At 43.6% G+C, this 144,179-nt stretch overlaps 1 protein-coding gene across 11 annotated transcripts; it reads left to right on the top strand.

Annotated features, from left to right (window-relative positions):
- The first annotated feature begins 36,851 nt into the window (after positions 1-36,851).
- LOC142016823 (sodium channel protein type 2 subunit alpha) lies at positions 36,852-137,182 on the top strand. Of its 11 annotated transcripts, none has more exons than XM_075001152.1 (27): positions 36,852-37,118; positions 40,118-40,236; positions 46,716-46,805; positions 48,809-48,937; positions 49,432-49,523; positions 50,627-50,805; positions 54,837-54,865; positions 57,113-57,178; positions 58,167-58,308; positions 59,486-59,692; positions 60,414-60,707; positions 62,887-63,234; positions 64,311-64,443; positions 67,526-67,764; positions 68,921-69,094; positions 72,234-72,590; positions 73,717-74,196; positions 90,343-90,463; positions 92,331-92,485; positions 98,705-98,878; positions 106,381-106,503; positions 120,724-121,005; positions 124,747-124,800; positions 126,814-126,951; positions 132,640-132,744; positions 133,500-133,770; positions 135,987-137,182. In XM_075001152.1, exons 1-27 carry the CDS (start codon positions 36,852-36,854, stop codon positions 137,180-137,182), a joined length of 5,964 nt encoding a protein of 1,987 aa, XP_074857253.1. The 11 variants fall into 11 exon arrangements, with proteins under 11 accessions (XP_074857253.1, XP_074857252.1, XP_074857254.1 ...); XM_075001151.1 differs by having other exon boundaries at positions 62,887-63,267; XM_075001153.1 differs by lacking the exons at positions 49,432-49,523; positions 54,837-54,865 and adding an exon at positions 49,620-49,711 and having other exon boundaries at positions 50,627-50,899; positions 57,115-57,178; positions 62,887-63,091; positions 64,297-64,443.
- The last annotated feature ends 6,997 nt before the right edge of the window (positions 137,183-144,179 follow it).

Raw genomic sequence — 144,179 nt, 5'->3', positions numbered from 1 at the left:
TCCTCTCCCGGGTGTTATAAATAACCACCTTGGCCATAGCCAGGAGGAGGCTGACTAGGAGGTCCCGCGACTTAGTGGGGCACAAGGAGTTGGGCGGCAGCCACACTGCTGGGCGGGTCCAGCTGTTGGCTCCCCCTGTGCCACTGTGCAGGTCCACCTCCTGGCTCTCCCCACTGGGGGAAGCCAGGCAGCACTGCCTGTGGGTCCAGCTCCCAGCTTCCCCAGCCGAGGCAAACCGGGCGACAGCCATGCCACCGTATGGGCCTGGCTCCCAGCTCCCCTGCTGGGTGAAGCCAGGTGGCAGGCATGACACCAGGCGGGTCTGGCTCCCAGCTCCCACCACCAGGGGAATTCAGGAAGTAGCTGCACCACTGTGCAGGTCTGGCTCCTGGCTCCCTCAGCCATGGGGAGCCAGAACCAGGGGCAACCACCTGCACTAGTAAAAAAAGTGGAATATGGGGCAATTAGTCCCTTTAGCAAAATAAGTTGGGACATCTGGATGGAGCCCAATATATGGGGTTATCCCACCCAAAACGGGACAGGTGCTCACCCTACCCATAAGGGCAATGGCAAACTAGGCAGAAGCTATGACTGCTCCTGAGGAAGCCAGAACTGGGCAGGTGCAAGCCCTTGCCCTTCTGTCCTGCACTGGCCTAAAAGTGGGAATTAATCTACTTAAGAGCCTTCATGTTATGCCCTAAACAGGGTTGGCATCTCTTCACTCTTTCCATCCTTTTTTTCTGGTAGCTGTCCTGGGAAATCTGTAAGAGTGCTCTGTACACATTTCCAGCTGTCCTGTTTTATGGACGCAGGATCATCACCAATGTCCAATATTTATTTTATTTTTATTGGACCTCAGAGGTAGCAATCCTAATCCTCGGTGACACCTGTGCAGTCACAGTAATGGCAAATTATTTTTTTCTTTTAGTGAAACAGCTATATTTTTGTATGTTTCTGTACAGCATCTAGCGGGACAGTGAAAACAGGTAGCAAAGGGTGCTAGTGCTCCCCTGTGGAAATATTATGCTGGGCATAGGTGCAGCTGGGACCCAAAGGGGCTGGAGCAGCTGTTGCAGGGCCTAGAATTGGGCCTGGAGCAGCAATCAGGATGCAGAGTAGCCGGAATGATCCCAGCATAAAGTAGGAAACCCCAGGACCTAGCCTGGAGCAGGCTGCCCTGTTAAGTCTCAGTACCTTCCCTCCCACCTACTCCCATTTGCAAGAACCTTCCACCCAGCCCCCTTCCCTGGCACTTAACACAGTAGCCTGATAAAGGCCAACTGTGACTGGGCCTCCAAGTACAACCATGATGCAAACAGCAACAATAATATTACCTACTGAGAACATAATCTTAAAACTGTGAGATGGCAGAGGATTATCTGTTGGCCTACTTTAAAGCAGTGATAAGTGAAATGGGAAGTGTCCAGCTTTATTGTTAGAGGCCATGGTGAGTTTGCAAGCGGACAGGTAGAAGAAAGCATTCTTTATTGTAAACAGAAAAATTGATAGGGAAACAATATAAATGGAACCTTCACAAAGTCATTTTTTAATAGAATCACTCTTTAAATCTCCTAACTAGTTATCTCTTGTGGATCTGCAGAACATCCATGTACAACAGTTACAGAAAATATTGAAGATTTATTCTCCCAGATGAATTTTTTCCAATACAGGTTGTTCCTCCCTGGTCTGGTGTGACAAGGGAATTTGCCGGACCCGGGGAGGCCAGGCTTACAGGCTCACCTTGGGGGCCACCCCTCCTGGCTGCCCAGCTCCGTGCCCCCAGGCTGCCTGGGGAGCTCTCCTCAGGCTGCTGGTGGGTTCCCCGCCCCCAGTCCAACTCCCCTCCACCAAGGGGCTGCCACTGGAGATTCTTGCCCAGGCTCACCAGCCCCAGCTGAGCGCCTGGCAGCCTGGCTCCCTGACTGAAGCCTGGCTTTCCACTGCAGGGCTGTAGATGGGGCTTTCTGTTCCACCCAGGCTCCCCCACAGTGGGGCTGCAGGCCATAGTCTGAGCAGTTGGGGCTCTCACCTCCACGTGTTCTCTTCTGGACCACAGATGTTGCCAAACAAGAGAGCGCCAGATGAGAGCGTTTCAAGCTGTACAGAATTTTTCAGTGTAACACTGAAAGTGCTCCAAGGGCATGCACAACATTTATGATTGTAATAAGATCCTACTTGTACTTTTGCCAACTGTTTCAGTCTCGGGGGTAGCTGTGTTATGCTGTAGCTGCAAAAACCATAAGGAGGCCTGTGGCTCCTTAAAGTGAAAGTAAGGGGTTGCGCAAACCTGGCAAAAGCCGGCTGCTCTCCGGCAAAAGCCAGCTGGGGTGTGCCATTTAAACAGCTGGTGGGGTGCACTATTTAAAGAGCCAGCCAGGTGCACTGCTAGGACACAGCTTGCAATGTGCTCTCCCAGCTGGTCTCCTGCTGCACAGCCAGGTAAGGCAGCAGCAGGCAGGTTAAGGGGGCCAGCTCATAGGCATGCTTTAGGGGAGCCATGCACTGGGCATCACACATGCCAGCTCTGGCATGCACTGTTGCCAGCAGCTACTGGGAAGAAGCCAGGGGGGGTTTCATGCTTTTGCTGGTTTCAGTGTAGCAGTGCCCACAGATGGCCCACAGCTCCCTTGTGGCTTGGTAAGGTTACCCAGCCCCAGTCCTTGCACATTCTCCTTCTCCTAGCCATGACTCCTGCACTTCCTGTATTCCCTCCTCAGCCCTCCCAAGACTCCTGCACCTGCCACCCTCTGCCCTGAGCTCCCCAGAAACCCAACCCCCTGTCCTGAGACCCCCATCCTGACACCAGCACCCCACTACCTCCTGCCCTGAGCTTCCACCATCTCCCACACCCGTGCCCTAAGACTCCTGTACCTACCCGTAATTAAATATGAGAGCTTGCTTGAAGGCATAAAGATGATCTCTAATACCAGCTGGAAGAGTTGAGTGCAAATGCTGAGGCAGATATCTAGCTCCCTGGACTGGCAGAGGCTGAGAACACACCTAAGCTCAGGAGAGGGGTGATTGTGCCTTTCTCAGCCAAGGTCTCTTCTCAAGATTAAAGAGTCGGAGTTCATGCATTCTCAAGAGAGTCACATTCTGTCCTGTGTGAGAAAGATGGTGGATATGGTACAGAAACTTAAGAATGCTGGGATGAAAAATATGGGAGGGAAGGTATTTAGGTCTCTGATAGATACTAAATATTTTGCATTAAAACCATGATACAAAAGAAAGAAAAAAATGAAGAGTGAATGGGGTGGGATTAAAAGACAGAAGAGAGATGGAAAAGGATGTATAAAAAGGGGAGAGTAATCCAGTGCAGTGGAAGTATGAGAGGGAAGAAGAAATATAATGAAGTGTAAATAGTGTAAAAGACTAGAAAGAACAGAATAAGACAGAAAAGGAGGATAAGAGGTCTGTGTTAACAAAGTATTAAAAGCTCGGATTGGCTTATAGCTGCAGCTGACCATTGTTGGCAGTGCAGAGATACCTTTGCTCCTGCACCTTGCCTCCTGGTTATGTTGTGAGAGAAGGATGATAGGGGAATGTGTTTCCTCCCAGAAAAGGGCCAGTTTTACTAGAGAGCATAGAGGAGAGCAAGACATTCCTCCATCTTGCTTTGTACAAAGTTAGGTACAACTGAGCAACGTGAAATGCCAAAAGAAAGGACGTTTACAGTTAAGATGCCAAGGTCAGATTCTCAGGAGGTGTAAATTGGCATAACTACATTGAAGTCAACAGAGCTAGTCCCAGATTGCCAAGTCACAGTGGGTGTGATTGCACTTTGTTTGGACTAGATTTTGGCAGATGATTCTGAACAGTCAAATTTCTTTAACTAGTGCATGTAAAATTACGTTTTAAAGGTTGACTGGCCATGAATTTAACTCCTTCTTTTTAGTCCATGTGAAAGTGAACAAAATACCAGCACATCCAAAATTAGAGCTCCAATGGTGGAAATATTCCAGTTCCTACATTTTGTTCGGTGGCCCCTAAAGGGTACTATACTAAGTGTATTCATATTGTGCCACTACTCCCCGGTCCATTCCTGTTCTGTTCTTGAGCTTGAAACGACGAGAAACCTAATGTTTAGCATTTGAAACAGAGTTTTTGTTAAATTCAATATTCTGCAAATTTCCATTTTTATATGTAACAAAGTATGTAAATATATTAAATCTTCATTTTAAAATGCAAAAGCAGCTAAGCACACAATCTGGGAATTTATTCACATAATAAGACTCACAGATCCCAGTTACTCAGCACAGCTATAACTCCAGTTTATATTGAAGTCTTTTCAGCAGATTCATTCTCCTTTGGAAAACATTTTGCTACCCCCAGGTTCCAGCTAGTTTTCTCAGTGGAATAGTAATAATCACCTTTCTGCCCTCCCTGAGTCACGCATGTCTGCTGTATGCACTTTGTCCCCTAGGAGTACTTGAGCCATAAACATATTTCATGCTGCTCACAGTGCTCTCAATTAATCTGTTTCGAGTCTAAAGTTTAAAAGTCATCACAGTAATGCATAACGCAAGTGGAAACTGAACCTGGCCAGCTCTTTCAATTTTTTTAAAATGGCATTTCTATTTAATTGTGGGCCAATTAACAACTCAATTTTCTTTCAGATAAAAACCCCAAACACAACAGAGAGCTGCTTAATGCTTTTAATGGTGTGCATCTTACTGATCTTTTCATTACCCATTGAAAGAAATATGCTGGTCAAGTCACAAGGGAGCACTGGAAAACCTTCTTCCTCAAGGGAGCAAAATAGTCTGCTGTGGTGCTTCTGCTCCATGTTTTATCAGTACAGCAGCCTGCCCAGAATAAGGAAATATGAAATAGTCAGACACTCATGGCCTACACAGATCACGTAGCTGATTATTCAGCACCAGAAACTGTTTTCACACTCTTAGGCCTGTGCTGTTAGTTTAGGTTGAAAAGCATAGAATTTTATGCATTTATTCTGCACCATAAAATAACATTCTGAAATGTTCACTTGATAGGCATGGCCACACTAATGTAGAGTAGTTTGCCAATAACGCAACAAGAAGCAGAACATTAGAAATTTCTGTATTCTGATCCTTGCTGTATGATTGACGAGCTATGTGGTTGCATTTCCTACTCCTGAAAATAGGAGTTAATTATACTAATTGATGAATTTTGAGAATTAACAGGCTAGTGTTTATTAACAAGCCTTGGGGATATAAAGTGCTATATAAACATCACACAAAAAGATTACATTAAAAGAATATTATTAAGGTTGCAAGGTCAAACATTCAAAAGTTTGGAAATCTTGGAATTAATGTTTCCTATGTAACCTCAATTCGGAACCCAGAAAATGAGGAACACCCAATGAATGACCACCTCACAAAAGTTTGGTTTAACTTTGTTGCCTGTAGCACATAGGAATTCTGCGGGGAAAACAGGAAGAAAATACAATACTCCAGTACAACGTTCACCTGCTTCAGTCATAAGAACCTCTTTTCTCTGTCTGAAATCCTCTGCATCATTCGCAATAAACTTTCTAACTTCTGCAACAAATGAGGTATGGGTCTGTCAGACAAATCCTGATTCATTTCCAGAGTAGATCCATTCTGTGCACACATGATCTTGCTGCTTACTTTTTTTTTTTTAAAGCAAACTGAAAGAACAGAAAATCCTTTATATGGCATCATATTGACACCCATATGGGCCATCCACAGTTGGAAGCTTTGGAGTCACTGTACAGACCTGTGACATGTGAACTATGTGAGTAACTGAAATGAGTAGTAGGTTATTTTCCTCTGTGTGGACCAGAACCGGAAAGGGATGACACTTTACTAAGGGGTTTCAGGGATTTGCTGACAGCAGAGGAATGGTCAGAGTCAGAAATCATGGGATCCATTCTAGATTCTGGAGTGTGTTCCAGTGACCACAGACTCAGCTACCTGCTCCATCTAACTTGGCCCTTCTGCCCCATTCCTTCCAACCTGTGCCCCTTCTCCCTATTCCAGTCCTCCCCACACTGTGGCCCACTCTCAGTCCCAGTCTCCTTGCCTAGCTTGTCCTAGTCCTCCCTCTCTGGCTCCTCATCTGACCTGCTTCTGTTTCTCCTGCAGCTCTGTTCCCTTTTCCTGTGTCTTCCCATCTAGTCTCTTTATGCCAATCTCTTTGCCTGTTCAGTTGCAGACTTCCCTTCTGGGTCTTCATCTGATCTCCATCTCCCTGCTTCCCTGAACTGCCTCCCATTCCTCCTCCATGCCTTTTTTCCCTTGTCTGCTCCCAGTCTTCTTGCCCAGCCTGTCCAGGCCTTCTCTGAGTGCAAACTAGATGATCTAATGGTAAAATCTATGAACCCTCTACTATCTGCAGCTCCCAGTCTCCTCCCACCTCAACAGCCTGTGTTCATTTCCTTCCCTCTGCAAGCTTCCAGACCCAGTTTCCTATTCATATCCCTACTCTCCAGCCCATCTCTTTGTTGCAGTCGGATTCCCGATCCACTTCTACGTCCAGCTCTTGTCTCTACTTTTGACTCACCCAGCTTCCCCTTCCATGCTCCCTGACTGCCTGTGGTGGGGGCGGGTCTTGAGACCACAGGGAAAGAACGGTGTTCCCTGTAAGCTGAGTGCTTGGGCAGCCACCCAGGAGAGATTCAAATGCTACCCAACTGATTAACACAGTGCCACCGCACCCACAGCAAGCAGCATGTGTTTCCAGTGATGGTGCATATCTGCATACACCTCAGTGCATATAACAAAATATATTCTGCACATTTTGCACCACCAATCGAAACACTTGCTGCCAGTTCTGGGTGGTCTGCTAATCAGCTGGGCAGCCTTTGAATCTCACCTGCCTGGCCACCAAAGCACAGGTTACAGGGAACACCACTTATAACTTGGTCACATTTGGGCAAATTTTCATAGGTCCAGCAAAAGCCACTCACTGACATAGGCTACATCTACACGTGAAGCCTACATCGAAGTAGACTATTTCGATGTGGCAACATCGAAATAGGCTATTTCGATGAATAACGTCTACAAGTCCTCCAGGGCTGGCAACGTCGATGTTCAACATCGACGTTGCGCAGCACCACATCGAAATAGGTGCAGCGAGGGAACGTCTACACGCCACAGTAGCACACATCGAAATAAGGGTGCCAGGCACAGCTGCAGACAGGGTCACTGGGCGGACTCAACAGCCAGCCGCTCCCTTAAAGGGCCCCTCCCAGACACACTTGCACTAAACAGCACAAGATACACAGAGCCGACAACGAGTTGCAGACCCTGTGCCTGCAGCATGAATCCCCCGCTGCAGCAGCAGCAGCCAGAAGCCCTGGGCTAAGGGCTGCTGCACACGGTGACCATAGAGCCCCGCACAGGCTGGAGAGGCAGCGTCTCTCAACCCCCCGGCTGATGGCTGCCATGGAGGACCCCACAATTTCGACGTTGCAGGACGCGGATCGTCTACACGGTCCCTACTTCGACGTTGAACGTCGAAGTAGGGCGCTATTCCGATCCCCTCATGAGGTTAGCGACTTCGATGTCTCGCTGCCTAACGTCGAAGTTAACTTCGAAGTAGCGCCCAACGCGTGTAGCCGCGATGGGCGCTATTTCGAAGTTAGTGCCACTACTTCGAAGTAGCGTGCACATGTAGACACAGCTATAAAGGCCACCCCTGTGCCAAATTTCAAATCTCAGCTTCTGAGTCTGGGGGTACTAAAGCTTTCAAAATATAAGTCACCAGCATATTTTAGATTGTGAAAAACTAACCTTTCCCTAGCCTCATTGTCAGAAATGGCTGCCCTTGTTTGGCTGAAATTTTCAACAATATTCAACCTAAATCAGTAATTCAGCATGGAAAATTTCAATTCAAACAGTTAAAATTAGTCTGCTCTAAGCAATGAAAATCCATGCCTCACAATGGGACTAATGACATACAGAGCTACCAGTCCCGCTTATAATCAATAATATCACATGAGACTAAATAACTAACAGCTGGATGGTGGACCTCTCCGCACACTGAGTTGTGTGCTTCAACTTGCTCAGGGTATCGTAGGCCCTGCTACCCCATAAAAATTGTAAGACTAAGTACAAAGAAAGAACCTTCAAAAATGTTTACAAATAAGTACTGGCCTAAATTACGTTGGCTAGAACTTGACTACCTGGATGACTACAGCCAGGTTGCTTCCACCGCCAAAACCAGGAAATAGATATGATAACCAGCAAGTCCCTGGTAAAATGCCAATTTTTTCCATTCAGTAACATGAGCACAAGGGATCAGGTTAAACATACCTGGGCACGGGGTATATAGGGAAACACAAACTCTTCTACTGATACTTGCCCCTTCTGTTGCAGCTCCATATGGGATGAAGCTCTACAGGTCATGGACTATTCAGGACTGATAGGGAAACATGATCTGTGGTATTTTGCCCTTTGAGCATAACAGATATCCCCATGAGAGTCAATGTTACTCCAAGCAGAATGAACTCCTGCAGCATTCTCTCAGCAGCTGGTAGTATGCAGCTGCAAGGAACCTGTCAGTGGCAGCTTGACTCCTGAGGGAGAATTTTCATAGTGTCTATACAAATGTCAGTTTCCTTGGTATAGGATTTTGCTTTCCATATGTCCATAGAGTTCCTAGGTTTGTTTACCTCAACAAAAAGTGCTTCATGAGACCAACAAATAGTGTTAGAATTCTGTGCTGGCCAAAAGCATTTTTCACAGTTTAACACTGTTATTTAGATAAGGATTCCTCTTTTACTTTGTAAATGTTTTAAAATTTAAATTAAAAAATAGCTATCTGTCACACAAATACCCACACACCCCTACTTACACCCTTCCCTCTCCCCAACATGTACTTGGCACTCACTTAAGTCTAATTCCCCTGTCTCTTACAGGAACACTTGAAATCAGGACAATCTTTAAAAATTAATTACAAATATTTTTGCTATTGCACTGCCCTAAGGTCCAGTTTCTGTGGTTTTACAATTATATTTTCCTGTTTCTAAAAATGCCTTTCTGTCCCATGTGAGCTGTGTCTACACGTGCACGCTACTTCGAAGTAGCGGCACTAACTTCGAAATAGCGCCCGTCGCGGCTACAAGCGTCGGGCGCTATTTCGAAGTTAACTTCGACGTTAGGCGGCGAAACGTCGAAGTCGCTAACCTCATGAGGGGATCGGAATAGCGCCCTACTTCGACGTTCAACGTCGAAGTAGGGACCGTGTAGACGATCCGCGTCCCGCAACGTCGAAATTGCCGGGTCCTCCATGGTGGCCATCAGCTGGGGGGTTGAGAGATGCTCTCTCTCCAGCCCGTGCGGGGCTCTATGGTCACCGTGGGCAGCAGCCCTTAGCCCAGGGCTTCTGGCTGCTGCTGCGGCAGCTGGGGATCCATGCTGCAGGCACAGGGTCTGCAACCAGTTGTCAGCTCTGTGTATCTTGTGTTGTTTAGTGCAAGTGTGTCTTGGAGGGGCCCTTTAAGGGAGCGGCTTGCTGTTGAGTCCGCCCTGTGACCCTGTCTGCAGCTGTGCCTGGCACCCTTATTTCGATGTGTGCTACTTTGGCGTGTAGACGTTCCCTCGCAGCGCCTATTTCGATGTGGTGCCGTGCAACGTCGAAGTTGAACATCGACGTTGCCAGCCCTGGAGGACGTGTAGACGTTATTCATGTTGCTATATCGAAATAAGCTATTTCGATGTTGGCTTAACGTGTAGACGTAGCCGTTGTGGTTTAAAGACCTCACAAGCAACAAGGGATACTAACTGATTGAAAGGAAAACAGTGTAATTGAAGATATGATTAGTGCTGTCAAACACACAAAGTGAAAAAAATGAAAAATATGTAACATTGTATTCTGTAAGCCCTTTTTCATTACAATTATTTAATATGTTACTTGTTAAAACCAGGAGTGGGGGAAACCTTTTTTGACAAAACTGTGATTTTTAAGTTAATGGTGTGCCTTCAGCTTTCTGCACAAATGGGGAAAACCAGAGACCAGCATGCAGCTTCTGTAGCCAGTTCATTCATTGGGAGAATAAGTGATGGGTAGAAGTCCTGCCCATACTCTGCAGCTACAGAGGCAGTATGTAACAGCTACTGCAGCTGGATACTCCCATGAATGAGATGACTTAGGGCTGAATATCTATGATACAGAAGATGCTGTGGTTCAACTCCTCTGGGCTTCTGAAGGGTTCATGCATCCTTGTACCATTTTCCTAACAAATCCCCATCCCTGTTCACAGTAAAATAGGGTTATTTTCAGATCCTCCGTGGTCACATACTCAGGGCTGACGATGCCCCTTTCTGATTTACTCCTTTTTGTTGAATACTTTGTAGCTGCTATTTTCCTGTAGTTCTTCCCCTCTTAATTTTGGTTAATTACTGTTGAAGCAGGTAGAGGAAGATTTTCTTCTGAAAAAAACTTCTACCCTGAGGACGGTTTTTAATTGTGAAGTTTCCTCAATTTTATGGCGTTTGTGGAAAATCCCCCCTACATTCTTCCTCCCTCTCATGCTGTTCATCTAGCTGCCAGGTCACAACTCTCCTGCTGCAGCTTCCCAGTCTAGTTGCTAGGCAACCTTTTTCCACTCCCTTTTCTATGCAGCCTGGCTGTCACAGAGCCCCTTTCTCAGAGCGGGCATAAAGAGACAGAACCGCCATTGCAAATCCACTTGTTTCAATATGGGATTAATACTCCTTGCATTTTCTTCTAGTCAACTTCTCATCCATCATCCTCTGTTCAATTGCCACCAAACTGCCCATCTGCTTCTGTCAGTCCCTGGCTTATGAATAAAGGTAATAATATACAGTACACACAGGGTTGGTGCTCTACCTGAATCCCTACAGAAATGGCAGCAAATGCAGAATGCAGCAATCCACTTGCATAGTGGCATTTTGCAACAGAGATTTACGCTTGGGTTTTATGAGCTTCTAGCTGATTTTGGTGTACTTTAAGGTGTTAGGTTTGACGTGTAATGCCTTAAATGTTCTGGGTTCTGATAACCTGTATCTCTTATAATTTGATATAATAACAGTTACTATCAGCTGTAATGCTCAAGTCTAAAATCCTGTGGTTTGAATGGAGGGTTTCTTGTGGTGGGCCATTTTGAGTGAGGGGTTCCAGCCTCTCGTAGTTATCTCCTTTACCCCCCCACTTTGACCTGTCAGTGAGGATAATTTTTTATTTTGGAAGATGGAGAGAGCTACTGGGGGGGGGAAGTCTGTTCTAGATTTGATTTTAGCAAATAAGGAGGAAGTGGCTGAAAATTTGAAAGTGACATAGAAAGTGTAATTATAAATGTAGGGAATGTGGCAGAAGGAATGCAGTGCTGCTGAAGGCTGGGAGGAATGAGTCTCCCAGAGGTCATCTGCATGAGAATGCAAAAGGTGTGCATGTGTGATACCTCTTCAGGCAAAGCCTAATGGGTAGCAAGTAAGCCATGAGATTTGGTCTATTGTAAACATGTAGTTGTAAAATCACAATTTAAGCTGACACTTAATGTGGGAGTTGTGAGATCTCACCAATGCTCTGGGTTGTTGTGGGGGACAGGGCAGTCGCCTTAGCTGTGTAAGACATTGATTACACAGGGCTCCCTGGTTTAAAGCATTGTGAGAGACAGGGGAGGGGTGCTAGTTGAGCCAGCTTGCTGAGTGCCTTGGCCCTGCCTATGCCTTGGCCATATAGCTGTAAGCCTGGCTTGACTAACCCTCCCCACCTGTTAAAAGATAGAGCTGGATACTAGGGTGTTTGTGAAACCCCACACTAGAGATACCAAAAGCTGAAATCACAGAGTGGTAGCTGTGGCCACACAGAGCTGAAATCACTGGGTTCTGCCTTAGGGCAGTCCCAAGCAGTGGGGTTAGGACCGGCGGACAACAGCAGGACCAGCGGGCAGCGGTAGACGATGGCGGGCGGGCGGTAGGAGTGGCGGCGGCAGTAGACGACGGTGACTGGCGGGCGGCCAGTAGGAGCAGCAGCAGACAACGGCGCGCGGCCGGTAGGAGCGGCGGCGGACGACAGCGACTGGCAGACAGCTGGTGACAGCAAGGGGAGGCTACAGACAAGTGGACAGCTAGTATTGCCCTGGTGATGTATCTGTGGGCTTTGAGTTTGGGACTGCACCGCAGAGGGTACACCCTGTAACTGTGTGTGTGTGGAAAAGGGCCAAGAGCCCCAGCAAGAGACTGGGTTCTACTGCATATGGGGATGGTATCTGGGTAAAAGGGGTTTTGTCTCTTCTGTGCTGAGATATACTGCATCTGTCGCTGTAACCTTGGGGTAGGTTACGGTCATTAAACAAGCCATTTCTATCTCAGACTCTGTGCTTGCGAGGGGTGGGGGAGACCCGCCTTACAGGCACCCAGCACGGGGGTGAAATTGTCCCAGGCCACTGGGTGGGGGCTCGAACCGGTTGATTGTATCCTTGATAGGAAAACCCCATAAGAGTTGAACCCGGCCCTTCTGGCAGGCATCTGGCGTTAACAGAAGGTTTACATAAGTGGGGGCTCGTCCGGGATCTCTTTTGCTGGGTAGTACCCATCGCAAGCACACATATATATATATAACATTGTAAGAAGCAGTTGTTGCGGGATAAGTTAGAGTTTATACCATGGCTGGCCGTATGCTAGAAGAGTGGTGTGAGGAGTTGGGTATTGTCCCTAGAAATTGTCTATTAGTTTTAGGGATACCTGAGGGTATGGAAGATGGCCCGATTGAGGCCCTTCTAACAAAAGCCATTGATTCTCTAACGAGGTGTCGCATACGGGGGCGTAGACCTCAAGTAGACAACAAAGCATTTGTGGTGCTATGTGAATTGCCAGTAGCTGTGGACTCTTTGCAGATCCCAAGTGAGATAAAGATTCCCACTGGCACTTTGAAAGTTGTGATCGCCAAGGCCTTTGCAACAGGCTCCGCTTCACATGCTGTATTTGAGGAGAAGATGACAGCCTTTTTGGCACAGGAAGAAAAGACTATGGCTGACGTGTCAAGTCTTCTGAGTGCTGAACCATCGGCCCCTGGCCCTTCTATGGATGTATGGGCCAAAGCTTTGGGACAAGCATTGGAGAAGGTCCTGCAACCTCATCATGAATCTAGTTCATACCGTAAGTTACACTTATTTTCGGGTGGTGCGGTCCCAATACCTGGGGAAGAAGCGTTTGAACCCTGGTTAGAACATACCACTGAAATGCTCCGAGAGTGGGCAGTACCTGAAGCTGAGAAGAGAAGGCGACTGATAGAGAGTCTCCGGGGTCCCGTGCTGGATGTCATTCGCATGTTGAAGCTGGGTAATCCGGAGGCTAGTGCAAATGACTGCTTAGACGCTCTCAATCATGCCTTTGGGAGGACTGAAGATTCGGAGGAAGTTTATTGCAAATTCTTGAGCACCAGACAACAGAGAGGCGAAAAGTTATCAACCTATGTTCAGAGGTTGGAGAAACTACTGTAGAGAGTTGTCTTGCATGGAGCCATCACAGTGGAGCAAATGGATCGAACTCGAGTGTCCCAAATTGTGAGGGGAGCGCAATACCAGCACCCAATCCTATTCCACCTTCGGTTAAGGGAACGACTGGCGGCCCCACCCAGCTATTCGCGATTGATTAAAGAGATCCGAGAAGAGGAAGAAAGGCAGGCCACCAGTGAGAGCGGGGACACTCAACCATCCAAACATGGCAGCACGGCCCCCTCGCAACTCCCCAAAACATTGATGGTGAACGGTGGAGAGGAGCTTGCCCAAAGAGTGCAAGACCTGATGGTGCAGGTGGACGAACTGAGGGGTGCTGTAGGTTCAGCCCGGGCACCAGGGAGTGGTGAACAGCTAGCAGCAGCGGTCCATAAGACTGGGCTCAGGACAGCTACTTCTGCAGGCCGGCCAAGTATAGGATCCTTCTTCAGCTACAAATGTGGTCAGGAAGGACACACTGCAGCAAGATGTCGAAATAAGGAAAATCCAACACTGGTGTACCAAAAGCTGAGGGCCACCTGGGAAAAGTCGGGAAACGGCTACAGGGTCTGGGAAAGGAGCTGCCCACACCCTCGGGAAGCAAGGGCTCCCCTAGAAGAGACAGACCCATGGCTTTCCCACGAGGACTAATAGGACCTAGAGCAGAAGTCAATGTGAAAATAGAAGGGGTGGAATGTACAGCCGTCCTTGATACAGGGTCTCAAGTGACGATCATATTCCAGTCATTCTATCAACAAAGGCTTGGGCACCTGCCTATCCAGCCATTGACAAGTCTCGGCCTGTGTGGACTCAGCCTGAATGAATACCCCTATGCGGGGTATATCATCGTGCACCTAGAGTTCCCAGAAGATGTGGCGGGGGTAAGAGAGGAGGTGGACACAGTTGCCTTAATATGCCCTGACCCCAAGGGGATCTCTGACGTGTCGGTGCTCATAGGGACCAACTCCAGTCTCTTTAAAGTACTGGTAGAATATTGCAGACGACGGGCCGGGGACCAATACCTGAGCACCCTGATGATTCATGCACTTTGTGCTGAAGCCTACAAAAAATTTGAGGATTCTAAACAGGAGTTGCCTGAACTACCAATGGGTACCCTGAGGTATGCGGGCACAACTCCCATAGTAGTGCCTGCAAGAACAGAGCAAGAGGTGCTCACTAGGAGTACCTGGCTAAAGAGCAGCGGAGGGACTCTAGCTATGGTAGAGCACCCAGCTGATGGAGGCCTTCCTGAAGGAGTGCTGGTTCCCAGTGGAGTTATAGCCTTACCCGCTGAAGCCCAGGAAAAGGTGACTATACTAATCGCTAATGAGACGAGTCGTGATATTGTTGTAAAGTGAGGGCAAAAGATAGCAGACCTTTTTGAGCCCAATGCAGTGGTAAAGCCCCAGTGTGGTACTCCGGCCCCAACGATAGATCCAGAAAAATTCGACTTTGGAGATTCACCACTGTCTGAGGAATGGAAGACGCGGTTAAGGGAAAAGCTTTGCAAGAGAACAAAGGTATTCTCACTGCATGAGTGGGATGTGCAAAAGGTGTTGAACATAACATCAGGCTGCATGATTCTCGACCCTTCCGGGAGAGATCTAGGAAGATCGCCCTTTCTGAGATGGAAGATGTGCGACAGCATCTTCAAGAGCTGGCAGAGAATGGCATCATTACAGAGTCCCGCAGCCCATATGCTTCACCCATTGTTGTGGTCCGTAAAAAGAATGGAAAAATCCGGATGTGTATTGATTACCGCACCCTAAACAGCCGTACGGTGACTGACCAGTACACTATGCCTCGGATCCAAGATGCCTTAGACTGCCTGCTAGGAAGCCAGTGGTTCTCAGTTTTAGACCTTCGAAGTGGATACTATCAGATTCCTTTGGGGGAAGAAGATAAAGAGAAGACAGCCTTCATCTGCCCATTAGGGTTCTACCAGTTCGAACGCATGCCGCAAGGGATTTCCGGGGCACCAGCCACATTCCAGCGTCTTATGGAGAAAGTTGTAGGAGACATGAACCTACTGCAAGTCTTGGTTTACTTGGATGACCTGATCGTATTCGGAAGAACATTGGAGGAGCATGAAGAAAGACTTCTTAAGGTCCTCGACCGGTTGGAGGCCTATGGGTTGAAACTTTCTATTGACAAATGCCATTTTTGTAGAACATCGGTGACGTATGTGGGTCACATTGTGTCCCAGGAAGGTGTGAGTACTGATCCAGACAAAATAGAGGCACTGGTCACATGGCCACGTCCCAACAATTACCGAGAGCTTAAAACCTTTCTTGGATTTAGTGGATATTACCGTAGATTTGTGGAACATTATGCGTCCATTATCAAGCCTTTGAATGATCTCACTCGTGGATACCCGCTCAACAAGAGCAAGGCTAAGACCAAGGGTAAGGGGGGGCCCTCAAGACTGCCAGGGCAGAAGTGCCGTGGCCCTCTAGAGCCTTTTGGATCACAATGGGATGAGAGGTGTGAGAAAGCTTTCCGAGAGATCATTAACTGCCTAACTCATGCTCCAGTCCTCGTGTTTGCTGACCCAAACAAACACTTTATCTTGCATACGGATGCCAGTTTGGAAGGGTTAGGGGCGGTGTTATACCAAGACGTGGACGGCAAACATAGGCCTGTGGCCTTCGCTAGCTGAGGATTGTCTGACAGTGAGACCTGTTACCCGATCCACAAGCTGGAGTTCTTGGCCTTGAAGTGGGCCATCACTGAGAAGTTTCGTGACTACCTATATGGTGCTAAGTTCCAAGTATGGACAGACAACAATCCATTGACATATGTATTGACAAGTGCTAAGCTGGACGCCACTGGGCAGAGATGGGTGGATGTCTTGGCCAGCTACGAGTTCAGCCTACAGTACCGATCGGGCAGAAGGAACATTGACGCCGATGCATTGTCACAATGCCCACAGCCACCAGAGACTGCTGAGATTCCTCTAGATGGAGTAAGAGCCATTTGCAATGGAAGTTATCACAAGCCCCAGGCCCCTGAGAGTTGCATTGCTGAAACTCTAGGTTTACCACCCGAGAGTGTGCCGTCGGCCTCTGTGAACTATATTGCGTTGGATCAATCGCCATTGCCTAGGCTCAATGCAGCGGACTGGCAAAAAGCCCAGTTGCAAGATGCCGACATCCGTGACACCCTACTCGCAAAAAGAGAGGGGCAAGACCCTCGAACCATTGTTCCCTCCACTCCGGGAAGTAAAATACTACTAAGGGAGTGGAACAAACTGAGACTGATACAAGGCGTGCTGCACCGGGTCACCGTAGATCCATTGCAAAATCGACGAACACAACTGGTACTACCGACCGAGTACAGGGTTCTGGCCATGAGGGCTCTGCATGATGATTTCGGACATTTGGGTATGGAAAGAACACTTGAGCTTCTCCGTAATAGGTTCTTTTGGCCCCGGATGGCTGAGGATGTATGCAGGAAATGTGAGACGTGTGCTCGATGTGTTCAATGCAAAACTCTGCCCACTAGAGCAGCCTCTCTGCAGAGCATCACGACCAGCAAACCCTTGGAACTGGTATGCATTGACTTCTTGTCTCTGGAGCTGGATAGGAAGAATATTGGAAACATCTTAGTAGTAACTGATCACTTTACCCGATACGCTCAGGCCTACCCCACACGGGACCAGAGAGCCACCACTGTGGCACGGGTATTGTGGGAAAAGTACTTCTCAGTGTTTGGACTCCCAACTCGGATACACTCTGACCAAGGGCTAGACTTTGAAAGTCAACTCTTAAAGGAGGTGCTAAGAGTGGCAGGAATAAAGAAGTCCAGGACAAGCCCTTACCACCCGCAAGGGGACCCTCAGCCAGAACGGTTTAACTGAACCTTATTGGATATGCTGGGGACATTGCGCCTGGAGCAGAAAGCGGCCTGGAGTCAACGTGTTGCTTTTTTGGTGCATGCCTACAATGCCACAAAGAATGATGCTACGGGAACCACCCCATATTTGCTAATGTTTGGACGAGAGCCCAGACTACCAATAGACTTGTGTTTCGGGGTGTCAGGGGATGGGGAAGGCTATGAGATACATTTGCAGTATGTTTCCCGACTAAAGGAAAAGCTGCGGGATGCCTACCGTTTGTCTACGGCAGCTGCCCGCAGGAACACAGATCGTAACAAACACCGGTATGATGCAAGAGTGCGCCCTCAGGAGCTCCAACCTGGGGACCGAGTTCTCCTGCAGAATCTAGGGGTTGCTGGTAAACACAAGATTGCCGATAGATGGAAGGCAACACCCTACCTGGTGGTGGAAAGACTTAAGGACCTACCTGTTTACAAGATTAAACCTGAGAGCGGATCAGGGCCAATTAAGACCGTACATAGGAATCTCCTACTGCCTGTGGGAGAGTTGGTTGGTGCATCTGCAGAGATGGACTATGACATACGACCAGGTGCAAGGTCACATCCATTACCCAACACAGGCAGTGGGTGCAGTGGAGATGATCTTCCCTTATACAGCACCTTTGAGAGCGATTCTGAAGAGAATGAGATTCCCGTGGAACACCCTAGAGTGGGAACCAGATCCCAGAGTCTATTGCAGGAACCTGGGGAAAGGGCAACACCTTTGGCACTGAATCCCAGAGCAGAAGTGTTTAGGCCCCAGCCTGGGGACCCTCCTTCCACAACAAGACTAGTCTGGGATGATGAACCTGCCCCAACTGCCGACAGTTTGGAGGAGAACCAGGCATGTGCAGATACACCACCATTAGCTGACGGAGACATTTTTGTCCAGGATATCCCAGTCTGTGAGCAAGAGACACAAGGACCAACGCAGGTGGAGGGGGAGTCCTCGGGTGGATGCCCCTTGCCCCTGCTGCCAGAGGAGGACCCTGCCCCTGTTATCCCCATCCTCAATAGGCGAGATAGAGCCATAAAGCCCATAAACAGACTAACTTATGAGGCACCTGGAGTAGTTGGGGAGGATGTAATATATCTGGCACACAGACTTGTAGAAGCCATAGTGAGCTTTCTCAGGCCATTAGAGGGGAATTCATGTGGATGTTATAATTGAAACAGTGTTTTGCCGGGACATCAAATTCTCAGCTGGGGGGAGGATGTAGGGAATGTGGCAGAAGGAATGCAGTGCTGCTGAAGGCTGGGAGGAATGAGTCTCCCAGAGGTCATCTGCATGAGAATGCAAAAGGTGTGCATGTGTGATACCTTTTCAGGCAAAGCCTAATGGGTAGCAAGTAAGCCATGAGATTTGGTCTATTGTAAACATGTAGTTGTAAAATCACAATTTAAGCTGACACTTAATGTGGGAGTTGTGAGGTCTCACCAATGCTCTGGGTTGTTGTGGGGGACAGGGCAGTCGCCTTAGCTGTGTAAGACATTGATTACACAGGGCTCCCTGGTTTAAAGCATTGTGAGAGACAGGGGAAGGGTACTGGTTGAGCCAGCTTGCTGAGTGCCTTGGCCCTGCCTATGCCTTGGCCATATAGCTGTAAGCCTGGCTTGACTAACCCTCCCCACCTGTTAAAAGATAGAGCTGGATACTAGGGTGTTTGTGAAACCCCACACTAGAGATACCAAAAGCTGAAATCACAGAGTGGCAGCTGAGGCCACACAGAGCTGAAATCACTGGGTTCTGCCTTAGGGCAGTCCCAAGCAGTGGGGTTAGGACCGGCGGACAACAGCAGGACCAGCGGGCGGCTGGTAGGAGCGGCGGTAGACGACGGCGACCGGCGGGCGGCCAGTAGGAGCGGCGGTAGACGACGATGCCTGGCAGGCGGCCGGTAGGAGCGGCGGCAGACGATGGCGGGCGGCCGATAGGAGCGGCGGCGGACGACGGCGACCGGCGGGCGGCTGGTGACAGCAAGGGGAGGCTACAGACAAGTGGACAGCTAGTATTGCCCTGGTGATGTATCTGTGGGCTTTGAGTTTGGGACTGCACCGCAGAGGGTACACCCTGTAACTGTGTGTGTGTGGAAAAGGGCCAAGAGCCCCAGCAAGAGACTGGGTTCTACTGCATATGGGGATGGTATCTGGGTAAAAGGGGTTTTGTCTCTTCTGTGCTGAGATATACTGCATCTGTCGCTGTAACCTTGGGGTAGGTTACGGTCATTAAACAAGCCATTTCTATCTCAGACTCTGTGCTTGCGAGGGGTGGGGGAGACCCGCCTTACAGGCACCCAGCACAGGGGTGAAATTGTCCCAGGCCACTGGGTGGGGGCTCGAACCGGTTGATTGTATCCTTGATAGGAAAACCCCACAAGAGTTGAACCCGGCCCTTCTGGCAGGCATCTGGCGTTAACAGAAGGGTTACATAAAGTTTGTGGATGATACCCAGATGGAAGGGGTTGCAAGTGCTTTGGAGAACAGTATTATAATTCAAAACGATTTGGACAAATTGGAGAAATAGTCTAAGGACTCCTCTTCGGAAGGAACAATCAGTTTCACACATGCAAAATGGGAAATGACTGTCTAGGAGAGAGTACTGCAGTAAGGGACCTAGGGGTCATAGAGGACCACAAGCTAAATATGAGTCAGCACTGTGACACTGTTGCAAATAAAGCAAACATCATTCTGGGATGTTTCAATAGACGAAACATCTATAAGCAAGATACAAAAAGTAATTCTTCCACTCTACTCTGTGATGATTAAGCCTCATCTGGAGTCCAGTGTACATTTCTGGGTGTCACATTTCAGTAAAAATGTGAACAAATTGGTAAAGGTCCAGAAAAGAGCAATAAAAATTATGAGAGGTATAGAAAACATGACCTATGAGAGCAGATGGAAAGAACTGGGTTTGTTTAGTGAAGAAAACAAAAGATTGATAGGGGATATGATGGCAACATTCAAGTATGTAAAAAGGTTATTACAAGGAGGAGGGTGAAAAATTATTCTCCTTAATCTCTGATGACAGGACAAGAAGCAAGGGGCTTAAATTGCAGCTTAAAGAGAGGTTTAGGTTGGACATTAGGAAACGCTTTCCAACTGTCAGGTGGTTAATCACCAGAATGAATTGCCAAGGGAAATGGAGATTTTTAAGAGCAGACTAGATGGGTACTTCTCAGGAATGGTCTAGATGGTGCTTGGTCTTGCCATGAGTGCAGGGGACTAGACTTGATGACCTCTGCAGTTCCTTCCAGTTCTAGTGTTCTATGATTCTATAATGATGTTACACGCATTTAAAAAAGACCAAAGTTTTGCTTGTGGGGCCTTTAATACTGGTATTGATGCATGAGGGAGAGAAAATACAGAACCATTTTCAGTTTCCAGATGATGGTTGCATGTATGGTTTTACACCTATTATAATAATCATAGAGGGATTTTTAAATTAAGGTTGCAGGGAAGCCAATTGTTGCAAAAAAGCACATGGTTCACGGTTCAGACTGATATATCCCTTAGCAGAGGAATTATTAAACAGGATGTGTAGCTTCAGGGCTGGCAGGTCAACAATGGACATGATTTTCTCTTTCACAACTACAGGACAAATGCAATGAACAAGGAAAATGGTTATTCATAGCATTTGTGGACTTAAAGGCATTTGACACAATTAGTAGATCAGGACTATACAGAGTATTAATCAAGATTGTCTGCCCATGGACCCTACTCAAGCTCATAACATACTTTCACAAAAACATGAAAGCAACAGTGTAATATGATGCATCTACATCTGAACTGTTTGCAATGAACAGCGGAGTCAAACAAGGGTGTATTCTTGCCCCTAATCTCTTCAGCATGTTCTTCTCAGTTCTACTAAATTGCAAATTTCAAAACTCATGCAGTGATGTATTTCTCCACACAAGATTAGATGGCTCTCTCTACAACCTGGCAAGACTCAAGGCCAAACCTAAGGTCAAGAAAGTCCATGTTAGGGAACTCCTCTTCGTAGCTGATGCAGCTTTCGTCACTCATAATGAAGACACACTACACAGTCACTGATGGATTCTCTGTCCAGAGGCTGCATGTTGTTTTTCCTTGACATAAGTATGAAGAAAACAGTTGTATTCACTCGAGGTATACCTCAGCGACCCAATGTCATTCTGGATAACAGCTCATTAGATGTGGTTCAACAATTCTGTTACCTTGGATCTACTGTCACCACAAACCGATCCATGGACAAAGAACTGAACATCCAAATTGGGAAGGCAGCTACTATTTTTGGCAGACTTACAAAACATGCATGGAACAATCCTAAACCGACAGTGAAAAAAAAGATACTAATCTACCAGGCACGTGTATTGAGTATCCTGCTGTATGGTTCTGAAGCATTGGAGAAAAAATTGAACAGTTTCCATCTTCACTGCCTCTTCAGAATTATGAATATCAACTGGCAAGATAAAGTTTCAAATGCAGATGTCCTGTCAAGATCTGGCACACCCAGCGTCATAGTGATCCTCAAGAGCAGAAGACTGCATTGGCTTGGTCATGTGAGGAGAATGGGTGATGAACGTCTTCCCAAAGAAATCCTCTTTGGTGAACTGTCATGCGGGTTGACAACAAAAGGAAAACCAAAAATAAGATTCAAGGATACATGCAAAAATGCCATGAAGAAATTCAACATTGATTCAAAATCCTGGGAATCTACGTCATCAGATTGAAATACCTGGCAATGACTGCTACGACAGGGCACATCATCCTTTGATAGTATATGTGTAATCCATGCAAAAGAACTTCATCTTAGAAGGAAAAGCTGTCAGACTCAACAATTTGGAAATAGACTGACATGCGGTTATTGCAGTCAACTTTGTAAATCCAGTATTGGATGGGTAAGCCATGAGAGAAGCTGCAGACTCAAACACTGCTCATAGATCCACACCACTGCTGCTAACCACCCTCTCTCCAGAGGAAAAGGAGCCATATATAGACTCTAGGATAGAAGTTGTTAAACTATAAGTAGGAATTTCAGAAAACCAGTCAAGCAAAATAGTCCCATTGAATTACGTCATAGGATGGCAGACAACTAAATACTGACAATTTTTAAGTGCCTATATACAAATGCAAGAAGTCTAAATACTAAGAGTACTTGAGTTTCTGATGTTAAATTAGGACAGTGATATAATAGGCTTCACGGAAACTTGGTAAAATGAAGAATATCAATGGGACATGATGTTATCAGGGTAAAAGCAATGTAAGAATGACAGAGTAGGCAGTGCTGATGCTGGAATGCCCCTGTAATGTGAAAGAAGGATAAGAACAGATGAGTAAAACAAGTTTCAAAGAATCATACAATGTCATAGAAACACTATGGATAGAAATTCCATGCTTGAATAGTAGGAATACATTAACAATCACGTGACCAGGATGGTGATGGTAATAGTGAAATATTCACAGAAATTAGAGAAGCTACAAAAAACTGAAAACCAAGTGAAATGGGGTATTTGAACTATAGCCATATTGATGGGGAACATGTCACCTCAGCATGGGATGCTCAGTTAAAAGCCTTGTTTAATTTCAGTACGTCAGGGTGTTTTCTTAGTGTTATTTTAACAAGAATCTGGTGTACATAGCCCTTAAATAACTCTTGCAATTGAGTCATAGTTGTCCATATGCCACCCTACTACTGATGGAGTTCACCTCAAGGGTATACAGGGCATGTAGAGGGCCAGTGGTGTTCCTGGTCCCCTTAGGGACTGTTGCACCCAGTGTCCGCAGACTACTGTAACTTTTGCCTGATCCCTGGCTTTCCTCAAAAGATAGCTTCCCAGCTTCCAACCTCCCTTCTCTCACATAGTCCACTGCAGGGTTCTCATGCTTCCAGTGAGGATACAGGAACTAAACAGATTTTTTTTTCCTGCAATTACTCCTTTTAGCCACAGTGAATCACTGTGGACCCAGATGCTAGGCACAAGGGCAGAGCAACTTAGTCCTTTATTGTCTGCTCAGTACAAATTTCTCTCAGCTGGTAGCATGGAAGATAAAAAGGGCACAGGCTCCGTGAGCAACATCTGTGCTGGGAACCTGTTCCAGGCTTAGGCCCTGCAGGTAGATCTACTGTGCATTTAGTAAAGTTTCCAGGGGGAGCTCCAGTGTAATGTTGCATGTTAGCAATGTGTTTTTTAAAGTTTGGCAAAGAGAGGAACTCTCCTATTGACCTCCTAAAATATGGTCATTCTAATCAAAAAGCTACAGGTTAATGAATTATATTTGTCAATTTTCCAAAGACATGTAAGCCTCAAAGTCCAGAAAAGTAAAATGTTTTTTTCTTAAAAAAATTAAGAAATTCCATTTTAAACATATGGTTTATTTTACACTTCATATATAACTGACTTTGTCTGTGTAGCACACACGGTATAGCATAGGGGTGGACAATAATTTTTGCAGGCCGCCACTCCATGAATTTTGGTACTGGTTGTAAGCTCGCTCTAGGGCATACGGGGTGGGGCTTGGGGCTACAGAGAGAGAGAGACAAACAGAGTGTGTGAATATGGAAGAGTAATGCTGTGTGTGAGAGACAGACTTTGTTACTGTGTGTGTGTGTGCTGTGGTGTATATGTGACAGTGACTAGTTGTTTCTAACACAAACTGGGTATGTGTTCTGGCTTCTGCTGGCTATAGCTCAGTGATTTGAGTGTTCGCCTGTTAAACCCAGAGTTGTGAGCTCAGTCCTTGAGGGGGCCATTTAGGGATCTAGTGCAAATAGATTAAAAAAAAAAATCTGTCAGGGATGGTGACAGGTCCTGCTGTGAGTGCAGGAGTCTGGACTCAGTGACCTCTGAAGGTATATCTCAATATTTAAGTTTCTGAGAGAAGCCACCCTGTCTCTTCAAGAAAAATCTGTCCTGCTCTGTTGTCTACCCCCTCCCCTGTCCTGCACCCAGGAGACGCTTACCATCCATGCTTCAGGCTGGAGCACCTAGCTCTAGTCTGTGTCTCCCTGTCCCAGACCTCTACTCTGCAGAGACAGAGTACAAGGACAGAGGAAGACCCTGACTTCAGCAATAACCTCTCCTCTTCACCCCCTCCATCTCTGCCCAGCTCGCAGGAAAATCTGGGAGCAGCTCAGCTGCCGATGAAATAATGTGGCGGGAGGGGCAGCTAAAAACTTGCTGCTGACTGTACATATGCATGCTTTGCCAGAGAGAAATGCTTGGTGGGCCACATCCAGCTCCCCAGGGCTGATTTTTCCCATCCCTGACATAATGCATACTTTTGGATCCTTGAACATGCTTCATATTGTATCTAATAAGATAGAATAATACATATGAGAAATAGTACACCATAGTAGGTCATAACAAGTATAGTTCATGTGCAACATGGCTGCTGTGCTGCTTAGAAACATTAATTTTTGAATATACTGAATTTTGTATTTAAATTCCCCACTTTTATATTTAAAGGACTACTTATTTTTTAGCTGTTCCTAAGGGAAAAGCAGGTAATTTGTTTTCTGTGTGGGCTTATTAACTAGGATTACATTAGCTGGAAAGCAGGATGCTCCTAGAGTGTCAGAGAGAGAACAGGGTTCTCTCAGATCTGCTTTGGCAGAGGCAAAAGTTCAACCCCATGCAGAGCTCCTATGCAAGGCCCTGAGCATTATGTATTGTGACAATGTCCCTTGTCAGCCTCTGTGGGTCCCTGTGCTTCCTGGCGGATCTGTGCTGCCTCAGAGACTTACGGAGTCCCCCCTTTTGCCCAGGCCCTTCCAAAGGCAGGGGTCTCCGCTTAGCGAGCCATCCTCATCATAGGCAGGACCAGTACAGGGAGAATAATACCAGTCCCCTTGCAGGCCCGCGCCTGCTCCAGTAAAGTGATCCCTCAGGGGAAGGGTGGGGGGAGTCCAGACCCACCCTCTACCCTGGACTCCGGCCCAGGGTCCCTATGAGAACAAGAGACAACCGGCAGGACCTTTACCCCTGCGCCAAAGAAGTAGCCTTACCCTGGACCACTTCGCCCACCACTTCCCCGTGGTACCTTTTCACTGTGCTCGTGCTCGTCTGGTGCACCTCCCAAAACCTTCCCCCCCGCTACCAGATGGGGAGCCTTTTATAGGAAGCACAGGGCCTATCTGACCAATGACGGTCTGGGCCTAGACAGGGAACAGAAACACTCTGTCCTCTAGGCTGCAGGGCTGCCGCGGGGATCCCATTTGGGAGCCCTGCAGTTGGGAGGTGAGGTGCTGGGGGGGGTGGGCAGCCTTTGGCTGCTTCAGGCCCCCCTGGAGCTGTCCTTTGGCCCCCTTTCTGGGCCAGCTTCTCTTCCCTGCCTTAGGCAGGCTGCTTTCTTCTCCCCCCCACCCCACCCCTCCCAGCTAGTTTCTTCTGGACCTGCTGCGTGGGTGGTGTGAGGGGGGACTCCTGCTACCCTGCCTCTTGGCGGGGAGGGGGGTACCCCCCTCCTTCCATCTTCCGGGGGGGACTCTGCGGGCCCTCTACTTGGGCCCACCTTTCCATCCACTGTCTGCTGCATCCTCACTGCTCCAGAGGAGGTAAGGGGCTTTCTTAGGCGGCAGCTGGGCTTCCCTCCACAGCTTGCTGTGGAATGGCTTGGGGTGGTCAGTTTGGGTGGGGCCCCTCCCCACCAGGGCTCCAGAGGGGTAGCTGCATAGATGGGGGTGGGGTGTTAGGATGTGGTCCCTGCCCCACCCCTGCAGCCACCGCCTCCTTTAACCCACCCCCCACACCCAGCTGCCGCCGGGGCCCTCTCCAACTGGGCCCCACCCTAACCATCTGCCCCTTCCTGCATCTGCAGGGTTCTGCAGCAGCAGCTGCTGTGGGCCCTCCTTCAGGCACCCATAGGCACACCTTTCCCCTAACACCGCCTCCCCTTCCTGGTTGGCTCTGCCACCCCTCCTTCTTACCCCTCCCTTTGTGCCCACGCCCCCCCCTTTTTTGTGTTTGTTAGGTGCCTGAGTCCCTCCTCTTCTCTCACACTCACCTCCCCACACTTACATATATTGACCCCCCACACACATCCCAGTGCAGTAGTAGGAGCCATTTACCATCTTGTGCTGGGAATTGTGGCTTTTCTTGCATTCCCTTTCCTCCCTCTCTCCTCCTGCCCCACCCCCACCTGACCAGGTCCTCAGCCTGGCCAGTGGGGGAGGGGTAGCCACGTCCTCCCTCCCTTCTCCCTTCCTCCTCCCCTTCCCCACTCCTTCTTAAAGTGCCCTACCTCTATAAAGTTCCTTGCCCTGCACCCCTCATCATGACCTCCACAACTGCCGGGGGGAGATCTGGTGATGCCCCCCTCCCTCTTCCCTCCACTACTACACCTTCCACCCTTGAAATGGTGGCCCACTTGTCCAGGGCTGCCGGGGATCTTGCCATTGCGTTGGTTGAGGGCGCGGGCGTGGGCTCCGGGGCTCCTGCTGCGTCTGCCGCGGCACCCTCCTCCAGCGACCCTGCCCCGAATCCACCCCCCCAAAAGGGCAGGAAGGGCCAGGGGACCAAAAAGGGCAAGAGGCCTGCCCGGAAGGCCAAACCTCCCGTGGCTGGGCCCTCCACCCCAGCTGCCGAAACACTTGCTGCAGCTTCCCCTCCTTCCCGCCCCCCTGTTCCCTCCACCGATCCTGGGAGCTCTGATTCCCCAGCCCCCAGGTCATCTGCCCAGGCGGCGGCAGCCGCCATGCATCCTGCTCCTTCTGCCTCCGCTCGGAATACCATCCCCAACCGTCGCGGCCCCTTCCCCGCCCTCACCAGGAGGCACGGAGTCTGCTGCCTCGTGATGTTGGCCTCGACCCATGTCAAGACCTACGTGCGGGCGTTGGCACAGGTGGTGGGGCCCGCGGCCATGATGGCGGCCCCTTGAATGTTCAGGAAGATCATCTTCTTCCTGGCATCGGAGGCCGCCGTGCAGGAGGCGGTGGAGAGGGGCTTGGCAGTCGCAGGCGTCCACATGCCCCTGGAGCCACTCGAGGACCTGGGCATAGGGGTGGTTTTCTCCTCTGCCCCTCCCTTCCTCCCCAGTTCCACCCTTCTGCCTTTCCTCACCTCCCTGGGCCGGCCCTTGTCGGTCAAGAGTCCCCTCCCTCTAGGCTGCAAAGACCCCGACCTACACTACGTGCTCTCCTTCTGCCAGCAGGCGCGAATCCAACTGCCACTGCCGGCAGCACAGGGCAGAGTGGCCCAGGAGGGGACTATACTGGTGCCTCATCAAGGGGCTCAGTACCGGGTCTATTACACCTTGGGGGAGGCCCGGTGCTTCGTGTGTCGGGCGGCAGGCATGTCCGGAGGGACTGCCCCCTGGCCCGGCATGAAAGAGGGGAGCCCGGGACCTCCTCTGACCCGGGGGGCGCCAGCCACATGACCGGCGACGCCCCGATCGCGGCAGGCTCTAGGACTGCCCCTCCTCCTCCCGCCCTGGGCGGAACCATTGCCGCTCGGGCATCGGAGGACGCCCAGGCGCATGGCAAGTGGCAAGAAGAAGCAGGCGCCAGCACCCGAGTGGGCATTCAAGCTGGGTCTGTGGAGGAGAGGGAGGCAGGGCCGGCGGCAGGACCCGGACAGGGCCCACCCCAGGGCAAGGAGTCCCTTTCCCTCGCTGTCCCATCCTCCTTCTCCTTCCCTCCCTCCTCATTACCTCTGTCCCCTGGTCCTTCCTCCTCTACCACCGAGCCCGCCTCTTTGGAGGACTGGCTACTAGTAAGGAGGAAGCACAAAAAAAGAAACGCATGTGCGCGGCACTCCACCCTGTCGGGGGACGGGGTGGATGTGCTGTGCAAGGCATTAAAGGGAGCCGCCAGCTCTGATCCACTGCTGAACCCCCGGCTACTGACCATCTGCCGGGGGTGACTGAGGCCACCAAGGTGGCAATGGAGGATACCACCCCTTCTGTCCCGGAGCCCGAGCCCAAAGGGGCAAAGGAGGCCTGTCCTGAGCCCGTGCCCTCCTCCGACACCCCTCTGGCCACTGCCCAGACCGCCGTCGCGGAGCGCCCAGAGGAGGTGAGCCCTGGCCTCGCCCTCCTCTTGCAGAAGGTCAAGGCCCTAGGCCTAACCCCAGCTGCTCTGGACATAGAGGGCCTGTTACTAGAAGCCTGCAGGCCGACTGCCTACACTCAGCCGTCCCCCTCGCTTTCCCCACTTGCCGGCGATCCCCCAACCACTACCCCTCCTTGTTCAGGGACGTCGCGGGGTGCGACCGCCCCCCTGGCTGGGGACACCTTCCCAACTGCAATTCCCCAGCCCCTGGATGCTCCGGGAGGATCTGTGTTCCCCCCTTGCTCTCCCTTCCATCCTGGAGTCGAAAACCCCAATGCCGACCCTCCCAACTCATCGGTGCCTGCTGCTGAATGCACTGGCACCTTGTCCTTTACACCCTCTCCCTTCTCGCCACCCAGAAAAGCTCCCCGTCCCGAAACCCCTCGTTTGCACTCCCGACGCCACTCCCACCTTAGCCCCCACTCCCGCCCCTGCCCCCCACCCCCACCCCCTCTTCCAGTCAATGCCTTGCCCCAGAACCTGTGCCCTTACCCCCTCCGGACCCTCCCCCTCCCCCTCCCCCCACTGTCTCCCCCACCCTCCCTCCCTCCTCCTCCACCTCCCCCTTTTCCTCATGGCCCCTCTCCCTTCCCTAAAACCTTTACCCCTCCTGCCCCCATCCCTTCCTTCCTGCCCACCCCGGACCCTGTCTGTTCATCACCACTCCCGAGGCGGCAACCCCTCAGGAGGCCCCCTTTGCTTTGCCCTCTCCCAGCACTTTTGGGGCTGCTCTCCCTCTGCCCCCCCCTACTCCTCCCAAAACCAAGCCCCAGCCCCCATCCCGACCTTCTTGCTGGCCTTCGGGCCCAAAAAGATACAAGGCCGAGGGGCACTTGGGATCCCAAGGCCTTGGCACCCCACACACTGGCAGACGAGATGCACGAGTTCTTGGAGGACGTTCGCGGCTCCAAGAACAAAGTAGCTCTCGCCCTCCAGCGCTGGGGTGACTTTCACTTCATCCTTGAGTCCGTGAGGGCCCTTCTAAAGGAGGGCAAGGGAACTGGGAGGAGGGACGCTGCAGCCTACCAACGGGCCCACGGCTTCCGTGATGCTCTCTTCACCTATGGCGTCGGCCACGGCTTGCTGCGTGGCCCCACGGGGACCGTTGGCATTCCCTCTGGCGAGGAACCTCCCCAGCCCTCTAAATGCCACTGATCATCTTTGCCACCTTGAACACCAGGGGCTGCGGGTCGGGTCTCCGCAGGTGCTGGGTGCTCTCCTTCCTCCGAGAGGGGGGTTACTCAGTCACCTTCTTACAGGAGAACCACACTACTCCAGCCGCCGAAGCCAGCTGGTGGCTGGAGTGGGGAGGCGGGGTCCATCTTAGTCACCTCTCGGCCCATCAGGCCGGGATAGTGACCCTGTTCTCCCCAGACCTGCAGCCTGAGGTGCTGGGGAGCGTCGAGGTTGTGCCAGGCCGCCTGCTGTATCTCCAGGTGCGGATGGAGGGGCTGCCCCTCCACCTCATCAACGTTTATGCCCCAACATCCGGCCCGGAGAGAACATCATTCTTCCGGCAGGTGGCGGCCTTCCTTGACTCCATCGATCCTCGCGAGTGCCTGGTCCTCGGCCTGGATTTTAACTGCACCCTCGAGGAGCGGGACCGTATAGGGATGGAGCAGTGCCAGGCCACTGCGGACGTCCTCAGGGAGCTCATCAATCATCGCTCCCTGGTGGATGTCTGGCACAGCCACCACCCGGACAAGGACACCATCTTCACCTATGTCCGAGTGGTGGGCCACAAATCCATGCACTCCCGGTTGGACCGCATCTACATCTCCCGGCAACATCGCTCTCAGGCCCACTCCTCCAGCATGCGGCTGGCCCCTTTCTCGGACTACCACCTGGTGGCCGTAAAGGCTTCCCTCTCTCTGGGGAAGCGGGAGTCGGCCTACTGGCACTTGAACAACAGCCTGCTGGGGGATGTGGGCTTCATGGCGTACTTCTGGGAGTTCTGGCTGGCCTGGCGTGGGCAACGGCACACCTTTCCCTCGGCGTGGCGGTGGTGGGATCTGGGAAAGGTGCGCACGCGGCTCTTCTGCCGCAACTGTGCCTGGGGGGCCAGCCAGCGGTGGGATGCGTTGATAGGACAGCTGGAGCGGGAGGTTCTTGAGCTAGAGAGGCGCCTGGCCGCCAGCCCCAGAGATCCATTCCTCTGCAGCATGTGCCAGGAGAAGCGGGACGAGCTCGGGGCCCTCGACACCCTTCGGGCACAGGGGGTCTTTGTGAGGTCGCGGATCCAGCTCCTCCGGGAGACAGACCGCGGCTCCCGCTTCCTCTATGCCCTGGAGAAAAAGAGGGGTGCCAAGAAATATATCCTCTGCCTCCTTGCAGAGAACGGCACCCCTCTTACGGATCCGGTGGAGAGGCGCGAGAGGGCTCGCGCCTTGTATGCCACCCTTTTCTCCCCAGATCTGACTGACGCCAACACCTACAGAGTGTTTTGGGACCAACTCCCTTCAGTCAGCACGGGTGACCGGGAGCAGCTAGAGCTTCCTCTCACTCTAGCTGAGCTCTCGGAAGCCCTCCGTCTCATGCCCACCAACAAATCCCGGGCATCGACGGGCTGACCGTGGAGTTCTACCGCGTGTTTTGCGACGTCCTCAGCCCAGACCTGCTCAGCGTCTGGGCTGAGTCCTTGCAAAGCAGGGTCCTCCCCTGTCATGCAGAGGGGCCATCCTCACCCTGCTGCCCAAAAAGGGGGACCCCTGCGACCTTCGGAACTGGCGTCCCATTTCACTCCTCAGCACGGACTACAAGATTATCGCTAAAGCCATCTCCCGTCGCTTGGGGTCCATGTTGCAGGACATGGTCCACCCCGACCAGACCTACACCAGCCCGGGCCACACCATCTTTGACAACCTCTATCTGGTCCAGGATCTCTTGGAGCTCGGGTGTAGGGATGGTCTGTCGTTCGCCCTTCCATCCCTGGATCAGGAGAAGGCGTTTGACAGGGTGGACCACGGGTATCTCCTGGGCACTCTGCGGGCCTTCGGCTTCGGACCCCGTTTCATCGGGTTTCTCCAGGTGCTGTACGCTGCCTCAGAGTGTTTGGTCAAGCTCAACTGGACCCTGACCGCTCTGATCAGCTTTGGGCGAGGGGTGCGTCAAGGCTGCCCGCTGTCGGACCAGCTCTGCGCTCTGGCCATCGAGCCCTTCCTCTGTCTCCTTCAATGAAGGTTGACGGGGTTGGTGCTCCGTGAGCCGGAGCTGCGGCTGGTTTTGTCAGCATACACCAACGACGTACTCCTCCTGGTCCAGGACCCAGGAGACCTGGCATGGTTGGAGGCCTGCCGAGCCATTTACTCGACAGCCTCCTCCACCCAGGTCAACTGGGTCAAGAGTTCTGGCCTGGTGGTCAGGGCTGAGTGGCAGGTGGGCTGCCTCCCACCCATGCTTCAGGCCATTCAGTGAAGCGTGGGTCCGCTGTCCTATCTGGGCGTCTTTCTATCTGCCATGCATCCCTCTCCACCAGAAAACTGGCAGGGTTTAGAGGGCAGGGTGGCAGAGCGGTTGCAGAGATGGGCAGGGCTGCTCCAGTGCCTCTCCCTATGTGGGAGGGCACTGGTGCTTAACCAACTAGTCCTGTACATGCTCTGGCACCATCTCAACACCCTTGTCCCACCCCCGGGTTTCCTGGCTGCCCTCCAGAAGGTAGTTCTGGAGTTCTTTTGGCCAGGACTGCACTGGGTCCCTGCAGGGGTTCTCCATCTCCCCCCGGAGGAGGGAGGACAGCGCCTGACCTGCCTCCGCATGCAGGTCCATGTCTTCCACCTCCGGGCCCTGCAGGGACTCCTCAACAGCAATAGTGCAGCTAGTCTGGCGTGGAGCACGCTGGCGCACGCTTTCCTCTGTCGCTTCCGAGGGCTTCAATACAACCGGCAGCTCCTTTATTTGCCTTTGAGAGGCCATCCATGAGACCTCTCAGAGCTGCCGGCCTTCCACCAGGACCTCCTCCACATCTGGCGGCTGCTCACAGACTCCAGGTCCTTAGGGGTCGCTGTGGGGGAAGACCTCCTCGTGGAGCCCCTGCTACACAACCCCTACCTCCATGTGCAGGCGGCGGATTCCCCTGCAGTGTGCCGGAGGCTGGTCCTCGGTGGAATCACCAGGGTCAGAGACCTCCTGGACTACGACTGGGGAGACTGGATGGAGGCCCCGGCGTTCACCCGGCGCATGGGGCTCTCCACCCTACGTTCTCCCCGGCGCGTACTCGAGGAGTTGAAGGCTGCCTTGCCACCTGCTGCTCATGCCTACCTACGGCGGGTCCTGCGAGAGGGTGCACCCCGCCCCCTTCTAACTCCTGGCCCTCCGGATCTCTCTGTGGGCCCCTGGCTCCACGAGCCTTCCCCCCCCCCCCCCCGCCCCCCCCCCCCCGCATCATCCCAGCCAGCTGCATGCGTTGCAGCTGATCCCCTTTCGAACCGCGCCCCAACGTCATCTGTACATGCTCATGCTTCACACGGTCCACTTCCCCACCCTCACGTCCTGCCCAGATCACAAGTGGCGGGACCTTCTACCATCTTCGGAGGGTGGGGAGCCCCGGTGGGCCAGCCTTTATTCTACCCTGGTCCTGTGGCCTGCCGGGGACATCAGCTGGAGAATCCTTCATGGGGCGGTGAGCACAGGCGTGTACTTGGCGCGGTTCACCCCCCTCCTGGACACTTGCTTTTTCTGTGGAACGAGGGAGACCCTGGCACACATTTACATTGAGTGTGCCAGGTTGCAGCCCCTCTTCTGGCTCCTCCAGAACCTCCTGCTGAGGTTCTGGCTGCACTTCTACCCGCACCTCCTCATTCTCATGACTTAAAGTATTTACATGTATGATATCTTTGAACTGAACATATTAATTATAGCTATGGATAATTCCAATTTTATTGTATATTTGCATGATTTATTATTTAATGAATAAGGAAAGGAGTATTGGTGAGAAATTTTTCACCTAAAACAAAGTGAAATAATCAAGACAGCCACATTTTTATTGGTTGAGGCCTGGCACACGTGGGGCCTCTGGTGGGGGACACCAAAAACATTTGTTTTACGCTCGGGGTGGTATATCTTTGCCGTACTTCACAATAAGCCTTTCCTAACTAGACAGATTCCCTTTTGGACATTGCTGTGCTGAACAAAGACACAGTCTTGACACCTCTGGGATTTTATTTTTTTACTTAATGGTCTGATGATGAGATTGCACACAGTACGTGAGTTACTACAATGGCTCTTTCTGGGCTCTGGGCCACAGTGAAAAACCACACAGCTATTTTTCTTACACTTTTCCTCCTGAAGCTCTAGACATCTTGGTCCCCTTTTCTCTCTACTACTTGAAGAAATGGCTCTTGCTGGAGCCTCTGTATGCCACTCCCTCCCTCTCAAATGGCATCTTTTCTGAATGTGGGTCTCTGTCTCATAATCCTTCCTTAAAGCTGCAGAGTGTCTGTATGCTTTCCCCCTCCAGATTCTGTCCTGTCAATACTGCAGGAGTAGGCCTTTCCTGCACGTCCTAGTCTCCTGATTTGTCCCTTCTCCATTCCAACCTCAAATTGCAATGGCTACCATTATTTGGGCTCTTCTCACAACCCAAGAAAAAAGCAGTAGATGCTGGGTGATGAAATGTATTTTGGGGGAGGGAATGACAACGTTTTTGAGAATGAATTGTTAAGTATGGGTGAAAAAAGTAAGTAATAGAACACAGCCAGAGAGCAGTAAGTAAAGGGTAGTTATCCACGTGAGCAAATGAATAATATAAATAAAAAGAAAACATTCAAGAATTGAAAATGCAAAGAAAGCAGAAGGAAAAAAAGGACAAAAGATAACATTTGGACTGGGATTCAAAGGGAATTACTCAGTGAGCTGCCTTGGGCTTTAGTTTGTGAAGTTCCAGCTTCTGCATCATGCTTTAGACACTGTAAATTTTGGCGCCATTCCTGAGCACAAATTAAGTGCTCTTACCTGCTACCCTCTCTGGCACACACCTTGCACCCAAGGGCAGCATTTTTTTGCTGTTTTTATTGAAAATACATCAAATAAATCTAATTAATTTATATTAGAAAAATAATGTAATCTGTTATTTTAAATTAAACCAGACTACCATAGGTCTGAAGAATTGCTTTAGTTGCAGCCAGCCTGGGTAACACCCATTTATCTGTTCTGCCTCTCTTTTGTTCAGTGTCATTTTCACACTTTTAATATCTGTGACCTCAGCACCAACAGGTGTTGCATGAGTTTAGGGAGTTGTGAAAAACAGAGCAATTCTATAATAGCAATAGTTTCACCCAAAAGTTGCAGGTTAAGAAAGTATATGAGTATCCAAAGTTTCTTGTTGAATTCTGCTGTTGGTTTCTTACAGAAATGTATTCTGTTCGTATATGAATGCCATCTAATGGTGGCTACAATTACAGCATCTAGTAGTCCCTTGCACAGGAAATGCCAGGTTTTACTTCAATAACCAGGATCCTTTAGCAGGAAGTTAGGTGCGGTCTGTTGAAGGAGAATTAAAAAAAAAAAAGAATGAGAAAAAGGTGTGGTGGAATATTAGCTATATTCTTCGTGATGTTGTTCCAAATCCACACAGGTGCAAGATTCTACACTGGTAATTCATTTTTTAATTGCTTCCTATAGTATTGAGAGAGGAGTCTGTCTTTTTCTATCATTAACAATAAAATCTCTAAGGATTCTGCAGTAGGACCACTTTCATTTTCATAATTAACCCTTCTGCTGCCACCAGACTATACCTACGTTCCAGCTGCAGTTTTCTACATATCATCCATGATACCATGCACTAGGTGCATTTGACTGCAATCAGAAAACATGTTTCACAGTTGTACCTGCAGAAGTCACAGAATGCCTCTGTGTGTGTGTGTGATGGAGGGGATGGGTATGTGTATGGTGAGGATGGAAGAATGGAGAATAAAATGGTGTTAGCTTTTGTTCAAGAAAATTCTGAAAACATGACGTTTCTGCAGCTGTGGTAGAATTGGACGTATCTATGTGTATTTAGTAGGGAAATTTTAAAAAAATAGAGCATTCAGGTTTATAATTGGTTTTTGGTAAATCATCTGACACTGAAGCTGTTAATCTTGTACTACATTTGCTGTTTTATTACATGGATAATATAATTTGCCTATTCAGATTAAAAATTTTGAGGATATTATTAAATATGCAGATTATGTTAATGAGTTCAGATTATAGTATCTCTGCACTGGAAATATTTTCCAGTTGTCATTTTTTTGCCGAAGTATAAGATGGCTTTCAATGAAGATGGTTCTGATCTCATTTCTGAACTTTATGCAAAATATGCACAATTTAAAGATAGCAACAGATAATAAAAGGTTTGAGAATGTTTAGTAGTGAAACCCAGTTTGGGTTTAATACAGAAATTCTTTCATCATTCTTTCATCATGACATGTTACTAGGCAGGGGATTTGTGTTTGGGTACAATAGACCCTCGCTTTGCATGAACTTAACTCTTTCGTTTTTATATTAACATGAGTCGAGTCCACAGCTGGAACTGGGGCCACCCGAGCAGCCCCAGGGCCAAGCCATGCTGCAGCTGGGAGGCAGCAGGGGCACCATGTCTGCTCTGCATGTCTGGTGGCTGGAGCAGGAGGCAACCCGCCCCTTCCCTAACTGACCCACCCACAGGGGGAGCCAGAACTGCTGCCTGGAGCAGAGGCTCTAGCTGCCCACTTCCCCCAGCCAGGGGGATTCCAGGGATCTCTCCAATCCACCCACCCTGCAATTTACACTAAATTTGATTTACACAAAGGTTGCCCAGGACACAGCCGCCGGAAAAATCAAGAGTTTACTGTGTCCTGATTCCTTGCTTCCTAACTTTCAGCTCTGTAAAGCCAATGCACTTGTCTCTGAAAACAGGGATTGCTTCACACTCAGTCAAGCATCCTTTCAACTGGTACTTTCAGTCTTCGTCATGGGATACTGAGGAAACAATGTCCACACCACCTCACAGTGGGAAGGGTTAGTCTGATATCAGACCTTTCATTTTTAAAGGAGCAATAGTCGTGGATGCTCTCACCTCCTGACACCACATAATAAATACTTTTTTCTTTTAATTTATTTCAAGTGAGTATGCAGGAACACATCCTATTATGTTAGAAGACCAGAAACTATTTCCTTCATTAGAATTGTCACAGCATTTTCCTGGAGAAAACTAAAGAAATAATTACACTACTTATTTTTTAAATTCATTTATACACTTTCTAGAGGTGCCTATTCATCACTTTTCATAAAAAAATATTAATTTTAAACTAACATTTTAAAGGTTTGCTATTTTTCCAGACATTTGAAGAAGACTGGGTAAAAAGTTAAATGCCCTATTTTGAAAGAAAAATGAATGAACTAATCAATTTCACAATACACTGTTCTTGTATAAATATGCTATTTAATAAATTTCCCTATCAACAGAGATATAAAGGTGTATCCATTTAAATTGCTTATGTGGTAGTCTAATATTTTCTGTGTTTTTATATTTTTAGCACTTTTTTATGTGAGAGGCTAAACGGTAATTAAGAGGTGCAGGATGAAAAGATGGCACAGTCGGTGCTGGTACCACCAGGACCTGACAGTTTCCACTATTTCACGAGAGAGTCATTGGCAGCTATTGAACAACATATTGCTGAAGAAAAAGCTAAGAAGTCTAAACAAGAACGTAAAGATGATGATGATGAAAACGGACCAAAACCAAACAGTGACCTGGAGGCAGGAAAGACACTGCCATTTATTTATGGTGATATACCTCCAGGAATGGTGTCCGAGCCCTTGGAGGATCTTGACCCATATTATATCAATAAAAAAGTGAGTATTTCTTAGACTGTGATTAATATGGTTATGCTAGAGATTGAGTGTTAAAATGCTATAGATCCTCTGCAGGACTCCCTTTTCTCCACAGCTTTAGGCCCAGCTCCCACATAGCGCTCCAGTGTTTGACTTTATTGGCATTGCATCCAGCAATCAGGCTGCTGAGCTGGGTGTGTTAATGCTTTATTCTAATATAGCTTTATTCTAACATATGTGGGATTTCACTCTAACTGTAGCTTTTGCTATTTTCAGTATTTTCACTGTTTTAAAATGTGAAATCATCATTTAAGGATGTCAGTATTTTCATTGTGAAATCCGTTGAGAAGCCACTTTGAATGGCCCTCTTGCTTGTTTTCTTCACTTTCATGTGGAAAATGTAGATTTTATTCCTGATCCGTTCTCTCATTGCTTGTGTTGTCAGGGATGAGGAGTTAGGCAAAGATAATGTCCCAGTTGGCTCTTCTTTTCCTGTAATCTACAGAGATATTCTATCCTCTTCCTAGATAATTTGGGTAATGAACTGTTAGTCTTTGAAGGATACTCCTTATCCAGAATAACTCTGCTTTAATAGCGGGATCGAAGGAGAGCTTGCAGTCAAAGAGATAGGGAAATACAGGAAGAGGTAGAGCTCCTTGCTGGAGTATCTATAACATGAAGAACACCTTATATGCTTTACAATCTTTTTATTGAACTATACCATTGTAATTGAAATATATAAAGGTACAATTTTTTTCATTATGCTATCATATTTCCCATTGGGGCCATGCAAGGAAGTAAAGAAATGGTAGGCCTTTGTGTAGATGGACCTAGTTTACTCAGTGTCCCAGATCTTCAGGTTTTGGGCTGTGCATTGTACCTCTTCCAACAGCAGAGAGCCATCACAGGATAAGCCAGAGGGAACTCTTCAAGCTGAAATTCATGGAATTTTCTGTCTTTAGGAATTCTTCTGTGAATGGAAAGATATTCCCCTTGAGAATTAGCTAGTACTCCCTAAAAACAAAAACAATCAACTCTCCCCCGACAAGTGGTCTTAAGAGTCATAATGAGATGAGCTCAAAGAAACAAAAAAAAAAAGCTTTAAGAAGAAATATATGTGTTTATTTGCTCAATGTTATATTCTGAAAGTCCACAAACTGGCAAACACTTCATGTTGTGGCTAAACTGAGAACTATATTTGAAAATGAAGTTGTTTGATTTAGGGTTAGGATCATATTCTGTTTTCCTTACTCAAGTAAGTTGTCCTTTTAAAGTCTGGGAGTAAAACAAGTTCTCAAGTAATAATGATATATATAACTCACCACTAGAGATCTTAAACTTATAGCCTCTTCTGATTGTTAAAATGGTTTCAAAATTGGCTGAGAGTAACATTGCAGACCATGCTGGTTTTCTGAAGTATGATGGTTTCCTGGAGGAAATCAAAAGTTTTAAAAGTTTGCATTATGATCAGAATTTCTCTTAAACGTTCAGTGATTTTTCCTTGAGTTTTGTACATGTAGGTCAGGTTCCATTTTCCTTTCATAAATGTATGTCAGTGAGCCTGCATCACACAAATAATGGCTTCAGTAAGAATTTGTCTGAGTAAGGCAGTAGAAAAGAAGTGAAGAGCTCAGGATTTCAGACAGAATTGTTTGGAATAAAGGGATGAAGATCTATGGGAAACCAGGAGAACATGGGGACAAAAGTGTGGCAATTCCTAGTGTACCAAAAGACCAAAATAAAGCCTCATTAAAGACTAAGATATGTTCTGGGAGACAGCAGGATGACAGGGATAAGAAATTGTGCGGTTTGAAAGCTGTGGCATTCATTCTGGTGGAGGGAAGCATTGTGCATCCAGGATACAGCAGCATTGCTTAATAAACCTGTATATAGCATGCCTTCCTCCAGTGCTATCCTCCCATCCCAGCTGATGCAGTGGAGGTCCTTGCAGTACTACCAGCTAAATAGGCACATACCCTTTTTGAGATGTTCTGTGCTGCCTGCAGTGCAAAGTAGTCTCTGTTACAATAAGGAACACAAACATTCACTGATGTCTTTCTCCTCCATGGGCAGGAAAGCAGCTCAGTCCTCTCCCACTTCTGTGCTTGCCTGATCAGAGGCTTAGGCTTCTTGGCTTCTCTGGTTTTAAGAACATATTTTTCTTCAAAGCCATTCCATTTATGAATGCCATTTTAAGACAATAAAATATATATTACCTCTTACTGAAGCTGTAGGCAGAGGACAGGCATTGAAATAAAAATCATTACTGAATTCTGTGTGGTTATTAGGTAGCACAGATAAGCTTTTAAATTCTTAAATACCAAAAGCAGATGTATTCATGGCCAAAAAAGTCTAATGACAAATGGAAGAAAGAATAAAGAATTTTAGTCATACTTCTTTGTGACAATATTAACTTTGTGGGTGAGTGGAAAATATAAATGTGCTACATCAGGTCTGTACAGTGTGTGCACTTGAAGAATTCAAGGCCTGATTTTTCAAAGGCATTGGGCCTCTTCTCAATTTTGATGGGAGATAGGGTTTACAAAACACCTTTGAAAAATCAGGCCATCCATGTTTACCTCACCACCCCAGCATTACCTCATATGGATATTACCAGAATTACAGCAGGTACCTGGTATAGGCAATTCCGAAGTTTTAATGATTCAGTATAAACATTAGGTTTAACATATCTTAATATATATTACAAGCTAGGTACCAGTATGCTAATATCAAATGTGTACACTTATGGTTGACCTAGTCCCCCATCATATAAGACATGAAATATTTGTGTTTTCTAAATAATGCTGGTGAAATGTTTCCATATAATTTGACTTGTAGCAATTCAGTTGGAGGCTATCCTGCAAGATAGGTGAGCTAGACATGAAGTCATTAAGTTTGCAGAGGTGTAAATGAGCAGAATTCAGTTAACTGTAAATGGTGATAAAGCACAAGTGATGAAGAGTATAAAAAACTATGTATGTTTTCTAAATAAAAGTTTTTCATTTTGTTTTCTTTTCCAGACTTTTATAGTATTGAATAAAGGGAAGGCAATCTTCCGATTCAGTGCCACCTCTGCTCTGTACATGTTAACTCCCTTCAATCCTCTTAGAAAAATAGCTATTAAAATTTTGGTACATTCATATCCTTTTTGAAGTGGTTGGTTCAAAATGTTGTTTGTATCTTTAGTCTTTAAATCATTAGTAGGAAGGCCACACTAAGACAAGTATGATCCACAATGTATCTTCCATCCTCTCTCTACTGCTTTCTTTCTCTATTTTTCCTCCCTTTCTTCTCTCTCATTTCTGCTGCTGTTCTGGAGAAATCAGAAGCCAGACAGCCAATTTTTTCACTCTTCTTTTCCCCTTACCACACCTTTCTTGTCTTTTCTTCTTCTGTCTCCTGTATTACTCATATATATTATTTACTTGTCCCCTTCTCTCTCCAGTAATTTTTTCACATATTCCACATATGCTGCTTAAAATGGTTTACAATTGTTCAGTCATAAATTGCATTAAAATTTTCTAATCTTTGATCCCCAATTTGAGCTTGCATGAACAGGTTCAGAAAATGTTCCTCTACCCCTTTTCATTTTCTGATCAGAACTGTAGTAGAGTAGCTTAGTAGTGTTCCTGGAAATTCTGAGTTTTATTATAAATTATCAGTCTTATTAATATTTTTATCATTACATTTTTTTCTGGTAACCACTGTCATTTTATATACTTGTATTTCTGGAGGTACCTTAATTTTAATCTTCAAGTTGCTCCTGATTAGTACACAGAGAACCTCAAATCTGAAAGATAATAACTCAATATATGAGTGTCTCCTTTTTATGATAGACATACTTCATATAAATCTAGTAGTAACTATGGAAATGATCCTGCAAATATAACCTTGAGGAGTGAGTGCATTGACATCAGTGACTCTTCTGAAGGTTGTAAGCATATTGCTCAGTGTCTTTGCAGGACTGAACCCTATGGGAGTTAAACTTGAATCCACTATATCATCAGAGCTCCAAAGTGTGTGCATAGCATTAGTCACATTGTTTCTCAGAGTTACCTAAATATCTGCTGGTAACACACCACTATGGAATTCTCTTGGATCATGGCACTGATCTTGGTGTGGGTAGTTGGGAACATGGAGTATGAAAAAATTGGGTGGGCATACGACTTACGTAGTGTGGGAAAGACATGCTCCTGTTATTTCTCCATTCTTCTCTAATTGTGGGACGCTTCTCAAAAACAGCACTGTCATAGGGACATGCAACTTTTAGGAAGTAATTCTATAAAAAAATTGTAAGCCCTATGTACAATATATTAATGTATTAAATTCTCAGAATAGATGGTTTTATATTTGTTGAAAATCTCCTCAGAATAGTTGCTACTTTTCTTCAGCTTCTTTCAAATTTGCTTTTCTGTGGTATTTTGCAAGCAGTATTAATAGAAGATGGGATCTTTCAAATATTGCAAATTAGCAGAATGATTTAGAAGGGGTGTTATGTGCCACCTTGCCATGGTAGTTCAGATGGCAGTGATATTAAATGTTGCAAGAAGGCTACAGATAGTGATTTTGTAGTTTCTCTTCTCTTCTCTTCTCTTCTCTTCTCTTCTCTTCTCTTCTCTTCTCTTCTCTTGAAAAGCCTTGTAAAACACGTAATATTGCAAAAATAAAAATAAAGGTACTCACTGACCTCTTTACAAACCCTTCAGCATCCACGTTTAAGCATATTTTCATGGTGGATGTGATCTTACCAGAAGGATTGCATACTGAAATATTGCACACAACAGGAACCAATGATATATGTTATTTGTGGTAAATGAAACTATAAACCAGTTGCCTATGTGTGACATTTCCTCCTATCCTAATTATTTGATGCATTCATGTTGATTGTTTTAAATAATTCTTGCAAGGTTTCTTTTTAGACCATATACCAGACACACTATTCTTCAGGCCCCTTGGATAGTTGCACTTTTACAATATGCTGTTGCTAAGCAGACAAGGGTATTTTTATGCATTTTATTTCTACATTTACAATTTATTTTTAAGGAGGTGCTGGAGAGTGGGTGGAATTGTTGGAACTATGACATCAGAATTATGATTGGAGTTATAGCACTGTCAGTCACCCTTTCATTGACCACAGTGTGTTCTAGTTATGAAATAATTACCAGATAGCAACATAGCTGAGCTTATTTTGTAGGTGCTTTTAAAAGTTAATTATTTTGAAGAAAATATCAATGTTTATATTAATCAGTGCTCTAAGACAGAGTAGTTTTGCATGAACAGAGCCCTTATTTTATGATGGTTAGGTAAGAAAGGTGCTGATTGTGACCTTAGGCTCCACACAAGAAGTAGGAATCACATGGAGAACATGTGTTAGCATCAATTACCTCTGGAACAGCATTCCTCACCTTCCTCCAAGCTGAGAAGAAGACTTTCTATGAGTTCCACTGGAGAGGAACAGGGTTTGGAGGGGAGTGCATGAGGCATCTGAGGTGGCAGAGCTTCTCTCCAACTTTAGTCTGGAGGAATGCTGCACAAAAAATTAAAAATTCTACACTAAAATATAAAAATTCTGCATACAATATTTTAAAATTCTGCAAAATTTTGCAATTGTTTTTACTAAGTAATCATGCCAGTTTCAATTATTTTGGTTTTATGTTTTTTTTTTAAATACCCATCAGCGAGTATGCCTGTAACAATACTGACACACAAAAAATTTCCCTCAGGAATACACAGTTAAAGAAACACCTATGAAAACCAGTTCCTGTTTTTGCCACTGCCCCAAACTCAAACCGCGGCCTGGGGCCAGACAATCACTTACCACACAGCACTCTGCTTCACCCTCCTGGCCTGCTGAGCCCCACTTCTCCATGGGCAGCTGGGATGCCTCTAGTTGCCCAGTGGTTGCCACTGCCTCCTGCCTTGGTAATCCCCAGTAAAACTGGCTGGAAGGGAGCTATGGGTCAGGGTAGGGGAGGAGCAGGGAAAGGGCAAGGCAGCCCATTACAGGGGAGCACTCACACCCCCTCACATCTCCTTTCCCTGTGTAGAGTCCTGCACCAGAACCCACCATAATTACACTTCTAGCCCTTCTAATAACATTTTGTTGCCCAGATATAGCTCTGTTCTCTTTCTTTGACCTCGGTAGCTCCATCTGATCTCACACAGGGGAATTGGGCCTGGTGTATTCACTGTGACAAGGCTGGCGTAGAGTAATGAGTAATTTAAGAGCTAGACCCTAAACTTCTATCTTGGGAAAAGAAAGGGTATTATTGGACATCTCACCCCCTCACAATTGTACCAAGATTGCAGGGGAAATTCTATGAGGGGAAGATCATAGTGTTTGCTGTCCGTTGTGCTAGTATTCCTGAGTAGGAATGCCATCTGCACTTATGTTTTAGTCATAGGCCACAGGGAAAAGAAATTCTCAGTCGCTGCTCTTAACATTTTTAAGGTTTTGGTGCCATCATGTGGCCATTGAATATATCATACCTCTCGATTTTTCATTTTTGCCTACTTTAATGTTTATTGGACCATCCTGGGTTTTATCTCTCTTGTTAGTGAATGGGGTTGATCCAGACTAGCTCCATCAAAGTCCACGTAATGATTTTGGGTTTGTTTCAATGTTTATTCTGGATCAGTATTAGTGAGGAGAGAATTTAGTCACAAAACCTTTTATCATTATAATCAAAGCCAAATATAGCACAAACAGGTGTCATTCATTCTTCCCCCTCAAGTATGGGAAAATTTTCTCTGTGTTCTCTTCCAATGTCTTATAGGCCTGCTTTGCAATACATATGTAATATTCTTGTCCTGAATTGTGACAGCTCAATTATGTAGTGTTGTTTTTTTTTTCTGAAGCATAGTATTTTGGGGAAGAAACTGTCTGTTTAGATATTTGACACTTCTGAGCTAAACTATATTTGAGTCTGTACTTCAGACTTGAAAGACTGATGCATATTCCCATGCACTACAGTCCAGCCCTTCTCAAGTCACTCATTTTTATCATCTATAATCTCTTTTTAAAACTTCAGTTTTCTTTATATCAGCCTTTTGTTTCCATGGATGATGAGCCTCTTTTATCCAGTGTGGGATATGTTAGCTATCTTCTAGACATTTGGTATAGAAGCTGATTTAAATGATAGGTTACATACTAAGGTTAATAGTACTGCAATGTCACATTTGAGCTACTTCATTACTCTTGGATGATTACCATCTGGTCGTGGTGACTTATTTCTGTTTCATTTATCAGTTTGTTCCAAAACCTCCTTGAAGGATACCTCAATCTGAGATGGTGCTTCAGATTTTCCACCTGAAAAGAATTGCTCAGATGTAGGAATCTCCCTCACATAATCACTTGTGAAACCTGATGCAAAGAATTAATTTAGTTTCTCTGCACTGGCCTTATTGTCCTGGAGTGTTCATTTAGATTCTCTATCATTCATTGGCCCTACTGGTTATTTTTCTGATGTACTTAATTTTTTGCGTTTTTTGACTAGATGTTCTTCAAATTTTTTTTTGGCCTCCCTAATTATATTTTTCATACTTCATGTGCCAAAGTATATGCTCCTGTCTCTTTGCTTCATTAGGATTTAACTTCCATTTTTTAAAGGATGTCTCTTTCTCTCTCACAGTTTCTTTTACTTTGTTATTTAGCCATGGTGGCATTTTTTGATTCTTTTATTAAGTTTTCTAATGTGGAGTATACATTTCTGTTGAGCCTCTGTTGTGATGTCTTTAAAAAGTTTCCATGGAGCTTGCTGGGATTTCACATTTGGCACGATACCTTTTAATTCTGTTTAACTAACATCCTTATTTTTGTGTCATTTCTGTTTCTGAAATTAAATGCTACAGTGTTGGGCTGCTGTGGTTTTGTTTGTTTGTTTGTTTTGTTTTTTGGGTTTTTTTTTCCCCAGCACAAGGATGTTAACTCTAATTATATTGTGATAACTATTATCAAGTGGTCCAGCTGTATTCACTTCTTGGACCAGATCTTGTTTTTCACTTAGGACTAAATCAAGAATTGCCTCTCCTCTTGTGGGTTCCAGAACCAGCAGCTCCAAGAAACAGTCCTTTAGGATGTTGAGAAATTTTATGTCTGCATCCTGTCCTGGGATGACATGTACCCCTCAGTCAATATGGGGATAGATGAAATCCTCCAATATTATTGAGCTTTTTATTTGGATAGCCTCTCTAATTTCTCTGAGCATTTCATAATCATAACCGCATTTTATCATTTTCCATCCTCTCCTCCATACTAGGACATAGCATATATCCATTAATAGATCCTTCCCTCAGGGATGTTTCTGTCTGAACCAAATGCTCTTCAGCCCCTGTCAGCTTTCCCCGTTAGTAGTTTAAAAACTCCTGTAAGTTTTAATTTTAAGTGCCACCATTCCAATTTTGGTTAGGTGGAGCCAGTTCTTCCTATCTAGACTCATCCTTTCCCCAAAGTTTCTTCAGTACCTAATAAATCTAATCCCTCCTGCCTACATCATCGTCTCATCTACAGATTGAGATCCTGTTGTTCTGCCTAACTGTTCCTGTACATTGAACTTGAAGTATCTCAGCAAATGCTACCATGGAGGTCCTGGACTTCAATCGCTTGCCTCTCAGCCTAAATTTGACCTCCAGGACCTTTCTCCTATCCTTTCCTATGTCAGTGATACTTATATGTACCACAAATGACAGCCTCCTCACAGCACTACACATGAATCTATATAGATGTCTCAAGAGGGTCACTAACTTTGCACCAGGAAGGCAAGTCACCACTGAAGCTATTTCCTTGTTGTTGTGCTGTTTTTAATTAGCGTGTGTTTGGATTTTAAGCTTAAAGAATGTTATGTGTATCTATCTGCCCCGCCCATGCTCCTCTTCTAAACTCCCTTGCAAAACTTCCCTGTTAGCTTCCCCTGTTTGCTAGCTCCTCTGGCCACGTAAGAGCAGGCTTTTTAAAGCCCTGGTCTTCTGGAGTAGCCTTACCCCCCTGATTAAGGGTGCTAAAAGGTTTTAGGATAGAAGCCTTGTTAAGAATGTGTCCGCTCACAGCCTTGCCTAGCAGGCCGCTAGACTTAGCACACGTGATCAGCACATGGTCCCCCACATGCCTGGCCTTATTGCAAGGCAAGCAAACTGGTTGTCTTGGGCCCTGCGCCTTCTGGTCCCATGCTCCAATTGACTACTGCCCACCAGCCAGGCCCTACTGTCAGTGTGCTGCCTTGTGTCCCTTCCACCAGCCCTGGGCCCTTCTGGGTTGGCTCTAGACACACAAAGAAACCACGCTTTACATTTCAGTCAAGCAGCAAGCACCCCACAAAGACAAACACACACACAACAGACAACTAGCTTAATCCAAGGGTCAGGTATTCTCTTCTCCTTCCTTGGAAAAGTACCTCGCAAATCTCCCCTGTGAGCTGCTTCTGTGCACTATCTCCCCCTTTTAACTGCAATGCACCATTTAAGAAAATTCTGAGGTACATAGAGCTTTTGTCCTGATTATCAACAGAGTAGAGAAGGGATTAATAGTTCCTGATAATGAAGATAAGCTAAAATGTTGATCTTAATATGTTACTCTTGTTATGAGAAGATTTTTCTGATGTGTGATCCTTGACTATGATCTACATTGTTCAGCATGCTTATTATGTGCACTATTTTGACCAACTGTGTATTTATGACTATGAGTAACCCTCCGGATTGGACAAAGAATGTAGAGTAAGTTAAATGTATTTTCTATAAATATATTCACAAACATTATAGGAGCTTCTATAAGTGACCTTATGTTTTTTAAGGTAATGTGACTTTGCAACAAGTCTGTGACACGGTTGGTATAGGGACATAGAAGATCTATAGATCAATCTTTGTATACACAGATTCCTCATTAATTTCAGTGGATTTATGTATATGTAATTGTAGTACCCAGAGGCACTGAGACCTCATCTGGGGTGAATGAAGTCTCTGCTCTACAGCCTTGGCTGAGCACCTACTGGTCTTTAGATCATGTGGTAGAGTGCAGGGCTTTAGACCCTATGCTCACAGGTTCTATCCCTGGTGCTGGTGACCTCACGTCTGTCAGCATTACAAGTGGTGCATTGGCTGGGAAGAACTGTTGGAAGGTCTCAGAAGCTTGGGATATGCTTCCTCAGCCCAGGGAAGCATATAGTACCCAGAGGCAGTGAGACCTCATCTGGGGTGAGTGAAGTCTCTGCTCTACAGCCTTGGCCAAGAGCCAGCTGGCCTTTACCTCATATGGTAGAGTGCAGGGCTTTATGCCCTATGCTGGCAGGTTCTGTCCCTGGTGCTGGCAACCCCGAGTCTGTCAGCATTACATAATGATGGTAGGAATTAGTCCCGTCTCTATATATTGTGGATTATCAGTGTTCTTTCACGGTATGGTAAACATATCAATAGAGGATTATCCCATGAACTACCATGACTCCTGTTCAGAACTGGGCACACCTCCTTTCCACAGGCAATCAAATAACATCCCTGTGCAGGGTGATGAAGTCTTCCAATTTTATAGGGACTGTCCCAATATTTTGGGCTTTGTCTTATTCGGCTCCTATAGCACCCCCCACCCCCAACCACCACCACCATTCCTTGTCCAGTTTTTTACATTTACTGTCTGGTCACCCGATCCCTGCAACAACTAAGACACTTACTTTTATGAAAAAGTAATAGTAGTAGAGCATTTCGTGAATTTATAGTTCTTTTTATTTGCTATAACAGCTGTAAAATAGGATGATGTGAGCAGTTCTCCACACATCACCAGCGGGTGCTCTGTGAATGACTGGTAGTCTGTACATCACATTTTGGAAACCACTGCTCTCCATGCTCCTTCTAGTTTTTAAAGAATATTAGCTTGATTGTTCTTCCTGATAAAGGGAAATTTTACCAGTTCTCAAAGGCTGAATGGCCATATTATTTTATTATATTATATTATCTTTTTGAACAATATCCACCTGGTTAGTCATGAACTCCAAAAGGCAGGTTTTCTTTCAATATGTTGCGAAGTGTGAAGACAGACTTTAGCTCAGCTTTAATTCCTACAGATGCTACCTAGAGTTCTCACAGAACCTTCAGGACAGATTGTGAGTCACACCCATGCAACTTATTCTATGCTTATTTTGGCTTTGGCAGTAGGGAAAATCTAGCAGAATACGGTCAGTGACAGCCTTCTCCCAAACTGCATTTTCATATTTCAGTGGAATCCCTATGATTGGCCTTCTTTGATATTTGGGAGCAAGAAGAAAACATTGGCTTTCTCTTTCCAATATCCTCCTAAGCTGAATCTTCAATCTTTGACTGCCCTCTGCATGAGAGCTAGTTGCTGTTGGCAATTTTTGAGTTGCTCAGGTGAAAAAAGTGTGGCATAAATTTGTTGAAAAATTACATAAACTCATAAACAGTTAAAGGGATTTTCATCACATTTTCCAAAATACTCAATTTTATACAGAAACCAAAAGCTCAAACCCATGTAATGCTAAGTATCTCTTGTAAGTGGAGTGTTGTATAACATGTTTCAATATTCAGATATTGATTCTTTCTTCTCAAACAAATAATTCTGTAGATGTTTAAAACTGGTTAAATCCTCTCTCTTTAATTCATTTAAAAGAAGAACATAAATCAAATAAAATAATTATAAATAGAAATATATCTAGTAATGACATGTCATTAATATTTGTCTCTATTAACTTTTGCTTGGATATCTTCCTCAGATACACATTCACTGGAATTTATACCTTTGAATCACTTATAAAAATTCTTGCAAGGGGCTTCTGTTTAGAAGGCTTTACTTTTCTTCGAGACCCATGGAATTGGCTAGATTTCACTGTCATTACATTTGCGTAAGTCTTTTAATAATTTTTAAGCTTTATGAGGGTATGAAATTAGTGGCTACAAATTACATAATATTTCATAAGGCAGAAATTTTGGAGTATGGCTCTCCTGTTGTTTCAAAATTATTTTACCTGTTCTGAATATTTTAATATTTCAAAAATAAACATGCTGCAGAGGCCAGAATGGTTCATCAGCCACTAATATTGCAACTAATATTGGTTTATACTCTCAATAGAAGCTAATTTCATATCCTGTCTTCTTTCTGTTTACCAGAATGGAAGCGATCCCTTTGACTTCATGCCACAAAGTTACCAAATTAGGTGTTCAAAATTAAAATCAGTGTGGTTTACTTCAGTGACATTTAAGTTTAATTTGCTGGTCAGGAAAACATATTAATAATACAAGGCAAAATCAGTGAAAGGTGAAGAGGTCTTGATGAAAGACCCAAGTAAGTAGCATAAAATCTGCCTAAATTCTGAATAACTGTGATTTAATCCTACAGGTATGTAACAGAATTTGTAAACCTAGGCAATGTTTCAGCTCTTCGAACTTTCAGAGTATTGAGAGCTTTGAAAACTATTTCTGTAATTCCAGGTAAGAAGTAATTGGTGTAAGGTGTTAGGCCCCTTGTATCTCCAACTGTTATCTGTGTGTTGTCATTGTGTTTGTGTGTGAACTCCCCTATTACAGATATGTGACAGAGTTTGTGGACCTGGGCAATGTCTCAGCGTTGAGAACGTTCAGAGTTCTCCGAGCATTGAAAACAATATCAGTCATTCCAGGTGAGAGCTAGGCTAAACACTGAGGCTGACTTTAATTCCACTGAAGCTTTAATCACACTTTATAAGCATAAGCCTTGTTGCTTGCTCCACATTGTAAACAAATAAAAAGCAGAAATCAAAATTAAATTTATTTAAATTTGCTTTTTGCTTTTTTAATCTTAGCATTATTTTCTTTTCAGAATCAGCCTTTGAGTTTAACAAATTGTTGCATGAGACATTTGCAGTAAACAGCCTATGTGATTTGCATCTTATGACATCAAGCTTTCCTTTATATATTTTTTTAAAAGTTAATCTTAAGGCTTTCATATTGATGCAAATTTTCTCTTTTGTTGCAAGCACTTGGGACTGAAGTATGCAATCAGTTTTAAAAAATGAACATGAAATAAAATTGTAAAGGATAGCATGGGCATGCATGGGGGGATTTTTTTAAAAGATGCCTTTCTTCTCCAAACCATCACCTGTTCTATAACATACTGTTTAACTCTGTATCCTTAAAATGTCAGTACATATTAAGATCTTTTCTGCTGTCTTACCAATGTAAAAATTTTGAAACAAAACAATATGATAAAGGTTTGGGCAAGAAACATCAGCAAACGAAAACAAGATACTTTTTCTTTATAGGGCTGAGGTAGAGCATGAATAATAGAATTCCTTGTTTTGGCATTATCGATGTATTTAGAAATATATATGTTTTATTTCCATACACAAATCTCAAATTAACGTAAACCTATTTAGCTTTTCATTCATTATCACGAACAATCAGGCTTTTCATCAAATTGACTGTATCACAAACATTAGAATCATTTACTTGTCATTCTGCATGAAATCTTTATCTTGTAAGGAAAAAAACACATAATATTTTATATGTTTAGTGTCTGTTTAACATAATAATAAAAATCTTTTTTATGTCTGTAGGCTTGAAGACTATCGTGGGAGCCCTAATTCAGTCTGTGAAGAAGCTCTCAGATGTAATGATCCTGACTGTGTTTTGTCTGAGTGTATTTGCACTAATAGGGCTGCAGCTGTTCATGGGCAACTTGAGGCATAAATGCTTACAGTGGCCTCCAGACAATTCCACTTTGGAAATAAATATTGTTTCCTACTTTAATAGCACAATAGGAGAAAATGGAACATATGTTAATACAACAGTGAGCACATTTAATTGGGAGGAGTACATTGAGGACAAAAGTAAGAATTTAAAATATAATTCATTACTTTGTTTTATCTTGAAGATTTAAAAACAGATAGAAAAACGTAGTGCTGTGCTGCATGTACGCTAGCAAGTTCTTTCGAAAGAAGGGGGCTCTTTCGAAAGATCCCGTGGGCCATCTACATACAAAAAGTGTTCTTTCGAAAGTAAACTGAAAAAAAGTGGTGCATCTTTTGAAATAGCAGTTCCTTTCCTGTTTCAGAAAGAGTGACCCCTTTCAAAAGCTTCTTTAGAAAGAAAATATATGTAGACACAGGCCCTTATTTTTGAAAGAGCAGTCCTCACGGGGCCTGATTTTTCAATCCGTGGCCTGTTCTTTTGAAAGGGAGTGGGGACTGCGTGGACACTCCCTTTCAAAAGAACAGATAGCTTTTTTGATCCACTTTTTTGTGTATGGATGCTCTCTTTTGAAAGAAGTTCTCTCAGAAGAGATATTCCAGAAGAGCTTCTTTCGAAACATCTCTGTACTGTAGATATAGCCCTATTGTCTTTCTGTTGACTAAAGCAGACTAACCAGATTTAAAAACATGAAAAAGTTAAAGATCCAGTAGCTCTGGTACAACTCAAGAAGGTGTTATATACAGAAAAATATCACTCTGAGTGTGGATTAAAATTCTTTATCAGTAAATCATCATCATGTTATCTCTGCATGTTATAATTTCCCTTAAAAATTCTTAAAGATGGCTTTGAAAACATACAACTAATCTCTCCAATTGAGTCAGTCTGAAGGAATAAGTGAGAGTTTTCATATTACACAGTTGTTAGTTTCTTTGTAATCTGTGATCAATCAATGACCTAACACTTAGTATCAATATCCTATTATTTTTATAATGATTTAAATGATGGTACAGGAACCAGTGCAGTATTTGGACTGTCTCAGAATGGCAGCTGTTTAGAAGCACAAACTGTTACATTTACAAACAAAAGATGTTGATACAAATCATGAGAATCAGTCCAGAACAACTCTGAAAGTCTTTGCCATGCATTGACATAGTGATCTGTATTTCCTTTGTCCTAATCTGTATCATTACTGGCAAGGTGTCAGCTCATTTCCTGATTGTTAATTATCTACTTTATTATACTTACTTTCAAGTTTAGTGATTTAACTTATATTGTAATAGTGTCTAATATACTTACCCCTGTAACCATAACATTTAAGTGACACACCATCTTGTAATATATATATCCTCTCTTTACCCTTGTCTGTACTGTTATCTCCAATTTACACATGGGGAATTGAGCCACAAAACTAAAGGCCAGAATTTTCAGTGCTATTTAGGTGCTTAGTGATGCAGATGGGCACCTAGTGGGGGTTTTCAGAAGTCTCATCCTAATAAATAAGAATTAGGCATCTAGATGCTTTTAAAATCCTATACTAAGGACAGGTTGAACCACCCAAAACCGGCGTTCTCTGGTCTGACAACATCGATGATCCAGCATGACCACAGATGTTACTGGACCAAAGATCCCGGGTTGGTGGCTATTAGGGGGAGAGCCAGTTGGAGCCCAGTAATAGTGAAGCCTGGCCACCGTGGGCAGAGAAGCCTGGCAGAGCTTGTGTCTCTGGCTGGAGTCAGCCTCTGTGGGGTTGGGGCCACACCAGCAACCTGATCCACGCTGAACCTAGTGCCCACTGGGCTAGGGCCATAACAGCAGTGGGCTGGGGTCACAGCCAACCCTGGTGGCTGGGCTGGGACTGGAGCTGGCACCCTGGGCAGGGCAGAAACCAACCTCCACAGCACCAGGGCCAGAGCTGCACCTGCAGTGGCCTTGGGGCTGGGGCTCAAGCCGGTGACCATGGGGCAATGGCTATGGCCGTGTCCAGTGCCTGAGGGGCTTGGGCCAGGATCCCACCAGGAGCCTGGCCAGGGTTGGAGCAAGCCTCCAGGTCTGGAGCCAGCACCCACAGGGCTGGGGACCTCGTAGGGCCTGTGTCCCCAGTCAGAGCTGGCCTCCACAGGACTGGGGCCACACCAGCAGCTGTGCTGGGGCTGAGCCTGATGCCTGCTGGGCCAGGGCTGCACCAGTAGTCTGGCTGTGGTCACAGCCTGCCCCTGGTGGCTAGGCTGGGGTCAGAGCCAGCACCTGGGGCAAGGCTGGAGCCATCTTACACAGGGCTGGGGCTGCACCGGCATTAGCATGGGGCTGGGGTTGCACTGGCAGTCCAGTCAGGGCCAGAGCACAGCCATGTCCAGCACCCACAGGAGAAGAGCCACAGCAAACACCCACAGGGCCATGGTCACGTCCAGCACTCATGCAGCCAAGGCTAGAACAGGCAGTGGTGCCTATGGGGCCATGTCTGGCAGCTCAGCTGGGACTGGAGCCACCCTCCTGAGCCAACAGGCTGAGCATGGCCGGCTGGTGTCAGCCCAAGATCTGGGCAGCAGGTAAGAGGGCCACGGGGCTGGAGATGGGGGTGGGAAGACAAAAGTGGAGCTGGCAGCAGGGAGGAGCAGCAGACTGGGTGGCTGGAGGCAGGGGACCTCCCTTTACTTGGCAAATTCTCTTCTCAGGGACCAGTCAGGTTCCAAGGGTGCTGTGTTAAGGGGTGCAACCTGTACCAGGAAGTCTGTGATAGAGCAGAAAATTGAACCTAAGCGTTTTGAGTCCCAGGCTAGTGCCCTAAATACTGCACCATTCTTCCTCTTTAAATATAGTTATTAGATGAACCCTTAGAGTGGAACTACAGTTTTTCTTTAAGACACTTGGGGCATAAGGTCTGCTTATTGTCTGTTTGGTTCTCTATTGTGGCCAGCTTATGCTAAATGCAGTAAAGTAGAGATATGGTCAAGGAGCTTGTTACAGTTCCTTGAGTCTCTAGCTGAAAGTGGCCCAGTTCACAATGGTTCATAAAAGTAAGTACACACTGCATTTTAAAACCTGCAGCAGTGAATCTCAGAGCCTGTGTCTACAGACTTGGGCTCACACTATGGCACAAAAACCCTTATGTCCCAGAATGGAGATCTGGCTCTGAAATCTACTCCTGTCCATGGCTTAAGAACATGTGCTCCAGCCTGAACCAAACTGTTTATGCAATAGATTTTAGCATCATAGCTGTAACCGAAGTCAGTTGACCTGGTCACTAAGATTCACTGCAGTGAGTATTAAAATGTTGTACGCATAAGGAATAATGGATTTTCTGGTGACAACCAGAAAACATCTCACTCTGGCTATTCCTCCTCTCTGCCACCTGCACCAACAGTTGTGCTCTTTCTGCCAATACTACATCTATCAGAGTCCCCATTCCAGGGGAATTCAAACAGGGGAGATAGGGTAAATTGCTGATCCTTTTACACCACTTGATTGGGGGCAAGAATCTGGTTTAGGGATATTTAGAATTCTGTGCCTCTCATTACACTTCAGCTTATTCTCATAGTTAGCTGGTATGTTTAAATTGTTAATTACTGCTATTAATTAGAAAGTGGGCCAGAAATCAGATTCTCTAAACCAATCATACATTGCCATGATCTACATTTTCCAGGCATTTCTTCATAAGTAATATGAGTTATCTATTATAAACCAAACTGATTTTTTCTCCCATGGGTATTTTAAGATGAGTCATTCATCTGGCCCAATATGTTGCAAGTAGGGTATTATCTGATTTTATAAGAGCAATCTTTTGTCTATGCCTCAAGGCCAGTTTTCCTCCAAGAATAGTTTTATTCTACAAGAAGTAAAGCCAATATTCCGTCACAAGTAAATTCACAATGGGACAAAAGGTCAAAGAATATACCTTACATCTCTTTCTTCTTCTTGGTGGTCTTGGTGTCTTCTTTGGGTATGTCTTTCAGGACTGTGTCCAGTTGGGTGTAGAACTTCTCCTTCACAATCATCTTTGGCATCTGGAGTTGGTGCATAAGCACTAATGACAGTTGCCTGTTAGTTTTTGGCAAGTTTCAAGTGGCGAGTCAAGAGATGCTCCTGGATGCTGACAGGGACTTCAGATAGAATCTTTGTCAGTTTGTTTTTTATGGCAAATCCTACTCCATAAATTCATGTTTCTTCCTTTGGGGTTCTGTTCCAGAAAAGTAAGAAGTCATATGGCACCTTTTAAACTACTAGGTATTTTGGAGCATAAGCTTTCGTGGGCAAAGACCCGCTTCATCAGATTCACGAGTCAGGTCTTTGCCCGTGAAAGCTTATGCTCCAAAATATCTGTTAGTCTATAAGGTGCCACAGGACTTCTTGTTGTTCTCGAAGATACAGGCTAACATGGTTACCTCTCTGATATTTTCCACAAAAATGTGTAGCTTCTGCCTTCTTCTTTTAGCTGTCCTTCTTCTGGTCTATGTGTTTTTGCCAGGGCAGCAATATTAATGTTGAATTATCACAGCTCGTGGGTGATAATACCCATGCATCTTTCGGGTCTTTCACTGTCTGGGTTGTCTATTAGAGGCCCAATATTCCACTTTCCAAAGTTTACTGTTCAATTTTGACCACGTGGAGGTGAACCCACTAGATGCAATTATCCAGTCAGGAGGACTGAAGGGAACTACGTTTAGGGCACCTTTTCTAGCCCCCTCCCCATGTGGGGTGAGAAGAATGGATTCTAAATAGGGCTGCTCAGTCGTCGATGCAGCAACCAAACTGTTCTACCACCTCAGTCCTCGGAACAGAATGACTGATGTGTACATCTGCCACTTACATGCTGAGTCATGACTAAAAGCCTCCAAATTTCACAATGCTGCTCCCGTTGCCATTCACCACACATTGAGGAAGACACCCACGCGTGACTTCTTTTAAAGTGTGTGGGGACAGTTGCACTGCAGCCACCAACAGTTCTTAACGGATAGAAAACTTAGGTTCAATAGCATGGAATCCATGACAGCGGGGAGTCTCCTGTCTACTGCAGCCTTCATCCACCTTCACAGCCATTGTAGCATTACCTTTGCAATCCTCTGCCTCTTCTGCCATTGAGGACTTTTATGATTGCTCTTTGGCTGGACCCTCCCCCTTGATCTTGCTGCCATGGGTGACCCTGCTGAGAACACAAGACTCCCTGGGGCATCACTCTCAGGTTCAATGGAACACACAAGCCGACTAGTCACAACGAGGTGATCTAGGGAGTGGGATCAGTAGGAAGGACACAATAAGTGCAATTTTACCCATGAATGCCCACAAAAAATAGATGTTTTTGGTTTTGATTCCAGATACAAGTATTCTCTGTTCCGCTTACTCCTGTGAGACTTTAGATCAAAAACAGATATTGGGGTATATTGCTTGTAAGAAACCAAAAAAGAAAACTCTGCTAATTCTAAACAGTACATTCCTATCTCACAGTTCTTCACCTTTATATTGGGCTGGATTGTGCAACTCTGACCCACATTGATGATCACTTGTTTTTAAAATGATTCTATTTATAACAGTCAGGATGCTTGGTAGAGTAAGGACTTGTCTGTAAGAATTGCATAATCTAGCCCTTTGCTGATGTGCTGTTTCAGCAAATCATGGGCTTTAAAGGACTGAATTTTGACCATCTTTATAGCTAGGTAAAAATTATCTCACGTGTGAAGCTTCTAAATGCAGTAGAGCATGGACCCATTTACATCACTAAAGAATTTTGTTCGGTTATTTGTTCTTCCCCAGCCCCCCGCCCCTGCCCCTCCATGCACTCAAGTGGTGCATGGACACCCACCCACACTTTGTCTACTGACTCAAAACCATGGTTTAACAGTAGCATACTGTATGGAGTTCTTATGTTACTTTACTTTGACAAATTGCAGTGTAATAAAGTAGTAGCCTATGAAATATCATAAATACTTAATATTAACTGTATGGACAAATAAATTGTGTTGATTCATCATCCTTCTATTTTTCCATGGCACTTGTTCAGTTATTTGCAAATATATGAAATTTGGTAATCCGCAGAGGGTCTCAAAATCATTTGTATGGCTTAACAAAATTCTATTGTACTATTACTTGCATTAAACATTTTCTCTGCATATTAGAAAATCTTTTGTTTGTCAAAAACATTATTTTTTGCTTCTTCCCTGGTTCTAACATAATCCTTTTTCTCCTGAAATTGTGTTTGTGGTTTCCATTTTGTGGTTTCATTCATTTCCTGTATACACAGAAATTTATATTTTGTAATCTTAAATTGAGTTTTAAATGCTTTCTTTATGTGGTGACTAAAAAGTTTTTATAGTGTATTCACCTTAGTTTCCCCCCACTCCCACTTTTTCTCTTTAAACAGGTCATTTTTACTTTTTGGAAGGACAAAATGATGCTCTCCTGTGTGGTAATAGCTCAGATGCAGGGTATGAAAATGTCTTTTTATTTATGTTTTATTGTCATTTATGAAAACAGTTATATAAATGTAATTTAGGAAAATTCACGTGGACAACCTGCTGTAGTATCTTCAACAGCGTATTCTTCCAAATCAGCAAAGTTTCTGGAGTATGATACCGAGTATCAGCATCAACATGACTTGAATTTGCAATGGTTCTACCTGAGGCTACATCTACACTAGCGAGATTTTTTCTAAGAAGCTGGGGCTCTTTTGAAATTTCCTACGGCATGACTAAATACAAAATACATTCTCTCGATATTAAATCAGAATGCAGCACTTTTTCCGGTGATCCTCTTCCTCTCCCAGATGAGGAAGAGCCCCTTTTTTTGAAAGAGCAGTGCTCATGGTGCTGGATTTTTCAATCCCTGTCCCATTCTTTCAAAAGAGCAGGAGCTGTGTGCACGCTCTCTATGGAAAGAACAGATCAATTTTTTTCAATACACCTTTTTGTGTGTGGATGAGCTCTTTTGAAAGAAGTCTTTTCAGAAGAAGTCTTCCAGAGGAATTTCTTTCAAAGGATCACTGTAGCATAGAGCCTCAGTAGCCATTCACATTCTTTGAGCACAAGAATTTGCCGCCATCTGGTTGGCTAGCGTCATTATCAGCCATGCAGGTGGTCATTCTTGCATATCCACAGGACATACACTGACAGACAAGAAGTTTGTTAGACTCAAGAGCATGAATGGGAAGGATAATTTATTATAAACTTTATCATTAAAACCCTGAAGAGTTTGTTAGAAAATAGCATATTTTTACTTTTCTAATTTATTTTATCTTTGTTAACCTTAGAGCATCATTTATAGGACTGTTTTGTAGAGTAAAATTTTAGCTGATAATTTCATCCTGAGTAAGTGACTGTATATGGCAATTCATATTTCTGAATATTTTGGTGGAGTAATGTAGAGTGCAATGATTTGGAGTATCTGTTTAAAACAGCATTTCTTCTTCTTTTGTAGTCAATGTCCAGAAGGATATATTTGTGTGAAAGCTGGTAGGAACCCCAACTATGGCTACACAAGCTTTGACACATTCAGCTGGGCATTCTTGTCACTCTTTCGACTGATGACTCAGGACTTTTGGGAGAATCTTTATCAGCTGGTGCGGATCCACTAAAATAAACACTATTACTGCTACCACAACTACAACATAGCATTTACATAGTACTTTTCATCCATATATTCCTGAGAATGCTTGAGCCAAGAACTGTCTTTTTGTTTTGTGTTTCTGAGCTACCTGGACCAATGGAGTGACTCCTTGTTTTATGACTGTGACTCTTAGCTTATAGTGAAGTGTACATAAATAATAACAATAATTCTTGGTAATCAAGAACAACTGTATTAAGGTGGATATATGAACCCAGATTGCTAAAGAATCTTGCACAAACACAGTCAGGCTGTGTCTGCACTTGCATTCCTCTTTTGAAAGAGGTAGGCATATGAAGTAAATCAAAAATGCAAATGAGTTGCAAATTTACATATCCGATACCTCATTTACATATTCTTATTTAAAAATAGCTTCTTTCGAAAGAAGAAAACCAGTGTAGACACTGCTCTTTTGAAAGTAAACCCCATCTTTGAAAAAATCCTTCGTCCCTTTGTTATGGGAAGATGGGGTTCACTTTCGAAAGAGCAGTGTCTACACTGGTTTTCTTCTTTCGAAACAAGCTATTTCAAAATAATAATATGCAATTGAGGGTGTCAGATATGCAAATGTGTAGCTCATTTGCATTTTCGATTTACCTCATTTGCATACCTCTTTCGAAAGAGGAATGCAAGTGTAGATACAGCCTCAGTGAATACCAGAGTCATGTCTGTCTCCTGGTCCAGTGTTGTGTGGCTCACTATACTGGGCTTTCCCCTTGAGGGACAGATCCTGCCTTTATCTTCCATAGGTGTGGAAAAATAAGGTGCAAGCCTTCTACTATGTAGATCTGCTGGAAAAAAAAACACTGTAGGTGGAGAGCGGTGGCAGCTGATTCTGCTTAAAGCTCCAGTTTCCAGTAGAAATTGTGATACAGTTGAGATGCAAAATCGTATCTCTCAGAAGAGATTGTTGTGTGGTGCCCACATAACTCCAGTTTTGCATTTATGAACATAATATGACAAAATATTTTTATATAGAAAAACTATATGAGTTATCTGAAATCTGTTGTATCAACACAAGAACCTCTATTTTAATAGAATTGTGCGTTACTATATTATAAAGTGTAAAGTTCTCCACACTATGTAGTAACCTTAAAAAACTGATAAAGCTGTTTTTTTCTGTTTTTCCTCAGACGCTACGTGCTGCTGGCAAAACATACATGATATTTTTTGTTCTGGTGATTTTCCTGGGTTCTTTCTATCTGATTAACTTGATCCTGGCTGTTGTTGCTATGGCCTATGAAGAACAGAATCAAGCAACCATGGAAGAGGCAGAGCAGAAGGAGGCAGAATTTCAGCAGATGCTTGAACAGCTGAAAAAACAACAAGAAGAAGCTCAGGTACCTTTGTAATTCAAAATTGCTACTTTAATGCAAGATTATGCACACATCCCCCGCTTCACAGTAGTAAATTACTTCCCCCCACAACAAACACATCCCCTGAACAAAGGTGAGCAATAGACAGGAAGAAATTGCCCTGGGGCCTGGTGATTTGAAAGGGCCTGGGGCCACTGGAGTGCCACAAGGTATGCTCTGGGCAGCTCTCAGGGCTGCCTGTGGAGTGGGATTATGGCGCGGCATGGTCTGGGCAATGCTGAAGGCTGACTGCACCCAGCCCCACCCCTTCAACCTGAGGCCCCACCTCTCACAGGAATGCAGAGCCAGCCTTCCTCCCTCTTTGTACAGGGGCCTGACAAGTCTGTCAGCCACCCTGGCAATAGACAAATAATAACTCCAGTCTAACCCTCTTTTATATTTTCTTTGCACTCCCTGAACTTTGTGTAGTTTGTCTGCTGGATAAGATAGAATTTGCAAGGAGATGAACTCATTGCAAAAATGCTGAGTTGCTCTCTCTCCTTTAAACCAACAAAAACTGTAAGAAGAATCATTGTTTACCTGTTGTTCCTTGCACATTGACAAAAAGGTGTTTTGTGCAATATAGTATGCTTTGTGAAGTGGGATTTGTGCTTCATTATCACAACCATCAAAGTCACGCACTTTAAGTAAATTAAAAATGTTTGAGTTGTACATTGTAATTATGTGTAACTTTGTGACAAAACAGGCAGCAGCAGCTGCTGCAGTAGCAGCTGATTCAAGAGAGTTCAGTGGAGTAGGAGGAGTAGGAGGATTCTCTGAAAGTTCTTCTGAAGCATCAAAATTGAGTTCAAAGAGTGCTAAAGAGAGAAGGAACAGAAGGAAAAAGAGAAAACAGAAGGAGCAGTCTGAAGGAGAGGAGAAAGATGAGGAAGAATTTCGCAAATCTGAATCAGAAGATAGCATTAGAAGGAAAGGTTTCCGATTCTCTATTGAAGGAAACAGGCTGACATATGAAAAGAGATTCTCTTCTCCACATCAGGTACAGTAGTAGCATCAGTTTATTCCATCATAGTCTCTTTGTCATGGAGAGTGCAGTACTTGTAAGGACACAAGCTTAACATCCTTAATCCTTCAGAGGTGTTACGAAGTCTTCAGTATATTTTGAAATGGTCAGCCCTTTTTCTTAAACACATGGCATATGTCTACACCAGAGCAATCTGTCGACAGATGTTTCTGTCAGAAGATATCTTCTGACAAAATTTCTGTAGATAGATTACTGCCAGACTACCAAGTGAATCAAAAGAGCGATCCACTCTGTTGACAGGGAGGGCCAAATAGCCCAGCTACTCTTTCAATAGAACAGCCAACTGGAACCACAGCAGACAGGTCTGTGTGGTGTCCCGGAAGCCCTGTTTGTCAATAAAAGGCCACCCCCTCAGAACGTCCAGACTGGCTTTCTGTCGACAGAGGCATTCTGCCTCATAGCGTAGCAGCAGAAGGCTGTCGCTAGAAGTGCCACATTCTGTCAATTTACTGTCAAGAGAACGTCTTGGGAACGTGGATGCTCTGTGGGTTTTGTCAACAAAATACCAGGTTTGTTGACAAAACTCTGTAGTGTAGACATAGCCTTACAGTGAAATAGGATAGCAATACCAGGTGGTATCACTCCATCAGCTAAGGCTATGTCTACATTGCTGGTGTTATATAGAATACAGCCACTGTATGCCCCCTTGCCCCAGCACAGGTGTAAACAGTGATGTAGCTGATGAGCCACTGCTCATATAAGTAAAGACATAACAGAACTTTATGGTATTCACTCTACCTGTTCTCTAACCACTTCTACCCTGCATTTTTACCAATGTAATGTCCCTCTACTTCCCAACTTCCAGTGTTTCATTGGCTTGCAGAGCTACACACTGAAATGTGGACACAACCCCCTTTTCGCTGCTGCTGTTATCTACGTGTTCTCTACATGTTGCCATAAGTGCAAAATAGTCCACTGTGTTACTAATTAAATCATAATAAAAATGGCCATATATAGTATAGGGGGGTAGCCATGTTAGTCTATAGCCTCACAAAAAACAAGCTGTCCTGTAGCATCTTAAAGACTAAGAAATTTATTTCTGAGATAATGAGCTTTTGTGGGTAAGACCCACTTCTTCAGAATCCATACATAATTGTTAAAGTCAAGAGGTGTACTCATATAAGTAAACTTATACACGTGCTAAAATGGTTACTGGTTTGGATTATAACTTGAGGTGTGAGCCTCAAAAGACTCGCGCATGTAACTAAATTTACACTCATGGGTAGCCCCATCAAATTCAGTGGGATTACTTACACAAGTAAATTTATCTATTTGCATATACGTCTTTGCAACATGACCTTTGTTAGCATTTGCTTAAGGAAATGCAAATGTTAAAAACCTGTGGGAACTCCTTGCAGGGTTGGAGGCTAAAAGGATAATATCTAGGAAAATATTTACATTTCTTCAAGTAACTCATATTTATTGGCTGTCTATCAGTAAAAACTAGGGCCCATGAAATTTGCAAAAAATTTATTCACCCAAGCATTCAGATAAAGTAGGAATCAATAACAGTCTAGCTTCCGTTTTATTGAATTTTGAACAGCCTGCAATAAAATGTAAAGAGTCTGAGAAGCAACTTCATATAACAGCATTTTTTACGGTAATAAAACTAATTGATCTTATTTTTCTAAGTAGTAAAGTAAGCATGGACAGTGACAATCACCTGTGTGCACTCTGTGATTAGTTTTACTTCCAAGCTGTCTAAAAGAGTGTGTGTGTGTGTGTGTGTGTGTGAGAGAGAGAGAGAGAGAGAGAGAGAGAGAGAGAGTATGTTCCTTTGTCTGTGGCAAAGTTTTTAGAACATATCGGCTGTGTCTACACTACAAAAATAACTTCGAAGTAAGCAACTTCTAAGTATAGCATCTACAAACAACCCTACTGCAAAGTTAAACTTCGAAGTAGGGCACTACTCCATTCTCAGGAATGGAGTAAGGACTTGAAAGTTAGGCTCCCTACTTCAAAGTTAACTTCAAAGTAAGGGAAAATGCATGTGGACTCTTTGCTAGCTACTTCTATGTGGAGCCTAACTTTGAAGTTAACTTCGAAGTTGGTTCCTAGTGTAGATGCACCCATTAACTCTTTATTTTCCCATATGAAAAATAGCTAATAATGATATAATTTTGTTTTCCTTCAGTCTTTGCTGAGTATTCGTGGCTCCCTGTTTTCCCCAAGGCGCAGCAGTAGAACAAGTCTTTTCAGCTTCAGAGGTCGAGCAAAGGATGTAGGATCAGAAAATGACTTTGCCGATGATGAACACAGCACTTTTGAAGACAATGAGAGTAGAAGAGGTTCTCTCTTTGTTCCTCATAGACATGGTGAACGCCGCAACAGTAACATTAGTCAGGCCAGTAGGTCATCCAGGATGGTACCAGTGCTACCAGCAAATGGGAAGATGCACAGCACTGTAGATTGCAATGGAGTCGTTTCTTTAGTTGGTGGACCTCCAGCTCTTACATCACCTACTGGACAGCTTCTCCCAGAGGTGATCATTGCCAGTAGTGGCTGTTGTATGACTGTAGATAAGTTTCTTGATAGTTTCAGGCAAAGTGTCCTGTTCTTACTACACCAGCTTGTATTTCTACAAAACAAGATCATGTGGGAATGATCACTGGTTGGTCAAGTTGTGAATGATTTTGCCTATTTTAATACTTTAATATTCTCCACTACTGATGCAGGCTAACAACTGAAATTTGTCTCCCAATCTGTAATGAAATGCATGAGCATACTTGTTAATACACTTGGAATTAATGAGATAAAATAATAAATAATGTAATAAGAAAAATGGCTGTATTGTACATCCAGGATAGTAAGCACATTTTAACTTGGATGTCAAAAATTACAAAAATGATTAATGGATTACATATAATTAACAGAATAAATTAAGCCATGGTGTAACTTCCATTATGAATACCCATTATTATGCGTACCTATGTCAATAAAATAGTGTTTATTTTGAATGGGTTGTGATAGCATAACTCTGTCAATTCAAGATTATTATAGGTTAATTTTTTTATAAATTTCAGTGTGATAAGACATTTCTTGTCCTTTGATTTTGGTTTGAAAACTTAAGCATAGTCTTAAAGTACATATATTCAATCTAAATGAAGAATGAAACCAAAAGTCGTGCATAGCCCTCTTGCACAGACAGCTGCCTATCCACAAGGGCTGTGCAGGTACAGATTTATGAAAAAGTATGGCCACATATTTAGAAAGATGTTTATGATAAAGCTCACTGCCAAATTTTGTGGAACTTTTCTCAAATTTTAAAATAGTCTAATACAATGCAAATTGAACATGAATGGGAAAGTTTATAAACACATGCCTACCTTTAAGCATGCTGGTAGCCCTGTTGAAGTCATTGTGGCTATTCGCATACTTAGTTAGGCAAGTGCTTAAATTTCTAGCTGAACTTGGACTTAAATGAAATGCGTATACAGGGAGATGAACTTACGCAGTCTTCTTTTTCCTGAAAACAAATTTTTATAGAATCCATGCAGTGTTTGCCTAGTAAATCAAAGTACATGATTACAGTCTGTTTTATCAGCATTTTATTTTCAGGGTACCACAACAGAAACAGAATTAAGAAAGAGACGGACGAGTTCTTATCAGATTTCTATGGATTTCCTGACAGAGCCCAGTGCAAGGCAAAGAGCACTGAGTATAGCCAGCATACTCACGAATACAATGGAAGGTATGTAGCACTGTATGTTTGGTGTGATTAAGTATGTTTCCTAGTTTTGTTTTTGATTTGTGATGCAACAAGAAAAATCATTTTCATAAATAGCTAACTCTGCAACACTAGACTTCCTTACCTTAAGGCCATGGCTACTAGTCCCCACCTTTCGAAAGGGGTATGCTAATGAGCCACTTCATCAGATGCTAACGAGGTGCTTCCATGAATATGCAGCACCTCATTAGCATAATGGTGGCTGCACACATTTCGAAAGTGCCACTTTTAAAACACACGCTGCTTGTGTAGACAGGGGCCTTTTGAAAGGACCTCCGGACTTTGAAAGCCCCTTCTTCCCATTTGGTTTTCCCCCATATTCATGAAGTGCCTCATTAGCATCTGCCGAAGTGGGTCATTAGCATATCCCTTTCAAAAGGTGGGGGCTAATGTAGCCACGGCCTGAAAGTATATGAGAAGGGGTGGCTTGATGGCTAAAACACAGGACAGTGAGTTAAGACACCAGGCTTTTACTCCTGGCTCTCTCACACACTTGGGCTGTGTCTACACTTGCATTCCTCTTTTGAAAGAGGTATGCAAATGAGATAAATAAAATGCAATTGAGGCATAAATTTGCATATTCCACACCTCATTTAAATATTCTAATTTTGAAAGAGCTTCTTTCGAAAGAAGCAAGCCAATGTAGATGCTGCTCTTTCAAAAGTAAACCCATCTTCGAAAGAATCCTTCTTCCCTTTATTTAATGAGAAGAAGGATTCTTTTGAAAATGGGGTTAACTTTCGAAAGAGCAGCACCTACACTGGCTTTCTTCTTTCGAAACAAGCTCTTTTGAAATCAGAATATGCAAATGAGGTGTGGAGTATGCAAATTTATACCACATTTGCATTTTCCATTTACCTCATTTGCATACCTCTTTTGAAAGAGGAATGCAAGTGTAGACACACCCTCACTGTTTGATTTTGGATTGTCACAGAGAGGTAACTGTGTTAGTCTGTATCTTAACAAAACAAAAAAGCAGTCATGTAGAACTTTAAAGACTAACAAAGTAATTTATTAGGTGATGAGCTTTCATGGGGTAGACCCACTTCTTCAGATCTGGAGATAGTGTTGTACTAGAAATAGTGGTGAAAGTGAATTAGCATAACAATTATATAACAGAGAGATACAAACAAAAAAAATTGAAATGAAAACTGACAATCAGGTACATAGGACAGAAGAGAGGGGGCCAAGGCTGGGGATAGGGGGAAGAAAATTACTTACTATAAGTGTCTATTAAGTGACACAGCTATACCATCAAAGCTGAGTTTGACTGGTATACCTGTTGTGCTCATGGTGGTGGTTTTAGTGAAGCAGTATAAAGTATCTATGTTAGGAGTGCATTGACATTATAGTCATCCATTTGTCCTATTCTGGTAAAGTGCTCCTGGTGTAGTCAAAGCCTAGGGCTGTGTCACTGCTAGACTTTTTACATAAATTCTCCCAAATGCAATTCCATTGGGAGGAAGCTGAAATAAGAAGGCTAGCTAGAGCACCCCCTAATGCTCTAGCTGCCATGTAAATGAACTCGGCTCAGATCAGGTCTCTTTGTAGTGCCTATGCTAACATTGATACCATTGCAACTTCTGGTAGATCTGCATTGAAAATAGCACCAGCTGGTCCTCAGAACTTCTTGCTTTAAGGAGCAGCAGCTGTCTTTTCTGCAGAGGTCTTAGATGCCAACAACAAGCCAGCTCACATGTTTAGTATGTGAGATCAGGTAGGATAAACATGAGGTTGTATCATTCCAGCAATGTAGACTACATTGACACTTATGATGCCGTGTAAAGTATGGACATTGCATGCCCTGCAGCATTGATTTAAGTAGCAGCATATATGATGAGGCATTGCTTAGATGAGTAGTGTATTGTACTCCAAAATTTTGAGGAGTAAAGGGGCTTTGAAGTACCCCGGGCACTTTGAAGTACCGGCGGGTTAGCCGTGGCTAGACGCGAGCTGGCACTTTGAAGTGGCCGGAGGGGGGAATTTGCTTAATGAAGTGTTGCATATGTAGTGCAGCACTTCATTAAGAAACTCCCAACACCCTACTTACCATGCTCCCTTCGAAGTAGGGAGCTGGTGTAGACAAGCCCTTAGTGTTTCAAGAGGACAAGGCTAAGGGCATATATGTGTATCTCTTGCTTCTTGTCTAGAGACAAACAGGCAGGAGTCCCACCTGATCAGATGCTGATAGAGTAATCCACGCACCTTCTGAGTGTGGAGTGTTGTTCCATCTAGTGGCAAGGAGACCACTTACGGAAAGAATAATAAATCTGCTCTACAGACTTAGCTAATACCCAGCTGGCTTATTAACCAGCTCTTCTAGTACGCCTGAACTAAGCCATTCTCAGGAGACAGTTGGTAGGTCCTGCTAACACCTGTTGTAAATCACCTTGAGTTACGTGTGTTTTCTGTGTCAGAGCACCCAACCCCGGGTACAGATTTGTGAGGTTTACCGTTTCTGAAGACATGCACAAATAAGGTTCATTTTCCCCAGTAGCAGATTATAATAAATTCCGTTTAGGGGGGTTTAGTTTGCAGATGTAAGTCTAGTGATCGATCATGCAGTAGCTAAGGGCAAAATGGACAAGATCTAGAGATCTGTGCTTCTGGACCATAATTCAGTGTTTGGAGTCATCTGGCACTCTGTTTGGAACAAGAATATAAACTTTTTAGTCCTTCATTGGCAAGATGTGATTTGAACTATATTACTCTTCCACGTACACCAGTATTCTGCTATAGTATTCTTTGAATTAAAGCTGTGATTTGCTTCCTATTTAGATTATGTTTTGTGGATAGTTATTTTATTAACTGAATATTCAGTGTTCTTTTAACACCAGTGTTAGAATATGTTAGGCTGAGTTCCTCTTTTCCAGTATTTAACATTTGCTCTGGCTGGACATCAATCTGGGTCTTAGGGGCTCTCTTTCATCATCCCATTTCTGTCACCTAAACATTGAGGAGAAAGCTGAGGCTTCAAAGCAAAAAACACTTGATTCATATAATGAAGTGCTGTCTTTTAACATTTGTTTTACACTTTTCCCTCTAGAACTTGAAGAATCCAGGCAGAAATGCCCACCATGTTGGTATAAATTTGCTAACACATGCTTGATCTGGGATTGCTGCTCTCCATGGTTAAAAGTAAAACATATTGTAAATTTGATTGTGATGGATCCGTTTGTTGATCTTGCTATTACTATCTGCATTGTTTTAAATACATTATTTATGGCCATGGAGCATTATCCAATGACGGAACAGTTTAGTCACGTGCTTTCAGTCGGAAATCTGGTAAGTTTTCCATAATGTATCATGACATACAAGTACATTTCTCTAGGAAAGAATTATTGAATATCCTTATTTTGTAAGGTCAGTAATATGTGCACAGGTAGCTGCTCTCTTTAACTATGTATTTTGAAGCTGCACTGTTTGTTTCTTCTTTAATGCAGTGTTTGTAAAAGACCTCAAAAAGATATCTCCAGTTTTGCCTCTACAGATTGCTAGTAAAAAGGTTTAACTCACTCCCCTACAAAAAATGTATTGTAGTTGTAGAATAAGTAAGGAACAGAGACTGGAGATCCTATAAATTTGTCTGATATTTGAATGGCTCTCTCAGCTGTCAATGGTCTCACTTACAGAAAGGCATGCTCCCAGAAATGATAATAAGTGTGATAGGCTACAGAGGATCATGCTTGTTGATGAATAGCAATGTGGTTACAAAATGCCAACTTTATGCCTTATTTGTGGGGCACTTCCTTGTTCAGTGGAACCCAGATTTTTTGGTCAGAATGTACTTGGCCTTGAGTGTATGGATGAGGGGTGAAAAAGGGAAGAGGAAACTTCCCCCACCTTGTACCATAGATCCAGATACAATTCAAAGGGACACTTAGAATCATCCAGTCTGACCTCTTATAATGCACAGCCATGGTATTACAGCTGGTGATTCCTGATGCTGCAGTGGCTTAACAGTGGATTCTGGAGGTCATCCTGTGAGAGGTCAGGGTCAAGAAAGGTTGCATCATCCTCAGTACAGATCTATATCAAAATGGAAAAATATAGCTTCAAATAAGGATAGCCTTATCTCAAGAAATCAAGCAAAGATGCCATTTGAGAAGGAAATAATAGAACAACTAGAATGGGTTTTACGTGATAATCTGTATGCATGCTTATTCGCGTCTTTAAGAGAAGACTTGGACTTTTTTCCCTACTTTGCTGTTCCCCATTTAGCAGGTAACTGTTGTGAGACATATTTTAGCTTCACACCTGAATTTGATTGCTAAATTAGTGCTTGGAAATATTTAGAAGCTATGTAGGTTTGTCGTAGAAAGTCTCTCACTTTTGGTAAGAATCACTGGACATATATAATTTGTCAAAAATTATTGATATTATTTTTAATCTAAAATCTTCTCCAGTATTATTAGAGTAACTCTATATATTTTACTCTTAGGTCTTTACTGGGATCTTCACAGCAGAAATGTTTCTCAAGATAATTGCTATGGATCCTTATTATTATTTCCAAGAAGGTTGGAATATTTTCGATGGTTTTATTGTTAGCCTTAGTTTAATGGAGCTTGGTCTTGCAAATGTGGAAGGATTATCTGTTCTCAGATCATTCAGATTGGTAAGTACGTTAGTAAACAACACTAAATTGCCCAGTCACTGGTTACGTGCATCTACTGTAGGTCGTCTTCCTCACAGTACATTGGTAAACTGACTCTCTTTGATTGATTGTCCACACAGATTCTGCTCTTGGTGTGTGATATCAGAGTCTTTTAAATATCAGTTTCTATGGGGGTACTGCACTTGTGCTCTGAGTGCCATCTTACTCCCTTGAGGGTGGAGCAGCCACAGCCACACTCTGTTCCAGCCGTGCTTGTGAGAGAGAACCCTATAGTATCTGTGAGACAGAACCCTATAGGATCCGAATTCCTTGCTTTTAGTGTAGCTAGCCTAAGTCTCTACAGTGTTACAGGACTGGTTGTTATTTGTGAGGTTACAGGCTAACACAGCCACCCTTCTGGGACTAGTTCTCCTAAAGTTTTTAAGCTTATTAGTTTTAGCTTAATATTTATAAGCATTCTGTGCCATTTGGCTTAGTTGCCCACAGTATAAGGACATTTTCCTGGTAAAGATCCACTATTCAAGGGTTCATTTCCCACACAGAATAGTCAAAATGTGGTAAAGATGAACTATGTGGGCATAATTACTCCATAGAAAGATACCAGTTCTGACTATCATCTTCTTCCATCCACTGCTTCTATGAATGAGCTAAGGGTTTCCAGGCTAGATTATCCCTGGAGGACATCCAAAAGAAATAACAAAAGTGTCTGGATATGCTGCAATGGGATATCTAACCATATAGATATCTAACCATATTGGTAACACTGGACTACTCAAACCATCCAAATTGATCTTGCCAACACACACCATGGTGTTACGAAAAAGGTTAGATAGGACATATCAGGCATCTGCTAAAGTGTTTGAATATTTCCATTAATACCCACCCAAGTATACTTGTACTCAGTGTTTTTTTCTGTAAAAATAAAATAAAATAAAATAAAATAAAAGAGGAGCTGCCACTCAGATGGCTCCCTGCACTTCCCTCCCAGCCAATCCTGCAGCTGGAGCTGCTGAGGTGCCAGTACTCAGTACCAGTGAGTGCCAACACAAAAAAGCACTGCTTGTAGTTCATGTGGAAGAGGTAGCAATTTCACTGATTTCTTCCTGAGTTGCTCCCTAGTCTGGGGCTTCAGCAAACAACAGTTTTGATGGATACATCTAGAGTCTTGCTCATTGACTTTCAAATTCTTCTGCTTCCAACCCTTTTGGCAACTTTCTTTCCTATGTCCAAGAAGCCTGAGTTTAGACAAGTGAGCCCTGGAGATAATCAGCGAGTTGTTTCACATCGGCTGTGTCTACACTAGCCCAAAACTTTGAAAAGGCCATGCAAATGGCCATTTCGAAGTTTACTAATGAAGTGCTGAAATACATATTCAGCGCCTCATTAGAATGCCGGCAGCCACGGCACTTCGAAATTGACACGGCTTGCAGCCGCGTGGCTCGTCCAGGTGGTGCTCCTTTTTGAAAGGATCCTGGCAATTTCGAAATCCCCTTATTCCTATCTGGTGATCCCCTTATTCCTATCTGTATTTCAGCGCTTCATTAGTAAAGTTCAAAATGGCCATTTTGAAGTTTTGGCCAAGTGTAGACACAGCCATCCAGTTTCAAACTGTTCCAGTCCCTTTTGCATGCTTCCCATTTTTCTTCGAGACTTTTCACCAAAGACCTTTGAGGCAAGAGATGGATTTCCTTATTCAAATTGGAGTGGTAGAGGAAATGCTCTTAGAATTCAGGAGCAGGGAATTTTATTCTCACTACTTTCTAATTCCAAAGAAGAAAGATTGGAGACGTACCATTGGTCTTCATTGCCTCAACAACTTCATCTATTGCAGGGGTGGGGAACTTTTTGGGGTTGGGAGCCACTGATCCACAGAAAAATAAATTGGGGGCCACATAAATATGAGAAAAAAGCCCCCAAAACTGTCACTCTCATTGATATGGCCCCTGACAGAGACACCTCACCCCCCTCACACTCCAGCACCATGGGCAGGGAGTAGAGAGGGCGGGACTGAGGTTCAGGGTTTCCTGCAGGCCACATTACGTTTTCTGGGGTTCCTAGTGGGACTAAGAACAGGATGCTCATGGTTCAGTATTGCGAAGGAGAGGAAGGGTAAAGGAACAGGCTGAAGGTGGGGGTCTGAGCAGAAGGAAGGGTGCAGAAGCAAGCTGGAGGTGGATGTTTGGTGTCTGGATGGGAGGGGGTAAAAAAGCAGCCTGAAGTGGGGGATAAGGGTGGGAGGGAGGGTGCAGGAGCAGAGTGGGCATGGGAGGATCTGTGTGTGAAAGAGGGAGGGTAAAGGAACAGGCTGAGGGTGAGGGTCTGGCTGTGCTGGTCAGTTTCCTGGCTCCCCTGAGTGGCGGGCAACCCAGAGCTAGTGCCAGCTCCCCACCCCTCAGAGTCACATTAACCTGAGATACGCGCAACTCTAGTGCACATATCTCGGGGTTCTACTGTATTCTATTACATTGAGTTGAAAGCAAAATAATTTTATTTTATGATTTCTAAAGGACATCGGGTATTTTCTGTGGCTTGCTAGCAACTAAATTGCATTGTGTCTAGGGGAATTATATCCTTGAGAAAGTCAGTGAACATGTATCAGAGAGGTAGCCATGTTAGTCTGTGTCTTCGAGAACAACAAGAAGTCCTGTGGCACCTTACAGACTAACAGATATTTTGGAACATAAGCTTTTGTGGGCAAAGACCCACTTCGTCATGCATCTGATGAAGCAGGTCTTTGCCCACAAAAGTTTATGCTCCAAAGTATCTGTTGGTCTTTCAGTGAACACGGTAAGCATGTTCACTGTAGCTCTATTGATCTCAATAGAGCGGTTTTCTCTTTTTTCATGTGGTTGCAGAAGAAGGCACAGTCTGATGTTCTGTGGCATTTGAAAGACTGCACTGAAAGACTACTATTTTACTATTAGGGTCTTGAATTAGGACTTCAGTTGGTAGGTGCCTTATTGTAGAAACCTGCTAAGCTTTCTTGGGCAGCATCTGTGAAAATATTTATGTGGTAACTAAATGCCGCAACTATTAAAAGACATTTTACACTTACAGGTTTTTGGTAACTGAAGTACACTGATGATTGCATTATAATTAGCAGAATCAATAACAACCTTGCTTTGCTCTTATTTTCCAGCTTCGAGTTTTCAAATTGGCAAAATCTTGGCCAACACTGAATATGCTGATAAAGATTATTGGTAACTCAGTAGGGGCTTTGGGAAATTTGACACTGGTGCTGGCCATCATTGTCTTCATTTTTGCTGTGGTTGGTATGCAGCTGTTTGGAAAAAGCTACAAGGAATGTGTCTGCAAGATCTCCAATGACTGTGAACTTCCACGCTGGCACATGCATGACTTCTTCCACTCTTTCTTGATTGTATTCCGAGTGCTGTGTGGAGAATGGATAGAGACTATGTGGGATTGCATGGAGGTTGCAGGGCAAGCCATGTGCCTTATTGTTTTCATGATGGTCATGGTGATTGGAAATCTAGTGGTATGTACTTAATTTATTTTGCTTCTAATTTTAACTGGGTAAACTAAAGATGCTTAAGGGCCAACATTTTAAAATTTAAATTATTTAAATTCATGTAATAATTTACTCAAAATAAGAAATGATAACATTATAATTGAATCTGAAATGTGAATCGATGGCTCTGTGAACATTCTTTCACACATTTCTTACTTATTTACAGACAGCACCCTATACTAGCAATGCTCCCTCTGTGACACGTGTAGTGTGTCAGGACAGCCAGGTGACTGGCTGTAACTCGAACAGAAGTGGACATAGGCAGCAGCAGGTGCACAAACTGGAGCAGGAGTAGTCTGTCCCATATCAAAGAGCACTCCCAACAAAGTAGTGACACTCAGCAGACTGGAGTGGCTGCTTTCATTAGGATCCTGTATACCTGCCATCACCAGCTTAGGTCCCTGCTTGTGGATTGTCTGGGTCCTTAGGACATGTAGCTAATCATCTGAAATGACTCAGGCTCCTGGCACTCAGAACACAGAGGCTCAGGGATAACTCTTTAGGCTCAGAACACTCAACATAATACATTACATTGTATTAGTATTTATTTCTGTAGCATTTATTCAGTATTATTATTCTGATTGTCATATTTATTTAATTAATAAAGTCCAAGAATTTGCTAAGTATTAGCCCAAGAATGTGGGCAGATTGCTGGTGGGAGAGGCGAGGAAGAAAATATCCCGTTCCCATGGTATGAAGGTATGAAGTGGCTGCACAACTGTCTCCTAATGACTGTAGTAGCCTCTGTGAGTCCTACACAATCCCCCCATCAGGGAAGAGGGTGGGTCTGGTCCCACCTCTCTCAGCATCTCTGCACGTGCCTTCACCTGCCCCATGCACACTGCCGTTCAAAGTGCTTATATGGAGTTGGACTTGACTTTTTGATGGGGTTTTCACCTTGTCATCTAGCCAAGTGCATTTTGTGGGATTTGCAACCTAAAAATGCTGTTGGCAAGAAACAGTAAAATGGCCATTAGATAGTTTGATATTCTGCTAATCATGAAATAAAAATTGTCATTAAACATTAAATGAGTCACTGTCGTCACTTAAAAAATAAGACATCCAGCTATGTTTTCTGCTTACTGTTTTTTAGGTACTCAACCTCTTTCTGGCCTTGCTACTGAGCTCCTTTAGTTCAGACAACCTTGCAGCTACTGATGATGATAATGAAATGAACAATCTCCAAATTGCAGTGGGAAGGATTCAGAAGGGAATAGATTTTGTAAAAAGAAAAGCACGTGAATTCATCCAAAAAGCCTTTGTTAGGAAACAAAAAGCTTTAGATGAAATCAAGCCTCTTGAAGATCTAAACAACAAAAAAGACAGCTGCATCTCCAACCACACTGTTGTAGAAATAGGTAAAGACCTTAACTATCTTAAAGATGGGAATGGAACTACCAGTGGCGTAGGCAGCAGCGTGGAAAAGTATGTCGTCGATGAAAGTGATTACATGTCATTCATAAACAATCCAAGTCTCACTGTGACAGTACCAATTGCTGTCGGGGAATCAGATTTCGAAAATTTAAATACAGAAGAGTTTAGCAGCGAGTCAGATCTAGAAGAAAGCAAAGAGGTAGGACTATTTTATATTTATCAAGAAAAGTTGTGGTTTTTTTTCTATTTTAGTTTTGATTTAAAATCTAAGTTCTATTCCTTTATAGTGCCATATAAAATCTTGTAACAGTATAATAAAAATTTGATCAAAGGTTGCAAGTTTCAAATGTGAAAGAAGTAAAATTTTTGATATATGTGACAATGAAGATGCTTTTTGAAAATTAAGATTAATTTCTATTTTTCATTTTTACTTTATTGAGATATTTTAATAATTGCAAAAGGTGCCCATTTTCTAGCCGAGGAAATGGATGTCCTTTCTTTATGCAGGGTACTGGTACTGAACGTGCAGCAATAGTGCAACTTTTCCCCTAGCTGCCTCACCAATATGTCTTAGTATTCCAACAGAATTCTGGAGGGTTCCACTTCTAGAAGTAACAGTCTCCATTCCTTACGATCTTTGACCTCTTTGAGACTGTAAAAGAGTGCCAATGTTGACTAGAGCTTTTTTCAGAATACAGCACTTGGATTCTGTACTATGATCATCAACCCATTCCATAAACACCACTAACATGACAACAGATGGTAACAACCACCAGTTAGGGCTAGATCTAAACCAGTTACATAGTGAAAAAACTCTCTGGAAGCTTTTATCCCAATATCAAGCACTTACATGCAGCCACCAATCATTATCCTGCAAGTGCCGAAGCAATTGAATCCAATTGTTTTCCTGGACACTGATTAAATTTCCTTTTTCCCCACTGTCTAAGTCATACCTGTAGCCACTTTTTCCAGTTTCTCTAGGGAAATTCCTTCAGTGGCACATTTTAAAAATATAGTTTTATTTAACTATTAAGAGTGTTTAGTTTGTACATTGTTGTTGAAAATATGTTTCAGTATAGAGCAGGAAAAGTGGTTTAATAGACCACTGACATTGTAAGGTTTATTCTTATTATTCCTCTACGAGACCTACATGTCCTAAGTGCAAACATAGGGCATATATCTGCTGAACTCTTTTAATCTACACTAGAGAAGAAAAAGAAATATCCCCTCCTCCCCCCACCACCCACAGTTTACAAGAAGTTTGGTTGGTACATTGTTCCATGATGATCCATTTCAGAGCTTTTACTGCTACGAGAGACATCCAAATTTACTACGAAGCTTATCAAAGTCTTTCTGACATGCAATCTGTTTTGTTCAGGTGACAACAGTGACATAAGTTGTTTCTTCTCCTCTACCTAAATCATGTAGTTTCTTGGTATAATCCTGATCCTAGAGCAATCTGTTTATCCATCTTTCTAAACATTTTTCCTAAAATAACTCTTCACCTTCACTCTTAACACAACTATCAGTGCTATCCATATGCTGTCTTAGATTTTGGGGAGAAAAGATCATTGTATGGTTCATACTATGACTGAGAGTTTTGTGTTATTTTGATGAAGTGAAATAATCAGTGTGTCTCTCTCTTCATCTGTAAAATGGGAATAATAGTTGTATAAATTACAGTGGTATTGTCAGGCTAAATTTATTACTTTGTGTAAAATGGATAGCATTTTCCATATGAGGAATTCAGTAGGACATCAAAGTACTACCATTGTATTCTACATAATTGGATGTACTGTGACTGTAATTGTCAGTGGTGCATCAGGCAATAGATAGTATAATATGAATGATGATAAAGAAAAATTCTGTGATCATCAAAACTGTGACATAATCAGTAGTGCAACTAAGACCAGGACCATGAATTATGGTATATTTAAAAAGCGCTCTCTCGCTCTCTCTCTCTCTCCTTCCTATTCTGAGCTCTCACCCAAATCCAAGTAATTTTGTGTAAATGTCAGATTAGGGTCCACTTATTAATGGAATGGCTTTCCTTTTATCTTGCACTCTTTGTGCTTATTGCTGAAAGCATTTATTTAGACACATTTCAGGCATCCACTTTTGCTTTTGTAGTCTGTTCTTTGTTCTCAGGATAGATTCCCAAACACTGGAGTCTACAGATCCCTGAGGGCCTCACCAGAATCTTTTTTTTTTTTTTTTTTTTTTAATTTTGCTTCCTGGATCTTTTCTTTATTTAACTGTCCAGTCTCTTAACTGGGTATTTAGCAAACTGTATGCCTTTTCAGAAATATCCTTTGCATTAGCTCCGCTTGAAGATAATTGTTCTCGGGCATTGATATTACTGCTTCTGGAAGGTTAGTTCTGATGGTTAACTCAGTTTCCCAGAAACAACTAAGTTTTATGTCCTTATCTAAAAGTGGTGTAAACCTTTGTGATACAAGGTAAGTGAGGTAGTGCCTTTTATTGGCTCAACTTCTTTATCAGAGCTCTGTATAAGCTCTAAAGCTTAATTCTTTCCCCACAAGAGGTTGATCTAATTAAAGGTAGCACTTCACTCACCTTACCCTTCTAGTATCCTTTAACCGACATGGCTACATCAACACTAAATATTTGTATCATTCCTGGAAGGGTCATTCTGTAGAGATCAAATCATGGCACAGCTGGTAAACAGGAATTCTAGGTTCTATTCCCAGCTCTTTTACTAAGTATATCTGTAGCCCTGGCCAGATCATCTGGGTTCTCTCCCATTTTTTCTGTTTGTAGGATTGGTGTAGTGATTCCTATTTCACAGGTGTACTGTAAGATGTTATTTACTAATGATTGGACATAACTTGGAAATTTCATAAACCTCTTCTCTTGCATTTTGAGGGATCAATGATAATCTGGGAAAACAGTGAACAGAATTTGTACTTGTGTAAATGGTGCAATTCTGTTACTACGTTTCAATAGCGATTCCTCTGCTAACAGTAGTTATGAATTTTTCTCAGTTACTCTGATAAAAGCTGCCACATGCTTCAGATTTTAATAAAAAGGATTAATGTTCTTACACTCTCTGCAGATACATTGCTGAAAGTAATTTGGAACTTCTAATTAGATTAGCCTGCAATTTTAAAGCTGTAGGTTCTACAAAATTAACCTCAGGAGTAGTTCTGTAAATATGTTTATTACTCTGTTTTGGTTCAACTTGCTATCCTGAAATACTGTTAAATATTCCTTTTTTGTTTACAAAATGACACAAGTTTTCCCACTAGCATTTTTCTTCTTAATAGTAAGATTCAGTTTTTTGCTACAAGGAATAGTCAGTTTCTGGGTCGAACTATTAGCCTAAAAATCAATCCTTACTGTAAATTTCAAAGCTCTTGAAAGTTCATTGGATTAATGTGCTTCTGAGATATATATATATATATATATATATATATATATATATATATATATATATATATAAGACCTTTCTGATATTTTGCAAAGGACAGAGTGTTACAAATGTAATTGTTCAGAGGCCTTCTCGTTGGCACACATCATGCAAGAATGGTAATGCTAAAGAAGCTATGCTTTCAGCTCTCATCAGAGGGGGGATTCTTGCTGATACTGTGGTAGTCCCTGTCAGTCGACATGGATATAAAATAATTATCCAACTAAATCTAGTTTATGCTCCTCTTCAGGTGATTCTGCTGTACTTTGAGGTGTGTTATAGGGAAGAATGAGGATGTTTCTGTAGATTACCTGTCATAAAAGAAGATTCTTAATAAAAGGACATTCTTCTATTTTCATGTCAAGCTCCCCCACCTACTAAATAACTGCAAGACAAAATGTCTTGTGTGATGTCTTGGCTCCATTGAAGTTGATGGGAAAACTCCTCATCAGCTTTAGTGGAGCCAAGATTTCACTGATTTTGTTTTACAGTCAACTTACTGGTCATAGATACAGTATATAGAAATTATAATGCTACCTGAAGCCATGAACATGAAGTCCTGAGAAGTCCTTGTTTTGGGCCACATATCCTCTTTTCTGATAGGGGCATTAGCACATGGCAGAGTGTTGATATACCATTTCTGATATGGAACAACCAGACTGAATACAGTATTCAAGGTATGGGCTTGCCTGGCATTATATAAAGGCATTATATGCTCTATCTTATTATCTATCCCTTTTCTAATGGTTCCTAATATTCTTTTTTGGCTGATGTAGATGGAATAAGTAGATGTTTTCAGAGAACTACTTAAAAGATTCCAATAACTTTTTCTTTAATAGTAACAACTAAATTAGACTCCTTCATCTTGTGTGTATAGCTAGGACTATGTTTTACAAAGTGCATTAAGTCCCATTTATCAGCACTGAATTTCATTTGTCTTTTTTTCCTACAGTCACCCAGTGTTGTCAAATTCCTTTGTAAATCTTTGCAGTCTGCTTTGGATTTATCTTGACAAATTTTTTTATCATCCGCAAATTTTACCACTTCATTGTTTACCCATTTTCCAGATTATTTACACACACGTTGAAAAGCATTGGTCTGAGTACAGATCCCGGAGAGATCTTGTTATTCACACCTCTTGACTGTGAAACTAACCATTTATTTCTATGCTTTGTTTGCCACCTTTTCATCAGTTACTGATCCATCAGAAGACCTCTCTTAGCCCATGGCTGCCTACTTTGCTTAAGAGCTTTTGGTGAGGGCCCTTATGAAAGGGTTTTTGAAAGTCCACGTATACTATATACACTGTATCACTTTTGTCCACATGTTTATTGACCTCCTCAGAAAATTCCAGAAGATTATTGAGACATGAGTTCTCTATGAAGAAGCTGTGTTAACTCTTCCCCAGTATATTATGTCAGTCTATGTTCAGTCTTCATTTTTTACTATGGTTTCAACCAATTTGCCTGATGCTTATATTCAGATTGCTGGCCTATGATTGCTGAGATCACCCCTGGAACTTTTTTAAAAATTGCCTTCTTGTAAGCTATCCGTCAGTCATATGGTATAGAAGCTGATTTAAATGACAGGTTACATGCCACAGTTCTGCAATTTCACATTTGAATTCCCTAAGAACATTTGTGTGAACATAATCTGGTCCTGGTTACTTATTAATGTTTATTTTAATCCAAAACCTCCTCTATTGACACCTCAATCTGGGACAGTTTTTAGATTTGTCACCTAAAACTGTCTTATTTGTAGGAATCTCCCTCACATCCAACGTGGAGACTGATGCAAAGAATTCATTTATCTTCCCTTCAATGGCCTTATCTTCCTTGAGTATTGTTTTAGCATCTCTGTCATCCAGTGGCTCCACTCTTTGGTAATCTTCCTACTTTTGATGCACTTTAGAAGTTTTTTTTTTGTTAATTTTTGTGTCTGTTACTAGTTGCTTTTATAATTCATTGTTGGCCTGCCAAATTATACTTCCACACTTGGCTTGCACAAATTTGTGATATTTTCTATTTTCTTCTGTAAGATTTGGCTTCCACCTTTTAAAAGATGTTTTTTGTCTCTAACTGCCTCTCCTTTACTCTGTTTTTTAGCCACAGATTGCCCTCATCCCTTTGCCACACATATAGGGCCCTTAACATATATGATGCTACTACTATGAGTAAGAAGTACTCACATCAATGAGGGTTTGCAGAATTGGTCCCAACTTACTGTCACATAACATATTGGTACTCTGGCTCATTCCAGCACCCAGTGAAGACAAAAGTATTTTTTTCATTCCTTTATTGAATATTGGCTCCAGCTTTTAGACAATGTGGGTATTATAGAAATAGTGTTCCATTGGATTTCCCTCCAAAGTATAGGTTTCAGGATAGTAATTTTGCCAAACATATTCATCTGATATTTTTTAAATCTCTTAATGCAAATACAGGCATCTTCTAAAGCTGTTGTAATCATGTTATAATGTATTTTTCTTTTAATCAGGATTCAGAAGTCTAAAAAGCATTTATTATTTTACACTCTTACACGTCATTATATTTCTCTGAATGTACTTAAAATAAATGTTTGAAGTCTTTAATCAGCAAATATGTGTAAGAGTTTCCAGAGCAATAAAAAGAGATACTTAGAATCTTGAACTTCATTTCCTACCATTCTTACTTCTCACAGGCATAAAATCAAGCTGGATCAATCAAGAATGCAACTCTGGTACTTTTTTAACCAGGCAGATCAACGTATCACCAATTTTACACAGGTTACCTAAACAAGTTATAAATATATACGATCTTTTTCTGATGGATATTGACTGGCATGCATGCTATTCAGCTATGTTTCTTGCCCATCCATTGCAATATAGTAAAAACATTCAAAACTGCTCTTTGCTGAGTCATGTGACTCACATCACCGCATGGTCAGCAAGATTGGCACTCCCAGTATTTTTATGAATGAGATGCTGACTTATCCATGAACTTTTTAAAAACATTCTAATAAATTTTTGAAGTGCATGCTATATAAGTTTTCCAGCTCTGATGATAAAGTTTTGGGATTTAGTTTTGAAGTAGCTAAGGTATAAGAGGGGCCAAGTAGAATATTGTTTATCATAACCATTGAAAACATTTTTAATTGGCCTAGGAGTATGTTATATTGATAATAGAAAGTTTTTTGTTGTTTCAGAATTTTCTCATACTGTCATATTTTCATTTTAATTAAGATGATTTGTAAATTCAGATAAGCATTCACTTGGGCTGCATTGTTTATTTATATTTATTTTATTCAGAAATATTTGTTGTTCCTAAATCCTGTATAGGTAATTTAGTTATTGTTGACTATATGAAACAGTAATAGAAGCACCATAGAATGAATTGTGTGTGTGATGATGTGTTACCATCATCTGGTAAAATAGCTTACACCAAACTGATATTCTGCCAATCAAACATTTGAAAACCAGTTCTGCTCTCTCATACACACACGGGCACATTGAACTAGGGTTGCAGAGAGAGAGCTGATAGAAAAATCTAGCCCATTTTGTTCATCTTGGAAACTTTTAAATTGTAAATGGAGGCTGCCCATCCTGAAAAAAAAAGGCAAAAAAAATCTAAAAGTGATAAAACTATGAGGAAGCTTTTGAGTCGCAAGTAAAATGAAAATTGTGGTCAGCAAGGTAAAATTAATGTTGATCAAGGGATCTCTTCTTTTCTTCTGTCTTCCATCTCACCTACTCAGCATTACTACAGGTTGAATCTTTCCAGTCCAGCACACTCTTGTCTGGCAACATCTGGGGTCTGGCATGATTTTAGTTCAACCAGATGACCACTTTTCATAGGTGTGGTCAAATTTCCTGTGGTCCCATAAAGTTAACTTACAGCTATCAGTCCTGGCTCTCAGTGTTCTGCTGTTATTTAGCTCTCATGTGAGCTCAGTAAGGTAATGCTGCTAGACAATATTGACCTCCCATGATTTTGCAAATTCTCTGGTTTGGCACTGGTTAGACCCCAAGGGTGCCAGACTAGGGAAGTTCAAACTGTGTACTATTTATTATGTCATGAAGCAATATTATTTTTAGTCCATCTGTAAAATTACAATATGCACTGTAAAACAGCTGAATGAAAATGTGGACATTGACTGCAATTAGGGGTCGTAAAATTCTGTTCAGTGAAAAAACGTACTTGACAACAGTCTGGGATTTTGCCATTATTCATTATAATTGTTTTATAAATAGTTTATATAAAAAAGTTCAGCATATGGATTTTTCACAGATTGTTCGCAGAATATTGGTATTTTGTAATTCCATGCTATGTGATCAATCAATTAATCACATGATATTGTTTCTGCTCCCAGTTAGATTAACTAAACTTGATAAACAGGAGCCTCTTTCTCCGTCAGAGAATTGTCCATAAACATTCATGTTGGTTTGTGCAAATTAAAGCCTTTAGAAAGAAGCATTTACCTCTAACACAAATGCTTTTGTAGGTATTTGAACTGCTCTTCATGTCTGGTAGTTACCTGACTAGTCCTAAATAGGCAAATAAAGTAGGTTCTGAGCAACCGCAAAGCATAGCAGTACGTTCATCACAAGAATTTTCATTATTTGTTTTAATGGCATTTGTCCAGTTGTAGTCAATACCCACCAATTTGCCTTTAGTTGCAATCTCCCATTTCTTTCAACTCACAGAATTATTATGCCTCTTTATATTAGGACATGACATCCACATTCTGCTTTTTATTACAGAGTTGCAGTGGTGCATGCTGAAATTAAAATTTGGACCGGAAAATGTGAAGTTGAATTCTTTTTTGAGCAATTTGGCTTTTTTAGTTGGTGATAAACATGTATTCAAATTGACTGTGTCACCATTTTCATCACAGATCATCTCATTTGACTATTCATATCCATGCAACTCTTATATACGTGATTTGGGTGAGAAATTAGGAGACTATTCTGCATGCTATTTTAAATATTTTTCTATTGGTATTTGGAAAAAAACTTTAAAATAAACAGGGTCTCTGTCTGTACCATCTTTCTACTCTCTCTTGTTTTGCTCCTTGATTCCTTTCTCCCTTTCACCCTGATTTCAACAAAATAAATAAGGCCGTTTCTACACAGACCACTTTTTTCGAAAGTGGCATGCTAATACATGGCCCGAAATATGCTAATGAGGGGTGGATGCAAATTCCCCGTGCCTCATTAGCATAAGATCATGTGATTTGGAATCTGGAAGACTGTTCTTCCAGACTCCAAAACGCCATTTAGAAGCACAGCCCCCAGAGAGGTCTTCCAGAAGGAAATCCTTCTTCTGGAGGCCCTTTCTTTTCAGCGGATGCAAATTCCCTGTGCCTCATTAGCATAAGGTCACGTGATTTGGAGTCTGGAAGACTGTTCTTCCAGACTCCAAAACTCCATTTAGAAACGCAGCCCTGGGAGAGGTCTTCTGGAAGGAAGTCCTTCTTCTGGAGGACTCTTCTTTTGGGTGGATGCAAATGAGGAGCGGATGCAAATTCCCCACATCTCATTAGAATAAGGTCATGTGATTTGGAGTCCGGAAGACCGTTCTTCTGGACTCCAAAACGCCTTTTAGAGGGCCTCCCCAAAAGAAGGGGCCTCTGGATGATGGACTTCCTTTTGGAAGCCCCCCGCTGGCTGCGCTTCTAAACAGTGTTTTGGAGTCCAGAAGAATGGTCCTCCGGACTCCAAATCACATGACCTTATGCTAATGAGGTGTGGGGAATTTGCATCCACTCCTTATTTGCATCCGCTCAAAAGAAGGGGCCTCCAGAAGGAGGACTTCCTTCTGGAAGACCCCTCCCGGGGGCTGTGTTTTTAAACGGCGTTTTGGAGTCCAGAAGAACGGTCTTCCGGACTCCAAATCACGTGACTTTATGCTAATGAGGCATGGGGCATTTGCATCCACCCCTCATTAGCCTATTTCGGGCCGTTTATTAGCATGCCACTTCCAAAGAAAGTGGCCTGTGTAGAAACGGCCTAAAAGTGAAAAGTTCAATGAGCCCTGATTGTAAGTAAAGCAAAACTATATGAATCTGTGAGGTATGTGTGAAGTTCAGAAAAGAAATCATATCTAAACTTTTTGACTTAGGGTATGTAGCTGCATTTTGAAGTCCTTCCCTGATGGTCAGATTGCTTTCAACTGTTCGGTTCTATTTAAAAAGCTAAACTAAGAGCTGTTTCCCTTGTATCATATTGCTAGTTGAAGCATGACTGAAAGTGTTACTGGTACATGTGATATTTTAAAGATATCTATGTGTGATGATCAGGATAATGCCACTTTAAGATCTAGTTGAGTATTTTTTATACCTTTCTTATATGCAAAATGGGAGGAAAGGTAGATACATCATAGATCAATGTGGATAGCATTCAGTCAGAAAATTTCCTTAGTATGCTATTCAGGGAAAAAAATCTCTCTGTGCATCTTCCTGTCTTAGGCTAAACCTACACTAGAGAGTTTTCTTGACAAAACTCACGGAGCATCCACATTACAAATTACTGTTGACAGTAAATCGGCAGAACATGGAACTTGTTACAGCAGCATTCTGCCATTCCACTAGGAAGCAGAACACCTTTGTTCAACAGAATCTATTAACAGAAAGCGAGTGTGGACACTCCAGAGGGCCCTCTGTTGGCAGACAGGACTTCCAGGACACTGGGCAGCCCTGTGTGCTCTGCTTCCCGTTGGCCATTCTATGAAGAGAGTGGTCAGGCAGTTTGGCCACTCTCTGTCCACAGAGCAGGTTGACAGAGTGATCTGCTTTTGTTTGTCGTCACCATCTGTTGCCAGAAGTTTTCCAACAGTACCTTCTGTTGACAGATTGCTATAGTTTAGACATAGCCTTATAGACTAACTTTTGGAGATATCTTCACTTCAGCAGTGCATTTCTCCACTTTCAGGAAAACAGATTCATGGTCATTCCACTCAAGCTAGCACACTAAAAATAGCAGTGTGATAGCTGTGGCACTGGGTGGTGGCTCAGGCTAGCTGCTGAAATTCAAGCCCACTTGCTCCCTGGGTCTGAGCTGAAGTGTGATTGCTGCAGTGTTCACACTGCTATTTTTTTTTTTTTTTGGGGGGGGGGGTGGTTCAGTCAAGCAAAGATAGCTAGAGTCTGTTTACCTGGGCTTGGAGGCATGCTCCTACCTAAAGTGCAGACATATCCTAACACTTAACTCTGACAAGTAACCTGACTATGTGCTTTCTCAAACACAGAAATTCAGTGTGTGATAAGGATCACAAATGGCTTGTTAGCATAGCCAAAGACATGTTAACAAAGGTAAAGATTATCTTTGATAATTAATTTGTTTGTATCTAGAAATGCATTGCTTCAAAAAAGGCAGCATATATACTGTCCAGTATAAATGTGGACTCAGTGTAGTTCTTTTGAATAGTGGTGTGCAGAGAAAGAAGCTATCAGGTGCTTTGGAGGTGTGCATAGGTAATAAGTTAGGAAGTACACTATATTCCTGAAAATGCATAGTCTGCAAGTTAGGGAGCAGGTGTCTAGATCCCAGGCTGGCTTGAATGTGTGCTGTCATTGGCAGTAACCACGGTAATACCAAATGGACCTACATGTTAAACTACATATAGTATGTGGTAGTGGCCTGACTTTTGCCAGGATGTATCTTTTGCTGGATGCAGATAGAGTAATGCAATATTCTTTCCCACCCCTGCATCACCTCATGCTCGGGTAGGATTTAGCTGTCTACCTGCAAAATGGCTGTTACTGAAATTTGCTATTTGTGTTTACAGTATTTTAAATTGCCTCTTTTTATAGAACCATTTTAGTGAACTTTTCTTGGCCTGTTGAGTGAAGGAGTAACAGAACTCTCAGTAAGACAAGCCAATTTAAAATACTTTTGTTTTGTTTCAAATACCAACCGCTATTGGCATTCATTATTTTGATAAGCAGACTGTAATTCTGCCTACTTTAACTCATATGGTTATAATTACAGCATTTTACAAGAAGCATACCAAATTTTCTGTGAGAAGAGACTAGTAAGACAAAATTTACCATCCATAAAATTCAAATACTTACCCTGCATTAATAAAGACTAATATTACTAACATTCCTGATAATTGTCAGATTATACTGTGTTTCTGCTTGATCATTTTGTTCTCTTCTCATGTCGATTACCCCTAATCTTTCATTTTGTTATCTGTCTGTCTTTAAAGTAGTTACTGAATAAATCTTATGTAGTGTCATCGATAAGAACTTACTATTCATTCCTGCAATGGGCTCCTGCTGAATTAACACATTTCACAGTGGATAAGTTTCTAAGCTCTTTACTTTCATCTTACAAAAATAAACAATAGGTTTTTCAAATTCCAGCTTATTTTTAACCAGTTCATAATTTTTGTTTGCTCTGCTGTTGCTGCAGCATTTTTGCTATAAATGCTGCCCAGGTTGGAATGATGCAAGTACTGTCTTAACAGCATTCCATAGTGTACAAAGAAAGTATTTTCCTTGATTTTAAAGTTATTTATTTATTGTATTATTAAGAGTTAATTTTAATGCTGTGGTATAAATGCATTTACTTGAAATGTAATTTGATGTTTATCTTATTTGTGGCTTTCCTGAAATTGATAATTTGTATTCATACCTAGCCAAACTCTGTGGCCCTTACTTGAGAATTACAGAATTTGGCTCTTTATTTATTAGTTTTACCATTATAGAGGCAGTATTCCACAATAGTTAAATTGGTGCTTCAAAAATATATTTTCTGTAAATTTACATCTACTACCTTAGAATACGACTTGAATTCATATGATGATTGAAGTTTCTTATTTTCACATGTTGCACAATATCAATTTACAGCACATTTGATGTATGTCCTTTCATAAATATACATGGGGTGATTTCTTACCTCATATCTGTGGATAGGACTTCCCCGATTCCCCTGTGAAGTTCTTGGGTAGACAGGAGGCCTAAATTTATTCTCATTTGTGTAGGTTTGGATTACCAAAGAAACTAAAGGAGCTAGGCACCCCTGTTCCATTGAAACTATATGCATAGTACACAATGAAAAAAAAAATTTCATTCTTGCAGGACTTTCCTGCAAGCCTGGTCCACAAAGCTGATATAGCTCATGGAAATCAGATAAGTCATTGTCAAGTCCTCACCATTGTAAATCTTTCCATATATTATTTGATAAGCATTAAGACCTGCAGACAGGGAACTTATGATAAAAACAGCAATGCTAGGTTAACTCTACACTAGAAGCATCTGTTGACAGGTTACTGTCAACAAGGGAATCTTGACAGAACCTCTGTCAACAGATTGCATCTCCACACAACTTTCCTTGTGGACAGAGAACTGCCAGACTGCACTGCCCTCTGGGGCCAGAAAGCAGAATGGCAGCTCTGCAAAGAGGGCTGCCCAGCAACCAGAAGCCCTTTCTGTCTACACTGCATGTCTGTCAACAGTACTCTGCTGACATATTGTTATGCCTCAAATTCTTGAGGGATAATACTGTTGAGGCAAATGCAAAGTTCTGTCGAGAACCTATCAACAGAATGCTTTAAGTGTGTAACCGCTCCCTGAGTTATGTCAACAGAAGGCCCCTTCTGCTGGCAAAACTCTCCAGGGTAGACCCAGCCTTAGAGATAACAAGGAGAGGAATTCAGAGATTATCCTTATCCACCTGTATCTGTACCGACCAAGTGAACTGAAGCTGCAGTTAACATCATGCATGTTTTAATGTTCAGAAGAAAATTATGTGTGTTTTCCATTATGACTGGGAAAACTTAAATGAGTGAGTGTCAGCTAAATGATTTTTGATATCCTATAGGGTATGTTCCTGCTATGTATGCAAAAAGACTCCATTCACTTCTTTAAGATACCAAGCTATCTGTAGGGTTTGGAAATAGAAGAAAGACCTGTAGAAAGAGTAAAACTCCAGAGTCTATAGTATATTTTTCATTATATCCCTAAGAATACAGTAGTCCTTCCCTTGAGAACTTTTTAGGTAAAAATAAGACACACTAACCTACGGGAACAAGGTTTAAGGAACAGTAAGACACAGAGACCACTAAGCTTCTTTGTACAAATTAAAAAGCATAAGTAACAGAAAATGTGATACATATTTTTAGTGTTGCAGATTTCAATATCCTTGTCCACTTTCATACCAAACATTTCAAATACTACTAATTTATTTTAAATTAGTAGGAATACTCACTCTGGACTCTATCCTGACTCTAGACTGGTCATAGAATTTCCATGAGATTCTAGAGACCTATTCCAGATGATGACATCTCATCACAGTCAGGGCAAAGCAGTGCCTAGGCAGACCCTAGGACCATCCACTGTTTCATATACACTGGGCCATTTCTAGGACTGAGACTGATGTATCTGCCAAGATGGGTTACAGCACTCACATTTCCCTTTAAAATTTTTGAGTGAAGTTTTATCGGTGGTCTGCATCTCCCTTTCCTGCAATAGCTGAAAATGCTGCTGTACCACTCAACTTAAAATTTCTGAGTCTGTAATCATTATTACAATATCCACAGTAAGCAGAGTACAAAATAGTCCCTATAGTACAGCTAGTGTCTCAAGAGATTTTGTAAAATTTTATTTTGTAGCATTTAATCATGGACACTAAACTCCTTGCTAAGTTGTTTGGAGGTTCCTGCAATTTTTTTTTTAAAGTTTGTAGCTCATCAGCTAACAAAGGCCCCATCCTGCATATAGGCTGTACAGTCAAAATTCCTATTGGGTAGAGTGTCGTGTCCTCTGGACAGTAGGAAACACAGGATATTGGATGCTAACTTGCATAGCAGTTTCAGACACCATTCATATAAGGGTTCTTTGCAAATCATGCGTATTGGAGAAAGATTAAGTAATCTTGTTTTAAGGACAGCAAGGTTTCCTGGAAAACAAAATTTGTAGTACATATGTGTTTTTCTAGTGTATTTTCTTTATGCATCATTGCTAAATATTTTGCTATAGTTTTGCTAGATTTGGAAGATTTATTTGTAGACAAGACCAATATTATTCACCTTATACTAGTCACCCATTGACTTCAATGGGGTTACTTCAGTAAAGTGATCAAAATTTGGCCCAAAGCCTGGGCATTCCAATTTAATTATGACATTCAATCAGTTTCATATAATCACAGTATACAATTTGATTTCACCAATATAACAGCTATACTCTCAGGATTATAAACCTGAAACTCCTCTTAAACTACACTGGTATAAATCTATTGAAATCAGTATAATTATAACATGGTACAACTAGAACACATGAGAAGCAAACCACTTCTCTTTAAGCCTGAAGCATGTATTTTGTGTTCAGTATTAAATCGTTTTAAAAGTTTGTCTGTTTTCAGTGTGCACAAATTAAGAGGAACAGGAGCTAAAACAGTTTTTTTAATAATTATCTTTACAAGCACTAAATTAAGTTGAAGCTTGATAATAATTTAACATTCTTCCTCGGAATAATGCCTCTAACGTAAGCTTCAAAAGTGTCAACGAAGTAGAGAAGTCTTTAATGCCGTAATGCAGCAACCATCTGTTTAAGATTTACACCACATAACTATGTACTCTCAATCTGCTTACATCATTCCCTTTATAAAATTAGCTATTTATCAATGCAGTCATTTTACTGATGTTATGCACTACATGGTAATAACATTGTAAGAGGCCATAGAATGCTGTGATCAAAACTACTTTTGTTTAGTATGGCATTCATATTTGTCCGTTGGTAACCATACGATATCCTAACATAAAAGAATAAAGTTGAAGATCTGAATTGCATCACTCTCTTTTGTTCATTAACACAATATTCTTTTCTTACAGTTTACTCTGAAAAGTATTTCATTTCATTTAATCTATCCTATCAGTGTGAATATTTCTGTTTACTTCTGAATTAACTAGACACATATGTGTGCTATACTAGAGTAACAAGTAGTTTCAAAATGCACAGTAGACGGTATAAGTGCATTGGCAAAAAATTATGCAAAATAATGGCTATTGCTCTAAAATTAATGTGCTGTTTTTTTCTTTTTGAAAATCTAGAAACTTAAAAGTACTTAAACAACTGGTAAAATGTATTTTCATGTCTATGAGATGAAAAAAATCAAATATCAACTTTTAGGTTTGTCAGATTTGATAATCACCATCTCTATTAGACATGAAAATACTGCTATGCATCTTTCTATTGGTTTGGTCATAATGTTGGAAACATGATGTGCTGTCCATAGTATATCAACCGATACTCAGACATCAGTGGTTCAGGAGCCAAATCAGTGCTGTTCATCCAAAAGAACCACAGTAGTGTGAATTTATTGTTTAATTTATATAATACTGTGTATTGATATTTAAAAAGTATGGCAAGGGAGATTGTGTGTATATAAGTAAAACTCTCACAGCAAAGTGACTGATTATTTTTTATCAACTACAGTTGGTTAATAACATAGCAAAAAAGCTTAATTGGTTGATAAATTAGATGGGTTGATAATTAAATCACTAAGTGTTTTAATAGCATGTGCTGAAGAGAACTGCAGGAGACACATTATAAAGCCACCTGTGGCTCAGAGGCCTCAGTCTGAGTATCACTGTTATAATTTATAATTCAGTAACACAATTGGTATGTCCTCATGTACACAGGACATCTAATTTTAAGCATATTTAAATTTTATTTAAAAAATCCTCTATGTGCTGCAGAAAATAGCCAAATTATTCTGGTGATTCCCAGTAAGAAAATATTAGAATACTTCACTTGGAAAAAAAACTCGATGTGATGTAATTTCTAATCTTGTGACCTTGCCTGTAGTAAAGTAATTTGTCATTACATATAAAATATGCTTTTAGGGGCACTGAAATACAGTTATGCATTACAAATATATTCTGTTTGAAACAAATTTAATGATTTAAAACAAGTTATGTGGACTTTTATTTACAGAAGCTAAATGCATCCAGCTCATCTGAAGGCAGTACAGTTGATATTGGACTTCCTCAAGAAGGAGAACAACCAGAGATAGAACCAGAAGAAGCTCTTGAACCAGAAGCCTGTTTTACAGAAGGTGAATGATGCAAATTGTTGTCTGTTATAATAGTTTTTTTTGCATAATAAACTACTCCCCATTTGTGGCACCAGGGTGCAGCTACACTACATTCCCTGTTTGGAAGGGGAATGTAAATCGACCTATCAGAAATGCAAATGAAGTGCAGATTTACAAATCTCATGCTTCATTTACATAACTGCCTGGGATCTTGCATCTGGAAAAGCTGTTTTCAAAAGCCAAAACAGCCCTGTAGACAGAATACATACGAAAGGAAACCCAGTTTTCAAAAGCACCCTACTTCCTCATTTTTTTCAAGAAGAAGGGTGCATTCAAACTTGGGGTTTTCTTTCGAATGAACTCTGTCTACACGGCTGTTTTGGCTTTTGAAAACAGATCTTCCAGAAGTGAGATCCTGTGTGATATGGAAGTGAAGCATGAGATTTGCAAATCTGCACTTCATTTGCATTTCCAATTGCCACATTTGCTGCATTTGCACTCCCCTTCTGAAAGGGGAATGTAGTGTAGCCATAGCTTAACAGTGCTCACAACCTCAAGAGGGGATAATGTTCATTCTCACAGCTCCCTTTTGTATTAATATCTCATTCAGATAGCGTTGCCACATTTGAACTTTCAAAACAGAGTACACCCCTAGCAGGAGCATATATGTATCACTATCTACCAACTCACATTGTATTAATGTACAGTAAACCCTCAATTTTATGGACCCTGATTTAGCGGACTTCAGGAGCAACGGACATCCCCCTGTTCTTCCAAAGTCTTCTAGGGTCTGTAAAATCATTACCCTGCCTCAGAAAAAAAGTTAAAGGACTTACTGCTGGTGGAGCCTGGAGGAGCAACCACCTCCTCTACCAGAGCTGCCATACATACATGGGGGCTCCAGCAGTGGCTCCTCCAGGCCATGTGAGGCCCCTCCAGCTGCACACGGCAAAGCAGCTCTGGTTGCACAGCAGGGCACCTCCAGCCATGTGCAGTGAGGCAGCTGCAGCCGCGCAGCCAGGCACTTTCAGCCTCAAGGCAGTTGCAGCCGTGCGGCAGAGCGCATCCAGCAGCGTGCTGTGAAGTGGCTTCAGCCATGTGGCAGGGCACCTCCAGCCATGTGCAGTGAGGCAGCCATGCAGTCAGGGGCCTCCAGCCACAAGGCAGCTGCAGCCACATGGCTAAGTGCCTCCAGCTGCATGCGGTGAAGCAATTCCAGCCACTTAGTGGGGCACCGCCAGTCACATGTGGCAGGACATCTCCAGATGCATGGCAGGGCACTACCAGCTGTGAGGGAGCTGCAGCCGTGCAGCCAGGAGCCTCCAGCTGCACTCTAGCTACATAATGGGGTCCAGCAGCTTCTCCAGAGAATGGCAGGGTTTGGTTTTTGCGGGGGCGGGGCAGGGAAGAGGGGAAGGCTTGGTCTGGAGCTGGGGGAGCCTAGCAGGGGTGGGAGGGCGGGGAGGTGAACCCTCACATATAATGGACTTTAGGTATCAGTGGATGACCTGCTCCACCCTTACCCCATTATATCAAGGGTTTACTGTACTATATATAACACATTAATACAATGTGATTTGGTAGATACTGATACAGATACATTCTTAGGGATGTACTCGTTTTTGAAAGTTCAAATATGGTGACCCTACAGAGGTGTTGAATCTCGCGTTTAGTTCTGGAAATATCAATGGCACTTAATAGGTATCATAAAATATGTTATACAAATCTTACTTTTGTGCAAAAAGTAAGACTAAAGTCCTGAAAAATGTGGGGGGACACACTTGTTTACAGACATGCTTAGAATAACTCAGAAGTTAATCAGGTGAGTATCAGTTATTAATATGTGGCCTTATTTTCATGTCTCACAACTTAATATCACATTTGCTAGGCTGCGTACGGAAGTTCAAGTGCTGTCAAGTCAGCATAGAAGATGGGAAAGGAAAAATGTGGTGGAATCTTAGGAAAACCTGCTACAAGATAGTTGAACACAACTGGTTTGAGACCTTCATTGTCTTCATGATTCTTCTCAGCAGTGGTGCTCTGGTAATTGTAATGTGAAATAACTAAGATATATGTTAACATTGAGCGTTATGAACTCTAGTTAATCATGCAAATATCCTTAGCATAGTTTTCTTCCACTGAAAAAAATCTCAATTCAGAAACGTCATATCTCTGCAAAAGTTGTCTCAAAAAGTATGGACAGTTGAATGTTGAAGTAGGAATCCAGTTAAATGAGCCACACATCAAAATATCTTCTCTTACTCTTTGTGGCCACCTCTACATGGGTGGCTTCTCCTGACAAAAGTGAGCTTTTGTCAATTGCACGGCTAACGTGCTCTATGAGGAGTTTGCTGACAAAACCCAGCTGATCATCTGGCAGTGTTATACCTCTTCCCGATCAGGTATAGTGCCTCTGTTGACAGTATTCTGTTGACAGGGTGCCCATGTAGACATTTCTGTCAACAGAGGGAGTCTGTCCTGGCACTGGCCGGCTGGAACTGGGAGACACACTCTCCACTGGAAGCAGGGCTCTATGGTCAGTGCCTTTGCCTGCATGTAAAGCAGTAGGACCCCAGGAAGCCTCATGCAGGAAGCTGGGGCATGGCTGCAGGCTGGCAGCATGTGCCCAGTAACACACCCCAGCAGCCACTCCCCGGACATTAAAAAAATGGCTGAGCCTGGGCGAGACTGGCCTGGCCCTTCCCAAGACTCTGGTCAGTATTCCCAGGAGCCTGCTGGGGGACCCTAAAGTGGGCCCCTTTGTGGGCCAGCAAAGAGGTCTGGGACCTGCTGGCCTTCTGGGCAGATGAACTTTTGGTGCTGGACCCCAGTGCCAGGTTCCGCAATGCCCCCAGCGACGCCTGCATTTCCAGTACTCCAGCATAGCACAGCCACCCTGCACACACCCTCGAGCAGGTGTATGCAAAAGTGAAGGAGCTGTGCCAGGACTACATATGGGCCAGAGATGCCCGGTAGTGGTCAGGAGCAGGTTGTCCTCATGCCCCCATTACAAGGAGATCGACTGCGTGCAGGGGGGTGATGACAGAGCACTGATCCTGGGGACCCTGGACACCATGAAGGAGGTTCCCTCCCACCAAGATGTTCATCCAGGAACCAGGATCCCTGCTGGATCCACCCAAGGATCCACCTTATGACCCCAAATCCAGCTAGGGCACTTTTTATATTTCCCTATCCTCTGGCCCCTCCAGTGCCATTGCATCTGCATAGACATCCCCAGACCTGTTTGCAGGACCGTCTGGTGAGTCCCCCTAGGGGCACGTACACCTGGGCTGGAGGTGTAGAGTGGTGTGCTCCAGGCCATCTGGATGGCCTGGGCAGGAATCCATGCCCCAGGCCAGGAACATGTGCCATATCCACACTGGGGTGTCCCATCCAAACCCTTTGGGCAGCCTCCAGGCACAGCTGCCAGCCTGCTTACATACCTATGATAAGCCACCTGACCCCCAGGGCCCTGCGGGGCGGGGGGGTGCCCAAGCCTGGGAGCATGCCAGCCATTCAGGTGACAGGCTCACCCCACACACACTCCCATGGAGTGCGGCCCTCTGTTATCAGGCATGCCCACAGGCCACAAGTAACATCTATCCACCTGGACAGCACTACAGGCAGGGGGTCCTCAATGGCTGCCCCCGGAGAATTAGCCTGTAGGGCCAGCCCAATGGGGGGGGCTACATTTGGGCTAGTGCCCATGACATCACAGTGTCCTTGTGTGGCAGGAACTGCCATTCAAGGGGCACAGATGCACACACCCCAGATGGACCCATCGCATTGCCTGGGAGTGGGGGCTGCTGCTCGCAAGGGATGGGTGATGGGGCCTCAGGGGCTGAGCTCTGGGAAAGATTCATTGTCCCTCCTCCTTCACTACAGTTCCACTGTCTGAGGGCCAGGCCAGCCTCAATGTCCAGCCAGGCAGCCCCAGTGAGGAGCTGGAGACAGCAGAACTGGGACCATTGCCATGGAGCAGGGTGTGCCCACAGCCCAAGAGTCCATCACCACCAGAACAAAAATGGCCAATGGGCATTGGCAGCTGCTGTCCGGGAGCAGACTGAGGTTGCTTGAGAGTGGCTGCAGAGGGAAGGGGAGTGGCACCGGGACTGGCTATGGGTCTCAGAACAGTGGCTGGCCAGGTCAATCATGCCCTTGACTTGTGGAGGCCTGGCTGGCCCAGAGCACTGCACCCACAGCCCCTACTGCTCCCCTTCCTGCTGCTGTCGATGTCCCCCCTTCCACCTCTGCTCCTCCTGGTGCTCCTGCAGGCCCCGCAATGGGCAGTGGACATAGTGCATGCCTATGCCTCCCAGGTAGCCCTGTTCCCCCATCCGCCCTGCCCCCCTGACCCCACAGCAGCACCTGCCTCGTCCATACCTCCCTGTGACCCTAGCCCCACCCCAGCCCTGAGGAGGATCCTGGACCCAGGGTGGATAGGGATCCAGCAGCTGGCATGGCTCATGGCTGTCTACCCCATCCCTAGAGTAGTACCCCTCTCCCAGTTGAGATGCCGCCCCATAAAGTTAGGCACAGTGCACTATTGTGTGTAGTTCAAACAGAAATGTTTATTTTTAAAGAGTTGTATTTTGAGTTTGTAGAAAGTTATGTTTTGTTTTGTACCCTGTTTTATTTTGCACAGTAAAGTGAGTTCTTTTAAGACCACACCCACATCCTTCCTTGGTCAGTGAGGGTTGAGGGGTTGGGGGAAAGGCAAAGGTGGTCATGGAGAAGTGAAAGGTGTGCAGGCCCACGGCCCCCTCTGGAGGTGACCTGGGCAGAGTTTTTGGAGGCTGCGGATGAGGTACTCCAGCAGAGCCTCCTGGATGCACGCACCTTCTGCATACACTTGGTGGCTGGGTGCGGCACCTGGCTGTTCACAGGGGCCACTGCCCTCTGGCCCCTACCTCTGGAGAAAGTTCCCCCTCGACACCGCTTCCATTCCACCAGAATATGGAAGGTGCAACGGGTGCCTACGATGTGGGGGACATTCTGCTCACCCACATCCAGCCAATTCAGGAGGTACCGGACCCTCCCCTTTAGCTGCCCAAAGGTGAGCTCCCCATGGTTCCATGCCCACATCAGATGGGCATTAAAGAGCTCCTGGGTGGAGTCCATGCTCCTGGTGTAGGGTCTTATTAGCCATGGAGGGAGTGGGTAAGCTGCGTTGCCTACAATGCGCAGGAGTATCTGCATGTTCCTGATGGCCAGCTCCTAGTGGGGAATGCAGGTGCCCACCTCCATCCTCTGGAACAGGCTGGAGTTCCTGCAGACCCTTGTGTCGTGGCTCCAGCCTGACTATCTGACCTAGACATTGAGGAATTGAACTCCGTGGTCCACCAGGGCTTGCATGACCACGGAGTGGTAGCTCTTCCTATTTATATATTATGTGGCACTGTGGTCCAGGGCCCAGATGAGTATCTGAGTCTCATCCAGCACCCCGAAGCAGTTGGGGAAGCCAAGGCGTTTGAAACCAGCCATGAGGGTGTACACATTGCTGATCCGGATGAGCCTCTGCAGCAGAATGGCATTGATGGCCTGTACCACTTGTGGGGGGAGAAGACCGGATACTCCTGTGAGGATCTGAGGGGGGCATAGCAACCCTGGGCTCAGGCAAGTCCCACATCCTTCGGTCCCCCTCCACTCTGCCCCCCTCTCTCCCACCCCCTTTCCTCTGCCCCCTCCTGTGCCTTCTCTGCCCTGTCCCTCACGTGAGGCCTGCGGCCCAAGGGTACTTTACCTGCATTAGTATGGCCCTGACAGTGGGTCTTCCAATGCCGAATTGGTGGCCCACAGAGCAGTAGCTGTCAGGGTGGCCAGCTGCCACAGAGTGATCAGGACCCACTTCTTGATGGGGATGGTGGTCCGCATGTTGGTGTCATATTGTCAGAGGGCAGGGGCAAGCCAGTTGCACAATTCTAGGAAGGTCTTCTTGCGCATCCTGATATTCTGGCTCCATTGCTGGTCCCAAGGAGGTGAGGGCTGCTGGGGTACTGTGGCGACGTGGGCCTACGCCACTTGCTGCCTGTTGGGGTCTTCTCCCAGATGCGGGGGAGCAGACAGATGATCATCAGTGGCAGGGCCACCATGAGCTGGTCCTCAGTCCAGGGTGAGCCTGGGGGCTTTTCTGGCATGGCAGCAGTTTGGAAAGAATTGGATATCTCTCAAATGGCAAGGGAGCCCTGCAGCACCTTTGCTGTCCTTCCAGGAGGTAGAAAGGCCTCAGCGTGGGCAGGGAGCATGGGTTGGAGGGGCCCTTTAAGAGCATGCAGGGCTAGCAGTCCTGGAAGGGCTTTCCCATCCTATGTGCCTGTCTTCTGGGGTTACAGGGTCTGTTCTGTCAACAGAGCATCCGGGCCATGTAGGCACCGTCTGTTGAGAGAACTGATCGGTGTTCTGATCCACTTTTGTGTGTAGAGGCAATCTGTTGACAGAAGTGCTGCCAGGAGATCTCTTCCGACAGTAACATCTGTCAACAGAGGCTTCCCATGTAGACGTGGCCTATATGTTCATGAGGTTTTTCTTCGTTCTCTTTAACAGAAATAGAATATGAATTGTTAGTTTCCTTATGCTTCTGTAGGACTGAAATATATGGTGGTCTCAGGTGCAGAAGCGATTATCATAGAATCATAGAATGCTAGAATGAGAAGGCACCTCGAGACGTCATCGAGTCCAGTCTCCTGCCCTCATAGCGGGACCAAGCACCGTCTAGACCGTCCCTGATATATGTCTATCTAACCTGCTCATAAATATCTTAAATATCTCCAGTGATGGAGATTCCAAAACCTCCATAGGCAATTTATTCTAGTGTTTAACCACCCTGACAGTTAGGAAGTTTTTCCTCATGTCCAACCTAAACTTCCCTTGCTGCAATTTAAGCCCATTGCTCTTTCTCCTATTCTCAGAGGACAAGCAGAACAATTTTTCTGTTTCCCCCTTGTAACTCTCTTTTAGGTACTTGAAAACCGCTGTCATGTCCCCTGTTAGTCGTCTCTTTGCTAAACTAAACAAGCCCAGTTCTTTCAGTCTTCCCTCATAGCTTAATCATTCTTGTTGCTCTTCTCATGATATTCTCAAATTTCTCCACATTTTTCCTGAAATGTGGTGCCCAGAACTGGATACAATATTTCTACTGAGGCCTAATCAGCGCCAAGTAGAGCGGAAGAATGACTTGCCATGTCTTGCTCTCAACACTCCTGTTAATGCATCCCAGAATCATGTTTGCTTTTTTTTTGCAACAGCATCACACTATTGACTCATATTTATCTTGTGGTTCAGTATGGCCGAGTCTACACTAGTCCAAATCTTCAAAATGGCCATGCAAATGGCCATTTTGAAGATTACTAATGAGGTGCTGAAATACATATTCAGTGCCTCATTAGCATGCCAGCAGCCGCAGCTCTTTGAAATTGCCGCAGCTTGCTGCCACACAGCTCATCCAGACAGGGCTCCTTTTCAAAAGGACCCTAGGAACTTTGAAATCCCCTTATTAGGAATTTGGATTTGCAGAGCTCTAACAGTTCCACAGGTCACTGCATGCCATGATGCAGGGTTCTGCCAGACCACTAACCCCTCCCCAATTCTCCCCAAAGACCCCTGATCTGCCACCCATTCTGCCCCCATACCTCCTGTCACTGAGCAGGGAAGCTATAGTCTCGGACCCTTGTGTACAACACTGCTCTCCAGTGTTGGGCTCAACTACATAGCCACAACAATTCTAATGCACACATCACTTGGCTCACTGTGCAGGAGCGCACGCTTGCATCCTCTTCTGGGAGCTGTAGTTTACCTTCTCTGCCTGAGCAAGTTGGGGACTACATCTCCCAGAACATCCAGCGAACTATAGCCTGTTCACTCCTGCCTGATGCAGAGAGCTGAGCTGGAGCCGGAAGGGCGGGAGGCAGTTGCTCTGTTTGGGTGATTTTGTGCTGCAGAACTCTGCACAAAGACAAAATTTGTATTCACATCCAAGCTGCAATCTGCAGAAATAGTTCCACAGATATCTGTGTATTTTCACAGCTCTAATACATATGAGAAAAGGGAATGTGTTACACGAAATGGTGCCTTCTATTGTAACTGGGAAGAGAAAGTATGTGTGGCTGGGAAGAAACTATGGTCGGTTATCTGCATTTTAATTTACAAAAAAAAAAAAAAGGAGAAAAAGGAAGAAAGAATACTGGCTATTTTTGTCAGCTATTTTGAGCTATATGAAAACTCTTAAGATGTATAAGCACTTCACTTACAAATATTTCTTCACAGGCTTTTGAAGATATATATATTGAACAGCGCAAGACTATTAAAACCATGCTGGAATATGCTGATAAGGTCTTCACTTACATCTTCATTCTGGAAATGGTGCTAAAATGGGTGGCTTATGGTTTTCAAATCTATTTCACTAATGCCTGGTGCTGGCTGGACTTCCTGATTGTTGATGTAGGTATTCTATTTTACATACTGTTACAACTCAGTCAAGCTCTGTAATTCTCAATATTATGTCTCACTTATTTAAAGTTACTTATTTAAAGCCATACTCTCCATTCCAGTGGGGAGCTCTGTTTAAAAGCTTTCAGTAGAATATGGCTCCAGTAGCTTTAATTTTAAAGGCAAAAATTACTGAAAGTCAACAATAGTTTTGACCAGTTTTCTAATGTTCTTTATTGTGTTGTTAATGTACATTTATATGTTTTTCTTCCTCTTTTCATTTTTTTGCAATATGGTAAGAATACCAATCATCATCTTGATTTTTTTATAGAATATAGATTTTAATATTTTGAACTTGTTTCTTTTGGGGGGCTTTTTTTATTAGTACACTGACCACAAGTGAGATGAATTCTGTACTTCTTAATCAGTATAATTGCCAAGTAAAGCAGTCCCCTGCATTTTCCTGCAACAGAATACCAGGCACAGAAAAGTCTCTGAGGGGTTATGGGAGAATTCCCTGGGTGCAGATACTACACAGGGCCCATATATGTCCTGTATGCCACCACTTAGGTGGCAAACAATTAAAGAGTCAACTGTGAATAGTCACATTAAAAATTGCAATTAATCACAGTTTTGATTGTTAAAATAATAGAATACTGTTTGTTTAAATATTGATTCTGTTGCACAGCTTCTCTCCTCCCTAGTAGACTAATCTCCCAGCCCATGAAATTCAAAGGCAATCCAGTGTTACCAGAGACTTCAGGAGTAAGCTCCACCTTTTGGCTCAGGTCATCAGATTTTCTGCCTCAGATAGTGGGAAAAGTTGGCAGTTCACTTTCTCCTAACCATTTTGTTTTAAAACTTTCTATTCATTTTTTGTGACATGAAATTGTCTTCTTCCTCCCCTCCTCCCTGCCCTGGGATTGTATAACTAACAGTATTGGTGTATCAGACAGTGCATTGCCTCCCTGGTGGATTCCTCTGCACCCACTTAGTCATGGCAGAGCAGGGTTGCAAACAACTGGATTAAGTCTAAGTGGTGTTCCTTATTTTAGATAACACTTGCAGGCTCGAGAGAGATGAATTATGCCCTGCCTATTCCCACCTGTGCACTGCCAGGGTACAGGCCTCACAGCATGTCACAGCCCCACCCTTCTCTGACTAGTTGCGTCTCCAGCACTGAAAAGCCCACTCAAGTGTTTCTCAGCTTTTGAGGAAAGTGTCTAAGATGAGGCAGGAGCTCTCCAGCCCCGCTCAGAGGTAAGTCCTGAACGTACCTGAAGTGGAGAAGGAAAACCCCCCTGAAAGTATCTAGAGGTGCTTGCTTTCTCTCTCCCTGCACTCCTGATGACGGGGCTCAGCTCCCTGAGGAAAGAAGGTGGACTCATATTGCTGCCCTTGCTCCTACTGTCAAATGGGGGATTTTCTTGATACTCAGAGGTAACTTCCGCAAACATCCAAGACATCAGATCCCAAAAAGAATTTTGTGTCTTTTACAAGGCAGCAATTAATATGGTTAATGAACAAAGGGGGTGAAGATCAGGAGTCAAAAGCTCTTTTGCTTCGAGAGTGTTTGCACAGATCTTCTACACAGTGTCTTTTACAGTGTTCTGCCATGCTCACTGTCCCTCCCCCACTCTGCATCATGTCCAAGCATGTGGAGAAGTGTAGTCCTTGTTTTCAGGCTGCAGCCTAATGGAAGATGTGCTTTTCTGGCCTTCAGCCCACGCACTTTTAGCCAGGGAAAGGGACTCAGATTTCAGGCAGCGGTGGAATGGGAAATGTGCCTTCTGATCATCAGCTATAGATCTTGCTCCACCAGGGAAACAGGCTCAGACTTAGAAAAACAGGAAGGGTCTGTATCTCTCCATCCCTTCTATCCCGTACAGGCTGGCTCCATATTAAGCCTTATAAGCATTTTCTCCAGATATGTGAAGTTTCCACTCCCCACAAATCAGCAGCTTCATGGGGTCACAGTGGGGTAAGGAGAAATCCTTCCTGCCAAAGAGATCCTGAAGTACTGTTTAAAGCCTCAAGTGGTGATAGGTTGCTTGTATAGTACTTACTGGCATGCTAGCCAGCCTTTGGGAACAAGCTGGCAGCCTTTCATATTCCCAACATATCTAGAAAGCTACTTGCACAGCTGAGTTCTTTGTATCAGTTACCTCCCTGTGGCCGTGATGCCAGGATGAATAGTGCACACTACCTCCCCTGTCATACACAAGAGGAAGAAATGCCAGAAATGCATCATCAAAAAAAAAAAACCTACAGGAATTTGGAAAGGGAGGGTGTCAGTCAGTGGTTTGCAAGGAAGTCAATATTAATAAATAATTTCCCTTTTATTAAGTATGTGTTTTCTTGCCAATGTCTTCTTTAAGGACATTATGTGATTCAGATGTGGATATCTATTTAAATAAAGGTCAAACTAACTGTGGTGTGGTCAGTCTCATTCCTGGGCCCCAGGCCCTCTGTTTAGTCCACTGGCCCCACCATATGCACCACATTACCCTTGTTGGGGCAGGGGGCAGTCTGGGGGGGAACCCAGTCCCCACCCACTCGCTCTGGGTTCTGGCCCAGGGACCCTGGACAGAGCCGCTACCTGGGAGGGCTGACTTACTTCGCCCTGGCCCCTGCAGCTTCTCTCCCTGGGCCACTTCCCCCAGACACTTCTCCCTGGTATCCCCTTCCTCAAGTGGTAGTCGTGGCAGCTGGTCTCCTCCTTGGTTTGGCTCCTTCAGCTGACCAGTTCCTCCAAGTCTCTGGTGAGGCTCCAGGCCCTCCCTGGGTTGGGGCAGCATAGCTCCCCAGGTTGCTGAGGCTCCGCTCCTCTCCTCTTCTGTGGCCCTAGCTGTTTCTCTCAGTCTCCTTCCTTCCCCTCACTCATCTCCCAAACTCTCCTTCACCACCTTCCTGTTGCCCTCTTAAGCCTGGAGAAAAGCTTATAAAGGTAGCCCCTGAGTAGGATCAGCTGGCCCTGATTGATTTAGGGCAGCCTACTCCTCAGCTGTTCCTACTTTGGTTGCCAGCTCTGTCTCAGCTCTCTTTTCACTCCTGCCTCCCCTCTCCTGGCCCCACCCTGCCATACTAACATGTTTATATAAAAACAAAGACAGCTCATAAATTTGGGGAGCTTAAGGTTGGTCAGGCTGTAGCTCCATCAATGGACTTTCTTCTAAAAGTCCCTGCAGATGATATGAGTGATGATACACTGCACAGCTATTTCAAAGCCTCAGTTAAGCTATTCAGACCAAAGTATTTTTACATATTTAGTAAAGAAAACCTACTTTGTGGCAAACAAGTAGCTGATTGTCTATAGATCTGATACGTGCTTGGAGTGAGACATTTCCGGTTCTGTCTTGGTCAAACCCTCAACTTGATTTTTGACAATGATTCTGACTTGGTAACTCTAAGATGGTCATGTTGTACAGATGAATAGCCATCATTTATCCTAAGTGGATATCTATATATTCATACATGTAGCAAGGAGCTGCCTGGCTAAACATTAAGGAAAACAGTAGCTGAGGTTGCAAAGAGACCCTGACCCTCATTTTGAGGGCCAGCATAGCAATTCCAGGCTATCCTTGAAGGGCCTATTGCCCTGAGAGAGGGAAAAATCTGAAGTAAAAGCCTCTGTGGAAACCTTGATAATTTTTTTCTTCTTGTCAGTGAAATCCTTATCATGACAAAGGTGCATTTGTGTATGAGATCCCACAAATCTCATCCAAGACTCATCCTTCTGATTTACCATCTGCACCTAGAGTTCAGTGGCTGGTAGTACTTACAATAAGGCACAGATTGTACATTATGCACCTATAACCATGGATAGATAACCTGCTGATCAATATTAACAGATAAGTAGACCCATTCTTAGATAAAGAGCTGCTGGAAAGGATTCATATCTATTTACCAGTTCTTCAAAACCAAGAAGAGTTTTTTATTCTAATGCAGAAAACTGCTCACTCATAGATATGAAAGGAAACAAGAGCATGGGCATGACTTTTCCATAATGATGAAGATTAGCTAAGATATAAAATTCCATTGCATCAGTTATTTCTGGAGGGGTTAGTTACCTCCTGTAGCTAGGAAGCTCGTGCCATGCATCAGCTTCATCCCTTGAGTGGGTTTCTCAAAATCTACCTGCTGAAATACTGGCTACGGACATAGAATTGTACATTTGAAACAGTGCAAAATAAGGTTTCATTTTTAGACTCCATCTCAATGTCACTTTGTGGACATATAAGGTCAAACAATGTGCTGAAAGCCAAGCCAATTTTCACTCTAGAACTTAGCATACTCACTATGAAAGAAAGACTATTAGGAAAAGAAATTTCCAGTATTTTGTAGTACGCATCATTTTGGCTAACTTCAGTAGCTCAATTGAAAGCCTTCAAAGAAGAAAAAACCCTTTATATATGATCATATAGCATCAAACCAGTGGTCCACCAACTTCAGCCTGTGGCGGTGATTGGTACCAACTGGTACCAGTAGAAGAAGCAAGAAACCACATAGTGCGCAATTATGATATTTGCAGGGGAAGTCCCCTCTTACCTCCCATTACAGATTGGCTTATGACTGAGGCATGTATGTTTATATTACTTCCAAAACCAGAGAGCTACAGAGCTTTTCAGTAACAATGGAAGTAATATCCTGGATAGAAAAGAATCTACTGCCTTTCAAGACAGTACATATAAAAGATACAGAAAAGAGAAAAAGGGAGAGTTGTTCTACTCCTCCTAAACCTCCAGTAGCTCAGAAGGCACTTTGTATTTGATAGGTAGCTAGATTGTTACCTGCAAGACCATGTGAAGCAGCAACTCCACTCAGACTCTGATAATCTAATGTTAGCAGGCTGGACATTGGAAGAGAGGTGCAGTCCAGCATGGATTGTATTTTAACCTCTGAGACAGTTTGATACAGAGAGAGAATTTAGCCAGGATGTTTTTTTTCACATATCAGGTCAAATTCACATTTCTGGTGTGAGGGGAAACAGAGAGCTCTCTGAGGCCTGGCCTGCCTTATTATTTGTATGTGCCAACCACAATGAGGTTCAAATTGCTAGATAATAAAAATATCATAATAATCACAAAGATCTGGAGATCTCATCTACACCAGCAATTCTCCAAGGAAGTTTGGTAGGAGTCCTACAGCTGAGCACTTTAGAAATGTGGGTACCAGACATAGTGGCATTTGTAGCCAGGTATATTAGATTGTCCATATAAGAATCAGGTGCCAAGTTAATTACAAAGGCAAATTAGGCAGGCCTCTGGCTGACTATTCTAGGTGCCATTACTCCAAAAGTCAGGCTTTAGAATTGCTTCCTCCATCCATGTAAGTACATTGCTTTTTTATCAGGAAAATGTTATTCTTGTAGCTCCCCACATTTTTCTGACCTCTTTCCACAGTTTCTGAGAAATCATTCTCCCATTGTTTTTTCCATGGGAGACTGTGATATGAATGAGTTTCCAAGCTAGATCTCTGAAGATAGATCTTTAGCACGTGGAATACTTATGCCAATTGCATTCTGTTAATCTTCTGCCTGAAATGCCCCTGCCTTAGGCTATGGTTACCTTAGTGAGTTTTGCCAACAAAACCCCAGTTTTATTGACAAAACTGGTGGAATGGCCACACACAAAATGCATTTTGTCAACAGTTTGTTGTCAAAACTCAGCACTTTCACCAGTAGTGTTCTACCTCTCAGCCATGAGACATAATGCTGCTGTCGACAGATTGTCGAAAATAAGCTGTGTGGACGCTCTGGGGAAGTCTTCTCTCAAGAGACAGGGCATGCCCTGTCTGCTGTGCTTCTGGGTGGCTGTTTCATTGAGAGAGCAGCCCTCTGTCAACAAAGCGATGCATGCTTCTGATTTGTTTTTGTATGTGGCCACATTCTGTTTACAGAAGTTTTGTCAGGAAATCTCTTCTGGCAGTGACTTCTGTCGACAGAGCACTGTTGTGTAACTGTAGCCTTAGGGCCTCAAAGTTGCTACAGGCAAAATGTAAAAATCTGACATTAGCTGGCATGCTAGGCATCTGACTAACTATTCACAGAAGTCTCTGAATGAGTGTCAGGGGCCGTGGGAAGGAAGCATATGGTCCACCTGAAAGGAAGATGTGCTAAGTAATTTTCCGTTCCTTCACAGAGGCATTGTTTTGTATGAGGGTAGTTCTTCGTTGGTTCTCACATAGCTCCTTAGTTTACAAAGCTCTTACCTCCGTTCCTATCTGTTCTTCTATTACAAGAGTTCTTTCCTTTCCTGCTTCTGGGATTCATAGCTCACAACTTCCCTTTATTGAATGGATGGAGAAACTGTGCAACAGAATGAGAAATGTTTTACCTGATAAATTTCTTTCTGCTAGCCATTTGTCCCTGTATTCAGCTTGCCCTGGTAGTCTGGTAAATGACCAGAACATAAATTGAAATTATTCTCTAAAAAAGGTCTTAGACATGTATTATCTTAAGATTAAATTAATGTCATATCTGGTTGCCCTATTGCTAATAATTGGTTACTGAAGTGTTTCTGTATCTGTGGAAGAACTCTTCTGGTGACTTGAGATGAAGGACAGAATTTCAACAATGTCAAAATTTTTGAACAACTCTGCTAGCTGTGACTCTTCAGTGAGAGACTCTGGACACTAGAAAGTCACAATAGATAGTGGTGTTTTGACTGTTTACGCTCAGGGGAGCCAACAGCCTTGCTGGACCCCTGGGCAAGGGGAGGGGAGGCAGTATGTGCCCCTGGAAGGTGCAAGGCCTTGGATGGAAAGGGCAGGACTGGGGTCAGCCAGCTCTCAGCACTGGCCGGAGCATGCTGCCCATTGTTCTGGTAGCAATTTAAAAGGCTGGGTCCCCAGCCACCGCTGCTGCAGTGGTATTGACAGTGGCCAGAGACTTGGCCCTTTTGAATTGCGGCCCTGGGGCAATTGCTGTCTTTCCCCCTCCTGTTGGCAGGCCTGTTTATACCATGTCTGTATTTGGTCCTTAAGAGTTTACAGATTACTACCAAAATGTGTGGACTTTCTGAAAAGCTCTATCCTAAACTGGAAGTTCAATTTAGAAACATTTCTGTAAGTTCTTTCTAAGTGTATGATTTCATTTTCCACTGAATATTGACCATTATGTGTGAATTTAAAAGGTACTTATATACCCTTATGCCGACAGGATTTCAATGACAGGCATCATGTAACATGCTTGTTTTACTTTAATTGACTTAAAAGATGTCTCCTAGGTTATAGAAGGATTCTTGGAGAAAGAGGTCCAACCTTAATTCTTCCTGGAAAATTCATGACTAACACCAATCCAGGTAACAGAGAGGTGGCCATGTTAGCCTGTATTCTAACAAAACAAACCAGCAGTCATGTAGCACTTTAAAGACTAACAAAATAATTTATTAGGTGGTGAGCTTTTGTGGGGCAGAGCAACTTCCTCAGATCTGGAAATATAACCAATCCTGGTGTGTGTATATAGAAGTATATTCAAGATGAATAAGTATTATTGCTTTTCTGTTTTTATGTAGGTCTCTTTGATTAGCTTAACAGCTAATGCCTTGGGCTACTCAGAACTTGGTGCAATTAAATCCCTTAGGACATTAAGAGCTTTGAGACCTCTAAGAGCCTTGTCACGATTTGAAGGGATGAGGGTAAGACAAAATGAAAGAACCTGAAATAATGCATGCCTAAAATGAAACCATGCATGAAGAATAAGGAATTACAAATCCATGCAGAAATGTTGCACTATACCTTATGTCTTGTATGTTTATCATTAACAGATAAGCAAAAGGCTTCATTTGTTTATGTAAAATCATAAATTATATCACACATTAATATGTTTATGTCAGTTATTTTAACTCTCATCCAATCAGGAATTTTCCTGTGATGTCCTTGGACTTATCAACTGCATGGATGTATAGTGAATTCCTGAAAATATAGTACTGAGTTATAGTTGAATTGATCATTGATCCCATAAAATTCTCTACTTATATGTTTACTGCAAGTATATGTGTGTATGCATATCATCATGGATATCTGCAAGAATGTAATTCTTTTAACAGAGTATTTTTAATAGAAAATTGCAATGTGTGATTGTTGTGTTTTCATTACATAAGAACGTAAGACTAATCTAGTATCCTGTCTTCTGGCAGTGGTCAGTACCAAATACTTTGGAGGGAATGAATAGAACAGGCAATTGTTTAGTGATCCATCTCCTGTCCACTCTGAACTTCTGACAAAGAGAGGCTAGGGACACTCAGAGCATGGTCATCTTGGTCATTAATGGACCAATCCTCCATGACCTTATGCAGATCTTTTTAATCCTGTTTTGACCTTCACAACATCCCCTCTTCACAGGTTGACTGTGTGTTGTGTGGAGAGGTACTTTGTTTGTTTTAAACTTGCTGCCTTTTAATTTCATTCAGTGACCCTGGTTCTCGTGCTATGTAAAGGAGTAAAAACAATTCCTTATTCACTTTCTCCATGCCAGTCAGTATTTCATAGATCTCTATCATCGTCCTTCTTAGTCTGTTCTTTTCCAAGCTGAAATGCCCGTCTTTTTAATCTCTTAAAATGCCAAAGCCGTTCCATGTCACAAATCATTTTTGTTGCCCTTCTCTTCACCTTTCCAATTCTAATATATCTTGTTGAAATGAGGTGACCAAAACTGCATATAGTATTCAAGGTATGGGTGTACCAGGAATTTATATAGAGGCCTGATGATTTTTCTGGATTCATATATATCTCTTTCCTAACAGAGCTTAAAATTCTGTTAGCTTTTTTCACTGCCATTGCACATTGAACAGATATTTTTTGAGAATAATCCATGATGATACCAAGATGTCTTTTTTAAATGGTAACACCTAATTTAAATCTAATTTTGTATGTTTAGTTTGGATTATTTTTTCCCAATATTCATTACTTTGTATTTGTCAATGCTGGACTCTTCTTGTGTAGGTTCATTTGAAAATCAGTCTCCAAAACAATTTAACATCTTCAACAGTCTTTGAACCATTTAGCAAACTAACTGCGGTGCTTCTTATTTTCGTTAGCCCAGCACTGTGACATCAGTTTTTCGAGGGCATTTGTTGATGTCAGGCTGCCAAAATTGGCTGATTGTACATGCCAACATCAGGACAGACTGCACAAACCCCAAACTGGTTGTGTGTTGTATAATTGGATTTCACCAACCAAGTATCAAATGTGAACTGCTCAAGTACTATAAAAACGTTGTACCCTTGGGCACTGCAGTCTATATTGCCCTCCAGGCAAGCCTGCCTTTGTGATAAATGGTCCCATACATCAGATATGACAACAGTATTCAGGTTACTCCCTGTCACAAAGGACCAGTCACTTACTCCAGATCAGTTTTACCATAGATCTCATATCATAGACAACGCTTATAGTCAATCCTAGAACAAACTAACTAAACACATATTTAAGTATCAAAAAGAAATGAGTCGTGTTTATGAGGTTAAAGCTGGTAAACATACACAAATGTTTCAGATTTCTAAAACTAATAGAAGCTGCTTCTTCAAAGGTCCCCATGGGAGCTCCACCTTTACGTGCATCAGTGCCGCTGCGCCCATAGGCCCAAGACTTGTGTGTAGCAGTGTGTCCCCTCCCCACCTCCTGGCTGTCTGTGCGCACAGGGCACAGGCACGAGAAGCTGGTGATACCTTCTGTGCATGCGTGGGCAGCTAGTCCCTCAGGTCTTCTCTGATCACCACCAGCTTCATTTGCAAGCAACTGTGCCTTCCTCAGTCACCTGAAAAAAAAAGATGAGAGTAAAGAAACCAAAGACAAAAAAACTTTTTTAAATAAGGAACAAGCAGACAATGAGGGAAAGGCACGGTGGCATTTTTTCCCAAGCGGCTTCAGCCATTTTCAGCGGCTCTGCCCCATAGCACAACTAGTCTAGTCAGTTTCATTCATGCCTGACTTGTCTGGTTTTAAAAAGTGCTCTGCTTGTGGCCTTTCCATTTCAATGACTGATGGCCACTCTCTCTGCATACGGTGCCTGGCTCAGCACGACAACACAGAAAGCTTCCCACAATATAGAAAACTGACTAAACAGTCCAGGAGAGAAAGGCAGCAACAGTTCTGGATCTGGGCGTATGGAGCAGGCTCTCACACTAAAAGACCGCAATGGCTCCCCCCTCAGGCATAGCCCACAAAGGGTTGAGATCTCCGACGGAGCTTTGACGATGACAAGCACTAGAGATAAGGGGAAATCCCCTGGAGCTAAGAAGAGGTCTCACACCTCCTCAGGATCTGTCTTCCCAGCAGTGAAATTGACCAGTTCCAAGCACTGTGCTGCCACCCTCCCTCAGGTTAAGGGGACAGCCTCGAGTGCTTCACCAAAAGTGTGACAGAAGGAGAGGGCTCACCCCTCCTCACACAAGACGATGGGGCTCTTTGACACAGCCACCATCCCAGCATTGTATATCAAGCCAGAAAAAGAAAAAGACAGCTTCTGCAAGCAATGCACTGCTGCCAGAAACAGCTAATGCTGATAAGCCAGCTCCTGCGAAGCACACAAAAGCGCTTAGCATGGCTACAGCCACTTCTGGCCTCTCAGTGCTGGCAGCACATGGGGTTCCAGTACTGATGCCCCCTGGCCATTTATGCAGCAGTTTGCCATATCTGGGGAGCTCATTATCCTCTCAGTGCTGGGCACCCTGCTGCTAGTGAAGGCGCCTTACATGGCTCCAGGCTTAAACGTTCACTCACTGAGGCTTTGCATTCAGTGTCCTCTGACTCAGGCGATGAAATCTCTCCTCAGAAAACAGCACGGAAATCTTCATCCAAGCCAGTGCAATTACGATAGTGGCAACAGCAGTGGGTGCCCACAATCATGCCACATAGTTTTGACATCAGCCTGTTCCCTAGCCATTATTTCGACCTCTACATATGACCAAACCCAAACCCCTGAGAATTGAGTCACTGGACAGGTCAGAGTTTTCAGAGGCTGAGGACTATGGGACTTACACTAGGGTAGATGACCGATCAGATTCCCCGCTTCCTCTTCAGGAGGGTCTCGGACAGGCTTGAGATATCCCTCTCAGCCCCAAAGGATACACATCACAAACTGACTAATATTTTACATTTGTCCACCCAGATCAGAGTGGCAATACTAATTAATGAAGCTCTTCTGGATCCAGTCAGGATTCTCTGAAGCACTCCAGCCTCCATTCCATCCACATCAAAAGGCTGAACTGAAAGTACTATGTGGCCTCAAAGAGGGCTAAGTTCCTCTTCTCCCGCCCCCTCTGTAACTCATTGATAGCAGAGGCCATGATTCAGAGGAGTAGACAACAGAATACCAGATCCACCATGGGAAAAAAAGAGTGGAAGAAACTGGATGCAATGGGGAAAAAGTTGTACTCATCAGCCAGCCTTCAGTTTTGTATTGCTGATTATGTGGCACTACTTGCAAGATATACACACCACATCTTTGACCAACTTCACACCTTTATTGAAACAATTCCAGATAACAAGAGATCAGTACAAAGCCCTCATGGGAGAGGGATCACTCATCTCAAGGACAGCTTTACAATCCGTTCTGGACTCAATAGATAGAGCCACCAGGTCCCTAGTGTCAGCGGTGGTCATGCAGCGAGTGTCCTGGCTACAACTGATGGGCCTTCCTAGAGATGTCCAAACCATGGTCGGGAATCTTCCCTTTGAAATGTCTCAGCTCTTTGTTGAAAGCACTAATGAGATGCTTCACTCTCTCAAAGATTCATGGGTCACATTATGTACCCTAGGCATCCAAATGGTTGCTACTAAACATAAACAAAACAGGCAATTTAGTCATAAGTACAAACCATATCCATTTACCAACAGACACTATGATAACAGACAAAATCAGAAACAACCTATGGGGAGACAAACCACAGACAATTCTCTCAGCCAGCAGGCACCAGCCTGCTAGTTATTTTGAAGATTTTGTTGAGAGTCGGATGGCCTCCACAGTGGGTGGGCCTCAGGCCAGGCCATGCACCATCTTTGGCTCAAGGCTCGCAGCTTTCTACCCTGCATGGTGAGCCATCACCATCACGAAGTGGGTCTTAGAGATTGTACACACCGGTTGCATCATTCCATTCATCTTCAAACCCCAACTCCCATCCTCATCCCTTTTCAGGGACTCCCTCGCAAGACTGTGCTCATGCAAGAGGCACATCTTCTACACCTGGGGGCCATAGAAGAGATACCCACTGACCACAGGGGAAGGGGCTTCTACTTATGATACTTCCTCACACAGAAGAAAACAGGGGGGTTGAAGACCCATACTAGACCTCAGGAATCTAAATCGGTACGTGCTTTGTCAAAGATTCGAGATGGTAATGTTAGCCACAATCATCCCTGCACTACAGAAAAGGGATTGGCAGTCCACTCTCAGCCTCCAGGATGCTTATTTTCATGTCGCCATCCACCCATCCCGCAGGTGATTCCTCAGATTTGTGATAGTGAAATGACACTTCCAATATAGGGTGCTATCCTTCAGTCTCTGCACAGCACCAGAGCTCCTAAGAGTGGTCACCATATATCTAAGAACAAAGGGAGTAATCGTCTTTCCCTGCCTAGACAGCTTTCTAACAAAGGGCCACTTCTTAACTCAGAACCAATGGGCAACAGCTTTGACCAGAATGCTATTCTCTGATTTGAGTCTATGTATAAACCTGCCAAAGTTCACCAACTCATACGCTCGAGTTTATAGGAGCACTTTTGGATTGCCAGACAGCCACAACCTCGTTGCCTCAATGCAACTTACAAGCAATCCAAGACCTCATCCTCACACTGCAGATCAGTCTCAGTGTAACTGCTAGGCAGTTTGTCTCCTTGGCCACATGCTAGCAGCAATCTCAGTTGTGCCCCATGCATGCCTCTGGATGAGACCAATGCAGGCCTGGTTCAGAGCAGTGTTCAGGCCCCATGTCCACCTGCTGAACAAAACACTGAATATCCCAGTCAGGGACTCCCTCAGCTGGTGGGAACAGCCTCAGAACGTATGCACAGGGTTCCCTTCCAGAGACCCTCTCCAACTATAATGATTATGATGGACGCTTCCCTACTAGGTTGAGATGCCCACCTAGAGGACCCAGTGGTCTAGGGCACATGCTCAGCAGATGAACAACTCGCGCAAATCAACCTCCTAGAACTGAGGGCACTTCAGTATACCTGCATGCACTTCTGCGTGCAGATCTCTAATAACACAGTCTGCATAATGAGGAACAATACAATAACAATGCAGTACATCAACAAATCTGCTTGAGACAACTCTGCCAAGAAGCAGTGCAACTGTGGGACAAATGTACCTGGTGGTAGCCTCCATACCAGGCAAGACCAATATACTTGCAGATGACCTCAGCTGCAAATTCCCTCTCAAGCACAAGTGGGAAATCAATAGATTCACCATCTGCCACATCTTCCACAAAGGGGCCTTCTCAACCATGGACTGTTTGCTACAGCTGGCAACACACATTGCCCCCTCTATGACTCCAAACAGGGATTAGGCCACAGTTAACTGGGGGATGCACTCAACATCATATGAATGTACCTTTAGCGTATGCATTCCCATCAATCCCTCTTATTCAGAGGGTCATCGTCAAGTTAAAGCGGGACAAGGCTCATGTCACACTACTAGCACCCAGATGGCCCAGACAGACCTGGTTCTCAGAATTTCTACAGCTATCCAGATGTCCTTCATGTCACCTTCCTCCCATCTCCTTGCTCCTAACACAGCAGAACAGGTCCATTTGTTATCCAGCTATCCACCGCCTTCACCTCCCTGCATGGTTCCTGGTTCGCTGATGGCTACAGAACTGCATTATCCACCTCAGGCCTGAACGATCCTCGAGAACAGCAGGTGACCTGCAATGAGAAAGATCTGCTTACAAAAACGGCAATGCTTCATACCCTGTTGCCTCTCCCAAACATGCAATCCCATGCATGTGGCGTTCCCACACGTTCTCATTTACCTACTCCACTTCCAGCAAACAAATCTATCCACCAGCATTAGGGTCTGCCCGGCAGCCATATTAGCCTTCCACCTGCCTATCCAAAACCACTCTGTCTTCACCCACCCATCCATCAAGTGGTTCCTTAAAGGCCTCCATAACACCTTCCTGCTGATCAAAAGGCTGATGCCTGCATGGGACCTCCATTTGGTCCTCAGGGCCCTAACCAGCAAACCATTTGTGCTGATAACCAGCTGCTCTTTGCTGCACTTGTCCATGAAAGTAGCTTTCCTTGTGGCAATCACCTCGCCATGAAAGGTCGGGGAGATCAGTGCACTGATGTTGGAACCAACTTATACGACCTTTTACAAGGACAAAGTGGTCCTGCACACCCACCCTCAGTTGCACCCTGCAGTATTTATCTTTTTCCACTGTTACAAACCTGTGTACTTACCCGTCTTCTTCCCTAAAATCACATACCAGTGATAGGGACAGAGCCATGCATACCCTTGACATCTGGTAGGCCTTGGCCTTCGACCTGCAGAGAATGCAGCCATTTCAGAAGACAGCCCAACTCTTCGTCTCCTCAGCTGACAGATCCCATGGCATGCATGCCTGTCTCTAAGCAGAGGCTGTCCAAATGGATCTGGGGCTTTATAAGACTTGCCTACAATGAGTTTAACAAAGAACCTCTGGCAGGCATTTGTGCCCATTCCACATGGGCAATGGCAGTGTCTACAACTTTCCTCCTGAGGCATATCCACTGATGACATTTGCAGAGCAGCCATGTGAGTGTCTGCTCACACATTCACTCAACATTACGCCATATAAACCTATGCTGCTTCGCAGACTGCATTCGGGTGATCTGCATTGTTATCAGCTGATGTACACCATCCAAAGGACCCACCTCCAGGCAATGACACTGCTTTGTAGTCACCTAAAGGTGGAGCACCCATGGGGACCCTCAAAGAAGAAGGAGAGGTTACTCACCGTGTACAGTAAGTGGAATTCTTCAAGATGTCCCCAGGGGTGCGCCGCCATCCTCCCCTCTGCTTCGGATTCCTGTTTGCTCTCAGATCAGAGAAGAACTGAGGGACCGGCTTCCCGTGCGTGCGTAGTAAGTGTCACAAGCGTCTCATGCCTGTGCCCTGTGCACATTCGCAGCCGGGAACTGAGTGGGCACACTGCTACAGAGAAGGCCTGTGGGTGCAGTGGCACTGATGCACCTAAAGGTGGAGCACCCATGGGGACAACATCTTGAAGAACTCCAGTTACTCCACATGGTGAGTAACCTCTCCTTCTTCTATATGTTCATTCGTGCTAACCCATGCTAAGCTTCTTGGGGATCATTGCTTATGCTTAGAAACATAGCCCTCTTCAAATTCAAAGTAGGATATTGGTCAGGGACTTTCATTCCCTTTCCTCAGAGTCCCAACTCTGATAGTTTGAGGGTTTGTGCCTGTCTCCTCCTTGTTTGTGCGTAGAGCAACCAACAGAACTTTTAAGTCTTTTGTCTGCTGATGTCCCACATTGGTTTGTCTCACATCGGCTATCTTTTGTTAGGCAGGAGATGACAGTTAATTACCTTATAATGTGAGTTACAGATACTGTACGTGAGATTAATGCATGCATCAACTCACAAGCCCTTCATAAAGTCCAAAAATTGAACTCATTCTTTTTATCTTAACATCTGTTTTAAGAATGCTAACACAGAGATAAGCCAAACTGGCTTTCAGCTTTGTATTTGTCCGTATTCAGAGAGGCCTAGATGTGAGGTGACACCTGGTTTCCCAGCATCACCCTTGTCAAGTCAGAAAGACCCTCCCCACAACAATATAATATTTTAAATATCTGAAAGAATCAGAGACCTGCCCCTGGCTAGGGGTGGCACTCGGAGGAGTCACATGGTGGTGATCACATGGCTGATCCCTCCTCCCCCCATTGGGTCCAGCCCCAGTAGTAGTCACTCTCTGTCAGTGTTCCTGCTGGAAGAAACTTTGATTTTCTGTTGGGGCATCAGGCAGATTGCATTACCCTTACTGAATCATGAATTGGTTAGTACTACTTCATGACCAGCATCATTCATTGCTGGTAAGTACTAACCTCCTGTTGTCTTTTTTTAAAAACAATGGTGTAAAGTCAGTAACATCTTTCTGTGCTGTGAGTTTGTCTTCCCAGGAGAGCTACTTGCTGCCAGGAACCTGTGCCCCAATGTTTACAGTAATGGAAGCCAGTATAGATATAGCCCAGTGTTTCCTTGATGCTTTGTTTTCTGTTTTGTGCTTTATCAGAGATTCATAATTTATAGCTGGTCTATAGCTTCAGGACTCAGACTGAAAAAGGAAAAAGTAGGTCAGATGTGGAAATGCAGCAATTATTAAAGGAAAACACATAACTGGACCTGCAGCTGTAAGAGAGAGAGAGATACAGACACTTGGGGTGTAATGAGATACAGTGCCTGAGGCCACGTCTTCCTCACATAACAGATTCCTCACATCTTCATAACTTTTCCCCCAACATGTGACATTATACTTATAAAATGGCATAGTCCTATTTTTAAGTAAGAATGTCAATGATCATGACATCTTAAAAGATTTGGTCAAGAAATATGTTTAATTAAAAAAAAAAGATTCTTAAATATCACTTAAATTTTTGGAAAGCATACCAGAATATCTATAACTTGACCAAATCCTTCAGGCCCTTATTTTCACAGTCAAAGTGCTCACTAATAGCAATGGGAGTTATCCTGCAATGAGGCCTAAATGATCTGTATCGCCTGTTTTCGATAATATTACTGAATGGTTAATTTTTGTGAGTCTGAGTATCCCTCCATGATATTCCCCAGAACACAAACTGGGTTGTAGAACTGCTGTGTCCACTCTAATTTTCCAGTGTGGTGTATACTGTGCCATCACCTTCCTACTCCTTGCACCCCAGCAATGTACTGCCTTGTACTGCTCAATTACTTACTGAGCAATACAAGCTCATAAAGTCTGTAGTCTGACAAAGAAAATGAATATGCACCAGCCCTTATTAACCTGAGTAAATTCCCTAGGCCCCTCAGCCAGAATCACATTGCTTTAGATTAAACAACAAGATATGGTCATTAACTATGAAAAAATAGTTTACAGGATTTTAAGTGTTTTAGGAATAGAAGATTAGAATTGGTTCCAAAAAGAAATAAAAGATTGAAAACTGCAAGCTGTTTCCTATATTTTGCCAACATTAAAGTAGAAGCACACAACTTTACTCACCCCTCTGAATGTTACAGGCAGTTTACAGTACTGCCTCACAGCTCAGTTTTCTTAGTACACTGTGTAGGGTCCCTTCTCAGTCTGGGACCTATCTTTCCTAGTTCTAGGTCCTTCAAGCAATCTTGTTTCAGTAGAGATGTGGGAGGAGATAGTTGGCCAGGGGCCTTTATTCCCCCTTTTTATATCCACACCCTTTTAACTGGAAAAGGCAAAATGCTTTGCTTGCACCTTCTGTACACTGCAGTTAGAAGTATCTTTGGAGGTGACATGGCAATCCTTTATTTATCAGTCTTCTGTTATTTCTAAGGAGCTAGTCTGTGGGGCTACATCTACACAGACAAGTTATATCAGAACATCAACAGTTATTTCAAAATAACTTTGGCAACATCTAAATGACACATGCTATTTTGAAATAAATTCAAAATAGTGGGTGTGTTATTTTGATTCCAGTAAACCTCAATTCCTAAGGAATAACACCTATTTCCAAATAGGCCATAATGGGCTCCATTGGCAGGATTTGGAAATAATTCTATGGACCCAGAAATGCTATTTTGAAATAGGGTGCTATTTCAAAATGCATTTTGTGTATGGTTGTGTTATTTCGGAATAAGATATGTCGAAATAGCCATTTTGAAATATTGCTGTTGTGTAGATGTAGACTGGGTGTCCTGTAGACTCATATGTTTCAGTAACAAACATATAGCAAATCTCATAACTCCACATACAGTGATGTTGCATGCATGATAACAGGGCAGTAATAATCACCAGACAATGACTTCTCTAGTGATATCTCATGAGGCATACTTTGTACCAGATTCATCTTAATTTTGTCAAAATGGTAGCCATAGTAGTGTCAGAGCCTCCCAAGGAAAAAGTTCTGCCATGCCCCAGCCTATCACCAAAAAGAGAGGGAGTTTTGTTGGTCTATGGTGGGATGACCAAGGAAGTGTCTAGTACAAATCTGTTTAGGATGGGATTCGGGAAAGTTCAGTTATTCTGATTTATAGTAACTATTTACATTAGCAATTTCCAACTATGTTTTGTAGTATATTTTTTCTCCTTTTTTGACATACAGCTTTGATTTTAAATTGCCAGATATCATACTAGAAGTCTTTGATTTTCTTAGAACTTGTACTTTTTATTGTTATACATGTAAGCCTGTTGACATCAAGGAACAAATCAGAGAAAGGAGAGGGTTAAGGATCCCTTTAACTTACCTGAAGATGCAAGCACGTGGTGCAGCTTAGTTCTGTTGTAAGCATGTAACTCCCCAAAGAAACATGTAGAATTGGCAAATGTAGAGCCATGAATGCATAGCAAAAGCCATTGCCCAACATACTCTTATCTTCCCTCAGAGCTCATGAAATATTACGGTTTCATCAGGCACGATGCTCAACATCTGGAGGCTTTCTCCTTACCCAGACATTTGGGGACAGTGTTTGAGCCCCAGAAACTGTTTTACATTAGTTGTAAAACTAATAATCTAACAGGATCATTTCTCACTTTTCACCTTTGATACAGATGAAAAAAAGGCCAATTTTTCCCTAAATTATAGTACCAATTTACATATTGTGTGTTCCAGTGAGGAACAACACAGGAGATAATGATTTTGAATGTTTAACTTCTCTTATTTTAGTTTTAGATTTTTTTTGTTTTGTTTTGGCAAAGTAATAGCCCCTAAACGCAAGTAATATTACATGTGGATTCATACCCAAAGTCCAGTGAAGGGTTGTGGCAGTGTGGCTCTAGAAAAACCCAACTTCATCTGTAAAGTGAAATATGGACAATTGGGCAAAAAGCACTGACAAATGCTGACTGTATCCAAACATTCATTGTTTAACCAGAGGTCCCATGTTTCAGGTTTATGCAAACCTATCATCTGAATAATTTTGCTTTTGATAAAACATCTGTAGTACATTTGTTCTGTTGATGTAAACCATTTGCCCCTTCAGAATCGTTGTCTGTTTTGTATTGTTTTTGCTGTGTATAGTAGGCCAGTTGTGGTAGGAGACAAACACCTTTCAGGTCTAGGCTTCTTTTCTTTGGGTGTGATTGTATAACCTATCTTTAAAGACAAATGGAACAAATAAACCTCCTAAAGAAACTACTGGGAAATTAGGATGTGATAAGAGAAAAACACTAAGGCTGCATCCACACTACATTCCCCTTTCAGAGGAGGAATGCAAATGAAGGAGATCGAAAATGCCAATGGAATGCTGATTTAGAAATCTTGTGCTTAATTTGCATAATCTCTTGTGATTGTGTTTTCAGAAGAGACTTTCCCAAAAACAAAAGCAGCAGTATAGATGGGGTTCCTTCAGAAAAAAACAAACAAACAAAAAACCTGTTTTCTAAAGAACCCTTCTTCCTAATCTGTTTCAGGCTACAAATATTATACGATGCTATCAGAATTAAAAAGCAACATCTTTTCTGAGATAGTTTCCTAGCAAGTATTGTTGATTTCATAGAATACTGGAACTAGAAGGAAGCTCCTTCTAGGTCATCAGGTCCAGTCCCCTGTACTCATAGCAGAACCAAACACCATCTAGGTCATCCCTGAAACTGTTTGTCTCACCTGATCTTAGAAATCTCCAATGATGGAGTTTTCACAACTTCCCTGGACAATTTATTCCAGTGCTTAACAATCCTGACAGGATGTTTTCTAATGCCTAACCTAAACCTTACTGTAATTTACACCCATTGCTTATTGTCCTATTATCAGAGGTCAAGGAAAATAATTTTTCTCCCTCCTCGTTAACAAACTTTTAGGTGTTGATAGCTGTTATAATGTCCCCTCTCAGTCTTCTCTTTTCTAAACAAAACAAACTCAGTTCTTTTAATCTTCCCTCATAGGTCTTGTTTTCCAGGCCATTAATCATTTTTGTTACTCTTTTCTGGATCTTCTACAGTTTGTCCGCATCTTTCTTGAAATATGGCATCTAGAACTGGACGTAGTAGTCCAGCTGAGGCCTTTTCCTCCCCCTCCCTTTCTTCAAAAAACACCCAGGTACTGATGTCTCCTTTGATGCTTGTATGGGTTCTCAACAGCATGTAAAAGCATGTCAAACTTTGTCCACCTGAGAGTTGCAATGGGCAGTTTATCAGGACCCTGTGAGCTGCACCAAATTTCCTGAAAAGGGAGCAAATTACTGCTGTCTCGTTTTTAATGTACATGAGACATCTCTTGATGCAGCATGTCATCTTGATCCAAGCTGCCAACCTTCAGCTAACAGTACATTTCTGGCATATGCCAGAGAAGAATAGTAAGACATAACCCTGGAAATTTATAGACATAGATTGTAGTTTCCAATCTACCACAGAATTCTTGTGTAACTTTGAGTGAGTAACATCAGACAGATTTTTTACTAAGTATTAATTTTAACTCTATTCAGTCACTATTAATGTAATCATTAAGTAAACCCACTTCATCATTTTAATTTACCTTCTTTCTTCCTTCTGTCTTTTTATCCCAGCATATTTGTAAAATCTAACAATAACCCATTTTTACTTTTTGCCACACGTGGGCTTTATTCCTTTACCAGTGAAGTCACATGGATATACAATAAAATCTCTTCTTCCAAGTCTTAACTGTTCCTGAGTATTATTGTTTGGGTACCTACCTGCTTTTGTATTTGTATTAATTATCACCGTAACTTCCTAAACATTTTATATTAATATCCTGACTTTTCCTAATTTCATATTATTTAAATTAATTACATTCAGTGACAGTATGGTTTAGATTAAATTTGGAAATTGACTGCTTATCCAAGAAAATACATAACACACACTTTTATTTTGTTCTTTTTGATTTAGAAGTTGCTACTGGTCTTAAAGAGACTAATATATGAATAAATAAGACAAATGTGCACAATTGTTGGATTGCGTAAATTAAATGTTACATAATTAAAATCTTTTTAATATTTTTGTCAAGTTATTTTCATCAATTAGTTCTTCATGTCCTCATTCTTTCTTTAAACCCATGATTTGCTATATTATTTGTGGATTTTCCTTCCTGTCTGTGTTTAACATGTATCTCTGTTTTCTTCTATTAGAGTATTCAAATTATAAAGCAACATACTATCTCTAACATGTTTTTATTTATTTTATACTGTTTTGTATTCTACCTAGGTTTTAAGATTGTTTATCTTTGGTTTTTAAATTAATTGTAGTAGTTACTGTCACTAATTGAGAATCAAAATGTATATTTAAAACACTCTACAGGTTGAACCTGTCTTATCCAGAACTCTGTCATTTGGCAACATCCACAATTTGGCATGATTTTAGTTAGCTGGATGACCACGTATCATGGGTGTGGCCAAGTTTCCTGTGGTTCCCCTAAAGTTTGTTTCCAGCCATCAGTCGTGGCTCTCAATGTTCAGTGATGTTGTTTAACTGTAATTAACCCCTAAATATTTTGTAAGAGCCCAATGAGCAGTCAAAGTGATGGTAACGCTTCTAGACAACATTGACCTCCTGTGGTCTGGCAAATTCTCTTGTCCGGGACTGGTCAGGTCCTGAGGGTGCCACATTTGAGAGGTTCAAACTGTATTATATTTTAAGAAAGTTTGACTAAAACTGGTAAAATATTTAATTATTTTCTAGCTCTACACATTCTCACACTGTTTCCACTATTTTCCTTTTATTTGTATACTAGGTGGTTGTGAATGCCCTCTTAGGAGCAATTCCATCCATTATGAATGTGCTTCTTGTTTGTCTGATATTCTGGCTAATCTTCAGCATCATGGGAGTAAATCTGTTTGCTGGCAAGTTCTACCACTGTGTTAATACCACAACTGATGAGAGGTTCGATATCAGCCAAATCAACAATTATAGTCAATGTGAGGAACTTATAAAAAACAATGAAACTGCCCGATGGAAAAATGTTAAAGTAAACTTTGATAACGTAGGACTCGGCTATCTGTCTTTGCTTCAAGTAGTAAGTGACTACTCTTTGTTTCTTATTGTTTAGTTGTTGTAAAGAGTAAGTTCTGAATGTTTTTTTTTTCATTAAGTAACCTTGTTCTGCCTTTAAAAATACACTTTGTTACTACTGTGCCATCACAATCTTTGCATATGGTAAGAACATGGAGCACAATTTTAAAAAGACAGAGACATACAGACATCCATATCTAGCTGTGGAAGAAATCTCACACAAGCAGAGATAACAAGCAGTCCTGTAAAACCATAAAGACTAATAAATGTATTAGATCATGAGGTTTTCTGGGTGAGATCTCTGAAGAAGTGGGTCTTACCCATGAAAGCTTATGACCTGATAAATTTGTTAGTCTTTAAGGTGTGTCAGGGCCAGGGCGGAGGGCTCCTCAGAGGAAGCCCAAACAAGCAGAAGAACCTGTGGAGCACCAGCAGGGGAATCACGGGCAGCTGGGTGGGAGATGGCTCAGCCCAACTGGGGCCAGCTGACTCCATGACAGGTGTAAGAAGAGGCCTTTAAAAGCCTTTCAGAGTGGGCGGGGGTGTGAGAGGTGAGTGGAGAGATGTGAGGAGACCAGAGTAGTGGGAGAGAGCAGGTTTGAGCGGAGCGGAGGATCAGGAACACCAGAAGCCACAGAGGGAGAGTGAGGATCTTCAGCAGATTGAGAGAGGGGACTTGCTACTGCTGCAGCCTGGAGAAGGTACCAGGGGGAATCGTCTGGGTAAGTGGCCCAGGGAGAAGAGCTGCTGCGCCAAGGGCTAAGGGAGTCAGCCCTTCCCACCAGCAGCCACATAGGGTCTTTAGCAGCAAAAGTGGGTGGGGCTGAGTTCCCCCCAGACCACCCCTCACTCCAGCGAGGGCAACTGTGCCCTTAAGTGTGACCAGTGCACTGAATAGAGTGAGGCACTTCAGCAGATCAAGAGGGGGACTCACTATTTCTGCAGCCTGGAGAAGGTGCCAGGGAGATTGTCTGGGGAAGCCCAGGAACAAGACTGACTTTGTCACAGGTGCTATAGGCCTGCTTGTAATCTGTGAAGCTGCAGACTAGTAGAACTCACTTCTCAGACTATTTAATAATCAGAAATTAACATTCACAATATTCATTCTCTCTCCCTTTATATAGGGACTCACTTCCAGCTTTCAGTTCAACTGGCCATTGCTGTCTCCCTGTATTATGGAGAGCAAGTTTGGCAAGTGTATGTGCTATAAAAAGTATATAGCTAAAGTCACACACCCAAAAATTGAAAAGAACAAAAACAAAAAACACCCCAAATGGGAGGAACTGAGATGTTGTGAAAAGAAGTAGTGGAACTGAATGGCAGTGGTATGGGGACTCTTGGAGGAAGTGTGGGAGTCTTGAATACATGATAGGAAATAGGAGAGCTAATTGGTTGCCTAGTTTACATGACCAGAACTTGCTGGGACAAGAGAGGAGAAGGTGTTTCCAAAGGATAATGAGGAACCCTGAGTGTGGCTTGGACTCTGAAGCACTATAGCTTCAAATTTTGGGGTGTGCCATTTTTTCTTGTACCCTTGCTTTAAAAAACAAATTTTAAAATTCATTTTGTAAAATTATAAATATTAGACAAATCCTTATTCATTTTCACAAGACAGTGAATCAAAGCATTAAATGCAAACATGCTTATCATCCATTGGACATATTTTGGTCTGCTTTGTTCTGGCTGACAATTCTAAAAAGTCCAGAGAATCTATCAATTCAAATCTGGAATATTTTCTTATGTTAGGCTCATTTGGGGGAGATAATTCATCACCTATCATAAGTAACTTTCTAGTTACCTGATGAATTACTAGTAGCATTCCATCTTTAGCAATCATAGGGCAAATTCCTGATCTGGAGGTAAAGCGATTCCCATACACTCAAGTGACTGAAACCTAATCTTCAGCACGTGGAGAAATTGGTCACTGGTCTCAACACACAACACCATCAGTGCTTCAACATGCTTTCTCTTTCACTGCAAGGAGGATTTGTGGTGGGATTCAGGCCCGTACACAAGAATTTCTGGGTATGTGTGCTTTTTTTGGCAAATATGGACCACCCCCATACACAACGGGGCTATACCCTTCTCCCCACACCTTCAACTTTCCAGCTGGCGCTATCTCCCTGCCCCCTCAGCCACCCCTGTTTGTCTCCCACCCAACACCCCCGAGCAGCTTTCTGAAGCTAATCCTGAAGATCCCCCACAGCCCCCACTCAGCCCAAACACCCTATGCCCTGCTTGGCCCAAGGACCTCTTCCACCCCTGCTCACTCTGAACCCCGCTGCAAGGCTCCAACATTCCACCATCTGAATACAGTACTCCTCTCAGTCCAAACACCTCACCTCAACTTAGCCTGAACACCCCTAGCGCCTGTTCAGCCCAAGGAGCTCCTCACCCCACCTCACCCCAGCTTGTCCTGAAGGTTCCCCCTCCCCCTCAGCCCAGGAGGGGGGGATGGCTGGGTGGCAGATGGCATCAGCAGCCACAGGGAATTGCCACTGTCTCTCTCTCTCCATTCCTTCCCCAGTACTCACCATGGGCTACTTCACCTCAGCCTCCCAGCCTGATGAGCCACCCTTCTCAGTGGTGGGTGTGAGGCCTCCAGCTGCCCAATGGGACTCAGCAGGCTGAGAAGCAGTGGCAAAGTGTTGCACAATAAGAGCAACGGGCAGGAGGGAGGCAATCTTGCCCTCGTAGGCCGTGTCTACACGTGCCCCAAACTTCGAAATGGCCACGCAAATGGCCATTTCGAAGTTTACTAATGAAGCGCTGAAATGCATATTCAGCGCTTCATTAGAATGCGGGCTGCCGCAGCACTTCGCAATTGACGCGGCTCACCGCCGCGCGTCTCATCCAGACAGGGCTCCTTTTCGAAAGGACCCTGCCTACTTCGAAGTCCCTTTCTTCCTATGAGCAGATGGGAATAAGGGGATTCGAAATAGCTGGGGTCCTTTCGAAAAGGAGCCCCGTCTGGACGAGACGCGCGGCCGCAAGCCGCGTCAATTTTGAAGTGCCGCGGCAGCCCGCATTCTAATGAAGCGCTGAATATGCATTTCAGCGCTTCATTAGTAAACTTCGAAATGGCCATTTGCATGGCCATTTCGAAGTCTGGGGCACGTGTAGACGTAGCCATAACCCCCAGCCAGGCTGGTCAGGGAGAGGTCAGGGTGCGGGTGGAGCAGAGTAGGGGCAGGGTGGCCCATGGGGGGGGTGCATTAGCACTCTTGTAACCCCCCCCCCGTGCATAGGGCCTGCTGCAGAAGAGGTAAATGAGCCCTAAGCCCTAAGTCATGTGGAGTGACTCGCCGCTGCTACTGTTGAGTGAATAATATGTGTGAGTACCAGAACTGATCTGTGTTTCCTCTAATTCTTCCCACATGTGTGGAATGGATTTTATTATGCGCACCAGTTTGAAGGTGGTGTGTGACACATCACCGCACATAGCATAAATTCATGTGATGGGGTAGCGCCGAGTGAGGGAAGTGAGGGCTCTGCTTGGAGTGTGGATGGGAATGATGGGCTCAGGAGGAGAGAGGACTGTTGCACCCAGGGAACGGGCACCTATTCTGTGGCCCCAACCCTGGAGTTACCACAGATGCAAGGTGAAAGTCAAATATTCACTTTGCACCATATCAGTATTTTAAAATGAATATGAACAAAAGTTGGTTTTCAGTTCATAAACAGTGTCTCCAACTAGCCATTTTCTTTGAACAGCAGAAGTTAGGCATTTGTATTCTTTTTATAGGCCACATTTAAAGGATGGATGGATATAATGTATGCAGCTGTGGATTCTCGAAATGTAAGTACTTTCCCTTGAGCCATTATTTTGATTGTATGAACTCTGTGTGCCCAGTAATGTAACTGACATCTTACTTGAGTGACACTGGAAATGAGATAACATGGAGCTGTACAGTTCCATCAAGCAGAAAAAATATAGCAAAAACTATTAAAATATGACAGGAAAGCTGATCAGGGAAGTTCCCTTATGGTCCCGTATACGCTGTAGCATAACAGGACCAAATTCCACAGTAACTTTAACTTATGCCATAAAATATCCTTGGCTCCTAACTAAACACTCACGAGGATATGACTCATGCTTGGAAATGCTCACTGATGTAAATTTTTTAGGTAATTATTTGCAAGAATGATTATTTTCAGTGATGAGGTTGTGTTCCCTCCAAGCATTTGGCTCCACTCCCCAGGCCGTGGTTCCTATACTGTTCTGTGTTCCACTTTGCTCATAAGTTTAGCTATCCTTCTTTCTCCCTTTCCTGCCAGGCTACAGCCTGTGGTTCATTGTCTCCCTAACCTCCTGCTCCCTAGCTTCATGAAATTATGCTCAGATCATGCCATGTAATCCTATTAACTCCCGGTTGCAGTTAAAAGTGGTCAGAATGGTGCAGCTGAAGAGAGGTCTTGGCAGGAAAGGAAAACAAAATATCTGGAGCCTTGCTATAATCAAAATGCCATATTCAGTGGAAGAAATGATGAACTCCATGGCATCTTGGAAAAACATCAGATTATATGGACTTGGAATTGCAGAAGCCACAGGAACCTGATGGAGAAGACTGAAAGGCCACGTCCGGATGGCCCATTTGCACAGTGCTGCTGCTGGCAGCACTATGCTAATGACAGGTAACGAAATTGCAAATGGAGAACCATTTACAAACTCACGCAGCTAATTAGCATAGCCGCACAAGGTTTTACTGTTGGTAGGGAGCATGTTGGTAGTATAGAGGCTATGTGGATGTGCCTCTGCCAGCTAAGCCCCCACCTGTCACCAGTCCCTTGTGCCTGATTCGGGGAGCGGCAGGGGCTTAGCTGGCAGAGGCATGTCCACATGGGCTCTGTACTACTGGCACACACCCTGCTGACAGTAAAATCTTGTGCAGCTATGCTAACTAACCGCGTGTGTTTGCAAATGGTCCTCCATTTGGAATTTTGTGGCCTGTCATTAGCATAGTGTTGCCGGCAGCAGTACTGTGCTAATAGGCCATCTAGACATGGCCAAACAATTCAAACCTCTTAGATCAGGGGAAATTTGTTATTTTTTGTCAAGGTACAAATTTCTTGATCAAGGTGCAAACTCCAGAGAACATGATGCAAAATAATAACAATAACAATAACTGAATAAAAAGATTTCAGGTTATATTCAAAAGTGTTTGGCAGTCTGGATTTGGCCTGCAGTTTGGCTATTGACTCCCCTCTCTTAGGGCTATTGTTTCAGGTTGTCTGCAGATTGAGGCAGATGACCAGGACTGCCAGTGTAGAAGGGGTGGGGGAAGAGTGCAAAGGAAGCAGCTGCCCAGGGCCTGATGACCACTACTGCTACCATGGCAGCAGCCACAGCAGGAGCCCTTTAAATCGCCACCAGAGTCCTGCGTGGCTCAGTGTGGGGGCAGTAACAGCTGGCTGGGGAAGACTAACCTCTAGCCCTGTCACTTCTACCTGAGGCCACACATTTTTCGAGAGGTCTGGAGCCAAGACCCCCACAGTGCCCAGGGCCTGGGGGACTCTGTTGCCATCCCTGCAGGCGAGGCTGTGTTTGTTTGTACTCATTTCACATTTTCAGGGACTTTTTGACAATCATCTAGGCTAGAAATTTAATTTTTTTTAATAAACACAAATTCTGGAACAGATTGCAGTGGCAAGAAGCTGAATTCTGGGGTTTTAGAATTAAAGTGTATGGAGCCTAATTCATAAGGTGCATGAATCAGAATAAAAGAGCCTTCAGTCTTATATAGCAATGAAGGCTTCTGACACACAGTGTTTATTCTGTTACTATAGCTTGGCAATTGTATATGTCTTGTAGGTATTGGATCAGCCTAAATATGAGGACAACCTGTACATGTATCTTTATTTTGTCATCTTTATCATCTTTGGATCATTCTTCACCCTGAACCTTTTCATTGGTGTCATCATAGACAACTTCAATCAACAAAAAAAGAAGATAAGTATTTTGTCATTGTTCTGAAAAGAAACCTAAATACAAACTTGTTTTTTGGTTTTGGTGCCTGCTGTACAATGAATTACTATAGTGATTTCAGATCAGAAAAATATTAGCTTTTTTACTATTTATGACTAACATTTATTATCACTCACTGTAACATGCAGTATGTAGTATAAACAGGTTGAATTAGAAAACTGTATACATTAGCATTTATAGTCAAATTAGATAAAAGAAAAAAAGATGGTTTATTTAAAGGTGTTTTATCATAAAAAAGCTGCTGATTTAAATGGCCAAATCAAGCAGTTAAAAATAAATATGTTAGTAATATTGCCTCCGTGTTGGAGAGCTTCCCAATGTGTGTGTGTGTGTATATATATATATCTTAGTTGTACAAATCATGTTATCCTTCTTTGTATTATATTGAGTCTTAATTTTTGCTGCAATGCTAAATAAGTATTTTCACTATGGCTACGTCTACACGTGCACCCAACTTCGAAATAGCTTATTTCGATGTTGCGACATCGAAATAGACTATTTCGATGAATAACGTCTACACGTCCTCCAGGGCTGGCAACGTCGATGTTCAACTTCGACGTTGCTCAGCCCAACATCGAAATAGGCACAGCGAGGGAACGTCTACACGGCAAAGTAGCACACATCGAAATAAGGGTGCCAGGCACAGCTGCAGACAGGGTCACGGGGCGGACTCAACAGCAAGTCGCTCCCTTAAAGGGCCCCTCCCAGACACACTTTCATTAAACAGTGCAAGATACACAGAGCCAACAACTAGTTGCAGACCCTGTATATGCAGCACGGACCCCCAGCTGCAGCTGCAGCAGCAGCAGCCAGAAGCCCTGGGCTAAGGGCTGCTGCCCACGGTGACCACAGAGCCCCGCAAGGGCTGGAGAGAGAGTATCTCTCAACCCCCCAGCTGATGGCCGCCATGGAGGACCCCGCTATTTCGATGTTGCGGGACGCGGATCGTCTACACGTCCCTACTTCGATGTTGAACGTCGAAGTAGGGCGCTATTCCCATCCGCTCATGGGGTTAGCGACTTCGACGTCTCGCCGCCTAACGTCGATTTCAACTTCGAAATAGCGCCCAACACGTGTAGACGTGACGGGCGCTATTTCGAAGTTACTGCCGCTACTTCGAAGTAGCGTGCACGTGTAGACGCAGCCTATGTGAGCTACATTAGGGCTGTGGCCACACTAGGAAGTCATTTTGAAATCAATTGCGAAAGGAGTGGAGATTTCAAAACATGCAGCAGAGTGACTATGCACAAATTGCTCCTTTTGAAATCAACTTCTAAATAAAAGTTGGTCATTTTGAAAGCATTGTTCCACTCCCGTATTGGGAACAACGCCTCATTTCAAAGTTATTTTACAAAGGAAATGTGTAGTCACTCCCCAGGCCGCCATTTCAAAATTACAAGTCCTGCATGGTGTCAGCTCCCCAGAGCACAGAGATGCCATGGCCAGCACCAGCACTCTATGGTTACCAGCTCTGGCTGCCTTAAAGCGGCAGAGACCCAGAAACCACATGCAGGAAGCTGAGTGTGTGTGGCAACCACAAAGCCCACATCTCTGCAGCAGCACACCCTCCAACACCCCTCAACACCCCAAAAGCCCCCAGCTGGAGCCATGGGCAGCAGGCAAGACCTCCCTGAGAGCCCCAGGGATCTCAAGGCACTGGATGGCAGAGCTCCCAGGACCCCAGCCAGCCAGTTAAGAGGCGGGCCGCCATATGGCTGGAGCCCAAAGTCCATGACCTCCTGGCCATCTGGCAGGATGAGGAGGTTCTGCTGCCATGGAGGGGCAGAAGCATAATGCAGCCGCTTTCACCCACCTTGCGCAGAACCTTGCCCAAGGGGGGCATCCTTCCCGGATCCCCAAGCAGGTGTGCTCCAGTATAAAAGAGCTGTGTCAGGGCTACGCAAAGGCCAAGGACTCTGCCAGGCAGTCGGGGGCAGCACCTGCTGGCTGCCCCTACTATGAAGAGCTGGACCAGCTCCTCGGCCCAAGGGAGGCAGGTCCTCCTGAACATGCCCCGGACATGGCGGAGGTTGAGGAGCCAGAGCTTGGACCCTCCGCAGCTACCACCAACCCCGCGCTTGGAGCCCCAGCAGGAGGACGGGGACAGCAACAGGGAGCGAGGCAGCAAGAGGACCATCTACATCACTGTGCTGTTGGAGTGCACAAGCCAAGCCACCTCTCCCTGGGTCTCTCCTGAGGCACCCTCAGGTAGGACCAAGTGTGTCAGGCACCCTGGGCCATGGGGGGGAAGAGGGCGTCTCCACCAGAGCCAGTATGGGGCTACCCACATGGCTAGCGGCCACAGTCCAGAGGCCCCAGGGATTGCCGTGGTCACTGTCCAAGAGAGACCCCTGCATAAGGATCTCTGTACGAGCCCATGGACAGCCACGCAGTGCATGTGGCATGGGAGGACATGGGGGGATGACTAAGCCCTGTACATGACACACCCATGGATGGATCCCTCCACGCTCGTGACACTTCAGAGACCCCATCCCCAAGGGCAGGGAGGGATGGCTGACAGGGATGGGGACACTGCCCCACATGACCTGGTCACTTGACTGACGGGGTGCCCCCCTCTCCTCTTATGTCTTCACAGCCTTAATGTCTGGGAGCCAGCCCAGCCCCACTGACATCCCGGGGAGCCCTGCTGCAGCCGACGAGGGGAAGGGGTGACACCCCTGCAAACTGGGTGCCGCACTGGGTGGGCCCATCCCCACAGCCACCCAGAGGACCTCTTAGTGGCATACACAACTTCATGTCAGGAGCAGAACCACCTTCTGCAGGAGTGGCTCTCAATGGAACAGGTGGCCTGGGACTCGGTGGCCACCTTACTTGATGCCCTCACCTTGGCTGTCACCACCCACCTGGGCCAGCCACCCACTGCACTGACTGCTCTCCCGCTGCCCCCCTTGCAGCCCCCCCGCCATACCCCAGCCGCTCTGCCCGCAGCCCTTCCAGCCAGCCCATCCACAGCCCCTGCCCTCCCCGCAGCCCTGCCCATGGCCCATGCCCTTGCTGCCCTGCTCCGCTCCCACCCTGCCTGACTGTGGCTGAATGGGAGGAGCTGGTGCAGTAGCTGCAGGCAAACGTGCCCACCCTAGCCATGGCTTTCCTTGCCCTCTCACTGAGGCCGAGGTCACCACATGCCCACCACACCTGTACCTCCCCGTGGTCACAGCACTGTCCTAGCACTGCAGGGGACCCCGGACCTGGGGCAGTCCTGGCTGCTGTGGGTGCTGTAGGTCCCATCCCCCCACTCCCTGGAGGGCCTTCCACATGCACACCCCATCCCAGTGCACCTGGTGGCACGGGACTGCACCCGGTTTCTCATACTGCAGCACAGCCTCAGCTGCCCAGCGTGCCACAAAGAGCTTGCTGTCCACTAGACTGCGGAGAGCACAACAGGTGCCCATGACCACGGGCACGCTGGGGAAGCCAACCTCCAGCCACGTTAGTAAGCACCTGAATCGCGCCTTCAAATGCCTGAATGCCCATTCAAACTTGTTATGGGTCTGGTCGAGCTGGGCATTGTAGTGGTTCTGGCTCGCATAAGTGTGGCCTGTATAGGGCCACATTAGCCAAGCCTGGAGGGGGTAGGCCTCATCGGCAACTATGCATGGGGGCAGAGTCATGTCTCCCACCGGGAGCTCCTGTGGGGGGGACATAGGTCCTGTCGGCCAGTCTGCACCTGAGCCAGGATTTGCGCAGGATTCAGGCATTGTAGACCCTTCCCAACCAGCCCATCGAAATGTCCATAAATTGCCTACTGGCATCCACAAGCGCCTGGAGGATGATAGAATGGTAGCCCTTGTGGTTGATGAACTGTTTGCCACTGTGTGGTGGGGCCTGGCTCGTGATGTGTGTGCCATCCAAGGCACCAAAACAGCTGGGGGAACACCAGCTGCCGGAAGCCAGCCATGGTGGCATCCACATCACCCTCGTGGATAAGCTGGTGCAGGAGGATGCTGTTGATGGCAGCAATGACCTGCTTGAGGTGGAGGACAAAAGTGCCCATGAGCATGTGGCAGGGTGCATGGGGACACACAGGACTCCTCCCTGTCCACCTCTCTGGGACTCCTCCCTGAGACCCCCTGCCTGCCCCCTCCCCATGCCCATTCCCTTCCCCAGGACCCTTCTCTGGGACCCATCATGGATGCATGACCCAGGCTGACTTACTTTGAGAAGGACGACCCCAGTGGTGGCCTTCCCCAACCTGAATGGTGGCTGACTGAGCCATCCTTTTCTTGAGGGGGACTGCAGGCCACATATGTTTGTCCTGGTGCTGCAGTCCAGGTACCAGCCACTGACACAGCTCCAGAAAGGTGGCTTTGGTCATCTGAAAATTTTTGAAGCCACTGCTCATCATCCCAGTCCTGCAGCACTATGAGATCCCACCATTCCCCACTGATGGGGTACTGCCAGAGGCGATGGTGGCCCCTGGGAAGGAGGTGCTCCAGTTGCACCATGGGGGGGCCGCAAGAAGCCAGACACATGGCAGGCCATCTGGAGCCTCAGCTGGACAGCTGCAAGGATGGCCACAGGACATCCAGTGCTTGGCTGGAGGACGTGTGATGCATACAGCCCGAGCCCTCAGCATGTTCATGAGGAGGGTGTTTGGGAGGGGCCCCTTAAGGGGGCGGCTGGCCTGTGCTCCAGGAAGGGCTTGTCGGCCATCGGACCTTTCCTGCACCATTTTCTGCCCCTTTCTTTTGAAAGGAGGCACTGTGCTGTGTAGCCGCTCCCTTTCTAAAGGATGGGGCTACCTTTTGATGTTGTGGATCGCAACATTGATCTGCAATTTGTGTGTAGTCACTCCATATTGAAAAGTCTCATTTTGAAATTGCTAATTGGGTTTTCCCCTTTCAATGTTACTTCCTAGTGTGGCCGCAGCCTAGCTGACAGCAGGAAAAGTCTGTTAACCCAGATGGGGAGGAAGGAGTGCTTGCTCCAAGGTTTCCGTGGCCTGGGGGTAACCCAGTCTGACTTAGCTTTTCTTGCTGGCCCACATTCAGCAGTTGGGGGAGCTCGTGTCCCGTGCAGTGATCCTGTGGGAGGCTGCTGAGACCATGCTGTGCTAGTTCTAGGTGTGGAGGGAGTCCAGCCTGGCCTTCTTCACCCTTGCATCATTTACTATGCCTTCATTGGCAGTTCCCGGATGTCCCCAGTACAGTACAGGCTGCTGCTTTGGCAGGGGCATAAACCCCACCATAGAATATTTATATTTGCTTCTTATTTAGGCATTTATCCTAACAAGCAAACACAAAAGAAGGCAAGTTGAATTTTTTGTCACATTTTATGTCTTGGTAAAATCTGAAGAATTTGCACTGAATAAATACAAAACACATCTGTTGCCTCAGTGCATCCCACCTGCAAAACGCTGGAGGCCTACTGCAAATTCCAGAGGTTAGAGACCTATTCAAAGAAAAAGTTGCAAAAATCTTTTAGAAGGGAAAGTGCCGGGTAACCTAAATTCAGGAGTTGCTACCAACTCCCCATATTATGACAATAAAAATAAGGATGAGAGAACATATCAGTGTTTATGCCCATTCAGTCCTTGGTTTCTGCTGAGAGTGAATACTACAAATTGTTATGATGGCTGAAGTAATCAATGGAATTACATGGTTATAACCAGTTTTGATCTCATTTCTTTACTTTGGAGGCCAAGACATCTTTATGACAGAAGAACAGAAGAAATATTACAATGCAATGAAAAAGCTGGGATCCAAGAAACCACAAAAGCCTATACCTAGGCCAGCGGTAAGAATGAATTCCGCCCCCTCCTTCCACCTGCCCCCTTTAGAGCACATATGTTAAAATAAATGTCAGCAAGACCACCAAATCTTGCAGCTTTGAAAAAATTTCCTTTAATATTCATAGGTAGAGGCCTAACTACTGAATTTGTGTGCAAACACTACAAGGAGGCTGTCTGAAAATGCAGTTCTTATTGTGCAACTAACAATAATACCCAGGTCCTATTTAGTTAGGCTTGGAAAGATTAGAATTTTTTCTGTAAATGTCTGTAAATGTTGATTTAAATGTACATGCATAAATCAATGAAAAAAATTAAAATGTTTCAAAAATAAATCAAAATTTACAGATAGGTAAAGAAAAATGTTGTTTGAGAATATATTAGCATTTGATTTGTGGAAAATTACTTTGTATATTTTGATGTGATATTATTTTGACAAGTTGTGTTTTAACAGTTCTCAAAACTTAATTATTTGAATCCCAGTGTCTGCTGTCATTAAATAATTGTCTGATCCCCCATAATGCATCATGACTGAAAATTTAAATTGATAACATTGAAAAATGCTTAAAATTAACATTAGTGTTCTCTCTCACAAGCCTTTATATATTGCTTTTCATCCGTAGATCTCAAAGTATAAAGATCAGTATAATTTTCCCCATTTTACAGGGTGGGAAACTGTAAATGTAGTTAATTTATTTGTAGTAATTTGAGAATAAAATTTATACACAAGGTGTAAACATGATGCATTCTTTTTTACCAACAGAACAAATTCCAAGGCATGGTCTTTGATTTTGTGACAAAACAAGTATTTGACATCAGCATCATGATCCTTATCTGCCTTAATATGGTCACCATGATGGTAGAAACAGATGACCAGAGTGACGAGATGCAAGATAATTTATGGTGGATTAACCTGGTGTTCATTGTGCTTTTCACTGGAGAATGTATCCTGAAACTGATCTCACTCCGTTATTACTACTTCACCATAGGCTGGAATATTTTTGATTTTGTAGTTGTCATTCTTTCTATAGTAGGTAAGTACAATTCACTTTAAAAAGAGATTAAACGGGTGAAAATTGCAAATTTGTTTTAAGAATTTTAATTTGCTCAGCATTTGACTTGAAGAGAGTCTGATTCGTTAGTTTGTCATTTTTCTTAGTCCATGTTGTGCATGAAATAAGAGAACTGTATATTAAGAGATTTTATATCAACCATATTTGATTGTAATTTTCAGTATCAGAAATTAAGATTGTTGGGTTTCCAGCCCTCAAGGACCATCCTGAAGTTTCTAAGAATTAAAGATTAGGTCATGAGATCAGGGGAGCTGACAGCCTCTGCAGGCTCACGGCAAGGTGGGAGGGATGGTTCCACTCTCCTGGAAGGGGAGGGCCTTTGGGCAGAAGGGGCAAAGTTGGAACAGCCAGCCCTCTGCAGTGCCTGGAGTGTGGCACCCCCTCTTCCCGCAGAGCTGACAGAGTAGGTGGGCTGGTGTCAATTTAAATGATTCAGGGCTCCAACTGCTGCTGCACTAGTGGCAATGTCAGCCAGGAGCCTCAGGCCCCTTTGCGTGGCCATGCCCCAGAGCAGTTGCTCCCTTTGCCCTCTTCCCCACACTGGCAGGCCCTCATGCGATGAAACCTCAAGGAATATGTCTAACCAAAGTGAAAACCCTATTAGACCATGCCTTGGAGTGCAGTAGAAGCTGCGTCTCATGCCAGTGTTGAAACAAACCAATAAAGTGAAAGGCTGTTTTGAGGCAACCATAAACATACTTCATTAGTGGTTCTCACAGGGAGAAATTGTGAACCCTGAGTTTACAGTTAGCACTAATAACTGAAGAACTCATCTGATTTTTCTGTTCAGTGTGAACAGCATGTTATGACCCCACACAGCAGGTCAGCACTCTCCACCCTTTCTGCTGCAGAGCCAGCTCTGCCACTTATATCTGAGAACTCCTTGCCTGTTAACTCAGGAGAGGGAAAGGGGACAAGAGGAAGGCAAAAGCAGGTAGATCTACAAAGATATAATTCAAATGGCCTATTTCTAGAAAGAGCACAGGAGTGGAAAGGGTTGCCTGGAATGGGTATGATTCCCTGTCTTGGCCTGGCAGGATTCTTCAGTCCACAATCTGGTTTTATGGTCCATGCTTTGGAAACAGGATTTGACCCATAGCTATCTTTTCAGTTGCCAAAAATATCAGTTCTTCTGCTTCTCTGATATAATAAATACATGTTCTACCAGTTTTTCCTTCTGCCTTTTCATCGTTGGTTTATTTACATACTGGTTTGTAGTGGGATTCCCACTAAATTTGTGATCGCATTATTTCATTGTTGCTGAAAGAGTTGAGTGCGTATTTATATTTGCATTTTTAATTTAAATAATTTCATTTTAATGGTTTACATTGTAATTCACTACCAGAAACTATAAATAGGGCACTTCATTCATCTCAATATATATTACTTCTATTGCAATTATACAGAAAAATATTCTGCATAATTCAGTATTCTCTGGTCTATTCATAATGGCAGGTCTACACAGCAGCGTTATTCTGAAATAAGCTATTCCAAGATAGCTTGTTTCAAAATAATTCAGCTACACACAAAAAATGCATTTCGATATAGCACTTAGCTATTTCAAAATATATCATCTAAACACATAGGCCACATCTACACAGCTCATTAGTTTTGAGACAGAACCCTGCCAGCCAAACTACTGGGTTTTGTCTACACACTATCGATGAAAAACATTTTGTGTATAAATGCTCCAAAGGTTTTGTCAACAAAATCCTCTAGTGGAACCATAGCCATAGAGCCTATTTCAAAATAAAGCCATTGGAACACTATGGCTTATTTTGAAATAGGCGCTATTCCCCATCGACACAGCGAAATAGGCTCTATTCTTTGTGTAGACACTAGCAAAGTTATTTCAAAATAACTTTGCTGTGTAGCCATACCTTCATAGAAGTTTATTAGTGAGTACCACTTCTGGGGGAAAATATGTAATGTATAAATTTCTTTTCTGAAGTTTTACAAAATCCTGCAAAGTGCTGCAGACATTCTAGCAGGATTTTTCAGATTTGCATAGCATATCATACTGTAACTGTTTGGTTAAAGGAACTGAAAATCCACAATACAAACCTGCTATTTGAATTTTTGCTTCACTTCTCATTGGTAAAGATTGTATGTAAACATCTTCAGTAGTTTTTGTTATATTTTATTATATGTTTTACTAACTAATTTATTTTTAACAGGTATGTTTCTGGCTGACCTGATTGAAAAATATTTTGTGTCCCCCACCTTGTTCAGAGTTATCCGACTTGCCAGAATAGGTCGAATTCTGCGTCTCATTAAGGGCGCTAAAGGGATCCGTACTCTGCTTTTTGCTTTGATGATGTCTCTTCCAGCTTTGTTTAACATTGGTCTCCTGCTTTTCCTGGTCATGTTTATCTATGCTATATTTGGAATGTCCAACTTTGCCTACGTTAAGAGGGAAGTTGGAATTGATGACATGTTCAACTTTGAAACTTTTGGCAACAGCATGATCTGCCTATTTCAAATAACTACATCAGCTGGCTGGGATGGTTTGTTAGCACCAATTCTTAACAGCGGAGAACCGGACTGTGACCCTAATAAAGATCACCCAGGAAGCTCTGTTAAAGGAGACTGTGGTAACCCTTCTGTTGGGATTTTCTTTTTTGTCAGTTATATTATCATATCATTTCTAGTCGTAGTAAACATGTATATTGCTGTTATTTTGGAGAACTTCAGTGTTGCTACGGAAGAAAGTGCAGAGCCCTTGAGTGAGGATGACTTTGAGATGTTCTACGAGGTTTGGGAAAAGTTTGATCCAGATGCCACCCAGTTCATAGAGTTCCATAAACTCTCTGATTTTGCAGCTTCTCTGGATCCTCCTCTTCTTATAGCAAAACCAAACAAAGTTCAGCTTATTGCAATGGATCTGCCCATGGTGAGTGGTGACAGAATTCACTGCTTGGATATCTTGTTTGCTTTTACAAAGCGTGTTTTGGGGGAAAGTGGAGAAATGGATACACTTCGAATACAAATGGAAGATCGGTTTATGGCAGCCAATCCTTCTAAAGTCTCCTATGAACCGATCACAACCACATTAAAGCGAAAACAAGAGGAAGTATCTGCTATCATTATTCAGCGAGCTTTCAGACGTTATCTTTTAAAACAAAAAATTAAAAAAGTTTCATGTATGTTTAACCAAGATAAAGATAAAGATGAGGATGACCTGCCTATCAAAGAAGATATGATTATTGATAAACTGAATGAGAACTCCACTCCAGAAAAAACAGATATGACCCCTTCTACAACTTCTCCACCTTCCTATGATAGTGTAACAAAGCCAGACAAAGAGAAATATGAAAAAGACAAATCGGAAAAAGAAGACAAAGGTAAAGATGTCAGGGAAGGTAAAAAGTAATGAAGTGCAATGGTGACATATAGTTTACAGCTGAGATAGTGACATAATTGTGTCAACAAGACTCCTGTAATGAGGTCTATGCCAAACTGACAGTTTTTACTTATATAAATAAATATATATATATATATATATATATATATATATATAAAAAATTATTTTATATATATATATATACACACACACACACACACACACACACTCTTAAGGTCAGTGCCTATAACAAGACAGTGACCCCTCGTCATCAAACTGTGACTCTGTAAAACAGGGTAACAACCTTGACAGGAGGTTATTGTTTTCATTACCAGCTGATGCTGCTGAAGAGGAGACAAAATGGCTACTCAGACTGTAGGGACCAGTTTCAAAAAAAGGTGCAAACCTCCAATTTCTGTGTGATTAACAAAAACCACTTGAGTACAATAATTGTATCCACTGTCTGCATTTCAACTGCTATATTTGCCATATTTTTACAAAAATTGGTGTTGGTGAATTTATCATTTTTTTTAATTCACAGGTTGTTTACTATTATATGTGACTATTTTTGTAAATGGGTTTTGTGTTGGGGAAGGGGATATGAGGACCAGGTGTTCTATCCCCTGATTCTCTCTAATGTACAGACAGAAGTGATTTGCATGAAGGCATGCTGCACTCATTGTTCATGCATGGAAAACATATGACATCAGTCGCACAAAGCAAGAGTTTTAACTTCTTCCATGTTTCAGAGTGGCTGCATATTTTCAGGTGCTTTATGAAAGTATTCATTTTGTGTTTCATCCAAACAAATCTTAATGTGCCTGTAAAGTCCCATAGAACCTACAATAATAAAACAGATATTTTATTTTTTCACAAGTCATTGAATTATAGTTGATACAAACTCCTCTGAGGAAAAAAATGTTGGCGATATAAACTTGATTTTTTTTTTGTGAAGTGTTCTTCTGTGGAGAACAAAATACTCATTTAATCTAATCTAGAAAATTGAACTGACCAAAAAAGTCAACCTTTATAAAGCTGTTCTGCTTCACCCTGCAGTATCATTTAGCCATCTTCTACTCTCAGCAAGGTTGACATTGTATGTGTCAATAAATTAATACCGTCTGTGTAAATAGTTACTTTATCATGTGGTGCATGTTTGAGCAAATAATGACCTGAGCACAATATTTATTGAATCAAATATGTACCACGATAAGTGTAGTTTGCAAGCTTTCAACAGATAATATTATGTATTCCGTACCATTATAGATATTTTGGAGGCTATCACTGATGCATGTTTATCTTGCCTTTGCTGCTGTATTCTACTCCTTCCACTGTTCAGAAGTCTAATATGGGAAGCCATACGTCAGTGGTAAAGTGAAACAAATTGTTCAAGCAGAAAACATTCCTTCATATCATCAAGCAATAGTTTGCAGCTATTACAGAGCTTCTTGCTTTGCATTCTTAAATTTTAAGTGAATACTGTACGGTGTATAGCCAGACTGTACAGTACATATTGCAAACTGCTTAATCTGTTGAAAATACATGGATAGAGTTTTCTAAGAAAATATAAATACTGTAAAAATGTCATTTTATTTTATTTTTCAGCATTTTGTACATAAAATCAGAAATTAAAATTATCTTCAGGTTGATGTCACAGTCACTTTTGTTACTTTCTGTCCATAGCACTTTTTAATCAAAGAACTTCACAAAATAAAAGTAAAGGAGAATATGAGGTAGTTTTAGGTTTCAGCTTCTTTTTATTAGTACTGTATTTTTGCACATTTTAATGTGAAATAAATTTCAAATTGCGTCCAAAATGCACTTGCTTCCAAATAGATATAACATGTAATTGAAATGTGGTGGGAAAGATTTGTTTGAAATCCTAGCACTGCCTGCGTCAGAAGTTTCAAGGTAGTCTTTTTTATTCATGGAATCATTGATCTTTACCAGTGTTTGTTTACATAGACTATTCTTATTCTTGTTGATTCATGCTGCACTAGAACTGTTCTAAATATACAATGGATAGACAGTGTCTTTTTCACAAGAATTAAGTAGCAAACTTGTATAATTGATCACATCAGGACATTTGTGTTTCTTACACAAGCAAAAACTAAATGTTGATTCCTCCTTTAACTAAAACTATTGACTTGTGTGTTGGTGAACTGCATGCAGGAAAATGCTATTACCATAAAGAACGGTAAACCACATTACAGTTGAGCCAAAAGAATAAAGATTTTTTTATTGTATTTAATTGTTGTCTTTGTTTTTATCAGTAACAAGTAATGCATGTCAAAAGGTGTTATAAATTTTAAAAGGCTAAGCAGATAAAATATTTGCAAACAGGAATACAAAGTAAAAGTCTTTTTGACTTTGAAAATATGCATCAAATGAAATATGTTTTGTACTATCTACCCAAGCATATTTTATATCTCTTGCAGAAGGAGGCTATTTTAGAACTTAGTGTTTCCTGAACTTGATTTGCATTTCCCTTTCAAGGTGGATTTTTCAGGTTGATCAGTGTTATTTAAATTTACTGTATACTACAAAGGAAGGATAGGCTCCACCTAAACCAAAATGACACCAGACTTAACCTGATTAAAAAGGTTTTAGAATAGTTTTTACATTAAGAACTGGGGGGAAAGCCAACCCATGCAGACAAGCACATGGTGCAGACAGACACATCTCTAAGGGGAGCATCTATTAGTGGAGATTCTCTGTGTCCTAATAAGGAGGAGAGGATGGAAAATGATAAATTACAGGCAGGATCTGATCAGAAATAATCAAATGAAAAAAGTCCCATTCAGTTGCATCATGTAATGGCAGACAGCTAAAAAAAGACAAGTTTTTAAAATGCTTCTATACCAATGCTAGAAGCCTAAATGACGAGTAAACAATAGTGTCTTGTATTATATTATTAAATTGATATAGTGGGCATCACAGAAGCTTGGTGGAATGAGGATAATCAATGGAACCCAGTAATACCAGAATACAAAATATATTGGAAGGAGAGAACAGGTCCTGCTGGTGGGGGAGAGGCTCTATAATGTGAAAGAAAGCATAGACAAAAATAAGGTAAAAATCTTAAATTAACCAAACTGTACCACAGAATCTCTATGAATAGTAATTCCATGCTCTAATAATAAGAAAATTGCACCAGGGCTAAACAACAAAGTAAAAGAAGCAATGAGAGGGAAAAAGGCAAAGTTTAGAAAGTGGAAGTTAAATCCTAGTGAGGAAAATAGAAAGGAGCATAGCCTTTGGTAAATGAAGTATAAAAATAATTGGGAAGGCCCAAAAAAGAAAAAAAGAATTTGAAGAATAGTTAGCCAAAAGCTCAAAAAGTAATAGCACTTTTTAATATTACATTAGAAGCAAGGCACTGTTACCAGTGAGCCACTGGACTATCAAAATTCTAAAGGAACACTCAATACCAGTAAGTCCATTGCAAAGAAACTAAATGAGTTCTTTGCACTGCTCTTCAAGCCTGAGGATACGAGGGAGATTCCAAAACCTGAACAATTCTTTTTAAATGACATATCTGAGGAACTGTCCCAGACTAAGGTGTCATTAATGGATATTTTGGAACAGATTGATAAATTAAACAGTAATAAGTCACCAGGATCAGATGGTATTCACCCAAGAGTTCTAAAGGAACCCAAATGTGAAATTTCAGAACTATTAACTGTAGGATGTAACTTGTCAGCTTCTGTACCAAATGACTGGAAGATAGATAAGGTGATGCCAATTTTTAAAAGGTCTGCAGAGGTGACCACAGCAATTATAAGCCAATAAACCTGAGTCTTGGGTAATCTTGTGAAACCCTGCATAAGTCAAATTTCACATAATTCAGGGAGCCAGGAAACTGCCCAGGCTGCTGAGTGGTGGGCAGCTACAAGCCTGGCTCTGGGCTGCCTCCCTGCTCGCAGGAGTGGGGAAACAGACCAGTACTGCTGCACTGGTCAGTTTTCCATCTCCTGTCACTGGCAGCAGCCAAGAGTCAGGCTGCCACACCTGACAGGAGTTGGGAAACTGTGCCTGTCAGAGGTGGCAGTCTGACTCTTGTCACCCCTCAGAGGTGTGGGGAGTCTGCCACCCCTGACAGAAGTGGCAGCCTCACTCTCGCTGCCCCTGACAGGAGTGGGGACACTGCTCCTGTCAGGGGTGACAGCCATTCCTGTCAATGGTGGGAAACCTGACCAGCGGAGCAGCGCTGGTCAGTTTTCCTGCTCCTGTGAGTAGTGGGGAGCTGGCACCTGGCTCTGGGCTGCCCACCATGTGTGGGAGCTAGGAAACTGACCAGCACTGCACTGATCAGTTTCCCGGCTCCCCTGAATGGTGGGCAGCCCAGAGCCAGACACCAGCTCCTTGCCACTCAAAGCTGCATTAACCCGAGATATGTGCAAATTGAGTGTGCACATCTCAGGGGTCTACTGTGTACTCAAAAATAATATTGTCAGACATATAAATGAACCTGATTTTTGGGGGGGAATAGTCAAGATGTGTTTTCAAAGGGAAATCATGCCTCACCAAGCTACTAGAATTTTTGAGGGGGTCAATAAGCACGTGGACAAGGGGAGATCCAGGGGACACTTAGATTTTCAGAAAGCCTTTGACAAGGTCTCTCACCAAAGGCTCTTATACAAAGTAAGCTGCCATGGAATAAGAGGGAAGGTCCTCTCATGGATTTGGTAAAAAGAGAGGAAACAAAAGATAGGTATAAATGGGTCAGGTTTCAGAATGGAGAAAGGTGGATAGTGGTGTGTCCCCCAGGGATCTGTTCCAGGACTAGTTCTATTAATGATCTGGAAAAAGGGAGAAAAAAGTGAAGCAGCAAAATTTTCAGATGATACAAAACAAATTAAGTTAATTAAGTCCTGGTCAGATTGCGAAGAGCTACAAAAGGATCTCTCGAACTGGATGACTGGGCAACAAAATGGCAAGATGATACTTAGTGTTAATAAATGTAATATAATGCACACTGTAAAACATAATCCCAAACTATAAATATAAAATGATGGGTTCTAAATCAGCTGTGATCGATAAAGAAAGAGATCATGGAGTCATTGTGGACAGTTTCCTGAAAACATGTCCCAAAGTGCAGTGGCAGTGAAAAAAATGAACAGAACACTGGGCATCATTAAGAAAGGATATTGTCTCTTTAAATTCATGGTACGCCCACGTCTTGAATACTGCATGCAGATTTGGTTGTCCCATCTCAAAAAAGATATATTGGAATGGAAAAAGGTTTTAAAAAGGGCAACAAAATGAGGAGAGATTAATAAGACGGGGACTTTTCAACCTGGAAAAGAGTTGGTTAAGGGGGAATATGGTTGAGGTCTAAAAAAATTATGAGTAGTGTCAAAAAAGTAGATAAGGAAGTGCTATTTACTCCGTCCCATAACACAAGAAACAGCGGACGCCAAATGAAATTAATAGGCAGCAGGTTTAGAACAAGTGAAAGAAAGTATTTCTTCACACAAGCAAAGTCAAGCAGTGAAACTCTTTGTCAGAGGATGTTGTGAATGCCAAGACTACAAAGGGGTTAAAAAAATAACTACAGTAAACCCTCAATTTAACAGACTAATGGGGGGAGAGGTATCTGTTAACACCCAAAGTCCATTATATCTGAATGGTTATACTGTATGACGATGCACTGACCTTCCCAGCCCATCACTCACTCCTGTCCTCTGCCCCCAGTCTCCCCTTTTCCCTCTCCTGTCCCTTCCTCCCCTCACACCTCCATCTCACTCTCCCAGTTATCAGGAGAGCCGAATGGTGACCCGGGTCCTTCCACTTCCTGCAGCTCGCAGTGCTGCAGCTCCTCCAGCCCCTGGCTCCAAGCCACTCATGCGAAGGTAGAGCATGGCCACCCTCAGCCTGCCAGTGGGCAGCAGCCTCCAACACCATGGCTGCTGCTCAGTGCCACTGCAGGTAGTGGCAGCCAGGCACCAACGTGCTTCTCGCACATGAGGCTGGGGGAGGAGAACTACTGTGCCTTGCCGCAGTACCACTCCCAGCTCCTCTGTTCCTGGTGGCCCCAGCCACTGCGGTGGCTCATCCAGCCACAGCCGTTCTAGCAGCTCTGCTGAATCCCTGGCATTTGATGGGTGGGGGCCAGGAGCCTGGCAGACAGCATTCATTATTTCCAAAGTCTGTTATATTAGAGTCCATTAAATTGAGGGTTTACTGTATATCAATTTATGGAGGCTAGGTACACCAATGGCTATTAGCCAGTGTGGGCAGGACAGGGTTCTTAGCTGTTTGCCAGAAACTGTGAATGAGGAATAGGAAATGACGCTTGATGATTACGTGTTCTGTTCATACCCTGTGGAGCACCCGGCACTGCCTAATGTTGGAAGACAGCTTATTGGGCTAGATGAACCTTTGGTCTCACCCAGTATGTCCGTTCTTATGTTCTTGACATAATATTCATGCTTAAAACCCCTTTACATTTCAGGTATTGTAAACTATTAGAAAACCGATGTTAAGTTGTTAGTACTAGACATCAAAACAGACCAAAATTACATTTTTGTTTTCAGTGATATTTTCGACCTCAAGTCCAAGTATTACTTTTGTTGTTGTAAAGCAATGTTGTACATTAAATGGTTAATTCATTACATTACATTAAGGCATACAGAAGACAATGTTCCCTCTAATTTTCTCCATCTGTGTACGGAATAAATGTTATGTGCACCACCAACAGAAACACATGCTGTTGGCTCTCTGCTAATTAGCTAGGAAGCACTTAAATCACTTTTTGTTGGCCACCCAAGCACTCAGCTTACAGGGAATACTGGGGAAGACTGAAAGCAATGGAACCATTGCTGTTTGATTTAATAAAGCTTTGGGGCCATGTTACAGTGGTATAGTTTAGGGTATTGCACATTATTAAATTATGAAGACTGTATATATACACACCACTTAAACATTTACAGTATATTTCTACATACTGCTTTTTCACATTGCAGGAACCTAAGGCTACGTCTACACGTGAAGCCTACATCGAAGTAGCCTATTTCGATGTGGC

The sequence above is a fragment of the Carettochelys insculpta genome, chromosome 8, assembly GCF_033958435.1.
Source record: "Carettochelys insculpta isolate YL-2023 chromosome 8, ASM3395843v1, whole genome shotgun sequence".
Lineage (NCBI taxonomy): Eukaryota > Metazoa > Chordata > Testudines > Carettochelyidae > Carettochelys > Carettochelys insculpta.
This window is presented reverse-complemented; position numbering and strand designations above follow the sequence as displayed.

What these genes read in the sequence shown, in the direction of transcription:
- LOC142016823 (XM_075001143.1), top strand. Translation starts at nt 36,852, where the DNA reads ATGGCACAGTCGGTGCTGGTACCACCAGGACCTGACAGTTTCCACTAT. An exon ending in ATCTAGAAGAAAGCAAAGAG is followed by an intron (nt 74,197 to 90,342) that starts GTAGGACTATTT and finishes TTTTATTTACAG; the next exon opens with AAGCTAAATGCATCCAGCTC. An exon ending in TGTCATTCTTTCTATAGTAG is followed by an intron (nt 133,771 to 135,986) that starts GTAAGTACAATT and finishes TATTTTTAACAG; the next exon opens with GTATGTTTCTGGCTGACCTG.